Raw genomic sequence first — 144,179 nt, forward strand, 5'->3', positions numbered from 1 at the left:
CGAGAAGTTTTCTTGCATTTTCTCTACTACAAAGTAACCGAAATGCACTCTAGAAACTCGGAAACGAGCACACTTTTAACATTATTAGCTGGCATTGTTCAGGCTCTTACTCTAATGAGCGCGTGAAACTTAATTTGGGGAAAGTCGATACAAGATAATAGATGCAAACCCAGTGCCCTGTATGTAATGAAATTATAATTCTATTAGTAGGTTCTGGATTTCAGTTATAACTGACTGTTACATGTTAGTCACATACATGTCACGTGTTGATCACAGGTACATCACATGTATATCACTAACATATCACTGATCGATCACAAAAGTCATTGATAGAATTTGCTTTCTCGTGTGAATGCGTGTAAAACTAGCTTTTTGGCTCCCCGGTTCGCATAATGCTTTATATGAAAGCAAAAATGTGTGTTTAATTAACCTTATCTCTCACGTCAGTTACTGATTTCAAACCGCAAGTCTTGGTGTTACACAGCCATTGTCCAAGCTCAACTCTCGTGTATCTACTTTAATGTTTCCCTCTTGCGATCTAACTTTATAACATTTCAGGGCATAGACGTCCTCTAAAACACAACAAATGCGTTCTGGGCATATTATCGTTCGGTTCCATAGCCTGTACTGTCTTAAAGTTGACTTGATTAGTCTTCGAAGGTTACGCCTAGTACCCACAAACATGACCGTTCAGCCGACATGTACATAAGATAGCAGTCAGTGGATCTTTCAGTTTGCTGACTTACTGTTGGTAATATCCGTTTTCTTTGAGCTAATAAGAGGATAGTTAGTAACAAAAATATACGATATACAACAAATATTTTCACAATTATATCACAAACTCATTCAACACTAACCCCGCATCAAACCCCGTTGTAGACTGGGCACAGTTATTTGTGCACCGGTTACATAACTCCTACCCTCAGGGTGGGGTGGTGGTTCACAGAGAAAAGTGTGCTGTTTAATAAATGCTGGGCGGCGCCTTTGATCTTGCCTCCAACCATGCATGCAGTAGAAGTAAACGATGGCCTGGAAATAAACAAGATTATTAATTGTTGCGAATCAGGGAACCAATTCTTTTGCCTTGGGGTTTTGTTATGTGCGTGTAGTCCAGTGTATCCACAATTAACGAGAATGTTACAAAAATAAATACACGCTAGATATACACACCAAATGTTTACTTGCTTAATAGGGTCAGTGTGGTTTATCAACACTTGTATAACGCTTATTCACGCTTGGTTTGGGAGACTGAAACTGAACATTATGATAGCGCGAGCAGGGATAACAGAGGTCAAAAGACATAACTATACTTGCTTTTCTGTCCACAGACCGTGGCATAGGAAGATCATACATACATATGTTTAAGATACATGGGCAGCAGGCTAGATTATTTACAACAATACAGTGCAAATAGTGTGTTCAATGAAAGAAAACATTGATAGATTCTAAACACACCTATTTTTGGACTATTATTTATTGTTGCAAACTTGACTGATTTGTTTACACAATAAAAAAAATCAAACCGATCAAGAACTACTGGGGCAGTCAAGCACCTGTATCAGAAATGTAAAAGCACCCATGTTACATGTAGTCCAAAAAGCTGGCAATTATTTCATCGCAAAATAACCCCCAAAATGCTTAAACTTACAGACAATATAGTTTTCGAGAGAGTGCAGGACAATTTTATCAAAGTTTTATTTACAATTTGATAAACTATACTAATATGAATATTAAAATCATCCATCACTTGTCAAGTTTACTTAAATGTCATCAGTTGGAATATGTCACAGATAAACAAGAATTCTAACAAAGTTTGCTCGTCTTTGACACAGAGGTTCTTCCCCACTTTGCCAGCACACTGCAGAGGATTAACAGTTACTGTGAGTGAGTGAGTATCGTTGCTGTGTTTATACAAGCACAGAAATCATGCCAAAAACGCTCACAGTAGTTAGTGAGTAAATTCAACTGAGGATTTTACAAGTATCCATCACAACCTATGAAAGCTAACATGTGAATAACCTGAGTTCACTCTAATTTAAATATTAAGGCACTTGCAGTGACCAGTTAATCAGTGAGATGGTATATAAATACTGGGAATGCCAAACAACTTCATTGTAAATAGACAAATGCACCTGTGAATGGCGTGGTGCCCGTAGCCTGGTATATCAATCTTTTAAATACCGAGTGAAACAAAGACGAGGTGCCCACATATACCATCAACACCTCGAGTGATCTTTTCGCGATCCTGAGCCTTGCGCAAAACCATTGCCATGACCTGGTTGAGTGACTTCCTCCCATCAACGTGAAAAGATTACCCATAGGAGAAAGAAAGCATTAAAATCCTAAAGACACCCTATCTACATGGCATAAGTACTTACAACCAATTTCCTCTAATAATAAAGTGTTACCTTTGGTATCCCCTGCAACACCACATGTATATTACATACGTATTACTGGTAGATCACAGGTACAGCACATGTATATTACATACGTATTACTGGTAGATCACAGGTACACCACATGTATATTACATACGTATTACTGGTAGATCACAGGTACAGCACATGTATATTACATACGTATTACTGGTAGATCACAGGTACACCACATGTATATCACAAACATATCACTGGTCGATCACATGTAAATCACATGTATATCACCAGACGATTCACGGGTATATGACATACATATCACCAGAAGATCACAGGTATATGACATACATATCACCAGAAGATCACAGGTATATGACATACATATCACCAGAAGACCACAGGTATATGACACGAATATCACATAGTGAGTGAGTTAAAATTTGAGTCACATCGGCAATATTTCAGCCATATCGTGACTATCAGTAGTTAAAAATATTACATATATTGAAACGTATAGAAAAACCTGTCAACGAAGGACAGTAAAACAACTGGACTTATCACAGAAGTAGACTAAAACTAGTATGGAATCATAAAATTGATAGCACTAAACATAACATCACAGTATAAAAACAGGCTGTAGATCGCCAGCAGCTGAAGGTAGATCACCATACTATGGACCATGGGGACTTACAGTACTTCAGCTTCCTGCATGGAACCCAGCAGGAAGCACATCATCCCTCCAGCAACTAGCGATTGTATGCAAAATTAGCCACAATTAAAATTACAAATATACTACGTTTAAAGTAGTAGTAGACAGAACTATTCTTTGAATGATATGGACTTACTATATCCTCTCAGGGGGACAATAATTTTACTCTACGTCAACCCCCTTGGAGGATACAGCCACTAATAAACTCAGATATAAATTTAGTCTACCAATTTTAAAAGGTCATTCATTTTATACAAGAAATATTATCAAAATTTACTATACAATTCTATTTCTTTTAAAAAACCAATAATTAAATGAGAATTAATATTGTTAAAAAGATCCTTTAGAGATGATTTGAATTATTTATCCCTTGTGATTGCAAAATCAATACAGCCAAGCAGGACATGCTTGACTGAGATTTTCTCATCACAAGGGATACAAAATGGAGGATCTTCACCATTTAATAAATATTCGTGACTATATCTACTATGGCCAATACGACATCGTCGTAAAATGACCCCTTCAAATATGGACTGACAACCCAAGTAGGTGTAAATGATATTTGGTTTAATTTCATGTAATTTATTGATACCTACTTGGGAGTCCCACTTCTGTTGCATTTGATCTCTGATGTAACATCTAATAACAGGTTTGATATCGCTCTATTGGATTCGAAGTGGTGTCACAGATTTGTTGAGTGCTGCTTTTGCAGCAGCATCGGCCAGTGTGTTCCCAGTGATTCCGACATGTCTGGGTAACCAACAGAAAACGATGTCGTATTGGCCAGTAGCAAGATCATTAAACAATTCAATAATTTCTATTAAAAGTGGATGCGTGGAAGACATGTTTTTAGTAGCCTGAAGGCAAGAAAGAGAGTCTGAAAAAATGATGAACTCTTTATGTTTAGTTTGGTTATCGATATATTTTAGTGCAGTTAAAATTGCTTTGCTTCACAGCTGTGAAAAAAGAACACTTATCTTGTAACCTTGATGAGACTGTCCTGGACAATTGACAGTGGCGCTGGCAACAGCGTCACCATCTTTTGATCCATCTGTAAATATTGATTTGTAAGTGTCATAAGTGCTACGTAATTAATTAAATTGCTGTTTAGAAATTAGTTGATTTGTGTCGGATTTTTTTAGTTTAGTTAATGTTAGGTCTACAATATGTACGTCCGGTTTCACCAACTGCCATGGTGGAGAAGTGAAAAGTCGAGTTCGGGCTATGTTTTCAAGATTGATTTGAGCAGCAGCAGCATCTGATTGTATTCTTTTTCCAAGTGGTGGAATAAGAGATGTCTTTTTATTGTAGAGATGTTTGTAAAGAGGATTAAAAACACAGTCATATGCTGGGTTGGATTTAGTGGAACGTAATTTAGAGATATACTGCAAAGATAATTTGATGCGACGTTGTTGAAGGGATGGCTCATCAGCCTCCACATATAAACTGGGAATAGATGAAGTTCGAAAGGCTCCAAGACAAAGTCTCAGACCTTGGCGATGAACGGTATCTAATAATTTTAAATTGCTTTTACAAGCTCCACCATAGATGATGGAGCCGTAATCAAGTTTTGAGCGGATTAGTGTTCGATATAGTTGGAGGAGCATTTTCTGATCCTCTACCCACTTGGAATTAGATACAACTTTTAATACATCTAGGGCCTTCAGACATTTATTCTTCAAGTATTAAATGTGGGGCAGAAAGGTCAAATGATGATCAAATATTAGGCCTAAAAATTTGGCTTCTTGTACAACTTTAATAGAAGTTTTATCTAATATTAGTTCTGGGTCTTTGTGAGGTTTATATTTTCTACAAAAATGAATACAGTTTGTTTTCGATTTTGAGAACTTAAATCCATTTTCTAAAGACCATTTCTGAATTTTATTTAAACAAATCTGTAGTTGCCTTTCAATAGTATTCATGCTTTTGCCACGACAAGAAATGTTAAAATCATCCACAAACAGCGATGCATCAATTGAATCACTTAAAACCTTTGCAAGACTTTTAGTTTTAATACTAAATAAAGTGACAGACAAAATACTGCCTTGTGGGACACCCTGATCCTGATCATAATGATCAGACAGGGTAGAACCCATGCAGACTTGAAATTGCCTGTCGGTTAAAAACTCAGATATGAATTGAGGCAAACGTCCTCGCAGTCCAAAATCATGTAAATCTTTTAAAATACCATGTTTCAATGCAGTGGCATATGCCTTTTCGAGATCAAAAGAGATAGACACTGCATGTTGTTTATTTATTATTGCATTTTTAACAAATGATTCTAATCGAACCAAATGATCGATGGCACTTCTGTTTTTTCCGGAAACCACATTGTATGTTAGTAATGAGATTGTTGGTCTCTAGATACCAAACTAATTGATTATTAATCATGCGTTCCATGGTTTTGCAAACACAGCTTATTAGTGATATCGGTCGATAATTTGAAGGGTCTGCATGATCCTGCCCAGGCTTGGGTATTTGGATAACAACAGCATCACGCCATGAAGGAGGAAATTTCCCAGACGTCCAAATTTGATCAAAAATAGTCAATAATGTTACTAAAAATGATTCTGGTAAGTGTTTCAGGAGTTGATAATGAATATTATCAGCTCCGGCAGCTGTATCGTGAGCTTGTTCAAGGGCTGTATGGAGTTCATGAATAGAGAAAAGTTCATTATAATCTTCCCCGTTATCTGATTTAAAATTAATTGTTTTCTTTTGCTGTTTTTGATAGTTTGGGAATTTAGGATCATAGTTAATTGAGGAAGAATGTTTAGGCAAAGTTTCGACCAGTTTGTTTGCAATAGCAGATGTATCAGTTAGTAGTACTTCCTTATTTTGGAGATGTTGGATGCTGGATGCAGGATTTGGAACCCTTTACCTTTAATGTTCTGAATCATGTTCCAAACTTTAGACATGGGCGTACGTGAATTGATTTTTGAGACATAAGTTTGCCACGACTGGCACTTACTCTGCTTAAAAGTACGTCGTGCTTTAGCATTTAACTTTTAAAATTTATTCAAGTTATGTACCATAGGATGGCGACGGAAATAGTTTTCAGCCTTTTCCCGTGCCTTCCTTGCTTGCTTGCAGTCAGTGTTAAACCATGGTTTACGGATGTGTGGATTTGCAGAGGACTTCGGAATACATTGATCAGCAATGGTGTGAAGTTCATCAGAGAAAATTTGGATAGGATCAGGAGCGTTGATAAACAAATCAGGATTTAATTTTTTGGAGGACAAAAATTCAAACAAAGGCCAGTTTGCATTCGTAAAGTTCCATCGTGATGATGGCTGAACATCAGAAGGGGTAACTGTTTTCAGAATGGTTGGAAAGTGGTCACTTCCACAGAGGTCTCCGTGGACTGATCACTCAAATTCATTCAACAGATCATAGTGGATTATGTCCATTCAAATCACCCATTATGATACAGGGCTTAGGAAGCTGGTCATATAGTGCTTGGAGATCAGTTTGCTGAATAGACGAAGATGGAGGAATATAAAGAGAACACAAAGTAAAAACAATGTGTTAAGTTATTCGGACAGCAACAGCTTGGAGAGGAGTATCAAGAGGAACAGTACTGTGGATGATATCCTGCCTCACCAAAACTGAAGAACCTCCAGGGGCCTTAGCCCCTGGAGGCGAAAAGAAATGATAGGAACTATACTGCCTGATGTCGGTTTGATCGGTATTTTTCAAGTAGGTTTCCTGAAGACATAGAGCTGATGGTTTAAAATCTTGTAGTTAAATTTGGAGATCATTATAATTATGTTGGAGTCCTCTGCAATTCCATTGAACGATGTTGCTTGAGCAGCTCATGGCGGCTCAACTGGGGATCTTGAGCGGGAGGTACGTCCACTCCTATAAACTGGTGGTGTGGGAGTGACGTCCATCTCCAGAGGTTCAAACGAATTATGAACCTCTACAGTTGTTGTCACAGGAGAAGGCACCTCCAAATGTTGGAGTGTTTTGGCCTTTCTCCTCATTTGCTTTTTTTGAAAAATGGGCATTGCCCTGACGTGTTTCTGCGATAGTTACATTTGGCTCGGTAGGTGGGGTTTGAATGGTCTTAGTTTGGGTGGCAGATGATGATATCAGTGGGAGGTCCTGAGAAATCTGAATGGAGTCCTCAAGTGTAATGAGATCATCTTTTAACCGGGAGATAGAAGTCTGGCAGTGTGTGGATACCGTAGGTACCTTGGTAATTTCCACAGGGGAAGAGACAGCAGCTGAATAACTTTTAGTAGAAGGTGTTTGCGATGGAAGTAGTAACTTTTTAGCTTCAGTGCAGGATATGTTATAGTATGTTTGATTCTTAAAATTTTGGTTTCCCGATCAAGAGCAGGACAGGATTTTGATGAGGATAAGTGCTCTCCATTGCAGTTTGAACACCTGATCTCATTTGTGCATTCTGAACTCTCGTGAGTTTCACTGCAGCGGAAGCACCTTTCCTTGCTAGTGCAAGTTTTGGCCCCGTGACCGACTTTTTGACAACATCGGAGTGGATTTGGAACATAAACCTTCACTCCGATGTTAAAGTAACCAGCTTTTATGAACTTTGGAAGAGTTGTCACAGAAAAAGTAAAAAGGTAGTTTTGTGTATTGATAATGGCTCCATCTTGAGTTTTTCTCGTAAACCCCTTAACTGCGCTGACACCTTGATTTTTAAGTTCGGCTGCTATCTCTTCTTCTGTCATGTCTGACAGACAGCGAGCTCGATCACGAATGATGCCCCTACTTGAGTTCAGTGTCTTGTGCGCTGACACAACAACCTGTATGTTTACAAACTGCTGAAGACCAAGCAGATTGACAGATTGTTGTCTCCGTGCACATTCCACAAGGATGGATCCACCAGGAGACGTGTTACATTTTTAACCTCACCACAGGCACTTTGTATGCCCTTTGAGATCGCAAACGGGTTGAGTTTTAAAGGACTTTCATCAACAGTTGAAATCACTAAGAATCTTGGCCAAGATTCAGGTAATGTGTGAGATAATTCTTCATCAGATGATGAAAGGTGCCTTCTTTTGTTTGCTCTTTAAGATCAAACCCGTCAAATCCAGCCTATGATTGTATTTTTAATCCTCTCTACAAGGCATTATTCCAAACTAAATCGAAGCTGGTTCCACTTCTTGGGATCAAATCGCAACCGCAAATAAAAGCAGCTCATATTGCCCTTGAAATCATTGCACCCTATCGATTACTGTCTATGCCTCCTTGGCAATTCGTCAAATCAGAAGTAGACCTTACACTTACTAATTTTAAAAACATCTAATACTAATTTTTCAACAAGAATATGTCCAATTACGCTCCAAATACAATTCAAGCAAAAGCTCTGTGAGTCCCTATGATTCCCGGTTAGATGGTCTAGCTTTGGTTGCTAGTGGTCTATAGCCTGGTTGGTCACGTGATCTAATGTTGACAAGTCGAGCGTGCAGTGAGCGTGTAAATTTCCTCTAACTACAACAACTGGGGATGAGATAGACCTGAAGTTTCTGCACTCACTACGGTGATATAAACTGTAGATTACACACGTTAAGCATGTGTATTCCTACCGAACTTTGGAGAGTCAGAATTGTTGTGTTTAGTCCAAAGCCGCGAAAGCATGGCGTGAGATACCCTGCTATAACGCTACCCACAGGCTGTCTACGGGTGGGTCTGCGTCTGACGATACTTTTACTTTGTTGCTACTAGCGGGAGACGTAGAACAGAACTCAGGGCCGTGGACACGGTACAGACGCACTAATAAACCCGACGCCATGCATACCCGTTTGTCAGCAAAAAATGTCACAGGTGAATTTCTAACTTCTGAACGCGATGATGACGATGACACCTCGATATGAGGCGAAGTATCAGCCACCCTCAAATCAATCCAATCGCAGATTACCTCCCTTGATAATAAACTTGAAAGATTTGCTGGAGAATACGATAAGAAAATTCAAGTTTTGAAAGATAAAAACAGTGAATTGAGAGACAAAATTTGTTTTCTAGAAATGAAAACTGACAAAATCGAAGCACAGTCAAGACGTAATAATTTGCTTTTCCATGGACTGCCAGGCAATCATTGTGAATAATGGAAAGAAACTGAGACAACTGTATGACTATTCTTGGGCAACAAACTGCATATTGAGTCCTGTGAGTTGATAGAAATCGAACGAGCACATCGATTGCGAACAAAATGGTCTTCAAATACAAAACCAATCATTGTAAAATTTGCCGCATATCAGGATAAAGCAAACATATTGGAGCAAGCCCGAGAACAGCTGAGGGGAGACAAGGAGGTTCGGGTGTCTGAAGACTTCACCCAGAGAGTTCGATGGATCAGGTCACAACTCGATCCCTTCCTGAAGGACGCACGGGACAAGGGTCTGACGTCATGCCTCAGCTACGACAAACTAGTGATAGACGGAAAGGTATATTCATATGACGAGACAGAAGACGATATTCGGCAGGTGGGTCGACGCTGGACATCTGGGCAGCGGAGGAGCAACCCTTCTCTGGCAGGAGACGCTCCCCAGCGCCCCCAGGACAAACGCGAAAGTGAGGGGTTGGGGACAGACATTGAGGCAGAGACAGATACAGCCAAATAGGATTGTGGTCATGTCCTCAATGAAAATCAGCAAAATCAACAAACTCAACAAAATCAACATACTATAAATGTGCAAAATATCAACACAACTCAAATATGTGCATGGAACATAAATGGCTTAAAAAGCAAACTATCTGATACTGAATTTGTGAATTTTTGTAAACGTTTTGATGTTTTTTCTTTCATTGAAGCTATGTGTAGAGATAATGAAGTTGATTTAGATAAGATGTTTAGTGGTTATAGCTCATTTGCAAGTAGTGCAAAACGAAATAGTAGTTTCGGAAGAAATTCTGGGGGAATATCTGTATCAATTCGTGACACGTCGCCTCAACATTTTCGAAGAATTTACGATCACTGGACAAACTGTATATTTTTCATTGCCAACACAAATCACAAAGAACAGAAGTTAATTGTTGGGTTCCTATACATACACCCAGAAGGCTCGCCTAAATATAACAGTTCTGAAGAGACGGCTATTGAAATGTTAGAAAATAAATTACTGCAAATAATATTTGATCTTGGAGAAAATGTATCATTTATTCTGTGTGGGGATTTTTACTCCAGAAGTAGTGACCTACCAAGTTTCATTATGGACGACAACAGTCAATATCTACCAGTCTATAACTACAGTGAGGACCATTTGATCTCCCGAGAGTGAATTGTGACCCAGAAACAAACAGATATGGAAGACAACTTTTAGATGTTTGTAAACAGATGGAAATTCATATTGTAAATGGAAGAATGAAGGGGGACAATCCAAATAATTTTACCTACGTTTCTCATAAAGGAGGCAGCGTAATCGATTATTTTATTGTTTCTAGTAACATTTTCCATTGTATTGCAGACCTTTCGGTCGATACTATTACATGTTCATGTACTATGTTCCTTCGAAAATTTATTTTGTGACACCACTACATTCATAACTGAAGAAATAAGATTTCAACCTGTCCCTAGAATCGGACGAGAACAAGGAACGACTTGAACAACTGATGGCTCAAGATAGCTTCAACAAAATTGTGGATGACTTTACAACTGCTTTGGAAACCGATATTAATCTAGCTGTTACCAAGTTAAAGGACATGGTCCTGTTTTGTGCATCAAATATGGGAAAGATATCAACAGGTAAATCTAGACCTCGAGTGCAACCTCCATGGTTCGACACACAGTGTGAAGATCTTAAGGTACAGAAAAGCCGGAAATTAACAAAGTTTAGAAAGTTTTCCTGCAGTGAAAATAGACTGGTATATATTGAAGCAAAGGACAAGTTCAAGAAATGTTGTAAAGATAAGAAAATCGCTCATGAGAAGAAAATAGCTTCTGATATTTCTGAGGCCGCTGTAGGTAGCGACTGCAAAACATTTTGGACAGCACTGAAACATGCTCTCGGCAAACATTCTTCGAACTCAAACATTTCTCCAGACAAATGGTTGTCTTATTTCAAAAAATTATTGAATCAGGAATTAAGTGTAACATGTGAATTTGGGACTATAGTTACAGACTTCATTGAAAATCACACTTGTGAAAACTGCGAACACTTCCCATTTACTGACCAGTTGCTGTCAAGTGTTATCACAGATACAGAGATCACTGATGCTATCTCAGGCTTAAAACAAGGTAAAAGTCCAGGCGAAGATGGTATTCCTAACTCCTTCTATAAACTGGCACAGCCATATTTTACACCGTACTTGAACATTTTATTCAATAAGATATTTGATACAGGAATATTTCCTGATAATTGGAATATAGGCATGCTTACCCCGTTATATAAATCTGGAAATACGAAGGACACATCAAATTACAGAGGAATATCCCTTTTGAATACAACTGGCAAACCATTTACTACAATACTAGAGAATAAGTTAAGATTATGGATGGAAATAAACAGCTTGATATCTGAAGCGCAAGCCGGGTTCAGAAAAGAATATTCAACTACGGAAAACATTTTTACTTTGCAATCTCTTGTTACTAAATATCTCTCTTAACCAAATTAAGATTTTATGCTCCCTTCATAGACTTTAAAAAGGCCTTTGACTATGTCGACAGAAAAAACTACTATATGCCCTACTCCAGAAAGGCTGTCATGGTAAAATGTATGTTATTCTTAAAAGTATGTTTAGCTCTGTGAAAGCATGTGTTAAAGTAGATTCTGGTAAAACAGATTTGTTCGAAACAACGGTGGGTGTTAGACAGGGCTGTATGTTGAGCCCGATATTATTTATTTTGTTTATAAATGATCTTGTCACTGAAATGTACAACAATTGTCAAAATGGTATATCTATTTCTCAAGATATTGAGGATTTGATGCTGTTGCTTTTTACGTATGATGTTGTACTCTTTGCTTATAATGTTGTAAGTCTTCAGAGGCAATTAGATATTTTAAAAAAAATTTGTTTCCAGATAAACTCTAAAAAGTCTGAAATTGTAGTTTTAGAAATAGGGGTATTTTAAATCGCTTTGAAAAATGGTACTGTAACGGCCCTTTTTTAAAAAACAGTTTCATATTATAAATATCTGGGGTAATATTTTCTTCTAGACTGATTTGGACGAAATCATGTGAGAACCTGGCAGCTCAGGCTGTTAAGGCATGCATCCCTGTTTATTATTCCAAAAAAATTCATTCTTATCATTCTCCACAGCTTGTAAAATATTTGGTTGTAAAATAAGTCCTATACTTTTATATGGTGCAGAAATGTGGGGGCTAAGTGATTTTGCATGTATAAAGAAAGTTCAAACTTCATATTTTAAATATTGTCTTGGTGTAGGTAAATATGCCTCAAACACAGCTATCTTAGGGGAAACTGGCCGCGACTATATGTTTGTCCAGAGTCAGATCAGAGCTATAAAATATTGGCTAAAATTATTGCACATGGGATCAAATAGATATCCTGTCGATATTATTACTTCCTTAAAAAGCTAGATGAGAAAGGTAAGCACAGTTGGGTGACAGATCTTAAAAATTGTTTATATGTTAATGGTTTTTCATATGTCTGGGACTACCAAAATATTGGTGATGTAAATATTTCATGAAATATCAATTTTAGGAAAGACTAAAAGATGTTGCCTCTCAAAATTGGTTTGCAAAATTGTCTGCTTCCAAATATTTATCTCATTATTCAAATGTTAAATCTTTGCTGAATGTAGAAAAATATATTGATTCTTTGCAGGATAAATCTCTCAGAAGAACCTTAAAGTGTAAATTTAGGATTAGCTTACATAATTTTAATGTTCAGTTTCTACGTAAAACCCCCTCAGATAAAAAAATAGTGTATGTAGATATTGTAACAAGGGTTGTATTGAAAATGAAGATCATGTCTTTTTCACTTGTGATTATTACCAGACTTTACGGAAACATTATATTACTCAACTACAGGATATGTATAACGGTTACCTGTCACTTCCAAATATTCTTAACTGCAAAAATGTCAATGTAATAAAACTGACTTCTGTATACCTGTATAAGATATTTAAATTTAGAAAAACGTGACTAAATTTATATTGTACTGACATTGTAATATAGGCCATATGGCCCACATTTCCGAATAAATATGTCTGTGTATAGCCTGGTTTTAATTTATATGAACTCGTCAACTGAAATTGTTTTGTTTAAATATTGCATAGGTTTGTTTTATATCTAAACTGTGATATTTACCCTAATGTTTGCCTTCCTTCGTCGACAGGTTTAAAGGGGCACTGATCTAAAGCAATTCCCCGAAACTGGTTGTTGCCTTTGTTATTGTTTTTCCCCCGTGAGTATCCGAGTGATACGTAACGCAACTGAGCATGACAAGAGACTGGGCTACCGTCTGCAAGGACTTGGAGGCAATATTTGTTTTACTCATTTTGAACACTGATTGGTTAACCAGGATCTATAAAAAATTCGACAAAGGGCGCGTGTTAATTAATTTCTTCAGCCTAAACAAACAGACAAAAAGAACGGCGGAGCTCATCGGATGTCGTCATTTGGAAATACCCCTGATTGTTATAGTTTAATAATAAATACAAGTATCCATTAGTAGCACCACAAAGGTTCCCATTTGGCATTTATTGTGTCTGGGGTAATTTTTCAATCTAAATCCAGGTTTGTAGTCAGGTGAAATGTATGTTATGCAATATGCTTGTGGCAGCCCAGCAAGAGATGAATGATCAGTTGATTTACTTTTTTTGTAAATCAACGGATCGTTCCTAGTCATCAAAGGATTAACAGAAAATACATTGATTGATTAATCACTGTTATTTTGCACAGTGGATATGTCGAAAGTGAGTGTTTACATGTCTAGGTTTACTAAACAAAGGGAATACACTCATATCATGGCGTGAAGTGCCGATGTAAAAACAAGATACATGTACTTTGTTCAAAGGGTTAAACGATAATACGTTGATTGATTGCTCATTGTTATCTGACTCAATGGATTTTTTAGGAACCGTGGACGTTATGACAATAGTTGTCACGTGGGCTTTCTCAGCCGACCTTTGAGACTTGACACCTATGTGAAACACCTGAAACAATCTAAGTGATCAGTTGAGAAAAGAACACGGGTTATAATATCCAGAAACGATATATATATTTTAAAATATTTGATTGTTACAGAGACACATTTACATCGAATAAGTTTCTTTGTACAGCTGCAGACGTGTGGGGTATTGTGTGGATATTCACGGATACATTTCTCGAACAAGGAAACTGCCTAAAATTATACACATAAATTTGGTAGGTTGTAATTATATTTGCGTTTGGTTTCCTTCATTTGCTGTAGCACTGGACAGATTCATTCTTGTTCCTCTACGTCTTGGTTGGGAAATTCTTCGATGCGCTAAAGACGTTGTTTTCACAAGTCTTTTCCTTTGTAAGCGTGTATAAATTACAGTCAATTTGTAAATTGTGATTCTCTCAGACAATTTATAAAATGTGTAAATATTTCAGTCATTTTGACTGAAAAATCTGTCCATTTCTTTAACAGATTAACTAAAATTGATCAAGACGATCAAAAGGGCCTAAAACATAACACTAGGTTATTATATAGGAGGGAGTGAGTATGGTTTTACGCCGCTTTTAGCAAAATTCCAGCAATATCACTGCCATGGACACCAGAACTGGGCTTCACACATTGTACCCATGTCGGGAATGGAACCCGGGTCTTCGGCGTGACGAGCGAACGCTTTAACCACTAGGCTACCCGACCGCCCCTCATTATGTAGGATAAGAAGCCAAACAATATAGAAATGTACTTTTCACAGTAACATTTTCAGTCTCTTGGTGATGATGTTAAACATAAGAAATGTGGAATTCGTTGTCATGATAACACAGATGGACATATTTTTCAGTCAATTTGAACAATAACAGCACAATTACCAAGCAAGTGACTTACCAAAACTTCGTCATCATTACCGATGCTACCCACAAAGATACCTACATTTCCTTATCATTTCCAAAACTGTATTTCATTTTGTTGATCAATGTGACCTCATAAAAATGACAAATGCGCTTACGAATTGCGCTGCACAAGTCGCGAACTAGTCTAGGTTTCTGCTATATCATCCGGGTACTCACGGGAAAAAACAATAACAAAGGCAACAACCAGTCCCAAAGATTTGCTTTAGATCAGTACCCCTATAATAATAGTAACTACCATGTTCTCCTCGCGATATGGCCGCAATATTGCTGATGCGATGTGAACTTTTAACTCACTCACATGTACATCACCTGAATATCACTGAACGATCACAGGTACATCACATGAATATCACATACATTGTACAGGTAGATCACAGATACACCATATCAATATCACAGACATATCACTGATAGATCACAGGTACATCACATGTGTATCACACACATATCACTGATAGATCACAGGTACATCACATGTGTATCACATACATATCACTGATAGATCACAGGTACATCACATGTATACCACATACATATCACTGATAGATCACAGGTACATCATATCAATATAACATACATATCACTGATAGATCACAGGTACATCACATGTATATCACATACATAACACTGATAGATCCCAGGTACATCACATGTATACCACATACATATCACTGATAGATCACAGGTACATCATATCAATATAACATACATATCATTTTGACTGAAAAATCTGTCCATTTCTTTAACAGATTAACTAAAATTGATCAAGACGATCAAAAGGGCCTAAAACATAACACTAGATTATTATATAGGAGGGAGTGAGTATGGTTTTACGCCGCTTTTAGCAAAATTCCAGCAATATCACTGCCATGGACACCAGAACTGGGCTTCACACATTGTACCCATGTCGGGAATGGAACCCGGGTCTTCGGCGTGACGAGCGAACGCTTTAACCACTAGGCTACCCGACCGCCCCTTATTATGTAGGATAAGAAGCCAAACAATATAGAAATGTACTTTTCACAGTAACATTTTCAGTCTCTTGGTGATGATGTTAAACATAAGAAATGTGGAATTCGTTGTCATGATAACACAGATGGACATATTTTTCAGTCAATTTGAACAATAACAGCACAATTACCAAGCAAGTGACTTACCAAAACTTCGTCATCATTACCGATGCTACCCACAAAGATACCTACATTTCCTTATCATTTCCAAAACTGTATTTCATTTTGTTGATCAATGTGACCTCATAAAAATGACAAATGCGCTTACGAATTGCGCTGCACAAGTCGCGAACTAGTCTAGGTTTCTGCTATATCATCCGGGTACTCACGGGAAAAAACAATAACAAAGGCAACAACCAGTCCCAAAGATTTGCTTTAGATCAGTACCCCTATAATAATAGTAACTACCATGTTCTCCTCGCGATATGGCCGCAATATTGCTGATGCGATGTGAACTTTTAACTCACTCACATGTACATCACCTGAATATCACTGAACGATCACAGGTACATCACATGTATATCACATACATTGTACAGGTAGATCACAGATACACCATATCAATATCACAGACATATCACTGATAGATCACAGGTACATCACATGTGTATCACACACATATCACTGATAGATCACAGGTACATCACATGTGTATCACATACATATCACTGATAGATCACAGGTACATCACATGTATACCACATACATATCACTGATAGATCACAGGTACATCATATCAATATAACATACATATCACTGATAGATCACAGGTACATCACATGTATATCACATACATAACACTGATAGATCCCAGGTACATCACATGTATACCACATACATATCACTGATAGATCACAGGTACATCATATCAATATAACATACATATCATTTTGACTGAAAAATCTGTCCATTTCTTTAACAGATTAACTAAAATTGATCAAGACGATCAAAAGGGCCTAAAACATAACACTAGATTATTATATAGGAGGGAGTGAGTATGGTTTTACGCCGCTTTTAGCAAAATTCCAGCAATATCACTGCCATGGACACCAGAACTGGGCTTCACACATTGTACCCATGTCGGGAATGGAACCCGGGTCTTCGGCGTGACGAGCGAACGCTTTAACCACTAGGCTACCCGACCGCCCCTTATTATGTAGGATAAGAAGCCAAACAATATAGAAATGTACTTTTCACAGTAACATTTTCAGTCTCTTGGTGATGATGTTAAACATAAGAAATGTGGAATTCGTTGTTATGATAACACAGATGGACATATTTTTCAGTCAATTTGAACAATAACAGCACAATTACCAAGCAAGTGACTTACCAAAACTTCGTCATCATTACCGATGCTACCCACAAAGATACCTACATTTCCTTATCATTTCCAAAACTGTATTTCATTTTGTTGATCAATGTGACCTCATAAAAATGACAAATGCGCTTACGAATTGCGCTGCACAAGTCGCGAACTAGTCTAGGTTTCTGCTATATCATCCGGGTACTCACGGGAAAAAACAATAACAAAGGCAACAACCAGTCCCAAAGATTTGCTTTAGATCAGTACCCCTATAATAATAGTAACTACCATGTTCTCCTCGCGATATGGCCGCAATATTGCTGATGCGATGTGAACTTTTAACTCACTCACATGTACATCACCTGAATATCACTGAACGATCACAGGTACATCACATGTATATCACATACATTGTACAGGTAGATCACAGATACACCATATCAATATCACAGACATATCACTGATAGATCACAGGTACATCACATGTGTATCACACACATATCACTGATAGATCACAGGTACATCACATGTGTATCACATACATATCACTGATAGATCACAGGTACATCACATGTATACCACATACATATCACTGATAGATCACAGGTACATCATATCAATATAACAAACATATCACTGATAGATCACAGGTACATCACATGTATATCACATACATAACACTGATAGATCCCAGGTACATCACATGTATACCACATACATATCACTGATTGATCACAGGTACATCATATCAATATAACATACATATCACTGATAGATCACAGGTACATCACATGTATATCACATACATAACACTGATAGATCACAGGTACATCATATCAATATAACATACATATCACTGATAGATCACAGGTACATCACATGTATATCACATACATATCACTGATAGATCACAGGTACATCACATGTATATCACATACATAACACTGATAGATCACAGGTACATCATATCAATATAACATACATAACACTGATAGATCACAGGTACATCACATGTGTATCACACATATATCATTGATAGATCACAGGCACATCACATGTGTATCACATACATATCATTGATAGATCACAGGTACATCACATGTATATCACATACATATCACTGATAGATCACAGGTACATCATATCACTGATAGATCACAGGTACATCACATGTGTATCACACATATATCATTGATAGATCACAGGTACATCACATGTGTATCACATACATATCACTGATAGATCACAGGTACATCACATGTATACCACATACATATCACTGATAGATCACAGGTACATCATATCAATATAACATACATATCACTGATAGATCACAGGTACATCACATGTATATCACATACATATCACTGATAGATCACAGGTACATCACATGTATATCACATACATATCACTGATAGATCACAGGTACATCATATCAATATAACATACATATCACTGATAGATCACAGGTACATCACATGTATATCACATACATATCACTGATAGATCACAGGTACATAACATACATAAAACTGATAGATCACAGGTACATCAGATGTATATCACATACATAACAATGATAGATCACAGGTACATCACATGTATATCACATACATAACACTGATAGATCACAGGTACATCACATGTTTATCACATACATATCACTGATAGATCACATGTATATCACATACATAACACTGATAGATCACAGGTACATCACATGTATATCACATACATAACACTGATAGATCACAGGTACATCACATGTATATCACATACATGTCACATGTACCCATTTCACATGCATATCACTGGCAGATTACAAGTACATCGTGTTTAGATGACTGGTAGATCGCATGTATATCACGTGCACATGGGAGTGAGAGTGGGTGATTGAATTGTGTTTAACGCAGCTTTGAAGCCTGGACCGGATCACTATAACTATCGACCTATATCTTTAACAAGTTGCCTGTTTAAAACCACGGAACGAATGTTGAGTAATCGATTAGTTATCTGGAAACCAATAATCTAATTACAAATATTCAACGTGGTTTCCGAACAAATCGAAGTACTATCGACCATTTACTACGATTAGAATCCTTTGTTAAAAGTGATATTGTAAACAAACAACATGTATTTTCTTTTCGATCTTGAGAAAGCCTATGACACTACTTGGAAGTATGGTATTCTAAAGGATTTACATGATTTTGGTTTGAGAGGCCGTTTTTAAAAGACAGGCAATTTCAAGTCCGAGTGGGTTCAACCCTGTCTCATCATTATAATCAGGATCAGGGTGTAACACAAGGCAGTATTAAGTCCGTTACATTATTTAGTATCAAGATAAACATTCTCTCAAAGGTTTTGAATGATTCAGTTGATTGATCGTTATTTGTGGACGATTTTAACATTTCTTGTCGCGGTAAAAAACATGCACACTACTGTGAGGCAACTGCAATTGTGTCTCAATAAAATCCACAAATGGTCGCTTGCTAACGGCTTCAAATGTTCTAAAACTAAAACTAGTTGTATACACATCTGCGGAAAATATAGACAGCACAAAGACCCAGAACTATTTCTATCTGATACACCAATCAAAGTTGTTGTTGAGGAAACCAAGTTCTTGGGGCTCATTGACACTCTTGCCACATATAAAATATCTCAAGGCAAAGTGACTGATAGCATTAGACTTGCTTAAAGTCGTATCACACTATCACACTTTACAAGTGTGTGTCTTGCAGCTTTCAGGACCTATCCTTTTGATAGCATGTATGTAGATCCGTATTTTTAGTCCTCTCTACGAGGAATTATTCCAAACTACACCGAAGCTGGTGCCACTTCTGGGGATCAGATCACAACCGCAAATAAAAGCAGCTCATATTGACCTTGAAATCATTGCACCCTACCGATTACTGTCTTCGCCTTCTTGGCAATTCGTCAAACCAGAAGTAGACCTTACACTTACTAATTTTAAAAACATCTTATACAAACTAATTTTTCAACAAGAATATGTCAAGTTACACTCTGAATACAATTCTCGTCGCTCCATCTTCACAGATGGATCCAAGGATGGCGGCAAAGTTGCCAGTGCCTCTATCATTGGTTCAAAAACTTTTACTTCCAGATTACCAGATAACAGCTCAATATTTACTGTTTACTTTTGCTTGACTGTATAGACCTTTCTCTGACAAGGGATATCTATTTTCATTTAACACACATATCACTGATAGATCACAGGTACATCACATGTATTTCACATACATATCACTGATAGATCACAGGTACATCACACGTACATCACATACATGTCACATGTACCCATTTCACATGCATATCACTGGCAGTTTGCAAGTACATCGTGTTTAGATGACTGGTAGATCGCGACCCGTGAAAATCCCGGGATAGAATAGGCCTTCAGCAACTCATGCTTGCCGTAAAAGGCGACTATGCTTGTCGTAAAAGGCGACTAACGGGATCGGGTGGTCAGGCACGCTGACTTGGTTGATGCATGGCATTGATCCCAATTGCGTGGATCGATGCTTATGATATCAATCACTGGATTGTGTGGTCCAGACTCGATTATTTGCAGACCGTCGCCATATAGCTGGAATATTGCTGAGTGTGGCTTTAAACAACAAACAAACAAACAAAACAATTGAAATCCATGCTTGTGGATTTCACAAGAATGATAAACGTCTGTGACCTGCACTTCTTTCCCCATTAAGTTGACGTCATGAAATAACTGTAAGACGATTCAAAGCTGCGTTAAACACAATTCAATCACCCACTCTCACTCCCATGCATGCCAAGTGATATACATGAGATCTACCAGTTGGTTGGTTGGTTGGTTTGTTGTTTAACGCTGCACTCAGCAATATTCCAGCTATATGACGGTGGTCTGTAAATAATCGACAATCCAGTGATTGATATCATGAGCATCGATCCACGCAATTAAGATACGATGACATGCATCAACCTGACCACCTGATCCCTTAAGTCGCCTCTAAAGACTAGCATAGTCGCCTTTTTCGGCAGGCATGGGTTGCTGAAGGCCTATTCTACCCCGGATCTTCACAGGTGTATGGTAGTAATGGGGAAAACAACAGTTCTAGGTCATTTCCGGTCAATGCTAACCTTAAGGGGGTTATGTCACCCTCCGACGGATGACGTCACCACCATGCAGTGATCAGTTGAAATCTAACAATAAAAGACAACAAGAGTATACAATTTCAATATACATTTTATTATCTCACACGGGATCAATCACAAGCCTACCTCAACAATATATTTATTGACAATCATTTACAAGCTTTGATCAACGAATTAAATATCTCTGGTCAATGCATCTTCTTCTTGCCACAGCTGCCATCGTTTCATTATTGATTAGGAGATATCAAATTTGCCTTTACCTCAGAACTGAACTGGACTTCTCTAGCTCTAAATTCGATTCTAAAACTCGATCGGTTCGTATTCTGGTGGGTTGTCTCCTTTCTCCGACAATATTACCCAATGCCTTAGCCACAGACTGGCTTTTCTTGTCTTCTAGAGGTCTTAGCCAGGCTTATTTTGAAAACACGACAAACTTTAAAGGATATAGGTAAACCCCTCATTACACTTAGAACGTGAAACCATGTTCATCAAGTCGGCAAGACCACACGTCGTCTATATCGGTGACAACAATTCTGTTACTGGCAAAATTTCTTCTCATATGAAGACAGTGAGCCTCCTGCCTTTGGAGCCACTTCCCGACGGTGTATGTACTCTGGACATATTTTTCAGATTTTCTCATCGCCTGAAACACTAGCAGGGTTGGTAGGATTATAATAGATTTAAAAAAGGTAGTCTTCTCATGTGCGCAGGTTCAGTTCCAACTCGGATGTCACTACGAGTTATTCAAAGCGTTCTTGCATACGAGTCAGTCGTCATCTTCCTCGTCCTCTTCTGTCTCCGCATCACCTTCATCAGACTCCATAATAGGGTAAAAATAAATTACAATATTAACATATAATATAATATATTCGGTTTATGATTCTTTAATAATACTCTGTAATTCTTTCATTTTCAAAATGTATGAGTTATTGTATTCACTTTACATTAGTTTATTAATTATACGTATTATTAATCACATTCATTTTTACAAAGAACTAAGAATAGAAAATATAGCGGTAAAAATAATAAAAACTATTTTGCTGATTTGAACTCGTTCCTACTTCTCTGTATTTATATTTGAAACATTTGGCTCTGAGTTACCTCCCTTTCGTCAGCCCTGCATTATTTGTTGAATGTTAAAGACATGCGCCTGTGGTCCATGTGTATCTTTCGCTGTATGTCTTATGTGTATTTTACCCTATTGAAACAATCTATTTTGTAAACGTTGATTTGAAATGATTGTTATATTTATTAACATTAATATAAGGTCATGATAAGTTGTTATATCCTTTCGAATCCTCGACACGAGCGGAGATTGTATGGCAGTTGTGAGTTGTCTGTTCGCTGTTCGAGAAAATAAAGCATAATTCATACGATAGTGACTGGAGTTGCGTCCCTTACCTAATGTTACGCTGCACACTTCCAGTGAAATCAACATGTACCAATTTATTATAAAACACGACTGTTTGTATTGAAGTTATCCACTCTGAATGTGTTGAGAAAAATCCGTTCACGCTGAATATAGTAGTTTCAAAGAAATTGGAATGAAATCTGACGTGTGTATAGTGCACGTGGAACAACGATGCTATCAATATTTTGGGGTTTCAGCGTTTTACGTTTAACAATCGTAACACCGTTACCAATAGATTACTAAAGTTATCAATACGTGACTAGATTTATAACAGTCGCCGAAACACCGTAAATAATCCCAAACACAACTGTGATACCCGTATGATGTTCTTTTTGTTTGTTGTTTAGCGCCGCACTCAGAAACATTACAGCTATATGACGACGGTCTGTAAATAATCGAGTCTGGACCAGACAATCTAGTGATTGACATCATATGAGCATCGAACCACGTAATTGGGATACGATGACATGCATCAACCAAGTCAGCGAGCCAGACCAACCGATCTCGTTAGTCGCCTCTTACGACAAGCTTAGTCGCCTTTTACGACAAGCATGGGTTGCTTATGATCTATTCTACCCCGGATCTTCACGGGTAGATACCCGTATGAAATACATCACTATCGAATAACCAATTGTTGTTTGTGTCATCAAACATGGTGTGATGAGTGAACACGTGCTGGTGTGATTAGTGTACACGTCCTGGTGTATGAGTGAACACGTGCTGGTGTGATGAGTGTACACGTGCTGGTGTGATGAGTGAACACGTCCTGGTGTATGAGTGAACACGTGCTGGTGTGATGAGTGTACACGTGCTGGTGTGATTAGTGTACACGTGCTGGTGTATGAGTGAACACGTGCTGGTGTATGAGTGAACACGTGCTGGTGTATGAGTGAACACGTGCTGGTGTGATTAGTGTACACGTGCTGTTGTGATGAGTGTACACGTGCTGGTGTATGAGTGAACACGTGCTGGTGTGATAAGAGAACACGGGTTGGTGTGATTAGTGTACACGTGCTGGTGTATGAGTGTACACATGCTGGTGTATGAGTGAACACGTGCTGGTGTGATAAGAGAACACGTGCTGTTGTGATGAGTGTACACGTGCTGGTGTATGAGTGAACACGTGCTGGTGTGATAAGAGAACACGGGTTGGTGTGATTAGTGTACACGTGCTGGTGTGATAAGTGTACACGTGCTGGTGTATAGTTGAAGACGTGCTGGTGTATGAGTGAACACGGGCTGGTGTGATTAGTGAACACAGGCTGGTGTGATTAGTGTACACGTGCTGGTGTGATAAGAGAACACATGCTGGTGTGATTAGTGTACACGTGCTGGTGTGATGAATGAACACGTGCTGGTGTGATAAGTGTACACGTGCTGGTATGATAAGTGTACACGTGCTGGTGTATGCGTGAACACGTGCTGGTGTATGAGTGAACACGGGCTGGTGTGATTAGTGTACACGTGCTGGTGTATGAGTGAACACGGGCTGGTGTGATAAGAGAACGCGTGCTGGTGTGATTAGTGTACACGTGCTGGTGTATGAGTGAACACGTGCTGGTGTGATAAGAGAACGCGTGCTGGTGTGATTAGTGTACACGTGCTGGTGTATGAGTGAACACGAGCTGGTGTGATAAGAGAACACGTGCTGGTGTGATGAGTGTACACATGCTGGTGTATGAGTGAACACCTGCTGGTGTGATAAGAGAACGCGTGCTGTTGTGATTAGTGTACACGTGCTGGTGTATGAGTGAACACGTGCTGGTGTGATAAGAGAACACGTGCTGTTGTATGAGTGAACACGAGCTGGTGTGATAAGAGAACACGTGCTGGTGTGATTAGTGTACACGTGCTGGTGTATGAGTGAACACGTGCTGTTGTATGAGTGAACACGAGCTGGTGTGATAAGAGAACACGTGCTGGTGTATGAGTGAACACGAGCTGGTGTGATAAGAGAACACGTGCTGTTGTATGAGTGAACACGAGCTGGTGTGATAAGAGAACACGTGCTGGTGTGATTAGTGTACACGTGCTGGTGTATGAGTGAACACGTGCTGGTGTGATAAGAGAACGCGTGCTGGTGTGATTAGTGTACACGTGCTGGTGTATGAGTGAACACGTGCTGGTGTGATAAGAGAACGCGTGCTGGTGTGATTAGTGTACACGTGCTGGTGTATGAGTGAACACGAGCTGGTGTGATAAGAGAACACGTGCTGGTGTGATGAGTGTACACATGCTGGTGTATGAGTGAACACGTGCTGGTGTGATAAGAGAACGCGTGCTGTTGTGATTAGTGTACACGTGCTGGTGTATGAGTGAACACGTGCTGGTGTGATAAGAGAACACGTGCTGTTGTATGAGTGAACACGAGCTGGTGTGATAAGAGAACACGTGCTGTTGTATGAGTGAACACGTGCTGGTGTATGAGTGAACACGTGCTGGTGTGATGAGTGAACACTGGCTGGTGTGATGAGAGAACACGTGCTGGTGTGATGAGAGAACACGTGCTGGTGTATGAGTGAACACGTGCTGGTGTGATAAGAGAACGCGTGCTGGTGTATGAGTGAACACGTGCTGGTGTATGAGAGAACGCGTGCTGGTGTATGAGTGAACACGGGCTGGTGTGATTAGTGTACACGTGCTGGTGTGATGAGTGAACACGTGCTGGTGTGATAAGAGAACGTGTGCTGGTGTGATTACTTTACACGTGCTGGTGTACGAGTAAACACGTGCTGGTGTGATGAGTGAACACGTGCTGGTGTGATAAGAGAACGTGTGCTGGTGTGATTACTTTACACGTGCTGGTGTACGAGTAAACACGTGCTGGTGTGATGAGTGAACACGTGCTGGTGTGATAAGAGAACGTGTGCTGGTGTGATTACTTTACACGTGCTGGTGTACGAGTAAACACGTGCTGGTGTGATAAGAGAACACGTGCTGGTGTATGAGTGAACACGTGCTGGTGTGATGAGTGAACACTGGCTGGTGTGATGAGAGAACACGTGCTGGTGTGATAAGAGAACACGTGCTGGTGTATGAGTGAACACGTGCTGGTGTGATGAGTGAACACTGGCTGGTGTGATGAGAGAACACGTGCTAGTGTGATGAGAGAACACGTGCTGGTGTATGAGTGAACACGTGCTGGTGTATGAGAGAACGCGTGCTGGTGTATGAGTGAACACGGGCTGGTGTGATTAGTGTACACGTGCTGGTGTGATGAGTGAACACGTGCTGGTGTGATAAGAGAACGCGTGCTGGCGTGATTAGTGTACACGTGCTGATGTATGAGCGAACACGTGCTGGTGTGATAAGAGAACGCGTGCTGGTGTGATTAGTGTACACGAGCTGATGTATGAGCGAACACGTGCTGGTGTGATAAGAGAACGCGTGCTGGTGTGATTAGTGTACACGTGCTGATGTATGAGCGAACACGTGCTGGTGTGATAAGAGAACGCGTGCTGGTGTGATTAGTGTACACGTGCTGATGTATGAGCGAACACGTGCTGGTGTGATAAGAGAAGGCGTGCTGGTGTGATTAGTGTACACGTGCTGATGTATGAGTGAACACGTGCTGGTGTGATAAGAGAACGCGTGCTTGCGTGATTAGTGTACACGTGCTGGTGTATGCGTGAACACGTGCTGGTGTGATAAGAGAACGCGTGCTGGTGTGATTAGTGTACACGTGCTGATGTATGAGCGAACACGTGCTGGTGTGATAAGAGAACGCGTGCTGGTGTGATTAGTGTACACGTGCTGGTGTATGAGCGAACACGAGCTGGTGTGATAAGAGAACGCGTGCTGGTGTGATGAATGAACACGTGCTGGTGTGATAAGTGTACACGTGCTGGTATGATAAGTGTACACGTGCTGGTGTATGCGTGAACACGTGCTGGTGTATGAGTGAACACGTGCTGGTGTGATTAGTGTACACGTGCTGGTGTATGAGCGAACACGTGCTGGTGTGATAAGAGAACGCGCGCTGGTGTGATTAGTGTACACGTGCTGGTGTATGAGTGAACACGAGCTGGTGTGATAAGAGAACGCGTGCTGGTGAGATGAGTGAACACTGGCTGATGTGATGAGTGAACACGTTTTGATGTGATGAGTGAACACGTGTTGATGGGATGAGTGAACACTTGTTTATGTGATGAGTGAACACTTGTTTATGGGATGAGTGAACACGTGTTGATGGGATGAGTGAACACTTGTTTATGGGATGAGTGAACACTTGTTAATGGGATGAGTGAACACGTCCTGATGTGATCTGTGAACACGTGCTTGTGTGATCTGTGAAGACTTGCTGATGTGATCTGTGAAGACGTGCTGATGTGATGAGTTACCACGTGTTGATGGGATGATTTAACACTTGTTGATGGGATGAGTGAACACTGGCTGTTGCGATGAGTGATTACGTGCTGATGTGATAACTGAACACGTTCTGATGTGATGAGTGAACACGTTCTGATGTGATGAGTGAACACGTTCTGATGTGATGAGTGAACACGTTCTGATGTGATGAGTGAACACGTTCTGATGTGATGAGTGAACACGTGCTTGTGTGATGAGTGAACACGTGCTTGTGTGATCTGTGAACACGTGTTGATGGGATGAGTGAACACGTTCTGATGTGATGAGTGAACACGTTCTGATGTGATGAGTGAACACGTTCTGATGTGATGAGTGAACACGTTCTGATGTGATGAGTGAACACGTGTTGATGGGATGAGTGAACACGTTCTGATGTGATGAGTGAACACGTTCTGATGTGATGAGTGAACACGTTCTGATGTGATGAGTGAACACGTTCTGATGTGATGAGTGAACACGTGCTGATGTGATAACTGAACACGTTCTGATGTGATGAGTGAACACGTTCTGATGTGATGAGTGAACACGTTCTGATGTGATGAGTGAACACGTTCTGATGTGATGAGTGAACACGTTCTGATGTGATGAGTGAACACGTTCTGATGTGATGAGTGAACACGTGCTTGTGTGATGAGTGAACACGTGCTTGTGTGATCTGTGAACACGTGTTGATGGGATGAGTGAACACGTTCTGATGTGATGAGTGAACACGTTCTGATGTGATGAGTGAACACGTTCTGATGTGATGAGTGAACACGTTCTGATGTGATGAGTGAACACGTGTTGATGGGATGAGTGAACACGTTCTGATGTGATGAGTGAACACGTTCTGATGTGATGAGTGAACACGTTCTGATGTGATGAGTGAACACGTGCTTGTGTGATGAGTGAACACGTGTTGATGGGATGAGTGAACACGTTCTGATGTGATGAGTGAACACGTTCTGATGTGATGAGTGAACACGTTCTGATGTGATGAGTGAACACGTGCTTGTGTGATCTGTGAACACGTGTTGATGGGATGAGTGAACACGTTCTGATGTGATGAGTGAACACGTTCTGATGTGATGAGTGAACACGTTCTGATGTGATGAGTGAACACGTTCTGATGTGATGAGTGAACACGTGCTTGTGTGATGAGTGAACACGTGCTTGTGTGATCTGTGAACACGTGTTGATGGGATGAGTGAACACGTTCTGATGTGATGAGTGAACACGTTCTGATGTGATGAGTGAACACGTTCTGATGTGATGAGTGAACACGTTCTGATGTGATGAGTGAACACGTTCTGATGTGATGAGTGAACACGTGTTGATGGGATGAGTGAACACGTTCTGATGTGATGAGTGAACACGTTCTGATGTGATGAGTGAACACGTTCTGATGTGATGAGTGAACACGTTCTGATGTGATGAGTGAACACGTGCTTGTGTGATGAGTGAACACGTGCTTGTGTGATCTGTGAACACGTGTTGATGGGATGAGTGAACACGGGCTGGTGTGATCTGTGAACACGTGTTGATGGGATGAGTGAACACGTGCTTGTGTGATCTGTGAACACGTGTAGATGGGATGAGTGAACACGTGCTGGTGTGATGAGTGAACACGTGCTTGTGTGATGAGTGAACACGGTCTGATGTGATGAGTGAACACGTGCTGGTGTGATGAGTGAACACGTGCTGGTGTGATGAGTGAACACGTGCTGATGTGATGAGTGAACACGGTCTGATGTGATGAGTGAACACGTGCTGATGTCATGAGTGAACACGGGCTGGTGTGATGAGTGAACACGGGCTGATGTGATGAGTGAACACGGGCTGGTGTGATGAGTGAACACGTGCTGATGTGATGAGTGAACACGTGCTGATGTCATGAGTGAACACGGGCTGGTGTGATGAGTGAACACGGGCTGGTGTGATGAGTGAACACGGGCTGGTGTGATGAGTGAACACGTGCTGGTGTGATGAGTGAACACGTGCTAATGTGATGAGTGAACACGTGCTGATGTGATGAGTGAACACGGGCTGGTGTGATGAGTGAACACGTGCTGATGTGATGAGTGAACACGGGCTGATGTGATGAGTGAACACGTTCTGATGTGATGAGTGAACACGTACTGATGTCATGAGTGAACACGTACTGATGTCATGAGTGAACACGGGCTGGTGTGATGAGTGAACACGTGCTGATGTGATGAGTGAACACGTGCTGATGTCATGAGTGAACACGTGCTGGTGTGATGAGTGAACACGGGCTGGTGTGATGAGTGAACACGTGCTGGTGTGATGAGTGAACACGTGCTGATGTGATGAGTGAACACGTGCTGATGTCATGAGTGAACACGGTCTGATGTGATGAGTGAACACGTGCTGATGTCATGAGTGAACACGTACTGATGTCATGAGTGAACACGTGCTGATGTCATGAGTGAACACGGGCTGATGTGATGAGTGAACACGTACTGATGTCATGAGTGAACACGTACTGATGTCATGAGTGAACACGTGCTGATGTCATGAGTGAACACGGGCTGATGTCATGAGTGAACACGGGCTGGTGTGATGAGTGAACACGGGCTGATGTGATGAGTGAACACGTACTGATGTGATGAGTGAACACGTGCTGATGTGATGAGTGAACACGTGATGATGTCATGAGTGAACACGGTCTGATGTGATGAGTGAACACGTGCTGATGTCATGAGTGAACACGTACTGATGTCATGAGTGAACACGTGCTGATGTCATGAGTGAACACGGGCTGATGTGATGAGTGAACACGTACTGATGTCATGAGTGAACACGTACTGATGTCATGAGTGAACACGTGCTGATGTCATGAGTGAACACGGGCTGATGTCATGAGTGAACACGGGCTGGTGTGATGAGTGAACACGTACTGATGTGATGAGTGAACACGGGCTGATGGGATGAGTGAACACGTGCTGATGTGATGAGTGAACACGTGCTGATGTGATGAGTGAACACGTGCTGATGTGAGGAGTGAACACGTGCTGATGTGAGGAGTGAACACGTGCTGATGTGATGAGTGAACACGTGCTGATGTGAGGAGTGAACACGTGCTGATGTGATGAGTGAACACGGGCTGGTGTGATGAGTGAACACGGGCTGATGTGATGAGTGAACACGTGCTGATGTGATGAGTGAACACGGGCTGGTGTGATGAGTGAACACGGGCTGGTGTGATGAGTGAACACGTGCTGATGTGATGAGTGAACACGTTCTGACACGGCTTTGATTGTTCCGCCGGTGGAGCATCACCATTTGATAGTGATTCATACACACATGCTCACGGTATGGTCAGAATCATTCAATCGTCTTGGCTTTTGGCAGAGATTTCTCTTGAATATTGAAAGGGTTTTGTCGCTTCTATTCACGATATAAATCACTAGATTGTCTGGTCCAGACTCATTTGTGTTCGACGACAAAACATCTGTCAGTTCTATTTAAAAAACCTCAATATCACTTAAATACTAATTTCACTTACTCTTCAGAACAGGGACTTATTATAACCAGCCGCACCACGCGGCATGCTGCATACTGAAGTCCTCTACTGTTATAATATGAAACCTTTGTCACTACTATCCGTGAACAGTATATCACAGGGTACTTAATGCCATAACACCGGCAAGGAGAGCATGTCTGCTTTTGTATTACCCGAGGTCCCCGATCAGGTATAAAGCGTCGGTCATAAGGTCAAAATGGATGAGACAGGTGAGATTATGTTTTAGTAACTTTACAGACCTCCACTGGGCACATTGAAGTAGTTTAAGATTCTGCAATGTATATAGTCAACTTAAAGTATGTCATAACTGGGGTAGCATGTTATGCACATATATCTATCCTGGCTTGTAGAGGTCATGGAGGAGTGAAGGTCTAAGACACTGCCGGCGAGTCAAGTCGCCGCCTAACAGTACATTTGGCCATATTAAGATAACATTGAACTATATAGCCGTCAGATGATAATAATACACGCCCATTGAGAACTGTTAGATTTATTGTTACTAATACCTGTTCTGTGCTTCTTAAGATCCGTCTATTGCTTTTTTTTGTATATATGTGGACCATTCATGAGACGCTGTTCACAACAGGCCACACTTTCTGTGCGTGTTCTAAATATATATTTTGTACAGTCTGTCCGCCTCAGACAGGCCCAAACTACAGGCGGTTAACTTGTATGTCCCATCCCGTCTTTGACCCTCAGGGCGATGCTGGGCGCTTGTGTTGAAACATGATCGGGTGATTGTCAGCTGTGCAAGGGTACAAACTACTGCATGCTTTTTGAATTATCGGGAATGTACCCGTGGTTCCACGTGACTGGTTTATGACTGTAAAGTAAAATAATATGTTCCGACCCGTGTTTGAATTAATTACTAAAAACACCTCTGAGTTGTATCAAATGAGTAAGTCTTGTTTTATGCCGCTTTTAGCAATACTCAAGCAATAACCTAGGGATGTATAATTAGGTGTACAGTATAACCCTGTAACTGTTCTTAGAGCATGTGAGCGATATTGACGGGCAATACAATAATGTATTATGATTATGAGTGAGTGAGTGAATTTTGGTTTTACGCCGCTTTTAGCAATATTCCAGCAATATCACGGCGGGGGACACAAGAAATGGGTTTCACACATTGTACCCATGTCGGGGATCAAACCCGGGTCTTCGGCGTGACGAACGAACGCTTTAACCACTAGGCTACCCGACGCCCCTATGCTTATGCTAATTCAAGCAGTTGTTATATATGTTACAGTCAGTTACTGATATTTCCACTTACAGCACGACAAAATAATTCAGTCATTTTACAATTAGTTTTCCTTCGTTTGTGTTATGATAACGAATCCAAACAAGTTTATGTTCTAATCCATTACCACGTGACTGCAAATTATAGAATTAAAAGAAAATGAAAGTCAATGTATTTTAAAAAAAACCGAAATTTTGCTTCTAATACCAGCATAATATGTCTAATATGACGTTTTATGCCCTTTTGAACTTCTGAATAACCTTTAGTCAATCTGACTGAAAAATAAATTATAAATGACTGAAATATATTGAAGTTTTGTAAAATGCCCAAGAAAATATTTCAGTCATTTTACACTTTGACTGATTTTACATATTGACTGTAACATATATACAATCATGTATATGTAAAGGGATATGACTTGAATTCAGTATCATGTGGAAACGCTAAACATCTACTGATACTAACCTTCCTCTTGTACAATGTGTCCATTTGTTCATTGCAAAATCTAAAAGTTTTAAAATTTAAATATGTCTTCTTTACGATTACATCAATCATATAGTTGTTTGTATGTGTGATATGCTGGTATGCTGTTTGTTTATGAACCGACATATGTATATGTGTATTTGTGTATTTGCGCGTGTCTTGTACATTCGCATCATATTATTTGCAACCGTAGGTACACTTAATCTAAATATATATTATTTTTATGTACAGTTTACCCTTATTAATTGTTAAATGTCCTTTGTAGGGAGAGGTGATTAAATAGGCTTAACCTTTTCACAAATCCCATTCCTTTTTTGGAAATAAATATTGTTTAAATCATATATACATGTACATTCTTAGTGTGATAAATTTGGGGTGACCTTGCAAGTAGGTGTCGTGGGGAGTCACCATTCCTTATGTTAGTCTGGCTCTTTGAGAATTGAAGCAACTCGATCTGCTAGAGTGATTTGTAAGTTATTTTACCATAACATAATTGCCGAGCAGTTCATTGTTTGGAAATAATATCGCTAAGCTATTTTCAATTGAAAATCAAACATATGATAAAATCAGCTGAGTGCTATAATTTCTTTTATATTAAGTATGGCCTAAAATAAGTATGAACGAGGGGATGAAGGGTTTACGTCTGGCAAGATAAGATCCTCTCACATATGAATCTTGTTACCTCATGCTGCCCGGTTAGGGGTTTTTACATCGTATTTGCATTTATATAGAATATATTTGCATATAAGGTCTACAATCAAGTTCCATGTCTTAAGAAACGATTTCCCTGATCATATCGCTGCTAAAGAGATTGCAGGCTCTATCCGTTTACTTTCACACACCAACAACAATTGCACCATCGTCTATACTTCACGGGGGCGGTCGGGTAGCCTAGTGGTTAAAGCGTTCGCTCGTCACGCCGAAGACCCGGGTTCGATCCCCGACATGGGTACAATGTGTGAAGCCCATTTCTGGCGTCCCCAGCCGTGATATTGCTGGAATATTGCTAAAAGCGGCCTAAAACCATACTCACTCACTCACTCACGAGTTTGTGTACCCTACGATCCCCCATCACATGTGAACACAAACGACCGATCTGCAGTGTATGCGCTGTTATGACCAACGAATCAAGCCACGCCTCAGTTCTGGTCAGAGAGTATCCAACAATTGTACCGACCAATGAGAGCCAAGATAACATCGCACAATCGGCAATAGCTTTGGCGCTGCATGTGACATAGCCTTGCGACACTCTGATCTTACACATCGCTTCAATATAAGGCAAATGCGGGGCTGGCACAAAGTAGGGTTCATTTGATTTCCGCGAGTTATTAATGGCAATATTTCATCAGCTGACAAAAATACACGCGCGACACTACCGTACCCCAAATCGGATGTGTGTAATATCAAAGTTTGTAGTGCATACATGATCTCTGAAGTATTGACGACGAAAATTCACAAATTTTATCTTTATATCCAGACAAAGACATATCCCCTCATTACAAAATCCAACCTGTCGTACCACAAGATGGCGTTTCAAAGGGAGAGAACTCTGCGTACAAGCCGGGCTGCCTTCAGAAGTACACGTCCGCCCGGTGGGTACTTGCCTACCAAGTGTGCCTGGCCTACCTGTTCTACATGACGCTGCCGCACGCTATGGGCTTCGCTATCGTGTGCATGACAACACGTGATATTAGCTACAATTTCAACAGCTCTGACAGCTTCAATATGTCAAACATAACTAATAGTTCTTTAGATGTAAGTTACAACGTTTCTTTTGCGCTTGCCACTGGAAGTAGAATTGATTGAGTGAATGTTGGTTGTGCCGTTTCAGTAATGTTCCAGAAATTCAGAATCTTTACATAGATGTGACACCTCACTGCGTGAAGATCTGACACCTCCTTTTGAGATTGTGTCTGGCTCTAATCCCGGTACGATTAAACGTAGTAATCTGACCAGCATGTCTTACCCGTGAAGATCCGGGTTAGAATAGGTCATCGACAACCCATGCTTGTCGTAAGAGACAGGGGCGGTCGGGTAGCCTAGTGGTTAAAGCGTTCGCTCGTCACGCCGAAGACCCGGGTTCGATTCCCGACATGGGTACAATGTGTGAAGCCCATTTCTGGTGTCCCCCGCCGTGATATTGCTGGAATGTTTCTAAAAGCGGCGTAAAACCATACTCGCTCACTCACTCACTCACTCACCCACTCACTCACTCACTCACTCACTCACGTAAGAGACAACTAGCGGGATCGGGTGGTGAGAATGACTTGGATGATGCATGTAATCGTTTCCCAGCTGTGTAGATCGATGCTCTTGATGTCAATCACTGAATTGTCTGGTCCATATTCGATTATTTACAGACCGCCGTCATAGAGCTGGAATATTGCTGAGCGCGGCGTTAAACAACAACCAACTAAACATGGAATCGAACACGGGTCTTCGGTGTAAATAGAGAATGCTTTAACCCTATACAATTATACACGTGACTTTTGTAACAAAGGGACAACATCCAAGGCCTCAGATCAGTTAAGCTTCAAGTTTAAGGGTAGATATGCGGAGGGCATTTCCAAATTTGTCACAGTCGTGACCAGAATGATGTCCGATGCAATTGCCTATTTCAACTTGTACCATATGTTCCTATGTATTTTTCCTTTGATTTTCGCATTTGAATTTGTTTGTGGCAGGTTTGTGGCTCGTCTTTTCGCGAACACCTGGTATCATCACTATTTGATAGTGATTCATATACATGGAATCGGGCAATCAACTCTGCTTAGACAGCGATTTCATATGAATATGGAAAGGATTCTGCCTTGAGCTGGACAACAGATCCTTTAATTTAACACTAAATATTTGGCAATGTATCAAAAGGAGACGTCCATTTAATATAGTATATTCCGTTTTCTTGGATTGTTTTCAAACAAATCATAATTGTCTTAAATAAATATAATTTCTATTTGTCCGAAAATGAGTTAATCCCAATTTCGCAGTTTAAACGTGTCAAGTAGTGGTCAAATACAAAAGTGCAGTTTAATACATACTAACAATATATCCAATATGGGATCGCTGGACCTCGAGGATGTTTTAGTACTATACGATGCTGAATCACGATTAAATATGTACCTTTACTTGGGCTTTGTCGCTTTTATTGTCAGACATGTTCGCCCTCGATAACAACACATTCATTCTCTTTGTTATATTCACTATCTCCATCAGGTCTTGAATAGCAAATTAGCAACGTGTCTAGTTACTGAGTTGATATTTAATGTCGCATCAGCAATCTTTCAGATATATAGCGACTAGAGCAGCATGAGTACTTAATATCAAGTGTATAAACTATTCCGGTACCCACATAACACAAGTCAGATATAGTTGATGCATGTCATCGTATCCCAATTGCACGGATCGATGTGCATGACGTCAATCATTGGAACGTCTGGTCCAAACTCGATTATTTACAGACCGCCGTCATATAGCTGGAACATTGCTGAGAGCGGCGTTAAACAACAAACAAACAAACGAACAAACATTACACAGATGTGCGCTTACATTTCAGATGCCAGAGTTCCAGTGGGACAGTTCCATGCAAGGCTTAATTCTCGCCTCCAATTTCTTTTTGGCTACGTTGTCTCCCCCGATAGGTGGCGCTCTCTGTCACAGGTTCGGCGGCAAGATGGTTGTGCTGATAACGTACTTCATCTGCGCAGTCTGCAGCCTGTTGACACCCCTGGCGGCGAGAACACACCTCGTCTTCCTCATCACTGCAAAAATAGTGCAGGGATTCTGCGGGGTAAGATTTCGAAGGTTAATAATTTGACGTAAGAACGTTGGGATTTTCCTTAAATTGTCACAAAGTTGTGAATTTTATGATTATATCCATACAATCAAGGCCATCTATAAGCTTTATATCAGTTTTAAAATGTTTAATCAAGAATACGTCAAAATATGTTTCGAAGCGTAGTCGGCAGTTTGAAACTTGTGTCGTAAAGCTCGAGAAAGCTGCCTTGTGATTGGCTCATGTCGATTTCTTGTCAGTCATTTCATTGGTCGGTCAAAGTTCGCGAAAGGTCGTTCTGACGTGACCCGTTACGGGATGTCTTCAGATCTTTGTTTAGCGGTAGCGAAAATTAAGATCTGATTTTAATGAGATTGTGGAAATGTTAAAATTTAACGCAAAGTCCTCATATGTACTACCACCGGAATCAAAGAAAAGGACACAAATTTAACTGATTACAAATTGCAAATAAGAGGCATCCATCTGAAATAAGTCACCTGTTACTCATGCGTGGTCAGGCTCAATGATTTGGTTTATGATTGTCAGCAAACCTCGACGTTGTGTCATGCTGCTAATGATGTTGTTTATCTGGTATGGGCCGAGATTCTATTGACGACCTTAGCCATAAGATTGTCGCAAAGTTGTCGTAAAGAAATTATGGACTATCCTGGCATATTTCCGAAACTACGGTAGCCCCAAGATGTAACAATGTCGTAAATCTAAGATAGCTCCACACATATCGTGAGCTTATTTTATCTTCATTCAAGATGGCGGCAACCTTTGACAAAAATTATTTTTCAAACAATAATCTGTTTTACCATTTCATTTTGTTGAACGGTGGGATTCACGTTGACCCTTCAGTAGAGGCAAGTAATGTTCATCAGTGAGGAAGATAAGCCAATTTGGAACTCTTCTTAAAACAATAGGCTTTCACCAACCTCGAGTCGGAGCAGAAACCAAGTCAACAACAACGTCATCATATCTGGCCCTCGGGATGACGACGTCACAATGGCGTCGTTAAAAAACCCTTAGAGGCAGTTTATTCCATTCTGAGGGAGCTCGCCCAAGGTCAGAGGTCAAGAGGTGGTTTGGGACATCTGACGATGGCGTTATGTCTATACTACTCAAAAGAAGTCAAAGAACACCCGATTATTTCCTATTACTAGAGTTAATATGTCTTACCAAGAAAGGATCGTGTGTTCCTCAACTTCTTTCGAGTAGTATGTCACAAACACCTTTTCTTTCCATACAGAACATGATCTTCCCAGCAACAAATGACCTCTGGTCAAGATGGACCCCTGGTAGAGAAAAAGTACAACTGGTCTCCATCGGATTTTCAGGTACTGTATCCAAAGTCTATTCATTCTTTGTTTCATCGTCCGCCCGGAGAGCGGAAGGACCGGGGTTCGATACCAAAAGACGTTGAAAGATGGTACTTGTTGTTACCCTGGCTGGCGCTTGGCATTAAGGGGCTAAAACAAGGACTGGTCGGCTCGGAGTCAGTATACTGTGTCTGAGTGGGGTATTTATATTAAACTGCGGCATGGTATCTCAGTGAGCTACCACTATAAATCGGCATCAGTCCGGACTAGTACAAGCAGCCACACAAACACACACATACATGCACGTCGCTATATAAGTGCAATAATCTTGGACGCGACGTTAAAGCCCATTTCACCTCACCTCTTTGTTTCATCGCAAATGTGTGCCAGGCGTCATCTGAATATATGTCCCAAGTTTGCTGGTTATATATTGTACTCATCACTGATAATTAGGAAACAAACTGTTTTCGAGCTGGCTTACCTGGTCCTCTAACCGCGCTCAATTGAATTTGGAACCGAACGCGCAGCTGCTTATCTCTATTCTACCATTCCAAAATGAAGCAATTTGATGTTAGCGAAGCTATTAAGTAAATCACCATGGGATAAGTCCATTGTGAAAAATGGGATGTCGATCTGAAATCGGAAACAGATTATAATCAACGTATGAAACTCCATATGCTGAAACACTGTTTGGTTTACAATATTATATATATATATTGAGTGAGTGAGTGATTGAGTTTGTTGTTAAACGCCGCACTCAGCAATATTCCAGCTATAGGACGGCGGTCTGTAAATAATCGAGTTTGGACCAGACAATCCAGTGATTGACATCATACGCATCGATCCACGCCATTCGGATCGATGACATGCATCAACCAAGTCAGCGAGCCTGATAACCCGACCCCGTTAGTCGCCTCTTACGACAAGCATAGTCGCCTTTTACGGCAAGCATAGGTTGCTGAAGACCTATTATACCCCGGATCTTCACGGGTCTCGAGATCGTGGAAATAGACACATTGTTTACGACAATGTAGTTATAAAGGCTTGTGTTGTAAGTAGTAAGTGTACCTATTCTACCCCCGATCTTCACGGGTCAATTCTCCAAAGCATGTTGAGAACCAAACAATTAACATTGGTACGTTTTAGACTGTGAATCCCTTGATCTGACGGCAAATGTGTACAATGTTGTGGTCGTTGTTGTGCAGGTGGGACGTTATCCCAGATCGTGTTGTTCACGATGTCCGGCTACCTCTGTACCCTGTCCCTTGATAACGGCTGGCCATTCATCTTTTATGTAACAGGTAAGGTGTTCCGTCCTCATCAGGGAGCCTATGTCCTACGTAAAGTGAGTGCGTGAATGAGTATGGTTTTACGCCGCTTTTAGCAATATTCCAGCAATATCACGGCGGGGGACACCAGAAATGGGCTTCACACATTGTACCCATGTCGGGAATCGAACCCGGGTCTTTGGCGTGACGAGCGAACGCTTTAACCACTAGGCTACCCGACCGCCCCTCCTACGTAAAGAATATATATCCTGCTCGATCTGGGAACAAGGAGACACACGCGACACAGTCGTCTAAGGCTGTGTGTAGTGTTGTGTCCCTTATTCGTGCCAGGATTCGCATTTCGTGGAGGAAATGGAGATTTGGCAAATGCATCTGATCTCGTTGCTTTTGTCCAATTGAGTTTAAGTTCTTTGAGCCTGCACGAATATTCCTAAAATCAAACATCACACTAAGATAGACGAATAGGGAAATACAAGTATTAAATGTTCTTTCTGCTAATTTTCTTATTATGTTAGATCTGTACGTGGCATGTTGTGACTCATTCGTCACCGGGGCGGTCGGGTAGCCGAGTGGTTAAAGCGTTTGCTCGTCACGCGAAGACCCGGGTTCGATTCCTGACATAGGCGCAAAGTGTGAAGCCTATTTCTGGTGTCCCCCGCTGTGATTTTGCTGGAATATTGCTAAAAGCGGCGTAACTTCAAACTCGCTCACTCACTCATTCATTCGTGACCACTCGCCACTTTCCGTAACCTGCAAGACGGCTCGTCTCCCTATTAATCAATGTTACGCAAGAACACTCGACAACACAATCGGAAATCGCGTGTAATTATAAAAGATTTGATGTAAAGAATCCCTCATTACTGTCAATAGTCATGAATGGATGAGGTACCCGGTCTGAGGCACCGCAATTCACTGTGCAGAGTTGTGTCCCTTGGGCACGTCAGGAACCTTTGCTTGTGGGTTCCAATCCCGATTATAGTTCTAGGTTCTTCAGCACAATGCCAAAGTGATAAGCGTTTGAGATCTGCATCAAATGATACAACTGGAATTTTGTTAAAAGCGGCATTAAACCCAACTCACTCACTCACTATGAATGGTAGTGACTTCTGGTGAACGGTATACTCATTTCATTCAATTTGCTATGACAAGGTCATTGTTTCTTCTACCTGTAGGTGGCGCATGTGTGGTGTGGTGTGGCATGTGGTGTCTGACGGTATTTGATTCCCCGGATGTTCACCCGAGAATTTCATTTAAAGAGAGGCAGTACATCAACAACACCCGAGTGGGCGTGGTCAGACGTCACGTATGTAACACATATTATTAAAACTATTGGTGTGTATGTGTGCGTGCGTGCGTGCGTGCGTGCGTGCGTGCGTGCGTGCCTGTGAGTGTCTATCTCTCTGTGTGTGTGTGCGTGCGTGTGTGTGCGCGTGTGTTTGTTTTTAACCTAATACATTTTTATTCACTGTGCCTATCATGTCACGCGAATAAAATAATTTCTTTCTTTTCTTTCAATTGTTTATTGTTAAAAAATGATGTTTTTCGAACACCCAAAACGGACAATAACAAACTCGACCCCTTGGCAGGAGCTTATTGGAGAGTGGTGTGATGGACTAAGCTATCAATGGTAACAAATAATATATTGCATAGTTATAACGGATACTTATTGTTTCTTAAAAAAATTGACACACACGTAGTTCCCTCCCGTGTCTTTACCTCCCGAAAGTTGTTAGTTTACACATATAGATTTACACCTAAGATAGCGAACTACACGATATAGGGTGAACGTCAAGGTTACCATGGAGTTACTGGATGCTTTTTGCAGTTTGTTGTTCCAGGAATCCATCAATAGCAATCAGAAAACAGCTTTTACGATATTTGTTGCAAAAAAATACATTATTGCAGTGTTATTCATTCAAAATAGTTTCACAGTTTTAAATAATAACATATGTTTTTGAAGGTGTAACTGAAAGAATATCACGTCTCCATACAAAATCCTCTGTGTCAAAATCACGTTCATGGCGAGCTACACCCTCATGTCGTATAAGATACTGTGTTTGTGCCAAAGCTGGGCATCCACTGACAATGTGTTGGGCAGTCTCATTAAATTCATTACATAATCTACATTTCATATTTTCATTTTTATGCAAAATCATCACCATCACCATAATCATCGTTATTATTATTATTATTATTATTATCATCATTACCATCATAACATATGTTTTTGAAGGTGCATCTGAAAGTATATCACGTTGTATACGTGTGCGCGGACGTCGGAGAGGGAAACCTTTCCTTGTCAGCCGAGGGAATGCCAAGCAAAGCGCGTTTCTTAACATAGAGAAATTTACAACCAGATATGTACAATAATTGAGGTTGCAAAAATGACCATAAATACATGAGCAATATCTACAAGAACAGGATTCTCCGGCTTATGCGTGAAAATCCTTGTCACAAAAAAACATTTTCAACACATGAATAAGGTAGCAAACATGTATGAGATAACTTATTCCGGGTCGTACCATGGATGGACCTCTAGATCTGTGTCAAGACCACATTCATGGCGAAGACGGTAATAAAATGATCGAGCTACAGCATCATGTCGTTTAAGATACTGTGTTTGTGCCAAAGCTGGGCACCCATTGACAATGTGTTGTTGTTATTATTGTTATTATTATTATTATTGTAGGATGAGAAGATCCCATGGCGAGCGATAGCTACATCACCGCTTTGTTACACGATCATGGTGGTCATGTTCGCCCACCAATTTACAATGGTCACTTTCGTGGCCTTCACTCCAGCCTACATGAACCTGGCCCTCAAGTACAGCATCCCTGAGGTAGGTTTAAAATAAGGTACTCTGGCCCCTATTCCACCCAGACTCTCCATGGGGAGACATTAGTTAAGACAACAGAGACCTCTTCTGTGCAGGACTTCCCAAAGGGAGACAGATCGTACTGCAAAAGTGATCTAGTCTATGCCTGACTTCCCTATTGGGAGACGGATCATGAGATAACTAGGACCTAATCTGTGCCGGACTTCCAACAGGGAGACGGATCGTAAGATAATAGGAATCTAATCTTTGCTGGACTTCCCAAAGGGTGAATAATCATAAGATACAGGAAACCTAATCACCGGATCACAAGAAACCTGGGGCAGTGTTAAAGGAGAGCACTATAAGTACTCTTAATCTTAACAAAATATGATATATGTCTTAATTCCGTTTCTCAATTTCTAATGCAAACCCTTCTAGTTCATCCATTAATGTGAGCCTGTTTCTTCAGAGTGGTGTCATGTCGGCAGTGCCTTACATTGGTCGCTTCACAGCATCGTACTTCTGGGGTTTTTTGTCAGACAAGCTTCGAACCCGTCTGTCTACCACCAGTGTAAGGAAACTCGTTCAAGTTGTAGGTAGGTGTACAAGACCGCTTTTGGACAACAAAATTAACCATGTTACCACATATTCCGAAACAACAAATCTCTCAATACGTGTGGTAAAAAATAACTTTCTGGGTCATCTCCTACATGATCATGCGTTCAAATGTTATTGATGGTATATGTCCGCACGCAGAACGTGTCACGGGTTTATCCAAGCTGCCTGGTCACATTTTGTTCAAATTGTGCTCATTAAGTGGACAAAGTGCTGTTTAAAAGATACACTTACAACACAAGCCTTTATAACTACATTGTCGTAAACAATGTGTCCATGTCCACGATGTCGTATACATTACTGGTTCTGATGTATGCGAGCGTACACCATAAGCTAATTAAACTCATACTATCTTTCTTTATTCAAATAAAAAAATGTTTTTGTAACACACGCTCCTCCACGATAAGAAAGTGTATTATTTCTCCGTTCTGTTGTGATAAATATCTTTGGCCGGTTCCCCACCAGTTTCGTTATTAGACCAGTTCGAATAGGACGACTCTAAATATCCAACAACAAAGACTCTCAATCACTATCACCGAACGGATGTTACTTATTTGTAGGATTCGGTGTTGCTGGTGCTCTAACTGGTGGACTGGGTTACGTGACTGAAGACACGCGGGTGGTGGCAGTATGTCTGCTCACTGTCATCATGTTCTGCCACTCATCAACGCTATCATCCAATGCCCAGCTTCCACTAGACATAGCTCCACAGTAGGTTCCCGTTGACGCTTAGCCACTATTGAACGACACAATCGGGGGATACAGGTCTTAGCAGGACCGTTTCGTGCCTTTGATAAAAGTCACAGCCTTAATGACTACTTCTTGTCCCTTCACGAAGGTTACAGGGTAAAGTCGTGTCGCTTCTTGAAGGCTTAATGGCTACGTAATGTCATTCATGGAGGTAACAGGACCATGTCGTGTCTCCGCATGAAGGTTACAGGACGTCTTGTCCCCACATGAAGGTAACAGGAACATGTCGTGTCTCCGCATGAAGGTTACAGGACGTCTTGTCCCCACATGAAGGTTACAGGAACATGTCGTGTCTCCGCATGAAGGTTGCAGGACGTCTTGTCCCCACATGAAAGTTACAGGACGTCTTGTCCCCACATGAAGGTTACAGGAACATGTCGTGTCTCCGCATGAAGGTTGCAGGACGTCTTGTCCCCACATGAAAGTTACAGGACGTATTGTCCCCACATGAAGGTTACAGGACGTCTTGTTCCCGCATGAAGGCTACGGGACGTCTTGTTCCGCATGAAGGCTGCAGGACGTATTGTTCCCGCATAAAGGTCAAAAATACATATTTTACGGTCAAAGTCAAAATAAAAATAGATTATGTTCACTATCTGAAATGAAATTATTTTGAGTAGGCGTTAAAAATACGGTCAATTTTAATATAAGGTGATGTGAAATGATCGTATGAAATAGAAAGGGGACGTTTCAAATCTCAATCCTTATGGCAATATTAAATATGCTAGGCTGCTCTGTTGAAAAATCAAAGGCGCCGAATGTACACTTTTTGTGTTACATCATAATAGACAGACCTCATGGCGCTGTTCCAAATTACCTATCCCTTGGTAACATCGTTCTTTTATTACCTTCAAGCAGGATAAAATAGTTTCTTTGAACTTTAGTAATGTTCGAATATTATTCAAACCATTGTCGTCCGTGCTACAGCGGTCGCAAAATTGTCTGAGGCGTGCGCTGGTGCTTTTGAGTGCCTCCGAATTATGTCTGTTTCTGGTCAAAGGAATGGGTCAATTACAGTTCACCCAATAGGAATGAGCAATCCTTGAAAAATTCCACATTCTGCAGTCAAACAAAACGGCCGCTATATTGCTCTTTTTCCGCCATGTTTGGCCCACGGTGACGCCATATCACACCCAGGGCACATTATTCATGGCTTGCAGTTGCGGCAGTTTTCTAACTTAAGTGGTCGAAACAAAGATGCAACATTTACGAGAAGAAAACACCTCAACTCACAATAACCAGCGACACCGAACTTCGGCAGGCTTTGTTTACATTTCGTAACTCACAATTCACTTGTTGAATGTTGTGAGTCACGTGATTAATTAGAAGCAAATTAATATAAAAAATAATTTTTAAATTCTACTTATTGCTGCTTGGGCTATCATGGATTGCCGCACTCTGAATGGATAATGAAATATAAAATAATAACAAACTACACATTTTAGAAGTGTTGTGTTATGTTCAAAATGTAACAGTCCCTTAACAGAAGGGTGCTGACAATTACATGGAAGAGCCCGTTATTTCCCTCTGTTCGAGGATTTTCAATTTACGTCTCAGGTCATAATGGAATTGATTTTTAACGCAGCTCCAATAAAACATAAGGTCTTTAATTCGGCATCTTAGAAAAGAAATCAAGTTTGCTCTATCCCATGTGTTGTCATCTTCCCGAGTTAACTGACTAAAAAAAAGTCCAGTTTCCACCCTTGCCGAACTAGGCTGGTATTATGGAGTTACATTTTGGCTGGACTAACGAGTCTATGCATAGTCACATCAAAATCGCGCAAAGAAATCAAAATCAACAGATATTTTCTAAATCTTTTAATGTTTCTAGTCAAGGTGCTCACGTGATTTGATGCACTTTGCGATGTAAGACCCGTTTTATCACAATATAGATCTTGATTATAGATCAGCTAGCCTTGACTGGGCGCCGCCACTATGTTTGAAGCAAATGCAAGTGATACGAAAGGTTGTATCTGATTGGTCCATAGGAGAGGCATAGAAGGGACATAACTCGTAATAGCAACTGGTTCCAGTCTTGTTCGGCCAGTGTGGAAACTGGACTTTTATAGTCAGTTAACTCACTTGCCTCGGGAAGATGATGTGTAGTGTAATAAAGTATGGTTTTGCATTGAACTAATTTAACGTCAAAGCACTCGGACGCAAGCGTCCTGTACTTTAACTATAATAGTTCAGTGCAAAACTATACTTTATTACACTGCCCATGGAGTGAGAGCAAACTATATTTCTTAATTAGATATTCCGGAGACACATCAGCTCTACGTGCTTCAATCTTCTCCTATTTTTCAGGTTTGCATCGATTCTCACTGGGCTGATGTTTGGCGTGGGAAACCTTGGTGCCACCGTGTCTCCACTGATCACCGCTTACATCATCCGTGACGTAAGTATGGACACCTATGGGACAGGGGTGTCACACTATCACTAACGTGACCATTCATCTGAACCATTCGTATAGAAAAGTTGTCCTTTTGCCACGGCAAGGATCACTGGACAACGATGGTGGTGATCAGAACATATCTAAACCATACATCTGAGCCATTCATCGAAACCATTCGTATAGACAAGTTGTCCTTTTAGCCACGACAAAGATCGAATACAGAGGATCAGGCGTGACTTTCGACAACGGACATGCTTCAAATGATAGGTATAAGACAGAGAACATGTTCCCGCTAATGACGGAAGACAATAAACATGTTCCCTGTGACTGATAGAAGACAAAAAGGACGTGACCTACGTTAGTATAACATGTGGTAAATATTCTTTTCGGTGCAATATTACCCCTACACTTTGGCTACCTGTTGTCACGTCCATGTTGTTCTGGTGGGGAGCAAACGTGGTAGTGTTACAAAGGTGATTTCCAAATGGAACACACATTTTTAGTTTTACAATCACAAAAGGTAATACAGAGGGTCAAATAGTGTTTTAAGCTTGCAGGAATTTGGTGTTTTCAAATAGGTATCCAAGCGGAACATGTCGTTCTTAAACAGGATCATGTAGCCTTCTAGAAACAGTAACGTCCTGAAACTTCTCGAAAGATCAAGCCTGTGATGTTTGTAAACAATCAGGTTGGTAAGTCTGATCAATTCCTATTAATGATGGTAACCGATGACGTCACAATCATCTGCAAACCATTGTGATGTTATTCATTGTAGCGATATCTAGAAGGGGTATTGTTTTGATATCACCCAAGCGATATCCCCTGAGGAAGCCAGTTTGGGGTGATAATTGTTTTTCAAACTTGCCAGTTCATTCGAGGTAATTTCTTTTCAGAGGACCATGGAACAATGGCGGACGCTTTTCTACCTCAATATGGGCGTATTTCTAGCTTCCGGTGTTGCATTTCTTCTGTTTGCAAGTGGAGATATACAGCCATGGGCAGATAACACTGTTCACGAAGAAAGGGAGTTGAAAGAAAAGCAGCCATTGAAAACAGGGGACGATAATGTCATTGAGGCGAACAAGGGAGATATGTGACAAATACTGTGGAAATATTCCGCCTGTCGATCATCTTACGACGTCTTCCAACATACGTGAAGGTCTCCCAAGGCAAATTTAGTATTTGTTGCCTATGTTTTGTGAAATACAAGGTATGCGAACCTGTTGCCATCGATCTTCCATAGCAACCTATGTAAACGTGTGACACCTGTTTACCGTAGATCAAAAATACCACAAACTGAGTCAATGCTCTTTGATAATGAAAATTTAAGTGTAGTGTTATGAGAGAGTGCGTGAGTGAGTGAGTGAGTGAGTTTGTTTTTGCGCCGCTTTGAAAATCATTATGTCAGTTATTTCACGGCGCTTCAGCTCGACGAGGAAAGAAATTTCGAAGTGATGTATATCTTTTACCACTTTGAAACAAATGAACACGGGTATTTTGTTCAGATATGTAAATACACAAGCAGGGAAAACTTGTTTTCTGGCAAGCGGACAGGAAGCAATTGTATTGAGTTTGTACATTTAATTTTCAAATGTTTGTATAGACACCTATTTGTACCAGATGCCATGGTGATACTCCACGTTGTCCAGCTCCACATATTAAAGTTTGAAGCTTCTTCTCAGCATTGCCGTTTGCATTTAAAGCACATAATATTCATATATCCAAGTAAGGATAAGATACATGGATAAACTTCTGTATTACAATAAGGAGCGATGTTTCGGTGTTGTTCATCCATATCCTTACTTAGTATTTAGTACTCAAACTTCTAAATGCCTCTTAAAAAGGTTACATTTATCCAGTGGTGCTAGCTCGTAAACCTTAACTTACCTGCATGTTATCATTCGTGACCATTCACGTAATTCTTGGACGCACCGACTGTTTACGAAATGGGCGGGCGGTGACAAATAGTATATCTTACTTCTGAAGCATGTAATCTGTCAAGGACCGTATCCAACAACCGACCAGTTTAAACAAAGCATGTTGTTATTTCAAACATTCATGTGATCAATTAAAATGTTATAATATTCCTGGAGGAAATATCAGTTTTCACACAAGAGTGAGTGGATAGGATAGGATAAGTTTTATTCCATACTGAAAGGCCTCAGGCCCATAGTACAATTCTGTTTTCCGAAGAGTGAGTGAGTGAGTTGGGTTTAGCGCCGCTTTTAACAGTATTCCAGTTATATCGCGGCGTGTCAGCTTAATGTGGGAGGAAAGCTCGAAGTGATGCAGGTCTAAGGCGTTTACCACTTCGGTAAAACCCACGAGCACGGGTATAGTGCTGACAAACCTAGAAACATAATCTTAATGTCTAGCGCCAGACAGGGTAACAACAAGTATAATCTTTCAACGTCTTTTGGTATGGCGCGGCCAGGGGATAGAACCATCGATCTTCCGCTCTTCGGGCAGACGCTCTATCCACAAGACCACGTAGGCGGTCCAAAAATATGTGATCCAACTTATAAGGACAATACACGTGAGGTTAATTTTTAATATTGATGTAAATGGACTGAATCACTATTGTTTGACTTATTTTACAAAAACAAATTTAACGCTGCTTGTTTACAGTATTCCAGTTATATCGGGGCGTGTCAGCTTAATGTGGGAGAAAAGCCCGAAGTCATGCAGGTCTCAGACGTTTACCAGTTCGGTGAAACCCGCGAGCCCGGGTATGGTGCTGACAAACCAGAAGTGAGTGAGTGAGTGAGTATGTTTTTACGCCGCAATATCACGGCGGGGGACACCAGAAATGGGCTTCACATATTGTACCCATATCAGGAATCGAACCCGGGTCTTCGGCGTGACGAGCGAACGCTTTAACCACTAGGCTACCCGACCGCCCCCGCACAAACCTAGAAATATAATCGGGGCGAACCGGGATTCGAACCCACAATCATAGGTTTCTAGCTTGTGTGCCAAAGGGACGCAACCCAGCACAGCGAATCGCGGCGCCTTAGACGACTGGGGCACCCGTGCCCCCTTTCATCTTTCACTCTAAGCAGGCAATAAATATACATGCAGTATACATTGTAGCTGCCGTCGTTCCGTGGCACATCGACCTCTCTCTGTACGCAAATCTAAACTTCTTCTTTTTTTCCAACGTTTTTATTGTTCCCAGAGTTGTAGATTAATACAGTATTCCGTCAAAGACATATTTCGGATTGCATAGAATGGCACATTATACACGCTTTAGAAAATTAAAGGGTTGGAAACAAACATTGTCCTATTTCAAACCAAAACGGCTGCAACACACAGTCAGACTCAAACATATCATGTATCAACAGAGAGCTATGAATCAAATGCTGAGAATAAAGGTGACCATTGTTTTGTTAAAGTTACTTTTGTCATCCTTTTTTATAGCAATAAATTTCTCGATTGAATATATGTTTTTAAGAATTTTATAAGTATATCTAATTTCGGTTTGGTTCCTTTAATTCCACTTACATGAATATGCCTTTTTCCCAATAAAACTATATGATTGATTAAAGTATTAGCGTAGTTAGAACCAAACCAAATAAGATATTTTGTCAATTTAAGTTTTTGTGAAAGATAATTGTTAAGCCAAAGTTCGAAATCATTCCAAAATTGTTTAGTTTCATGACATTCCCAAAAGACATGGCTGACGTCCTCATTGACAGCATTACAAAAGCTACAAACACTGTTGTCCACAAGATTCATTGTTAATAGTTCCTTCTTTGTGTAGATAATTCCATGTAGAAATCTGTACTGAAAATCTAAAAGTTTTACATCCTTCAGTTTATATCTATAAACAGTAAATATCGTTTTCCAATTAAAATCACAGTGAAAAATTGATTGCCATTTATCACAAACTTTAAGATTATTTTCATTTGATATTAATTTATCATAAAAGATTCTGGTATATTGAAGATTACATATCTATAGTCTAATATTGTACCTTTTATCGGATATTTCAGTTTCAGTTCTCCAAATGACATCAGTCCGTTTTCATTGCATATATCTTTAATTGAGTAAATTCCACTATTAGCCCATTGCTTTATGTAGTATGTTGCTTGTTTGAAGTTTTGGTTGAGCCATAATGGTTGGGACAAAATATCCTCTATATTATCAATGTTAATAATATTCTTTTTACAAACGTTGTTCCAAGCTTTCAATACATCTTTCCAGTATGGGTTTTTAACAAAAGATTGCTTGTCAACATTAGCACCCAAAGATAGTATATCTTTAATTGGGATATTACAAGGGTTACTATATGTTGTTTTTTTACAATATAATCTGAGTGAAGAGAGTTTTAGTGCGTCAATAAAGGCTCTAATGTTAATCATGCGTAATCCACCTTCCTCATATTTTCTTGTCAAAGTGCTCCTTTTGATTTTGTCTTTTTTATTATTCCAGATAAAATTTTAAAATATTTTGTCAAGTGACAAAACAAAGTCCTCAGGAGGGTTAGGTAGTGTCGAAAATATATGAATTAATTTTGACAATGCTAAAGTTTTTATGACTGTAATTTTTCCTATTATCGTCAGATTTCTTTTTCTCCAATTTGCAAGCAATCTATTTATTTCTTCTAGCTTTCTTTTTGTATTGATTACCCAGAGTTCACTTAAGTTTGGATTAAACGTAATTCCTAACACTTCAAATTCCTTATTGTGCCATTCTATTTGTAAGTCTTGACATAAACGATCATTGCTACCCGCTTATGAGCCTATCCATATTGCTTTTGTCTTGTCTACATTAATTTTTAAGCCAGACATTTTGTAGAATTTATTTAGTGTTTCTATCGCTGCATATAAGCTTTCATCTTTGCCATTTAGAAATAATTCAGTATCATCAGCATTTGCCCAAGTTTGTATCCTTTGTCATTGACTGTAATCCCTTCAATTTTATTATTATTTCTAATCATACATCCTAGGATTTCAGCTACTAGGAGAAAAATATATGGCGACAAAGGGTCCCCTTGTCGACAGCCTCTTTCATTTGTAAAAAATTCAGAAATATGCCCATTTTGTATTATGCTTGATGTCTTAGCGTAAGTTAGTATATTTATCCACCTTATCATTTCAGGTCCAAATCCATATTTTTGTAAAACTTTATTTATAAATTGTTTTGATACCGTATCAAATGCCTTTTCAAAATCGATCAGCAGAAGTACTCCTGGTTTATTTTGTCTTTTTGATTCAAAGATAATATCATATAACAACCTTGTGTTTTCTGAAATAGATCTTCCTGGAATAAATCCTGTTTGATTATTATGAATGAGCAATTCCAATGTTGATTTTATGCGGATTGCAATACAAGTACTTATTATATTATAGAGTACATTCAATAAAGTTATTGGTCTCCAGTTTTTTATCAATGTTCTGTCTTTGTTTGATTTTGGTATACAAGTTATAACTCCTCTTTTCATTGTCATACTCATTTTGTTATTAGCAGAAGTACTTTTTACAAATCTGTATATCCAGAATTTAAGTTCTTTCCAGAAAAACTTAAAAAATTCAATAGGAAAGCCATCAATACCGGGACTTTTATTGTTTTTCATGTTTTTAACTGCCAATGAAATTTCTTTAAGCTCAATTTCTCTTTCCAATAAGATTTTCATTTGGTTGTCTAATGTTGGAGTATCTAAATTTGTTAAATTTTCGTAGCTTCTGTCCTTGCTATCAGAAGTATATAATTTTTTATAAAAGTTTCTTAATTCATCCAATATACAATTGCCGTCTGTTATTACCGTATCATCTTCAGTCATAACTTTATTCATTAATTTACTGACATAATTTCTATTTTCTAAGTGGCAGAAATAACTTGTTGGTTTTTCTCCTCCCTCATACCATTGCATTCTATTTCTAATTTGTATTCCTCTTATTTCCTCTTCTTCTATATGTTCCATTTCTAATTTGCATTTTGATAATTCGGATAGGTGTCTTTCATCTATTTGTTGAAAATTTCGCCTTATGTCATCTTCTAAATCGCTTATCTTACTTTCTAATTCTTTTGTTTGATTGATTTTGGTTCTTTTAATGAATAAAGAAAATGAAATTGTTTTCCCTCTAACTTTCATTAAGAGGGTTTCAAGAATTAAACTGTCATCTATTTTAAGTTTGATGTCTAACTCACTTTGTTCACTTTGTTCACTATCACTATTCTCAGAATATTCTTTTTTAGTTTCTTCTATAATTGTTTTAACTAAATCTGTATAATCTTTATTTAATAGAAGTGAAGTATTTAATTACCAATATCCGCGTCCTCTTTCTTGATTAATTGTATTGGAGAAAGATAACGTTATGACTGAGTGGTCGCTTTTATATCCGGGTAAAATATTTGTTTCCAATGTCATATTTCTTATATCTTCAGACACTTAAAAGAAGTCTAGCCTAGCTTGTTGTCTTGGGTTTTTCTTCCACCATGTAAACTTCTTTAAGTCTTTATTTAGTTCTCTTCATATATCTATCATATTTAACGATTCTTTTTTTTCCAATACTATCCGTCTTGCTTTAGGGTTATTTATATTTTTATAATTTTCTAAATCAACTGCCGGACTAATCTAAACTTACCGTAGTGGCCTCTGCAGAGCTGATTGATCTATATTTAGAGATTTCGTTCAATTTTGCTATTTAGGTACAATGTATTTTTGGACTCAACTAAATAGGTTTTCTTACTATAGCAACTTAACCGTGGCATCTGATTGGTCAACACGCTATTTAGATATATTTTTGGACACAATACACCAACACATGGGTATTTTAATTACCATGGCATTGAAATGAATGCGTCGTTCAAATGTTTATTGCATATAGTTTCTGGCTCGAACAGTCCGATTGGTCAAAATGTAGATGTTATCCGAGTTCTTTCCACGTAAAATATATGAGTCATTTGATCGGTTGAAATTAAGATAATTGACCCTATTTAAGTTTATTCTCAGATGCTTATAAGCGTTCTTTATGAAACTAGGTGTGGATGATCAACACATGGTCCAAGTACGTACTATTCGAAGATACGGGGTAGAATAGGTCTTCAGCAACCATGCTTGCCGTAAAAGGCGGCTATGTTTGTCGTCAGAGGCGACTAACGGGTTGGGTGGTCAGGCTTGCTAACTTGGTTGATGCATGTCATCGTGTCCCCATTGAGTGGATCGATGCTGTTGATGTCAATCACTGGATTGTCTGGTCCAGACTCGATTATTTACAGACCACCGTCATATTGCTGGAATATTGCTGAGTACGGCGTTAAACAACAACCAACCAACCAACCAAGTACTACAAAGGTCGTATGCTTAACCCAGGACCAAAAGTAATTAAACACCAGTAAATACGTACATACTGTAAAACTTACATCCAATGGCCGATTTTGCGTATACTTTCCGAACTTTGGGCGTATATTTCATATAGAAATGCACCTTTGAAACATACGTTCATCGTGTATTGTCCTGTGCACAGTCGTATCCATATTGCGATGAATGATATGACAGACGTTTCAGTAATTTCGAAGCATAAACTTAAAAGTTGATACTCCAGTATACATCTTCAAATTGTAATAGATGCTGAAATGTTCGACTTTTTCTGGGTTTACAAGGTTTTGACATATGCGAAATTCGTTAGGCCAATAGACATACTCGCTTAATTTTAAATCTTTAAAAAATGAGCATACATTAGATAGTTATGTATCCGTGTATCAAGGGTGTATATTTGAACAGCTTTTGTATGCTCAATCAGCAAATGAAGCTTATGGCCATGGGGCGGTTAGTAGGTAAGACATGTACAGGTCAGATACTATAAGGGTAACGCTATTTTTCAGGGCATTATCATTTGCAGAAGCCCGAGGTCTTTCATTAACAATGTCTGTTTTCAAACATTTACTGCAATCAACGCGAATCTGGAAACGTCATAGAACAAACCAGATGACGTCACTATAATACGTGACGTCACTTTCTTTACCCTATGACGTCACCTAACAACGGGCTTGATAATGGCCCGTCATCAAGCAATATGAGGGCATTATCAAGTTACAGTGGCCCGCTCATTTATGATAACGTGCGGGCGGTTTAATGATAATTCTATCCATTTTAGCTATAAACGTTGTTATAGCTAAATGAAACTGACACCTAGTTATATATAAAAGATATATTGTAAAAACAAATATATACAAAAACTACATCGGCCACATTACCGGTACTGAAACAAGATGAGCGGCCTACCTTTAGAATACAGTACCACAAACTTTTAAAACACGTGATCATACCCTATGACGTAATTTGTAGTATTTTGTTGCCAGTCACACCGGCGAAACAATGCCCTGTGACGTCAGGTGTGCATAAGCTCCTCCCAGTGATCTATCATCTCTACGCGAAATGTGATTGAATACGCCAAGCGCTGTGGAGAGTTTTGAATATTTGTTTACTGAATATAGCCTGCGGCGGCGCATTTTATAGCAAGCGCTAGTTTACGAAAGCACTTTTATTTTTTTATATATTTTTTATTTCGTTTTTCTCGTAATTCAAGTGGCTAAAAGGGTTATAAATGGGAACTAATATACATATATTATTTTTTCGGTGCATTAATTTTCATTATTATGCACAAGAATGTAGTTTTTTAGGGATATTTAGTGGTGCTGAACACATCCAAATGTCGCCAGTGTTAGGGTAGGTTACCCCGCACTCTATCCTTAGCCCTTGGATCCCCTTTACGATAAATCACCCCTTTACGATCATTAGGGTTAGGAACCCGTTTAGTGGCTATTAGACTACCCTAAGTCTATCCTTAACCCTTGGATCCCCTTTACGATCAATCACCCCTTTACGATCATTAGGGTTAGGGGCTAGGTACTCGTTTAGTGGCTATTACAAATTATATAGCGGCCCCTTATATTCTTCCCACAAAAACGTCGAGTAAAAAGGATGAAATGGTTTTGTGTCGAATATTTTGGCTACTGGAAACTGTCCTGGAACTTTCACAAAAGCCACTTTCACCGGCTACATTTTTCAGTACTGATTCAAAAGCGAACTCACCGTTGTGTCGTCACTAGTCATGCTTATTCCTCCATCGTTCCTTACTATTATCAACATCATCCTTACAGTGTTCCCGACCACACTTTTCTGTCACAAAAATCACCCGACGAATTATTAAATACCATTTCATTCATGCGCACTCGCGAGTTCGACGTCTGACGCCTGGAGCCGTTTTCAGTTCGCGGCATATCGGCTCATTCCTCACCACCCGGTATCTTGTAGATTACGGAATGGGACGAGTGTGCCAAATGGCATCGGGATCATTCGTAAGTGTCCGTAGACTAAAGTCACGAGACACCATGCCTACCCGTAACCTTCGTAAGTGTCCGTCACCTATTCGACCCTTTTCGTTCAGTTCCGTAACGTCATAGGCATGACTAGGTAAGTGTGGACGTAGCTCAGTCGGTTAGCTGTCAGGCTAACAATCCGAAGGTCGCGGGTTCGCGTCCGACGGATTCTCACTAAAACTGGTTCCTTGTCTTGTGACATGTGACCTACGGCAGAGATCGTCCTCACGAGAAGTTGTGGTACTGTATTCTAAAGGTGCTCCGTTCAGGCTCGTGTGATCTCATTAACCTTAGACCTAACCTGCATAAGCAAGACGCTATCATGCAAGCTCACACGTCACCGGCTAAATCACTTCCCCTCGTCAGGCTGCCAGTTCTTGAGATAATTGTGAGTGGACGAGCAAGAGACCTGGGCCCACTTGCTCAAAGAGATCTTAGCGCTAAGATGATCGTAACTCCCACACTTCAGCATAGGCTTACAACTTAGCGCTAAGATTGCTTTGTGCAAGTGGGCCCAGGGCTCTAGATAATGTTTTGAGTGAGTGTGTGAGTATGGTTTTACACCGCTTTTAGCAATATTCCAGCAATATCACGACGGGGGACACCAGAAATTGGCTTCACACATCGTACCCATGTCGTGAATCGAACCCGGGTCTTCGGCGTGACGAGCGAACGCTTTAACCACTAGGCTACCCGTCCGCCTTTGATACTGTTTTGAGCACCATTTACTCACATCTTATCATTCACTTTGGGTATTGTAAGTCTATTGGATTTTGTAAACCGATGAGTGGACCTTTTTAAAAATAATTACACTTCTATGCTGGTTCATGTACGTAACAACCGCCTCCGTGGTCTAGTGGTAGAGCGTCCGCCCGGAGAGAGGAAGGTCCGGGGTTCGATCCCCGAACGCGTCATACCAATAGACGTTTAAAGATGGTACTTGTTGTTACCCTGTCTGGCGCTCGGCATTAAGGGGCTAAAACAAGGATTGGTCGCCTCGGAGTCAGTATACTGTGTCTGAGTGGGGTATTCATGTTAAACTGCGGCATGGTATCTCAGTGAGCTTGCACTATAAATCGGCGTCAGTCCGGACTAGTACAAGCAGCCACACAAACACATACACGTACATGCACGTCGCTATATAAGTGCAATAATCTTGGACGCGACGATAAACCCAATTTCACCTCACCTCATGTACGTAACTTCTATTTAACAAGTAACATGTTGTATAAACTCACAACAGTGATATATGTCTCATAAGTTACAGTAAAAATCTGTGCATGATTCACGGCAGTTGAGTTAACGTGCTTTAAAGTCATAAAGTACTGGTTAAGGTTAGTAAGGATGCCAAATGATAGAAAGCCCAAGAAAGTGTTATGAAATGATTGTATTGTGGGACAATAATGGAAAGCAAAACTGGGTTTCATCAGTTAAAAAGCTCATAAATGATTTGGTGGCGCGATAGTGCCGTGAAAGTGTCGGGAGTGCCGCGATCTTGTAAAATGTTATCGCGAAAATGGCGCGAAAGTGTCTCGAAAGTGGCGCAATAGTTTCGCGTTAATGGCTCAGTGAGTGAGTGTGGTTTTACGCCGCTTTTAGCAATATTCCAGCAATATCACGGCGAGGGACACGAGAAATGGGCTTCACACATTCCCATGTCGGGAATCGAACCCGGGTCTTCGGCACGACGAGCGAACGCTTTAACCACTAGGCTACCCGACCGCCCCGTTAATGGCTCAGGGGTGGCGCGATAATTCCGCGTTAGTGCCGCTATAGTGGCGAGAAAATTTCGCGAAATGATGGCGGTCTGTAAATAATCGAGTCTGGACCAGATATTCCAATGACTGACATAATGAGCATCGATCTACACAACCAGATTACGATGACATGCATCAATCAAGTCAACGAGCCTGACCACCCGATCCCGTTAGTCGCCTCTTACGACAAGCATGGGTTGCTGAAGACATAGTCTACCCCGGATCTTCACTTTAGTTTGTTTAAAGCATTTATAACTGCAGAATATCTTTTGAAATCACTCCTGTACAAATATAGAATTGCATTTTCTAGATACAGATGCTCATCACATGAATTAAATATTGAAATGGGAAGATATTTCAAAACCCAAAAGGAAATTAGATTATGTAAAATGTGTATAGTCATAGCGGATGGGTACCATTTTGTTCTCATTTGTCCATTTTATCAAAATTTCCCAATTGTATACCTACACCCATCAATGTACCAATTTCCAAATATATATAAGTTTAATGAATTAATGTCTTCTACAAATGTTCATTTACTGAAGCCTTTGACTGCTTATATATTCCATGCAAAGAATTTTAGAAATGATAATGACTTAAATAAGAAGAAGTCAATATATCCACCGACTATCCACAAAGATATGTACTATAGGCCTGTGGCCTTTCAGTAGTTTTTAAATAAAGATTGATTGCCTGAGTTAACTAGCTGGACATGATGGGTGCATTCAGTCAGTGTGTACATGTACATTGGGGGTGTCACGATAAATCGAAATATCGATATAATGCTATTGGTAAGCACTTAAAGTCAATAAATCGATTGTTAACTCAGCTTCCGATCAATAGCATCGACTTCAATCAGGAATGTCGATAGTTTCGATTGTATATACCATATCAATTAAATACATGCAATGCTGGCTTTTTCTTTTGATCATGAGTGGTGGATATTAACACATAGTAATGTTGACGATTCTTTTTCTTAAATTATTTGGGTAAAGAAAAAACAAATCAGTCATATCTCAAACTTTATTTTTTATTTGTTGTTATGGTTATCACATTCAAAGGAAACTTCAGTTCCAAGGTTTAATTCAACGCTAAAATCCATCTAAAATGATGCATTGAAAATTATCGATATTTATCGCAATAGTTTCTTTCAATATCAATAGTTATCACAATAGTGATTTCCAGTCTAATAGTCACCCTAATGCACATGCACCGACACACGTGAACGCAAGGTGATATAGCTACATTGGGCAATAGTGTATAGTGTTGTTATGCTACTTGGTTATGGGATTTCTGCAGGAGTATTTGTACGTGAGCAACTAAATATTAATGGGGATTGGAGGATTTTGTTAGCGCAATCTTCGCAAATACGCAGCTTAAATATCAATACATTAAATTCTTGACCCATGAAGATCCGGGGTAGAAAAGCATCCCTTGCTTGACGTAAAAAGGGAGTGTGCTTGGCGAAAGAGGCGACTAACGGGATCGGGTGGTAAGACTAGCTGACTTGGTTGATGCTTGTCATTGTATCCAAATTGCGTAGATCGATGCTCATGATGTAATCACCGTATTGTCTGGTCCAGACTCGATTATTTACAGACCGCCGTCATATAGCTCGGATATTGCTGAGTACAGCATTAAACAACAAACAAACATAAAAAAATAACTTGTTGAACCTCAGGTGAACGTACAGCAGTCTATTTCTAAATGGACGTCTCCTTGCAACCTGGATACTCACACAAGTTTAAAATTAGACGAGCCTCTCTGTGTCGAACTCGTAGGGACCTCGAAAAGGTTTCGAGTTCGAAACAACCAAAGTGAATTTTCGAAAACCAAACATATGATAAGAGATATTATTACCAGGTACGGGTGCAACACTAGATTTCAAGGCACGTTAATTCCAGTGCCATTGTTGCTGGTAGTGCAGGGGGCGGCAATTCAGGCTTTCCATCGACGTCACTGTCCCTATCTGTCACTTTACGTGTGCAAGATATATGCACGGGAAAGTATGTGTCTGATTGGAATGAGCTGTTATGCAAGCCTGGCGGAAGAACGTGTGGTAATAGATTACGTTCGAATAGGATGTTTAGAGATGGGTATGGGTGTGAAAGTTATGTAAGTATGTTAATGCCTCCTTTTTACCGCTGTGCCTTCTCCTCTGAAGTTGGAAACAGGCAGATATACGAATATGAATGTGAATGAAAGAGTGTGTTTTCAGTGTAAGGAAAGTATTGAAGATGAATGTCATGTATACGATGATTTGCGTGAAAGTTTATATGAAAAGGTCAGTTTTAACTATCCCAAATTTCAAGAGTTATGCGATACTGATAAACGTATTGTACTTTTTAAATATTATGTATATTTTACAGCCAAATCCTGCTTTTTAATTCTCCAAAGAAGTTTATATTGCTAGTTACGGGTAGTATATTTTACATACCCCTTTTACACCAATATATTTATGCTGTATATACTGTGATATATTTTAAGTCTCTCGTAACCCTTAACGGGTAGCTCACTTTGATGTCCTTTTATATGTATTTATGTAATTATTTTTGTGAGGTGAGACTAAAATAAACAATCTGTCTGTCTGTCTATCTGGATTGACGTCATTGCTTAATTATGTGAGTCATCTCTCACTTACATAATCTTAATCTGTTTTGCTCATTATTGTACACAGTAATCAGTTAGCCCACTGATGTAAGGTGTGCTGGTTAATTAGGTTTGTCTGAACATTAGCATGTTGTCGAAGGTATCGTGCCTTTGGTGTGACTGAGCTATAAGGCGGCCCACGCCAAACTTCATGGTACAAGGCGAACTCGGGCGCGAACCGCGCAGTATTATAATTGCTAAAAGAATGGTAAGTTATGTGCATCCCCTATTGGCCTACGTCCCATATGGCCTACAGAAACAGAAATTACCTTTCCCATTTGGCCTACCACAAACAACCTACTGCCCCTATTGACAAAACGGTTTTATTTCACACAGGTTTCTTCTGTGAAGTTGATTATATATTAATGTCAATAGGATAACTATTGTTGGTTTTATTACATATGATCATAAGGATTGTATATAACTGACTTCTTTGACTATTGTGTATTTAGTCAATAGGATAACTATTGTTGGTTTTATTACATATGATCATTAGGATTGTATATAACTGACTTCTTTGACTATTGTGTATTTAGTCAATAGGAAAACTATTGTTGGTTTTATTTCATATGATCATAAGGATTGTATATAACTGACTTCTTTGACTATTGTGTATTTAGTCAACAGGATAACTATTGTTGGTTTTATTACATATGATCATAAGGATTGTATATAACTGACTTCTTTGACTATTGTGTATTTAGTCAATAGGATAACTATTGTTGGTTTTATTTCATATGATCATAAGGATTTTATATAACTGACTTCTTTGACTATTGTGTATTTAGTCAATAGGATAACTATTGTTGGTTTTATTACATATGATCATTAGGATTGTATATGACTGACTTCTTTGACTATTGTGTATTTAGTCAATAGGATAACTATTGTTGGTTTTATTTCATATGATCATTAGGATTGTATATAACTGACTTCTTTGACTATTGTGTATTTAGTCAACAGGATAACTATTGTTGGTTTTATTACATATGATCATAAGGATTGTATATAACTGACTTCTTTGACTATTGTGTATTTAGTCAACAGGATAACTATTGTTGGTTTTATTACATATGATCATAAGGATTGTATATAACTGACTTCTTTGACTATTGTGTATTTAGTCAATAGGATTAACTATTATTGGTTTCATTACTTATGATCATAAGGATTGTATATAACTGACTTCTTTGACTATTGTGTATTTAGTCAATAGGATTAACTATTATTGGTTTCATTACTTATGATCATAAGGATTGTATATAACTGACTTCTTTGACTATTGTGTATTTAGTCAATAGGATTAACTATTATTATAAAATCACTGGAAATCTGAAATATACTTCCTTGGCATTTGCAGATGCAGTAGGAATCCTGATTAAATTAAATTAAAAAGATTCTGTGTTAGCTTGTATTTCTCTGTTGTTGGACTGGTTCATTTTCATCACTCTGGGGGAGACGGGTAATTAGTGAGTGATCAACCAACCGATTAATTACCGTAATTTAATCCTCTAAAAACGTAGGCCAAATGGGACGTAGGCCAATGGGGGAGGACACCGTAAGTTATTGGTGAGGTTGAGTCAACCTTCACAATATAACATCGCGTCTGTTATGTTAAAGCTTATAATAAATCACAATGAAATAAAGGACACTCCTTTTTCTATGACTAAATCATATCAAAAGCATATTTGATAATTGTGGTTTTACGTATATGTTTGATTCCACTGGAGATTATGATAAAAGTGTACCGTATTCGACGTAATAAGCGTCCAGGGCGCTCTCAAAATTAGAAATAGGGGGCTCTTATTAGAATATAATTATGGTGAGAAAAAAAGAGAGTTGAAAGATCGTTAATTTCGTGGTTTATGCTGACAGCCTGAAATGATACAGAAGAAAAGTCGTATTATACACGACAGATATTTTTTCCAGAATTTAATTGCCCATAATTAAGGGTGCATATAATACAGGGGAGTGTATTATACACGAATAAATACATTTATCATATAATGGGTAGGTTTCTCGGCAGGATAAAGCCAACGGATAAAAAAAAACGATATCCGTCGGGGTCCTATGCGGATAGAGATGCAAATATCAAAGGTCAAGTAGGACTATTTTCACTGTTTATAAACAAGCATGGCGTCGCCCTCGTCATTCGGCGATCGAGTCAGAATTAACCATCGGGAATCTGGATAAACTACAGGGATAATTGCTATTATTATCAAAAGAACAGTCTAATATACTGAAAATCAGTGTCTAACTGTGACGTGGCTAAGGCATTTAATAAGTTTTGGCAACTTTGGAGATATAAATTTCGAAACAATTTTGCGAGGGCACGAGACCTAGCCATGTCTGTGCTTGTAGACCTCTGCGGCTTGAAACCTTCCCCACAAATTAAAATAGTTAGATTTTGTCGAAATATGTTTGAATTGTTACCTTGTTTCGTTTTGTCGCTGACTACACTTCTTAACGTTATAACAGGACAGACCGAGTGTCAACAACGTCTGACCGTGGCCGTGACGTCTCATAGACTAGGGTTAGAGTAGCTTCCCTTTGACAAAGGGCAGTTACTCTAGCGGACAGACCGATGGATTGCCGCGAAAGGCAACTAAAAACATCTGTTGTTTTGCGTATATAATGCTTCGCCACTGTATAAGAAACAGATTTCAGTTGGAACTATATTGGCTACTGTCACTGTCCGACTGACACATCACTTACCCTGTGACGTAATAAATATTTATGCGCGCATTCCAGGAAAACTAGCAATGTTTCGGTAATGTTTGTGAGAGAGGGAAAGCTATTTTCAAGCACAGAATTAAAGAATGCCATTATATGATAAAGAGGTTATCACGCTTGTTTGTTTGGTGATGGTAAATATCCTGTATTAGGAATAAACACTATGTATTTAGCTCACCACGGGTTCCCTAAATACAATGTTTATTCCTAATGCAGGATATTTACCATACCATCCCCAAACACACTCGCGTGATAACCTTTATGTACATTGATCAATTAGAAGGGGTGCTAATTGGGATTGTTCTCTAGCCAATATATTAACAAATATCGCCGTGGGCGCTTATTAGGACGGGGCGCTTATTACATCGAATACGGTATATTTTATATCAACTTGCGACCTGAGACCCTCCGCCTTTAGTATATCCAGTTTTGGAGAAGTGGTGTTGTCAACTCTTGGTTGGTTTATTTGTTGTTTTACGCCGCACTCAGCAAGCAATATTCCAGCTATATGACGGCGGTCTGTAAATAATCGAATCTGGACCAGACAATTCAGTGATTGATATCATGAGCATCGATCCACGCCATTGGGATCTATGACATGCATCAGCCAAGTCATCGAGCCTGACCACCCGATCCTGTTTGTTGTCTTTTACGACAAGAATGGGTTGCTGAAGACCTATTCTACCCCGGATCTTCACGGGTCTGTCAGCTCTTCAAAAGAGAATCACTACAAGTACCTTAAAGACCACACATAATTTGAAAATGACTTACGACTGCCTCGAAATATTTCTTAACCTTTACTTTCGTTCCGTACATGTACTAATTAATTGCCAATAGAGACGGGTAGATGGACAGGTATACCTCATTAAGCTCGCTCACTTGGTGCTGTCCAATCAACGAGTTATCTTGATTGATAAATATTATTACGATTGGCCAAATATCTTTACGTTTGCAAAACTATTGAACACCAAACCCAAATCTGTTCATAAAAGAATCTCGAAGTTCATCGTATTCCTCAATAGTCATTTAAGTAGAAGAGAGATTCATTGTCTATCCAATTATAACATCTGAGACCTGCATCACTTCGGGCTTTTCTCCCACATCAAGCTGACACGCCGTGATATAACTGGAATACTGTTAAACGCAGCGTTAAACCCAACTCACTCACTCACTCACTCGAAGATGAAAAGCATTGCCCCCTGTGTGATGATATGTCCAAATATGTACCAACTGTTGTATCAGAAACTGTTATAGTATGTTTAACTCTGAGTGCGTGCGTGCGTGCGTGTACAATTGTACTTCATCGATAGTTGTAGCACGTTGAACTATCTCTCATTAGTAGCCGAGCGATTTGTCGTGGATACCTTTATTGCAGTAACTTATATCATGCTATTTTACTTTTCTGGGAACTGTAATATATGCACAACCTACATTCGCATTGTAATAGTGTTAATCACTAACAATTTCCAACCCATGCTTGCCGTAAAAGGCGACTATGCTTGTCGTAAGAAACGACTAACGGGATCGGGTGGTCAGGCTCGCTGACTTGGTTGGTGCATGTAATCGTATCCCAATTGAGTGGATTGATGCTCATGATGCCAATCGCTGGACTGTCTGGTCCATACTCGATTGTTTACGGACCACCATCATATAGCTGGAATATTGCTGAGTGTGGCGTTAAACAACAAACAAACCAAACCAAACAAACCATGCTGAAAATATACTTCAATGCTTAAGCACCATGGTAACGTCAACACCTATTGCATACAAAGGATTCACTCAAGAAATGTCAAAACAACATTGAGAGAAAAAATACTTTTACTCCGATAAATCTTGAATGCTTGAATGTCGGATATAAACATAAACAACCACACATGTACATTTCCGGAGATATCCGATATTTCAGCATTGTCATTCCACTTTTAACAAGCACGGTTTTCCAAAAACACTAACATGGAAAATAATATCAATTTAAATGCAACTTGAATTTGAAAAATTAATAAACACTATTTCAATACATTCAATTTACTTACATTTTTTCGGCGCCTAAGAACCGACATGTAATTAAACTTAAAGCATCTGGACAATCGAAAGTCTTATCATAAATAGTCATTCGAAATTTGACCAATATACGAGTTGTAATTGACATCATACTCCGTGCAGATCCGGGATAGAATTGACCTTCAACTTGTCGTAAGAGGCGATTAACGGGATCGGATGGTCGCTGACTCAGTTGATGCTTGCCAATGTATCCTAATTGCGTAGATCGAAGCTCCTGGTGTCAATCACTGGGTTTTGTCTTGTCCAGACTTAGCGCGTTCATGTAGCAGGAATATTGCTTAGTGCGGTATTAAACAACAAACAAACAAACGAACAAACAAACTGACATAAAGTTTATGCATATCATAAAGCATGTCAATAGTCCAGAGGTCCTCCCTATCGATGTACTCATTTATTTTTTTTTGATCAACTTTTCAGTCACTTCGGGAATTGCCTGTATTCGTTCAAATGTCGGATTGGAGGACACCGTTTTTGTTTACGCTGGGAATTCAACCTCGCAAGGCCTGTCAAACAGGAATAATATATTCAATTTTGTAGTTTCCTTGTAATGCACAGCCAAACTGGACCAGATTAACACTATAGGACCCGTGAAGATTCCGGGGTAGAATAGGTCTTCAGCAACCCATGCTTGCCGTAAAAGGCGACTATGCTTGTCGTGAAAGGCGACTAAAGGGATCGTGTGGTCAGGCTTGCTGACTTGGTTGATGCATGTCATCGATCCCAATTGCGTGGATCGATGCTCATGATATCAATCACTGGATTGTCTGGTCCAGACTCGATTTTTTTACAGACTGCCGTCATATAGCTGGAATATTGCTGAGTGCGGCGTTAAACAACTAACAAACCAACCAACACTATAGTATATAAACACGACATGTTTTGTTCACATGCACGATCTACATGTTTTGGGCAGTTAAAACTCATTGAACGAACGTTTGCTAATACAAAAGAATTGTTGGTAGCGCCCGTCAACAAACACGATACAAAGGACAGATAACAAAACTGTAAGCCGTGCGAACCTAAACTGTTCTTAAGAGATTCTACAGGCAACGTGTCCCTTGGGCACGCCAGAAACCTATGATTGTGGGTTCGAATCCCGGTTCGCCCCGATTATGTTTCCAGGTTTGTCAGCACCATACCCGTGCTCGTGGGTTTCACCGAAGTGGTAAACGTCTAAGACCTGCGTCACTTCGGGCTCTCCTCCCACATTAAGCTGACACGCCGCGATATAACTGGAATACTGTTAAAAGCGGTGTTAAACCCAACTCATTCACTCACTCACTCACTCACTCACAGGCAACGCGCTACATTTGAAATGAATGTTTTGCAAGACTGGCGGTCGCCGCTTGTTCCAAGTTCACTAAAAGTTCGCGCTCATGCGCATAGTCCTCATTCGAATTAACATTAAACAGTATGTATGATATCGAGTCACCTGTCAACTCAACCACATTGACTAGGTCTTGATACATCCTGATATTTATGAGGGGCGGTCGGGTAGCCTAGTGGTCAAGCGTTCGCTCGTCAAGCCGAAGACCCGGGTTCTATTCCCGAAATAGGCACAATGTGTGAAGCCCATTTCTGGTGTCCCCCGCCTTGATATTGCTGGAATATTGCTAAAAGCGGCGTAAAACCATACTCACTCGCTCACTGATATTTATGAAGTACCAGCTGATCATCAGCATCATTGTTGCGGGAAGGGACACAGTTGGCCGAGTCCGAGACGAATTCTGCGATCAAATTAGCAAAGATTTTCTGCTAAAATTACAACATTCTGAGGCATATTTCTAGGTAATTGTGCATTTCTGCGGTAAAATACATTTTCCGCAAATCTTTCTGCGATTGCAGAATCGCAGAATTTGTCAGGGCTTCTTAGGCTCACTCGTCTCAGGCGCCGCAACTCGTTCGTCCCGATTATGTTTCTGGGTTTGTCAGCATCATACACGTATTCGTTGGTTTCACGAATGTGGTAAACGTCTGAGACCTGCATCAGCCCTTCTACCCACAAGCTGTCAAGGTGTGTTATAAAAAGAATTCTGTTCAACCAAACTCACTCACTCATTCTCTCATTCACCCTGAAAGATGATATTTCATTGTCTAATTTCAATTTAGCCAATCCATTCGGCATATAGCAATTGTCATGTTGTTGAGATAATCTGACGTTTTGTGTACGCATATAACTTGACCTCGGCAGCAGTTCATGGAATATGCCGATTGGATCTGATCATGATGTTTTTGTGACTATTGTAGATTGTAAAGGCGCTGAAAACAGATATTTCCTGATGTTTTTCTTGTACAATGTTACAGCTGTTATCTCTCCTTATCTCACATAATAGACGTCTCCATCTTCTCGGATATAAAGGCTCTCCTCCCGATGTACACTCCATCCTTACTGATACCAGTTTCAGGCTGAGATGGACTGAAACATTATACAAACAAACATGAAAACTCTCCTCATGCATGTGAATATGCGGAAATGTTTTAAGCACTTAACTCACAAAACCGTAAGGTCGATGGGATAAATATGAGGTACAAATAAAATAAAAACTGTCCCCTTTTCTATATATGTGAGGAATCTGTTTAACTCACGAAACCGTAAGGTCGATGGGATAAATATTAGGTAAAAATAAAATAAAAACTGTCCCCTTGCTTATATGTGTGAGGAAGCTGTTTAACTCACGAAACCGTAAGGTCGATGGGATACGTATTAGGTAACAATAAAATAGAAGTAAATATAAATAGGATTCTAAAATATACTTCAAGTAAAAATATGACAAATCTTGCCGCGAATACCTGTTAGGAATCTGTATGGATGTTCTTAGCTCATAAAACGTTATTGTCGACAAGAGAAGTAGTCGGTGCAAATATAATTTATTGACTGATGCCTATTCAAAACGATTCTATTAAAACTAATGTTTTCTCTATCCAAGTGAAGAAGTGTTTTCCTGCCCAGTTATTGCTGGAATAGTAATCAAAATCCTCACACAAACGTGTAATTTAAGTAGCCAGAGTTCGACAATGTAATATTCTGGATGGGGTGGGTGGGTGGGTGAAGGGGTTGATGCGGGGATTATCGTTTGCGACAGAATATGTTTATTACCGATGTTATAATATGTTCTGGGCGGTCGGGTAGCCTAGTGGTTAAAGCGTTCGCTCGTCACGCCGAAGACCCGGGTTCGATTCCCGACATGGGTACATTGTGTGAAGCCGATTTCTGGTGTCCCCCGCCGTGATATTGCTGGAATATTGCTAAAAGTGGCGTAAAACAATACTCACTCACTCACTCACTATAATATGTTCTTACCGAGGAGGGTACGGGTAAACGCGTTGTACGTTTCTGGTGAATAGTCGCTTGGCCTTCAGTCGTAGTGTTGAGTTTGTCAGGAAATATAAGAATGGGTTCGTCATACAAGAAGCCTTCGCAAAGAATGTGGGAAAGGTTGTGACCCAGGATGGCAGATCTTTGTCATACACAGACCAAAGACAGACAACGGTGTATGGGGCCCAGATGACAACAAAGGTCACATTCAGAAGAAGCGCTATCTGAAAACAGCAAAATCAACATTATAAGCTTAAACATCGGTGATGAGTTTTGGACCCAAAGCAAAACATGGGTAACACATTGACATGTATTAGGTCTATCGATACCATTGATAGCATAGCTCGACATCGACGTGAACTATTTAAACCTGTCATCGATGTTTTGGCATTTGACCATGGGATATTGCAATATGAATGCATCAATAATTCAATGTTGAATTACACGAAACACAGCTTTTCGTCCAGGGGCATGTCAAATGACCACGAAAAGGACGTAAATAAGAGTATGAACGACACTTTTTGACGTTCATACGGGTTTTTTACGAGACTGATTACTTGAAATGACGTACTTTAACATTCCTGCTAAAAGGTTTAGGAAATCTCCATGACGCAAAAGTACAGGTGCGTTGTTTCAGATCATACAGATCCTTTAATCTTAACCTCGGCGTTTTAACATACATTGGGAATAGTCAGAGAGTTTGACTACATGCCCGAACACGTCCTTTGAACGACCCAGACCCAGTTTAACCCCAGACAGACACATTATTCTGACTCCCAGCCGAAAGTCCTTGATGTTACTCTTAATGCCCACCGCCAGGATGGGTAACAGTAAATGCCATCTTTTTGGAAAGACCCGACAGGGGCATCGACCCACCGATCTATCTAGACCTCAGTGTGGAACATTTTCTATTGGATTATGGTGAGGTGAAATAGGGTTTAACGTCGCGTCCAAGATTGTTGCACTAATAAACGACGTGTATGCACGTGTGTATGGCTGCTTGTACTAGTCCGGACTGATGCCGATCTATAGTGCTAGCACAATGAGATACCATGCCGCAGTTTAACATGAATACCCCACGCAGACACAGTATTCTGACTCGACCAGTCCTTGTTTTAACCCCTTATGCCGAGCGCCAGACAGGGTAACAACAAGTACCATCTTTTAACGTCTTTTGGTATGACGCGGCCGGGGATCGAACCCCGGACCTTCCGCTCTCCGGGCCGACACTCTACCACTAGACCACGGAGGCGGTTTATTGGATTAAGATAACGATACTGACTACGTCATACTTACAAGGGTAACCCTCTTCTCCTTTCTCATATTGTAGGTCCTCATAATTTCGCCAGTCCGGGGATTACTTATAGTTGAGGGGGGAACCCTGCCGTCAACCTCGCGGATCTTCTTGCATACGTTGCAGTAGCAGTATATCATGACGACAACGTGAATGAGGAAACAGAAGATGATGAGGCACCAAGTGTACGACAGTTCTTTAGTACCAGAGTTGCTCCAGTCGATGGAGCAAGACGTTCCGAAGGGTTCAAAGGTATATGAGCTCCAGCCGACGAGAGGCGGTGTTGTCCACAGAAGAGAGTAGGCCCACGTGAAGATGATGGTGAACTTTGCGACTTCGTAGTTCAAACAATATGCTGATAAGTATAAGAAACATAATTATGAAACATGATCTAATTAACTAATTGAGCAGTTTTTTCTCTGGTTTTTCGCCGCGAACAACTGCAACACGGCTGATGCATATATTTTTGTGGCGTAAAGCGGTAATCTGGTATTCCAGTAAATACCGTTTGAATATTAAGTGCGTGGGTTGCGGTGTACGCTGCTGTAAGCCTCTAAGCCTTATCAGCTCATGCGTTACACGTCGTACCCCTTTGGAAGCTCGGGTTATTGTGTAAACGGCTTGCATAATTTGGCCAACAAATATTGTATTCCATATACGTTAGTGATGATGTGATGTGTATCTCAAATTCGACGTACCGAATTGAGGGTAGCAGATGGTTATGTAGCGGAACACACTCAGACATGCCAGAGTGTTCATGTCGGTCTGTGCCAGGGTGAACGTCATGAAACCTTGTATAGAGCAGAACGCCGTCCCAAAGAGGTAGCGTTTGGCGTAGTTGGACGCCACGGTCCATGGGTAGCCGAACACACTGATGCCAATGTCGGAGATGGCGAGGTTGACCAGTAGCAGGTTCTGGGGCTTCTTGAGCAGGTGCTTGTCCCGGAGGAAGATGGCCAGAACAAGGCTGTTGCCCACGGTCGATATGACACCTGCAGATACACATACAACATGCTTTGTGATATCAGTAAGTTTTGAACCTGTCATTTCTAGGCTGTTTACGAGTGAAATTCAGTCAAGTCCCGTTAATCCAACATGGTTGGTTGCATATGATTATGTCGGATAAACGAAATTAAGTAGTATCAACGTTCGTGACCGAAAATCGGACAACTACACGATAGATTACTATTCAACAACAAATATTTATATTGTTGTATTAGCATTGACTCGTGATATTTTAGTCTTTATTCACAATTTGGCGTACTTCAGTTCAGTGACTTGCTGACAATTGCCTTTGATTCTAAGATACTCTATCCCAAAGGGGCCGACCATTTGATACTCGAAAATAATAATATCGAAAAAATAAATAATCAAAAATATATTTGATTTCCCATCTATGGACAAAATCACAGCCCCATTCAGCCCCCGAATATCAAATGGTTATTCCCTAAGCATTACAGCTCATGGCGTACAGGAGAACATAAGATTGCAGTTTGGATCAAGTATATAGGAGCAGTTATTTACGAATATCTACTTTGTTAAAGGTGTGTAGCTCATGGATTCCTGGAACGATGTCGGGTTGAAATGAAAGCTACACGGGTCACTGCCTCTGTGTATGCCATGATAACCAAATATAATCGCAACTCAGAATATTTTCATATCAGGCTATTGACTTGAATTCATGACTATTATTCTGAGAGGAAACACGAATAAAGGAGTCAAAACACTTTGTGTCTCTCCGTGACACTGGGAAAAAGCAACATTTACTTAATGAGAGTTGTTTATATCATGGAGGAAACATTTGAGGCAGAGGGCTCTACTAATAACCGTACGGCAAAAAGACACCATTGGACGTGAGCGCGGAGTTGTGTATAAGATGGCCTTTGCATAATGATCGCCAGGAGAGGCAAAATTGCGCTTTGACTGCGTCAGTTAAAAGTTGGTCTGTTGAATAAACTGTCAATATATCTTCTACTCGATCCTTGATACATCATTTTGGCATTTTCAAATCATACACTTTTTCATGAATACATGACTCGTTTACAATCATGTTTATTGGAGTATTTGTCAATTGTGTTCAGCTTACCAGCAATAATTGTAATTTATGGTGACATGCAAACATAAAACGTCTCATGTAAAGCATGTACGTAAGTAAGATGGTAAAAATAATATTCAGATCGCATTAAATACAATGATACATCTCTTATCCTAAAGCTCGTGTTTTGATGAAATAAGAAAAGTACATGCAGCGACATCCTCTGAATATGACTATGTACGTAAATATTACGGCAACTGTCTGCACGAACTGTTCAAAATTTGGTCTAATGGCATGGAGACAAAGGCTGAAGACAGAATATTACAAGGAACAATTACTGTGGTCATTAATGCTTCATTTTATCGAGAAGTACACCATGAAAATCACTAAACAACAAACATAGAGTAGGAGATGTACAAACAAAAGTATATCTAGCGATATGCTGGAAGTCATTGAAAAAACACTCTAGCGGATGTAATTCTCACAATTTGTGATATCAAAAACTACTTTTAATTTTTTAAATATCACAAATTCTATTATTTATATGATAAAATACATAATTTGATATAATGAATTTTTTTGTAGATATCTAAAAATATATCAATAAATCAATAAATATTTCAGGAGAACAAAAAATCAATTTTGTCACAAAAATTCATTCTTAGGAATCAATAAATGAATTACTGATATCATTAAATAAGGAATATAATTAATAGTTTAAAACGGCGCCCTATATGTTGTTCCTTTTGGGTTGAATTGAGTAACGCGATTGCCTCACGGTTATAGCGTTGATTGCTAGTCTGTTTCAGCACCAATATATCTTTCAACTTATGAAGAACAATTTAAAAAATGTCAACTCGTAACTAACTATTAACTGTAACCAAGGAAATGTTATACCCCGACCTGCGATTATTTATCTCTCTATCGTGATCATAGTTAACACCTGTCTATTTTTAGTGAATGTACTTATACGTGCACACGAACATCGTACTGATGACGGAATGACACATCATCTGAACAAATGTAGATTTCCGTGGTGTATATACAACGATACATTGATTTTATTGCATAGAAGTTCATTACTAAAAATATGTTAGTTTTATGTTCAACGTTATATGCCAATTTTTATGATATGTCTGATGTTGATCAGTTAGCTTTTATTATGTCATGCCCATATATTTTTAAAGTTACTGCCAAAACCTGCATGGATGTCTTAGATGTTAGAAAATTACGTTTATATACATCTTAAATTTTTATAAATATTTTATGCTTTTTACCCTTTTTACTAACGTATATATATTTATTCCATATTTTATGTCTGTGTATCATTTTACGTTCTATAGTCTCTCATAATCCAATACGGGATGGCTCATCACATGTATTTTGTTATGTGACCTGTATATATATTTATTTGTATGAGGTGAGACATGAAATAAATTTACCTTACCTTACCTGAACTACCTGATGTTGTGGTAGTACTATTGTATTGACAAACGCTTTCGATAACAGACAGAAATGGTCAGTGAATATGTGTCAGCTTACCAGATGCTCGAGCAGGCGTATCATTAGATTGGCCTCTTCGCCAATCGGGGCCTTTTGTGACAAAAAAGCCTCTTTTTGTTTGACATAGAAGACACAATCTACTTTGTCATCCGTCAACTTCTCAGTAATGCCTATTAAATAATTTTCTTTTTGTGTAACAACAAGTCACATGTGCTAACACAAATTCACATAGAGGTGCAAGGGTTGTCTGTAATGTTTGTATTACAAACTGACCGGAATTGAATATAAACAGTTGGTTGGTTTATTGTTTAACGCCACACTCAGCAATATTCCAATTTTATGACGGCGGTCTGTAAATAATCGAGTATGGACCAGACAATCCAGTGATCGATATCATGAGCATCGATCCACGCAATTGGGATCGATGACATGCATCAACCAAGTCAGCGAGCCTGACCACACGATCCCGTTAATCGACTTTTACGACAAGCATAGTCACCTTTTACGGCAAGCATGGGTTGCTGAAGACCTATTCTACCCCGGAATCTTCACGGGTCAAGTAAATGTAAGAACAACATAAGTAATAAGATAGCAAAGGTGGAAACTTAACAAGGGAAGTCAACAGTTAATTGGCGCTGATCAGTGATTAACAATGGACAAATTGAAGCCAACACGTAACTGTTAATTAGCTCTGATACGTGATTAACAATGGACAAATTGAAGCCAACACGTAACTGTTAATTAGCTCTGATACGTGATTAACAATGGACAAACGGAAGCCAAGACGTAACTGTTAATTAGCGCTGACCCGTGATTAACAATGGACAAATTGAAGCCAAGACGTAACTGTTAATTAGCGCTGATACGTGATTAACAATGGACAAACGGAGGCCAAGACGTAACTGTTAATTAGCGCTGACACATGATTAACAATGGACAAACGGAGGCCAAGACGTAACTGTTAATTAGCGCTGACACATGATTAACAATGGACAAACGGAGGCCAAGACGTAACTGTTAATTAGCGCTGATAGATAATAACGGTGGACAGCTGTAAGCCAGGACTTAAATTATCACTGATCGGTGATAGCTCTGACACGTAACAGGATGGAAATTTCAATGGACAAATGCAAGACAGCTGGATAATAGCACAGACAATATTAACCATGGAGTTTATAACGTGTCGTTATGATTGAATCAGACAATTCTATAAACGTTGTCCAAGTAACTGTCCAGAGAAATCTAAGTTTACAAGAACTTCACAGCTTGATTTTAGAGTTGACAAATTTGAAAAAAACTGCGTATGATGAAAACCCTGAACTGGATTGTTTGTCTGGAGGATATAATGTTTGTGGTTTCTCAGTACTCCGTAGCTTGAATAAAATACAAACACCAGAGAATACTCAATCTCTTTTAACCGTCGAAACAGAACACCTTGGTGAAAACTATTTTATATTATACAAATATACAGTGAGTGAGTGAGTTGGGTTTAACACCGCTTTTAACAGTATTCCAGTTATATCGCGGCGTGTCAGCTTAATGTGGGAGGAAAGCCCGAAGTGATGCAGGTCTCAGACGTTTACCACTTCGGTGAAACCAACGAGCACAGGTATGATGCTGACAAACCTAGAAACATAATCGGGGTGAACCGGGATTCGAACCCACAATCATAGGTTTCTGGCGTGCCCAAGGGACGCAACTCTGCACAGCAAATCGCTGACATACCTTACAAATATACAGTAAACTACCGTAACGGTTATAACGAACACAAAGGGACTACTAATTTTAGTTCGTTATAACCGTAGTTCGTTATAAGTACATATACAGCATGACTACAGCAAGTAGTCGGGACCAAAATGTAAGTTCGTCATATCCGTCAGTTCGTTATAAGCGTGTTCGTTTTAACCGTAGTTTACTGCATGTTGCATGTGACGTTTGCAGTCTTCCTTTATGATACAGCTGTACACATTCATGACTTTTACACCCACGAGGCCGGGACATTGATATCTTTACTTTGGGATTCGTGTAAGTTCTGTTAAACCAAAAGCAAGAAGTTTCAACGTAAATGTTAATGTACAGTGCCTGACAAAGCAAATACGTCTTCATGTGCTCAAAACCGAAAGTACGCTTCTTTTTCAGGGAATCTAATTGCGTATTATGCACAGAGGACTTATGTACAGACCCCTGAAGATCCGGGGTAAAATAGGTCTTCAGCAACCCATGCTTGCCGTAAAAGGCGACTATGATTGTCATAAAAAGCGACTAGCGGGATCGGGTGGTCAGGCGTGCTGACTTGGTTGATGCATGTCATCGATCCCAATTGCGTGGATCGATGGTGATGATGTCAATCGCTGTATTATCTAGTCCAGACTCGATCAATTACAGACCGCCGTCATATGGCTGGAATATTGCTGAGTGCGGCGTTAAGCAACAAACCAAAACTTATGCAACAGCTTTATGTCGTTATTATCCCACAACATAACCCGATTACCTGTGGTTGTCGTCATTACCCTGACCATCAGCGTATTGCTTTAAGGTGTAATTAATGGTATCAGCCCTCTGTCCCTGCCTACAATGTGTGTTCGGACGATGGCGCCTGGTACATATAGCAATCAGTGGTTCTCATTTGGCGAACAATGATGAACATAAACGTCGGTACGATCCAACGCAAAGACTTCATTATTTGAATATGTTAGTGCGTATTTGATAGTCCATAAAATGAACAAAATCGATATTTAATAAAAAAGTCTTTGTCTTTCAGAATGTACCAAGGTTCCGAAGCCTCCACACACAGACATTTCCCCACAATTCCCGACCAAAAGAGGGTCCTTCCCTATGGAATACTGTAAGGGACATTCTCGCGATCTCGCATTCTCGCGATCTCGACCTTTGGAAACGAGGTAAATATACCCAAAACACGAGAATGCGAGATCGCGAGAACGCGAGATTTGGCCAAAATCTCGCGTTCTCGCGATCTCGCATTCTCGTGTTTTTGGTACATAGCACTTTTTGTCAAAAGTCGACAACGCGAGAATGCGACATTTGGACATGATGCAAAATCTCGCAATCTCGCAATCTCGACTTGTCAAATTAGGCCACAAAAACACGAAATCGCGAGAACACGAGAATGCGACATTTCATTTTCTCGCGATCTCGCGTTCTCGTGTTCTCGCGTTTTTTACGCTGTCCGTGCGCATGCGTAATATCATAAGGTCAAGCGCATGCGCACGTTAGTAGTCCTTTGGTCCTGCTTCTTTCATGCTCTTCATTCTCCAAGTAGCATTTAGCAAACTTATGATTTGAGCTTGAAAATGGTATGTAATTTACATACACAAAGTCTGAGTCATCTCCCGTTGTTACAGTTTCCTATGTACTTTATAATAAAACCCTAAACATGCTCAATATAATATAACAAAAGAAATTGTGTCTATGAATGTCAAATGATAGTGAAAACATAAATGTGTCCGAAAGCTGGAAACAAAACTATTACCGTCAGTGAGTAAGTAATATTGCTCAAAGCCGCATCAGCAGCATTGCAGTTATTCGTGGCTACACTGTCAGTTACAGAAATAATCACAAGCCTGTGAGTTTCTCAATGAGGCAATTTTATACACGGCTAGAATATTCATTAAAATAAAATTCTCACAGACCAATTTGTAGCATTCGGATAAAATGATATTGTCCGATGTTGTTTTTTTGTTTTTTTATACGATACCATATTCGCTACTTTAATTAATAGATTTTCATCCGCTGCCGCCTGACAACAAAACATCCTGCCTTACATTATTCTAATGCCCTCAAATTCCTAGAAATAGAAGTATCGTTAATATGAGTGTTCCTACTTTCTTTACCTGATAAAATACTCTGTACACGTAGCCCTACTGAGCACACATGATGCATGCGAATCGCATCCGCCGACAGCAATTGTACACATATGCCTAAAGTAGGTCGATAAGAACAAAATAAAAACGTTAAAACTAAAATGCCTCCTGTCTCCCATGTTTTTAAAAAATCAATCAAACTGTAACTCTTAATTTTATTGCGGCCTTAACATTCAAATGACAGGCATGCTTATACTGGAAAAGTACCCCCAATATCCAGCCTGGGGGACCGGCATGACTCTGAATAAGTGAGTGAGTTTGGCTTAACACGTGCACTGCTTTGAACAGTGTGTATATTTTAGTTATATCCCGGCTTGTCGGTTTAAAGGGGCACTAATCTTCTTCTCGGCTGTCTAACACTGCCAGCTTGGGCTCACCATCTGCCGATTTGCTCACTGACGCAACTGAGCGTGACAAGAGACTGGACTACCGTGTTCAAGAACATTGATTGGTTACCTGTAATCTCTGAATCTCAGACAAAGGGCGCATGTTAATTAATTTCTTCAGCCTAAACAAACGGACAAAAAGAACGATGGAAGCTCACCGGATGTCGTTATTTGGAAATACCCCAGATGGTTATAAACTGAGGGCCAAAAGAAACGTTACCAACATTAACTGATTTGCCACTTTGAAACAAAGATGCCAACCTGTTCAAAAACAGTAAAGAACACATTTCACGAATACAGCCTTCATGTTCTCTGTCGTTCTTTGCACGTGCTTTGCGGGTTTTGGGAAATATTGGTGTTTTTCAGCAATTTTTTAAAACAATCTTCCCCAAATTATCGTGCAATTTCCGGGTATAAATTACGCAGGGATCTGTTCCCTATCAATGGTTGCGATGATTAACACCAACGAACATGCCAAGAGAGAGCCATAGGTATGCTGCAGATGTGAGCGACACAGAGAGCGGTTGCCATTAACATGAACTGCTCCAAGATGACCATTACCAGACTGGTCGCACGTCTCCGACAGACTGGCAGAACCGCAGACAGACCACGGAGTGGCAGACCAAAGGTCACGACCCCGCAGGATGACCCCGCTTTTTACGGGTACGTCATCTGAGGAACAGATTTCTTACTGTGACGTTATCAGATGCCAACAGCTTAGGACATCCGGTCAGCAGATAAACAGTGACCAGACGACTACGACATTATGGTCTCCGGGGTTATCGCCCTTTCAAGGGCATGACCTTCAAACCTGATGGGCGGACGCGAGTGTATCGACGACGTGGTGAACGTACGGCTCCTTGTTGTGTCCAGGAGGTGGAACCTTTAGGGGGCGGAAGTGTGATGATGGTCTGGGGCGACATTTGAAGGGACGAGAAGACGGAACTTGTCATCATCGAAGGCAATCTGACAGCACAACGCTACACTGACAATATCTTACGGCCAGTGGTTCTTCCTTTCATCAAGCGTCAACAACGGACGGTGTTCCAACAAGATAACGCCACACACCATAAAGCCCGTATTACTAGAGACTTCCTCAACGCCAACAACGTGACTGTCCTGCCGTGGCCAGCTCGATCACCAGATCTGTCACCCACAGAACATCTCTGAGACCAGCTGGGGCGTCGTCTTCGGAAACGTCAACATCCTCCCATCACGAGACAAGCGTTGATCGTTGCCCTCCGTGAGGAATGGAATCGGAAACCTGCAGTCGATGTGAGGACCCTTGTCTACTCAGTGCGACGCCGCATTCGAAGATGCATTGCCGCTCATTGAGGTCATATCCCGTATTGAACGGTCTAGGCCGTCGTCACCTTAAAGTTGTAACCAGTGTTGTTGATCGAATACTGGACGAATGACCCCTTGTCAAGAAATGTCCCTGTTGGAGGTCAAGGACTTTGTTGTTGAATTAGTAAATTCGCATTTTACTGTTCTGAATGATGTATTTCTACAATACAATTGTTATTGCTGCTTCAATTTGTTTTGGTCATATTTTATCCTAGAAATATCGTTGGTAACGTTTCTTTTGGCCGTCAGTTTATTTTTATAGTATCCCAGCTGTGAAAGCATTTTCGGGTTTTGGATTGCGTGGATAATACGATTGCTATCTCTTGTTGTCATCCACGTTTTTGGGCATAACCCTACACCTGTGTCTTTGTTGCCATTCACTAGAAGCTCAGTTAATGAACCTATTACAGGTATAGTTAGTAGTAGCACTACTCAGATTACCTGACAACGGTTCCCATTTGGCATGTCTTGTGTCTGGGGTAATTATTTCATCTGAATCCAGGTTTGAATTGAGGTGAAATGTATCTTATGTAATATTCACGTGGCAGCCCAGCAAGAGGAGTGATCAGTTCATTTACTTTTTTGTACACGGATCATTCCTCGCCATCAAAAGTTCCAAAGAAAATACGTTCATTGATTAATCACTGTTATCTTGCACAGTGGATTTGTAAGTGTTTACATGTGTAGGTTTACTAAAGCAGACGGAATACACTCATATCATGGCGTGAAGTGAGGGTGGGGGTGGGGGTGGGGGTGGGGGTGGTGTGTGTGTGTGTGTGTGGGGGGGGGGGGGGGGGGGGATAACTAAGACAACAACCAGTCTCGGGGCATTTCTGTAGATCAGTGCCCCTTTAAAATGAGAGGAAACCTTCCATTGTAGGTTTCTGGCACACCCAAGGGACGCAACTCTACACAACGAATTGCGACAACTCAGACGACTGAGCCACAAGATGACTGTATAGGCAATCAGCACCAAAAAACACGAGAACGCGAGATCGCGACACTTGACCAATCTCGCAATCTCGCGTTCTCGCGTTCTCGTGTTTTTGAAAATAGTTACATTTAACTGTAAAGGCAATTACTACAAAACACGAGAACGCGAGATCGCGACAATTGACCAATGTCGCAATCTCGCGTTCTCGCGTTCTCGTGTTTTTGAAAATAGTTACAAATAAGTGTATATGCTATTAGCACAAAAGCACGAGAACGCGAGATCGCGACACTTGACCAATGTCGCAATCTCGCGTTCTCGCGTTCTCGTGTTTTTAAAAATAGTTACATATAACTGTATAGGCAATTACCACAAAAACACGAGATCGCGAGATCGCGACAATTGACCAATCTCGCAATCTCGCGTTCTCGCGTTCTCGTGTTTTTGAAAATAGTTACATATAACTGTAAAGGCAATTACCACAAAACACGAGAACGCGAGATCGCGACAATTGACCAATGTCGCAATCTCGCGTTCTCGCGTTCTCGTGCTTTTGAAAATAGTTACATATAAGTGTATATGCTATTAGCACAAAAGCACGAGAACGCGAGATCGCGAGATCGCGACACTTGACTAATGTCGCAATCTCGCGTTCTCGTGTTTTTGAAAATAGTTACATATACCTGTATAGGCAATTAGCACAAAAACACGAGAACGCGAGATCGCGACACTTGACCAATGTCGCAATCTCGCGTTCTCGCGTTCTCGTGTTTTTGAAAATAGTTACATACAACTGTATAGGCTATAAGCACAAAAACACGAGAACGCGAGAACGCGAGATAGCGACATTTGTCAAGTGTCGCGATCTCGCGTTCTCGTGTTTTTGTGCTAATTGCCTATACAGTTATATGTAACTATTTTCAAAAACTCGAGAACGCGAGAACGCGAGATTGCGACATTGGTAAAGTGTCGCAATCTCGCGATCTCGCGTTCTCGTGTTTTTGTGCTAATTGCCTATACAGTTATATGTAACTATTTTCAAAAACACGAGAACGCGAGAACGCGAGATCGCGACATTTGTCAAGTGTCGCAATCTCGCGTTCTCGTGTTTTTGTGCTTATTGCCTATACAGTTATATGTAACTATTTTCAAAAACACGAGAACGCGAGAACGCGAGATTGCGACACTTGACAAATGTCGCAATCTCGCGTTCTCGCGTTCTCGTGTTTTTGTGCTAATTGCCTATACAGTTATATGTATATGTCGAAGGGTGCGATTCATATGCATAATGCGTGTTCAGTAGGGCTACGTGATTGGAGTATTTCATCAAGTAAAGAAAATAGGCACATACATATTAGCGATATGGAGAAGTATATATAGTTCCAGAAACTTGGAGAAAATAGTATGAGGGTAACCTCTATATTTCTTCAGAATCCCGAGGCCTTCTATTAACTGCCCGACGAAGGTGAGGCGAGGTGAAATTGGGTTTAACGTCGCGTCCAAGATTATTGCACTTATATAGCGAAATGCATGTACGTGTGTGTGTTTGTGTGGCTGCTTGTACTAGTCCGGACTGATGCTGATTTAAAGTGCTAGCTCACTGAGATACCATGCCGCAGTTTAACATGAATACCCTACTCAGACACAGTATACTGACTCCGAGCCGACCAGTCCTTGCTTTAGCCCCTTAATGCCGAGCGCCAGACATGGTAACAACAAGTACCATCTTTTAACGTCTTTTGGTATGACGCGGCCGGGGATCGAACCCCGGACCTTCTGCTCTCCGGGCGGACGCTCTACCACTAGACCACGGAGGCGGTACGCCGACGAAGGAGAGCAGTTGAAAAGACCGAGGCCTTCTGCAAAGGATACTGCCCTAAAAAATAGCGTTAGCGTGATTATAGCTCAAACGGATAGCATTTGTTATCAAATCAAATTATACAATATCGGTTTTGAAACATTTACTGCAATTAACGAAAACGAATGTCACTGACCACCGTTTAAAATATGGAAACGACATAGAAACATACCAGATGACGACACTATTGAACGTCATATGACGTCAACTAACAACGGGTGTGCTAATGGCCCGTCTTTTAGCAATATGAGGGCATTATCAAGTTTTATCATCCCAAACTGGCTCCCACGGAAGATATCGCTTGGGTGAGATCAACCGATGTCCACATTGCAGATAAAATTGCATCACAATGCTTTGCGGAACATTGTGAAGGCATTGGTTACCATGACGTCACAATCACATGACATCACTAATGGCTCTGCCACTGAATCTGTTAGCAGTACTTTTTACACTTAAGACACTGCTCATTACTGTCTACAAACTGAAAAAGTTGGAAGAATGATGTTTGATGATGAATAAAATCTCACTCTCGTGTCTTTTGACATCAAAACGTCGAGATGAACCACAACGTTCATAGAAATTTATGCTTTGCAAATTAATGCAGTTTATTTCAAAATGGCTGCTCCAAAATCACGTGACTTTTGACAATGTCACAATGCAAATTGTCCAAGTGTTTTGATTATACAGAAACATATATGTAGATTTGTAAACATATAACTAGTAACATAATAAAGTCAAGAAAACGCTCCTTTTCTTGCCGGTGAACTGACTGAATTTGACAAATATTGTCTGACAACTAACAGTCAAATAACCAACATGGATGCCTCATGGTATTTTTCAGAAAGATTTGTTTGGTTGTTTGTTGTTAACGCCCCACTCAGCAATATTCCAGCTATATGACGGCGGTCTGACATCAAATATATCAACACTCGTTAGGGTGGCCCAGTCGTCTAAGGCGCCGCGATTCTCTGTGCAGAGTTGCGTCACTAGGGCACGCCAGAAACCTATGTTTGTGGGTTCGAATCCCGGTTCGCCCTGATTATGTTTCTTGTTTAACCATATCCGTGCTCGTGGGCTTCATCGAAGAGGTAAACGTCTGAGGCCTGCATCACTTCGGGCTTTACTCCCATATTAAGCTGACACGCTGTGATATAACTGGAATACTGTTAAAAGCGGTGTTAAACCAAACTCTCTCACTACTCTAAAGGTGACTACGCGTTTAATCGCTGAGATCATTGACGAACGAAGCGGGGTGAATTATACGATTTATCATGGATCTATCATGACCCAATTTCTGATGAATCTGACGTGAGCTTGACGACGTTAATTGTGCGAGAGAAGTGACCTTTAAGTTGCTCTCCATAGACGTACAGAAGGCGACTGCCTGAAGACGAAAAACATCCCAGTGTCATCAACAGGGTACGGGTAATTTACATGTTCGTCTTGTCTCGAAATATGAATTCTAAATAGTGTATCGTGCGAAATATATGGTGAGTTACTGAATAAATACAGTAGTTTCAAGAAAGTGGAAATTGTATTTATAATGTTAAGTGTATTTTACAACATGGACCAGGTATATATTGTATCTTATAAGTGATGTCGGGATCGAGTTATCGCCCTTGATGAATTGTTTGTTTATTATAGGGTTAAGATAACGATTTTGTATATCATTGATTTTTAAGTTCATGTTTATGTACAGAATATAGACGTATGTTTATATGAGATGAACACCCTTAAAGAGGCTGTACATAATGTTGATATCTCATATAATCATTAAACGACTCGTGGTTGTTGTTTATTGTACAATAAAACACTCGCCCCTCATGGTTTATTCTCCCTGCAGTGTTTTATTGTACTACCACTCGTCGTTTATTTCTTTACTAGTGGCCCGCTCATTTATGATAACATGCGGGCGGTTTAATGATAATTTTATCCATTTTAACTATAAAATAATGTAAAGCGGGATGTTTTGTAGTCAGGTTGGAGCGGATGAAAATATGATAATTAATTTTGTATTTCAAATTGGTCTATGAGAATTTTGCCTGTCATGAATATGCTAGCCGTGTATAACATTGCCTCATGGAGAAACTCACTGGCTTGTGATTATTTTTGTAACTGTAGTACTGCTGGTGCGGCTTTAAGCAATATTACTCACTCACTGATGGTAATAGTTTTGTTTCCAGCTTTCGGCCACATTAATGTTTTCACTATCATTGGACATTCATAGACACAATTTCTTTTGTTATATTATATTGAACATGTTGAGGGTTTTATTATAAAGTACATAGGAAACTGTAACAACGGGAGATGACTCAGACTTTGTGTATGTAAATTACATAGCATTTTCAAGCTCAAGTCATAAGTTTGCTAAATGCTACTTGGAGAATGAAGAGCATGAAAGGAGCATGACCAAAGGACTACTAACGTGCGCATGGGCCTTGACCTTGTGATATTACGCATGCGCACGGACAGCGTAAAAAACGCGAGAACGCGAGAACGCGAGATCGCGAGAAAATGAAATGTCGCATTCTCGCGTTCTCGCGATTTCGTGTTTTTGTGGCCTAATTTGACAGGTCGAGATTGCGAGATTGCGAGATTTTGCATCATGTCCAAATGTCGCATTCTCGCGTTGTCGACTTTTGACAAAAAGTGCTATGTACCAAAAACACGAGAATGCGAGATCGCGAGAACGCGAGATTTTGGCCAAATCTCGCGTTCTCGCGATCTCGCATTCTCGTGTTTTGGGCATATTTACCTCGTTTCCAAAGGTCGAGATCGCGAGAATGCGAGATCGCGAGAATGTCCCTTACAGTATTCCATACTTCCCCGCACCCATCAATATATTTATGAATGAACATTAATTCATTATGTTGAGGATATTGGAAGTGGCTGAACTCGGAGAAAGCATCAAATTAGTGATAGATGAGACAGATCTCACAAGGTAACATTCAACAGGCTCATTACCTTAACTTGTGATCATGATAATGTTATTCTTAGCGGTTTCGGGGCGGTCGGGTAGCCTAGTGGTTAAAGCGTTCGCTCGTCACGCCGAAGACCCGGGTTCGATTCCCGACATGGGTACAATGTGTGAAGCCCATTTCTGGTGTCCCCCGTCGTGATATTGCTGGAATAATGCTAAAAGCGGCGTATAATCAAACTCACTCACTCACTCACTCTTAGCGGTTTCGAAGAACTGAAAAAATGGATCTGAATTAAATTGGAATGTGAGAGAAGAAATTTGTAGTCATAATGTTTTTCATAAAACAATCTCTGTTTAATAAACAACAGTTGTTATTTAGTACTTGTCAAGAGGAATGCCATTTGCATAAACTTCTCTTACTCTGTTAAAGTATATAATGTAAAAAATGGAAACAGAACGATGAACGTGCAACAAAGCATTATCTATGGACTTATTAATTAGCTTATTGTTCATATAAATGTGTTGAAAGTAATTAAAACATTGCATATAAATTATATATCATGTGGGCACTTGTTCTTTTGTTACTTACACTACAATGCGAAAAGCCCCCTCAGAAACTACACGGGAACTTCGTAGAAAGTTAGAGACGTCCAAGTTTCATCCATTACTATATCTACTAAAATTTTCTTCCGGGTGTGAATGCGAGTAATATTTGTCTCCTGAGTTCTCAGCTTCATAATGTTTTACACAGGTAGCATATTTAAATTTGTTGAAGGTATATAGTCTATAGGGAAGCACAAGTATGGGATGAAGAACACATGTTATTCGTCAGTCAACTACTCAAAGAAGTCAAACAAATTTGTAGTGTCTATGCGATATCGTATTCTTGGACACCGCATGTACACAGGAAAGCTGTTGAGTGAGTGAGTGAGTGAGTGAGTGAGTGAGTTGGGTTTAACGCCGCTTTTAACAGTATTCCAGTTATATCGCGGCGTGTCAGCTTAATGTGGGAGGAAAGCCCGAAGTGATGCAGGTCACAGACGTTTACCACTTCGGTGAAACCCACGGGCAGGGGTATGGTGCTGACAAACCTAGAAACATAATCGGGGCGAACCGGGATTCCAACCCACAATCATAGGTTTCTGGCGTGCCAAAGGGACGCAACTCTGCACAGGGAATCGCGGCGCCTTAGACGACTGGGCCACCCGTGCCCCCGGAAAGCTGTTGAGTACAACCAAAAGCTAATTCACTTTGTTTCACTATAACCTTCTACACAATTATTTATTGTTTAATTGCTAGTAACCTAATTGCTCATGTCACTGACTGATTTCGTGGCCCAGTCGTCTAAGGCGCCGCGATTCGCTGTGCAGAGTTGCGTCCCTTGGGCACGCCAGAAACCTATGATTGTGGGTTGGAATCCCGGTTCGCCCCGATTATGTTTCTAGGTTTGTCAGCACCATACCCCTGCTCGTGGGTTTCACCGAAGTGGTAAACGTCTGAGACCTTCATCACTTCGGGCTTTGCTCCCACATTAAGCTGACACGCCGCGATATAACTGTAATACTGTTAAAAGCGGCGTTAAACCAAACTCACTCACTCACTGACTGATTTCAAACCGCATGTTTTGGTGAAACCAAGCCAGTGCCCCCATCCAGTGTGTAACACGTTAAGGTTTCGCCCTCGCGATCTAACGTTATAACATTTGACGACACAACCATCATATAATACACAACAAATGCTGGCTGGACATAATATATACTCATCGCCCAAATAAACGCGACCCATTTAAACATATAGAGAAGTATGTACCTTGAGAAGAGATATTTCCAATGTGTACCAATTGATGACAAATCTGTCAAGTGTTACCACAGAGTGTCTTTATTCTTATCACAATATGCAGCACTTGATTCCAAAACTGTACACTCTAATTCTGCGTGAGACAAATGGTACATACCGAGTTCTTGATCTATGACGAGTTCATGGGCATTGCTTTACACAACATACCAGCATGTTCGTTTGTGCATTGAACTTCAAATATTAACCAACATGTATGGTATTTGCAATTCTTTTGGCGGTGAGCCATTTTCGGTTCCATTGCCTAATACTGTCTTATACATAATTCTAGTTCATAGGGCGGTCGGGCAGCCTAGTGGTTAAAGCGTCCGCTCGTCACGCCGAAGACCCGGGTTCGATTCCCGACATGGGTACAATGTGTGAAGCCCATTTCTGGTGTCCTCCGTCGTGATATTGCTGGAATATTGCTAAAAGCGGCGTAAAACCATACTCACTCCAGTTCATAATTCCACGAACAGGGCGGTTGAGCCTATACATGTAATTTAACAGTCAGTGGATCGTCCAGTTACCTGACTTTCTGTCGGCAATATCAGCAAAAAAGATGGCTGTTATTAATAAATAGATACGACATACAACGCAATTTTCCCCATCTATCACAAAATCATTCGACATTGACACTGCAGTAGACCGATTAGATAACTCTTACCGACAGACAGACAGACAGACAGACAGACAATAGTTTATTTGTGTCTCACTTCTGTACATACATAAAACAGCTTTGTACAATTTGACATAGAATGTATAGAACCATTCAATAGAATTATTAGAGACACATTATCATAAAATTTATACATGAATACTGTAGGAATCATATAGTAAAACGTTATCCGTATAAAAGATGCTTTCTACGATTTATCATCAAGGTAAATGATAGGGAAAAAAGAAGTTCCGTCATTGCCAAGTGGTGTTGAACTAACAATTTAATTTATTCGGAGCAAGACAAAGGAGCCCTGGTTTAAATCTCATTAGTAGTCAGTGAGCAATCCAAGTATGTAAAAATTGAAACAAACAACAAATTTTCAAATGAAAGACAACAAGATTAACTGGGGTGAGTGAAGAGGTTTTTGATGAAATAATGACCTTAACCTAATGCTTGTCAAATTTGGGATGACCCTCCCCATGTCCTTGAACATTTTGGATGACCCCCTCTGAAATGGCCTGTTATGGCCTATATGTTAACGGCCACAGATCTGCAGTGTGATATGGACTTAGCTAAATTGTCTATTGTTAACCGCTTAATAACATGGCTAACTTTAAGGTGCAGTGGAACGAGTTTGAGATGGATGAGAATGAACCTCATGTTCTTCAGGTTGCATTTGCAATGAATTAATTTCCCCAAAATATTTAACAAGCTGTGGACTCCCGCCGTGAACATCGAAAGGCTGACAATGGCTGAATGCGGATTTATCTTCTAATAAATTAAGAAAGAATCTGGCAAAATAATATCTAAAAGAAAATTACATTATTATTTAAAATTTAAATTTAAACAAATTACAATGAGAAGAAAGTCATTAGGAATGGAGAAAACAGAGCGTGACAGGCTCACCTCCAAAGCACCAAACACCCATCCCGAAAGAAGATCTTCCGTGAACTGGAGAAATTTCCAATCAATATTTTATCATGGTAGAAATTATACACAAAAGACTACAAGCATAAAATCCTTGTTTGTTAACAATGGCATAACACGATCGGTCTGGACATTTGCAATGTTACAGTCAACAAATTGTAATGGTGAAACACTAGCACTTACCTATGATTGTTAAGTATATAGCTGATGCGAGATACCCTGTATCGTCGAGGGGCTTGATGTGGTACAAAGACACTATCCTTATCCATTCTGCTGGTCCTTGGACAGGCGGGACAGTTGAAACAACACCCATCCTCAAGTCTTCCGAAGGTCCAAAGAAATGGCAAGCAGGTGCAGGTAACGTTTGAACAATGGAACCGTCTGATAAAAGGTGCAGATGGAGTATTGACATGGCAACGATCAGTGCGATACACTCCACCCTTGACGAGTCTATTAATTGTCACGTGATCAACACGATGCATTTCAAATACCGTGTTCGACGTAATAAGCGCCCAGGGCGCTCTCAAAATTAGAAATAGGCGGCTCTTATTAGAATATTATTTTAGTGAAAAAAAAACAGAGTTGGAAGATAAATATCGTTATTTATAGTGAAATATTTATGTACGACAGATATATTTTTCCATAATTTAATTGCCCATAATTATGGGTGCATATAACACATGAGTGCGTATTATACGCGAATAAATAAGTCTTGTGTACATTGATCAATCGGATGGGGTGCTAATTGAGATTGGTCACTAGCCTATATACGCTTATTACGTCGAATACGGTAACAGTTAACCTTTGCTTGGCAGCTCGAATATCGACTCGAATATCGTGGAACAAAGATAGGCGTGAACTACACAGCTAGTGGTTATGTAAAGTTTCATCGTGGGCACCTGCTTGTGTAGAAAACGTGTATATCAATGGCAACAGTCGTCAGTCAACTACCGTATTGTATTTCTCGTTGTCATGACGTGTTGTTTTATGAGCTGAGGTGAGGTTAAAAGGGATTTTAAGTCGGTTTTAATATTATTAAACTCATACACACGGGCCTCCTGCCAGTTTCATGTCACTGGTATTGTTATGCATGCCACAGTATAATATGGGCACAGCACTCAGACAAATTATACTGACTAACTGACTATTATACTGACTGACTGACTATTGCTATACGCCGCTTTTAGCAATATTCCAGCAATATCACGGCGGAGGACACCAGAAATGGGCTTCACACATGGGTACAATGTGTGAATCCTATTTCTGGTGTCCTCCGCGGTGATATTGTAATATAAACACAACACCAAGACACATTATACTGACTGACTGAGAGAGTAAATATGGTTATACGCCGCTTTTAGCAATATTCCAGTAATATCACGGGGTGGACAGCAGAGATTGGTTTCAAACACATTCGGCTGACAAGCGAACGCCTCTACACCTTAGCAACTCGACCGACTATGAGCCGTCGTTTTATACCAACTAAGCGCAGTCGCTTTATTTTGATGCTTTTGTTTGATTAATTCATCACCCGTCTTCAGCAACCCATGCTTGCCGTAAAAGGCGACTATGCTTGTCGTAGAAGGCGGCTAACGGCATCGGGTGGTCAGGATCGCTGACTTGGTTGATGCATGTCATCGATCCCAATTGCGTGGATTGATGCTCATGATATAAATCACTGGATTGTCTGGGCCAGACTCGATTATTTACAGACCGCCGTCATATAGCTGGAATATTGCTGAGTGCGGCGTTAAACAACCAACCAACCAACCAACCAACCGAATATTATATAGTCGGTGCCTAAATAAAACAGAAAATAAAACAAACGATGTCCATGCTCTTGACATCTTTATTAAGTACACTGACTACATTCACACTCAAACAAAGCATGCAAACACACCTCACCCTACGCCAATTACGTGAATACCACATGAAGTAAATAGTGCCGTTATGTCATTCTAAGTGAGCGAGTGAGTGATGATGTCTCCTCATAACAAGCATCCTCGAAGATTGTGTAATAGTTTAAGTCACATGAGATGTACTACAAAACTCTGCTATGTCCCACTGAATATGATAACATTAGCCCGTAAAAGAAACCCGTGCAGATCCGGGTTAGAATAGGTCTTCAGCAACCCATGCATGTCGTAAAAGGCGACTAACGGGATCGGGTGGTCAGGCTCGCTGACTTGGTTGATGCATGCCATCGTATCCCACTGGATTGTCTGGTCCAGACTCGATTATTTACAGACCGCCGTCATATAGCTAAAATATTGCTGAGTGCGGCGTTAAACAACAAACCAAACCAAAAACCCAATTGCGTAGATCGGTGCTCATGAAGTCAATCACTGTATTGTCCGGCCCCGACTCGATTATTTCCATACCGCCGTCATATAGCTAAAATATTGCTGAGTGCGGCGTTAAACAACAAACAAACAAACACACAAAGATATGGATGAGACGATTGAAGCAGCTACGCAGGCTTCAGGTAAGGACATTATTCGTTACGTCACGATGAATGATACTGGAACATATGGACGAGCACAATGAGACTATAGTTTTGTACTTGATGACGTTAGTTGTGTTGACAGTTTGTCTTCGTCTGATTCGTGAATTATCGCAAGCTGAGATTCTTGCCCGGTTTTATCAAACTCGAAGGCAGCATTAACGTGTCCATTTTTAGTATAATTCAATTGGCACTCATTTTCACCGACTTTGTTTTCTTGATGGCGTCCGCTCGTGGGCGATTCGTCACAAGTTATATCCGATTTGTTGTCCCCAAGCTCCGCATCTGTCGTCGCCTCGCTTGAGGTCTGTTCTTCAGGCACGGCCCACGGCTGAAGCTCGCCGCTCCCAAGGAACACAAATGCAGTGACACCGACCACGTACACCCCTGCGATGATGAAGAACACTATCCTCCACTCCTCCAGAGTCCCCTGTTTACAAACATATCAATAGGAACCGATCACGTAATATTTTTTTCAAAATTTAACTGGTGTGTGTGTGTGAAAGGGTTGGGATGGTGTGCGTGCGTGCGTACGTGCGTGGATTGATGCTCATGATATTAATCACTGGATTGTCTGGTCCACATTATTTACAGACCGCCGTCATATGGCTGGAATATTGCTGAGTACGGCGTTAAACAACAAACCAACCAACAAACAAACCGAATATTATATAGTCGGTGCCTAAATAGATGGTGTGTGTGTGTGTGTGTGTGTGTGTGTGTGTGTGTGTGTGTGTGTGTGTGTGTACGTGCGTGCGTGTGTGTGACCACCCGTTTTATATTCGGCATTCGATTTTTTTCAGTAGTGCTTATGCACGAAGTGAGGGCAATTTATTTATTTTTAAACCTATTTGCCGTGCCATACTTCACACAACACACACTACGTCACTCGGAAGGCATGAAAAACAAAACTATTTTTCAGACAAAGGTGTGTCTTTTGAATATTTTTGACACAAACAAAGTCATGCTGGAGAGAGTAAGGGTTTACCGTTCGCATAAACAAATTTAAAATGATCGTATTGCTGCAATGCAGTCAAATTCCTGCTTTGATTTCTTATTGAAGGCATACACTCAAGTACAGTGTCAACCTTTCAAAATGTAAATAAAAAATGAAACTTACGTTTGGCGTCAGGTAAGCGGCAGCCATAGGCCCGAACATGGACATGAAGGATCCGATCACCATATAGGCTCCAGTGATGATGCCGGCATACCTGCATGAGTGAGTGAGTGAGTGAGTGAGTGAGTGAGTGAGTGAGAAGTGACGCAGGTCTTAGACGAAGGGCGAATCAGGATATTGGAACCATGATCATAGGTTTCTGGTACGTTTAAGGGACGCAACTCTGCACAGCGAACAGTGGCGGCTTATTCGACTGGACCACTTGTGCTCCTATTTGGACATATGGTATAATTTGCAAATGCATTTTATCAGAATGTCGGAGTATACGCTTTCTGCTTCATCGGGATTTATTCGCCTGATGGTGGAGTAAGCATATACTCCGAAACGTTGTGTTCCTCAAAATTTTAACGCCGCACAATATTCCAGCTATACAACGGCAACATAATAAAGAGCGTTGACATACATAAATTCTCTCTCTTATGTATGTCATTTTCTAAATGCCATTCAAAGACTTGACATGTTGCATAAATTCACATTTCGTTAGTTCGTTTGTTGTTTAACGCCACACCCAGCAATATTCCAGCGGTCTGTAAATAATCGAGTCTGGACCAGACAATCCAGTGATTGACATCATAAGCATCAATCCACGCAATTGGGATACGATGACATACATCAACCAAGTCAGCGAGCCTGACCACTCTATCCCGCATGGTCACCTTTTACGGCAAGCATGGGTTGCTGAAGACCTATTCTACCCCGGATCTTCACGGGTCCATAATTTCAAAATAATCGCGGAGATGAATGATTGAATGGTCCCAAGTTATTTTTTTAAAGTGTTTTTTGTTGTTGCTGTAGCTACATAATACATCAGTTAACATCACTACGAGGCTTATAGGATGAATTGAAGGGGAGCAAACGTCCACCGACCTTGGAGCGATATCAAGGGGAGTAACCGATGAGGACGACATCGAAGATGACTGGCAGAACATTGCGAGGAGGAAGAGGGCGACAGCAATTTCTCTCTGTTGGTCGTTGACCATGCCGATACCCACTGTGAAGACGCCACAAACGAAGAAGCCTGAAGCGGTAGACATAGAGGTAAACACAGGTAAACACAGGTAAACACAGGTAAACATGAACACACAGGCATTGAGTCGGAGGTTGGTTGGTTGGTTGGTTGGTTTGTTGTTTAACGCCGCACAATATTCCAGCTGTATGACGGCGGTCTGTAAATAATCGAGTCTGGACTAGACAATCAAGTGAATTACATCATGAACATCGATCCACGCAATTGGGATCGATGACATGCATCAACCAAGTCAGCGATCCTGACCACCCGATGCCGTTAGTCGCCTTTTACGACAAGCATAGTCGCCTTTTACGGCAAGCATGGGTTGCTGAAGACCTATTCTACCCCGGATCTTCACAGATCTGAGCCGGAGGTAAACAATGCGATAGTCACGGGGGAACATGTCGGCCACGCTGATAAATATGTGTGAACGCTGTGCATCTGAAGAGCGCTAAAGCAGAACCGATACAGAACTAATACAGAGTAAAGACGTCTCATCCACCGTAAAGATCCGGGCTAGAATGGGCCTTCAGCAACCCATGCTTGTCAGAGGCGACTGACGGGATCAGGTGGTCAGTCTCCTTGGCTCGGTTAATGCATGTCATCGTATCTCACTTACGTAGATCGATGCTCATGATATCAATCACTGGATTCTCTGGTCCAGTCTCGATTATTTACAGACCGCCGTCATATAGTTGGAATATTGTCTGGTAGTTAACAACAAACAAATCATCAAATTTAATGAATTTTTCAAGGCCTAATGTTTCAAATTCGTGTAGCTTTAATGATAGGACATGTAGTTGATGACGGATCCTGGGTACCTGAAGACTGGACTATTTTTCGGATCCACGTGACACTGATGGACGATTTCCTCAAAAGTAGATCTGAGAGATATCCCCACGCCATCACACCGACAAATCTGGTAGCGAATGGGGCGGACGAAATGATGGCGTTCTGCAGGGGAACAAAAGATCAACCACATTTACATCTGAACACAAGTTGTAACAAAAGAAGTAATGGGATGTGCGAAAAGTCCTCCCGGGTCTTTAGAATGCACACGTGAATGTCAGTTTCAAACTTTTACTGGAACTGATATCAAAGAATGTGGAAATGTTAAGAAGAACATACGGTAACTCTCAGTTCATAAAAAGTGAATAAACATATTAAAACGTCAACGCCAGTAACTAACCAGTCTCGATTATCCGCCGAAACAGATTCCACTGGGCGCAAAAGGCAAAATAGGGATGATTTTATATGAATGGATAATTAAAAAGCAGTGATGGTACCATCGGTGTTGGCTAAAGAACATCCCCACTTTCCCGAAACTGACTTATGTTTTTTAGAATAATTAATAAAGAAAATCACTTTGTAGTCTGTATTTTTTACTGTTTGAGTTACACGTGGAAAAGTCTTTTTGCTTGTTCGGATCATAAGATATCGTTTATTCGTCGAGTCTTCATTAAGGAGGAAATGGCATTTCAAACATACCACCGACCGACACTAAGGTAGTTCTGACTTTGTAATTGAAAGAGTTAACAATGTTCATAACACGGTGATTAGAACAGTGCCCTTAAACATTTGAACTTTAAGCACTCCTCCCAAAACGCTATCAATATTAAAACGAAAAATAAGGAGCTATGGACGGATAAAGAGATCATGGGGGAAATTGCATCTGGAAAGTTAAAAAAAAGATTCTCAGCCGAAATTCCTAAGGCAGAAGGCGACCTTTTAAACACCTAAAGTAGCAGCAACAACCTTACTGGTCCAGATTAGATAGTTTCTGAAACTGGAGACAGTCTCTTGGCTTCTTTCATTACATTTTGGGGGATAACTAAACAACTGTTTTTTTTCTGTAAAATATGTTCATTTCAGAGACTAGATGTTTGTCCCCCTTCGTCAGTATGTGGAGTCGCACCTGTTCGATGGAGAAGTGGAGGACGTCACTCATATACTTAGGGAGGTAGGCGAAGAAGATGCTGGAGCACCACATGTGGCAGGTCTGGACGATGATGAAGGCCCACACCGGCCCCGACAGGAACATCTGCAGGAACGGGGGACGCGAGGACTGGAAGGAGAACATTGATTGGGTGTGTCGTGAGGGAGTTGGATTTAACGCAGCTTTTAACAGTATTCCAGTTATATCACGGCGTGTCAGTTTAATGTGGGAGGAAAGCCCGAAGTGATGCAAGTCTCAGACGTTTACCACTTCGGTGAAACCTACGAGCACGGGTATGGTGCTGACAAACCTAGAAACATAATCGGGGCGAACCGGGATTCGAACCCACAATCATAGGTTTCTGGTGTGCCCAAGGGACGCAACTCTGCACAGCGAATCGCGGCGCCTTAGACGACTGGGCAACCCGTGCCCCCGATTGGGTGTGTAAACGGCTTGTTTTATACACGGTTATGCATTCAAATAAGTCCTACCCGTTGTATATTTCATGACAACTATTTCTCAGAATTTATCTTTTCGACTGCGAAAGTAATTCGGTAACTATTTACGAAATGTCAAGAAGCCGATAAGAACGCGCGTACTGATGCGTCATCCAAAATGGCGGACAAGCTTTCGCGAGTAACAAACTACGGATGTAAAGATACATTTTAGAGTTTTATATATATATATCTATCTATCTATATATCTATTTATATATATATATATATATCTATATCTATATATATATCTATATATCTATCTTTATATATATATATATATATATATCGCTGGGATTGGACTTGAGAGAGTGGGTGGAGGAGGGGGCAGTCGAGAAGAGAGAGAGAGAGAGAGAAATGCATTCTCTCTCTCTATATATATAAATATATATGTGGCTGGGATTGGACTTGAGAGAGCGGGTGGAGGAGTGGGCAGTCGAGAAGAGAGAGAGAGAGAAAGAGAAATGCATTCTCTCTCTCTCTCTCTATATAAATATATATGTGGCTGGGATTGGACTTGAGAGAGTGGGTGGAGGAGTGGGCAGTCGAGAAGAGAGAGAGAGAGAGAAAGAGAGAAATGCATTCTATATCTATCTATCTATCTATCTATCTATCTATGTGGCTGGGGTTGGACTTGAGAGAGTGGGTGGAGGAGGGGGCAGGTGACATTTGATGAAATCAGGGCGAAGTCGCGGAAATTGTTTTGAGAAGATGTGTGAGTAGGTTTTGTCTGAAAATGTGGGGAGAGGGGAGGGAGTCAGAATGGATGGAGGGGGGTGGGTGTTCGTTTGGTGAGCGTAGTGGGGAGTGGTTGGAAGGCCTACAGGAGGCGAGATGGATGGTGAGGGTAGGGGGCTGGTGGGAAGTAAAGAAGGAAGAAGGGGCGAGCCGGTTTTTCTCTTATAGCCACAGCAATGCCGTGAACTGAGAAGAGAAATGAAAAAGAGATGGGAGGTCAGCGAATGCACAAAATCTGATGTCCTGCGTGCACGCTCCTCATCAATGATACTGATTCCGGTATCGCTTGCCCCCATACCTCCTGTGGGTCCTCTTTCTTCATGGTGTGCTTGGCGATGTACTGGGCCTCCTCCTGACTGATCCATGGGTGCGTCTCGGGGGTGTCGTGGATACACAGGAACCACACCACACACCAGATGGCGCTCAGTCCACCTGCAGAAGGGATTCACTTGGTGAACAAGGTCTTACGGCCAATCGTATACAGGAGAGCACAACTACAGGAGCTATGGCGTTATTGCACGTTCCCGTTGAATCTCAAGCAACGGAATGGTCAAGAACAAACAAACAAACAAACAAACACGAGTAACGTTATCAAAGAAAACATAACTGCATTGAATCTTCAGTTTCATACAGGACGTATATTTAAAACCTTCAACAAGAACGCTACCAATTGATACTCTTTAGTGCTTTATAAGCAATAGGTTTCGTATGAGAAAGGTAAAACTGAAACCGTCATTTTGCCGGAGTATTGTTGTACACAGCATTAAACAACAGACAAAGACGGAACATAGACTAAGGCTTGTCCCTTACCAAACACATAGAAGACGTAGGGCCAGCCGTTATCGTGGGGGATGGTGCAGATGAAGCCGGAGAGGAGGGACGCGGCGAGGCTGCCCACGTTGATGCCTGAGGATGAAGATGTAGGAGTGGGATCACCAGGAACCACCGTAAGAGGAGTGTCAGGGCTTTACCATTTTGGAATTTTGGAATTATATACATATATATATATATTGCTGCTTGTGCTGTCCATCTACTGTCAAAATACATCTACTCGTATTACTATTTATAATATTGTGGCTTCAAATGTCAAATTTGTATGGTTACTATACCTGCTATTACTCGTTTTACAGCTATTACCACTTCTTCACCACTGCTATTATCAGTACTGTTGCTGCTACTACTATACTTCTATTAATACTTCCATCATATAGCTGGTGTATTTCCGAATGCTGCGTTAAACACTCAAACAAACCACAACTACCACTTCTATATAATTTCGGTTGCTATGGCTATAGTAGTATCTGCGTTCACCTACCCGTGTATGTGCTGGAGACGAGCTGCACCCGTTCTGGGCCCGGCGCCCAGTGTGACCATAGCTCCAGGGATGCGGGGAAGATGGTGCCCTACAGTAGTCAGAATACATTAAGTCATTGTGTCACTTCTAGTGTTTTCTTCTTCTTTTTTTGTTGTTGTTGTTGTTTAACGCCGCACTCAGCAATATTCCACCTGTCTGACGGCGGTCTGTAAATAATCGAGTCTGGACCAGACAACCCAGTGATTGACAACATGAGCATCGATCCACGCAATTTGGTTCGATGACATGCATCAAACAAGTCAGCGAGCTTGACCAGCCGATCCCGTTAGTCGCCTTTTACGACAAACATAGTCGCCTTTAAGGGCAAGTATGGGTTGCTGAAGACCTATTCTACCAAGATCTTCACGGGCCCACGTGTGTTATATATTGCAATTCTATGTTACTTGTTCCTGCGTTTTACCGAAGTGGACCCGTGAAGATCCGGGTTGGAATAGGTCTTCTGCAACCCTTTCTTGTCGTATAACGGGATCGGGTGGTCAGGCTCTGTGACTTGGTTGATGCATGTCATTGTATCCCAGCCGATGCTCATGATATCAATCAGTGGATCGTCTGGTCCAGACTCGATTATTTACAGACCGCCGTCATATAGCTGGAATATTGCTGAGTGCGGCGTTAAACAACAAACAAACAAACAAACAAACAAACAAACAAACTATTTACCTAAGCGGTAAACGTCTGAGATGTGGGGTAGAATAGGTCTTCAGCAAACCGATGCTTGTCTCCCCCGTGAAGATCCGGGTTAGAAAACGTCTTCAGCAACCCATGCTTGCTGTAAAAGGCGACTAACGGGATCAGGTGGTCAGGCTCTCTGACTTGGTTGATGCATGTCATCATATCCCACTTACGTAGATCGATGCTCAAGATGTCAATCACTGGATTGTCTGGTCTAGACTCGATTATTTACAGACCGTCGTCATATAGTTGGAATATTGCTGAGTGCGGCGTTAAACAACAAACAAACAAACAGACAAACAACCATAAACAAACAAACAAACAACCATACAAACAAACAAACAAACAAAACTCACTGAGAAGAATCCCAGGAACACCCTGAGACCGATAAGGAAGTTCACATGTGCGCGTGCACCAAGCGGCGTCAGTAATGTGGCAACCGCAGACGCAAACACGCTGACGCCGACGACGATCTTGGCTCCAAATCGCCTGGCAACGAAGCCGCTGATGGCCGGGGCGATGAAGCTGCTGTAGAAGGCTGCTGAGAGGATGATGCCCTGTGTCTCGCTGTCCCAGTCAAACTCCCCGCGGGGCATCTGCAGGGGTGAGATGACAGATACCATGAATACCCATCTCGTTATGATGACATCCTCTGATCCATGTACAGTTAGAAATCTTGCAATGTATATATATCATGCAATATTTTTTAGACAATGTAAATGGAATTAACATTGTATGTACCCCCCCCCCCCCCCCCCCCCCCCTTGCATAAAGAAACATGAACCAAGATACCACCTTGCTGCCCCAGATATACTACTACTACTACTACTACTACTACTACTACTACTACAGCTACATCTACTTATGCTACTGCTACTAGTAGAACTGCTACTGTTCCTACTGTGTCTGTTCATATTGTCATAACTACTACTACTACTGCTACTACTACTACTCCTGCTACTACTCCTGCTACTACTACTACATCTACTAATGCTACTGCTACTAGTAGAACTGCTACTATTCCTACTGCGTCTGTTCCTATTATTATTACTGCTACTTCTGGTACTACTACAACTACTACTCCTACTACTACTACTACGACATTACTGCAACAGTTTCTACTGCTACTGCTGATGACACTACTAATGCTACTGTTACTGCTGCTTCTTCTTCCAACTTGGGTGGGGGGAAGACGTCTAAGGCGCCGCGATTCGCTGTGCAGAGTTGCGTCCCTTGTGCACGCCAGAAACCTATGATTGTGGATTCGAATCCCGGTTCGCCCCGATTATGTTTCTAGGTTTGTCAGCACCATACCCGTGCTCGTAGGTTTCACCGAAGTGGTAAACGTCTGAGACCTGCATCACTTCGGGCTTTCCTCCCACATGAAGCTGACACGCCGCGATAAAACTGTTAAAAGCGGCGTTAAAACCAACTCACTCACTCTTGCAACTATGCTGTTTGCAATGCTACCACTACTACTACCCCTTCTACTACCCCTTTTACTACTACTACTACTACTACTACTACTACTACTACTACTACTACTTCCCCGTTAACCCATGTTTGCCGTAACAGAGGACTAACGGGATCGGGTGGTTCAATAACTTAGTTTATGCATGTCATCGTATCAAACATGGGAGTATCTGGTCCAAACTCGATTGTTGACAGACCGCTTTAAAACACAAAAAAACAAACAAACTAGTTCTGCTTAATAATACTTCTGCGTCATATACTATTCCGCCTTCAAATACTTCCGCTGAAACTAATAGCATTGAACATTGCCATTCTAACCCATTATTATTATTATCATTATAACTGTAACGTACGGGTTTTTAGACACCCCACACCCATCTCCTGAGTTAGGACGCGACCTTAGGAATAAATCTTGAAAACGTCTCAATGTAAATGGGGGCGGTCGGGTAGCCCAGTGGTTAAAACGTTCGCTTGTCACGCCGAAGACCCGGGTTCGATTCCCGACATGGGTACAATGTGTGAAGCCCATTTCTGGTGTACCCTGCCGTGATATTGCTGAAATATTGCCAAAAGCGGCGTAAAACTCACTCACTCACTCACTCACTCAATGTAAATGTGACCGCCCTGGATGTTGTGTCGCGCGTTAAGTCATATGCCCACATTGCTCCCTGTTGCACACGGCACACAGGATGCTCACCTCTTCCTCTGACGCGTCACAAACATACATTTATACATCTGTTTATAACGAGGACAGTATGTGCTAAAATTGATTACAAAAAATAGTTTTCCATGCATTTTCCTGAAACATGGTATCATAACATACGCCTTCCTTTCTTGATCTGCCCATGTCATGTATACTTACGAAGAACGTTTCGTTAAAGGTGACAGGGAAAGAGAGATTTCCGTCTTGGGTCCAATTCCCTGACCCCCCGCGCCTGCCCCCAGTCATGCAGACCAGGGCCATGGACATACAGTTCCTCAATAGGATGATGAAGACAACGCCCATGCTCGTCAATATGGCCGTGAACCACCGCCATGACGTCACCTTCTGCAGGAACGACGGAACGTCATCGGCACCATTGGCGCTACCGACCTCCTCACCATCCTGCTTCAGCTTCAGGGGTTCATCTTTTGTGCCTGTTTGTGTAAATAAAAAAGTCAATGCAAGAGAATAACATGTCTTGATTCTCCTCCGAAACAGATTCCATCTGGGGCAAAAGGCAAAATTACTGTGATTGCTTGTTTGTTGTTTAACGCCGCACTCAGCAATATTCCAGCTTTGTGACGGCGGTCTGTAAATATTCGAGTCTGGATCAGACAATCCAGTGATTGACATCATGAGCATCGATCTATGTAATTGGGTTACGATGTCATGCATCAACCAAGTCAAACTGCTGCGATGAATATATGAATGGACCATTGAAACTCAGTGATGGCACCAGGTCTTCGCAAAAAGGATAAAATATTGTTTGAGTTGGGTTTAACCCTTGTATAAGTTACAGATAGCCATGATCTTAACGCTTTGCTCCGGTTTTGAGTTTTCCGAGAAAAGTAAAACGTTATAATGCAATAAATAAATAGGTAGCGATCATGGTATGCGAGGGGTGTGGGACAAACAAATCACATGTCCATCGTGAGATACGCCCGTCATCTCGGGAACTAAACGGTGTCAGGTGTTCGGTCATAGAGAAGTGTAGCCGATGGCAAGTTGAGTGAAGCTCGATTCTCGATGCAACATAACACAGTGCCTCAGCAGCTGGACACAGCAGTTGTTGTGAGACCACTGTGAGATGCTGAGACACCACTGTGAGTTGCTGAGACATAACAGTGAGTTGCTGAGAGACCACTGTGAGTTGCTAAGAGACCACTGTGAGTTGCTGAGACACTATTGTGAGTTGCTGAGACACCATTGTGAGTTGCTAAGAGACCACAGTGAGTTGCTGAGAGACCACTGTGAGTTGCTGAGACACCACTGTGAGTTGTTGAGACACTACTGTGAGTTGCCGAAACCTACTTAGAGCTATTGATGAGTGATGACGAGAAAGACGGAGAACTTCTGGGAGATTGTGTTTTATATCTTATATATGAGGAATTGAATTACACGGAGCTCTAAACCCGAGGATCGACGACTTTTATCCCGAAGTAAATATCAGCGAAGAAGCATACAGTAGCTGACCGGTACAAGTCAGCGAGCATGGTTTTACGCAGCTTTTAGCAATATCCCAGCAAATATCACGGCGGGGACACCAGCAATAGCCTTCACACACTGTACCCGTACTCATATGGCGAATCGAACATCGAATCTTAAGCGTGACGAGAGAACGCTTTAACCACTAAGCTATCCCACCGCCCCGAGGCCAGGATAAATACGTACGTTCAGACACAACAGGAACCACTTGGGCATGTGCGATTGTGTGAGGCCATTGTCGGGTATTACTCATCTCTATCGCTCTCACAGACCTTGCTCCACACTTGTGTTAAAGGTTCGTTTACCTTAAACCGTCATTTGTTTTTCTCAAGTAAACAGGTTGCCAGCCGCGCTGTCTACAGTGAAGCTTGTACGGGCTTTAACGACACAATACCAACAAGACAGTTTCTACTACATTGAGGTCTTGTACAACACTGTTGCTCGCTGATAATTCACAGCAGGTCCCGGAAATCCAGAGACATAGCATGGCAATATTTAGCTTACTGTCGGGTTTGAGATATTGATTATTTGCATTACTTATAAATATACGGGGCGGTGGGGCCCAGTGGTTAAAGCGTTCGTTCGTCACGGGTTCGATTCCACAAATGGTACAATATGTGAATCCCATTTCTCGTTAGCCCCTCCGTGTTATTGCTGGAATATTACTTAAAACGGCTTAAAACCACATTCACTCAAAACATACAAATTAGTGAGTGTTTTATCAATGTACTGATGACAGTGGCATGGCATACATACAATGCATATGCATACAGGTTTTTTTCAATATTTTCTTCCAAAACAGTACACTCTGGAGTAGTTTGGGATATAATAAGTAAATTATTTATAGTTATTCGAACCTTAAATATATCTTAATCTTACAACGGCGAGAAATTTAATTTAGATTTTGATCTGGTCATTTAAAGTTACAAATAAATGATGACATGTTGGACAATGTCCAATTTTTTTACCTTGAAATAGGAGAGAACTGTTTCGTATCAACATGTGGTTGATATAATGGACGGAGACTTCTCCCCAACGCATATCACCAGGCAAAACGCACAAAAAGATGTATGTTCCTTCAAATACCACGAAAAGATACTTTACATAAATACGATTTGATATCCTGGAGAATTTATAAATGTGTATATACACCACACTGTCAAGTCTGTATTTTGCATTGCATAGTTTTGTACACAGGTATATCTACTTGTGGAATAATAGATACACAATGTACTCACCTAGATTTCTTGCATTCACCAGCTCTACGGGGTCACTCTTACTGGGGTTGATGAAGGCACTGGGGCTTATCAGAGATATAGTATTCCTCACCATATCTAAACAATGGTCTGTAAACAAACGTTAAATACTCTAATTATTTTTTTGTTTGCGTGTTGTTTAACGCCGCACTCGGCAATATACCAGCTATATGACGGCCGTCTGTAAATAATCCAGCCTGGACCAGACAATCCAGTGATTGACATCATGAGCAAAAATGATGACATGCATCAACCAAGTCAGCAAGCCTGACCACCATTAGTCGCCTCTTACGACAAGCAAAGTCGCCCTTTAATGGCAAGCAACGGTTGCTGAAGACCTTTTCTGCCCCGCATCTTCACGGGTGCTCTAATTAATACATGGAGAGAAAAATCATTAATTTAGAGAAGAATCATATTCTTTTCTCGTTGGTGTTAATAAATAGTTAGAAAAACAGTCACTACTGATTTCAATTCGTTTAAAACAGAAACATGTATGCAATCGTACCTTTGCAACGTAAATTCCAGTCGTGTGGTTTGGTTTCTAATTCACCGCAAACCTATGCATTCTTGTGGTCGAAAGATTGTTTATATATCAATATTTACTTTTTATCTTGACAACAAAGGCTGTTAGTTTGTGGGGGGTCTTCGCTATCAGTCGGCCATCAGGAAGCGATGTACATATTAACGTGTACTTTAAGCGGCAATTGTCATCGGAGAAAAGACATGTTTCTCACTAAAAGCTAACAGATTATGTCCCATATGTGCTCTTTGACAATCAGTTATGAATCATATTAATTATGATTAATGATAACATTTCCTGGTTTCAACACGAAAACCGCTATTTCTGAAGTGCATGTAGGATTTCAACGATTGAACTTTTAATCAAAGGGTATTGTTACGGTATAAATCTCATATATTTAGATTTGCTATTGCCTTTCAAATGCATCTTGAAAATAAGCACGCTCAAACTGTTTCCTTATTTGTCCGGGTGAACGCGTGTGTTATGACCGTTGACGTTGTTTACTGTGGACTACGGTTATATGTACTTTTACTGACAACTTTTTGTGTTTTGCAGTTCGGACTGAGAGGGAAAAATGGGAAAGGGCTATTTATCTATGACCATATATTCCCTCTGCAAGGTATGTCTATGAATAATTAAGTATCAGCTCTCACTTTCAGTTTTATTTCTCTGAAAAACCACCAACGGTGGTACGAGAATAGCTATATATACAACATATAACATACAATGCAGATCAAGATGGTAACAAGCCTCAATGAAACAAATACAAAAAAATATTAATATATATATATATATATATATATATTTTTAAAATTAGACACCTTAACGTAATAATGTGTTCAAATGTACGATGAATCTGGACAGATGTTTCAAAGTGAATATATTTCTAGGTGATAACGTTTTACGCAATTTACACATATTCAAGGTTGACTTTTTCTGCCTGAAGATGACCAGTCGGGGGCTTAACTGTCACTGCAGTGGTGGTAATTCATCAGGGCTTCAGTGAGCAAGTGTGTGTAATGTACTGCTCCCCCATCAGTGTGTTCCTGTAGGATCCGCCGTTAATCAGGGTATATGGGTGGCAATCACTGGCATGCAGGGTGTGGCCGGCCCAGGCTTGTGTACACCATGACTTGGTATCTACCATAGCTACAGGTGTTGTATCACAAATCGTCGTCATTGTGTGCAGGGGTGTATGTTGTGATGTTTTAATAACATCCCGGGGTGTGCGATGTTGTAGTGATAGATGGGTTTATGTAGTGTTGTAATGTTTTAATAACATCCCGGGGTATATGATGTTGCAGTGATAGATGGGTTTATGTAGTGTTGTAATGTTTTAATAACACTCCGGGGTATATGATGCTGTAGCGATAGATGGGTTTATGAAGTGTTGTAATATTTTGATAACATCCCGGAGTATATGATGCTGTAGTGATAGATGGGTTTATGTAGTGTTGTAATGTTTTAATAACATTCCGGAGTATATGATGTTGTAGTGATCGATGGGTTTATGTAGTGTTGTAATGTTTTAATAACATCCCGGAATATATGATGCTGTAGTGATAGATGGGTTTATGTAGTGTTGTAATGTTTTAATAACATTCCGGAGTATTTGATATTGTAGTGAAAGATGGGTATATGTAGTGTTGTAATGTTTTAATAACATCCCGGGGTATATGATGCTGTAGTGATAGATGGGTATATGTGGTGTTGTAATGTTTTAATAACACCCCGGGGTATTTGATATTGTAGTGATAGATGGGTATATGTAGTGTTGTAATGTTTTGATAACATCCCAAAGTATTTGATATTGTAGTGATAGATGGGTATATGTAGTGTTGTAATGTTTTGATAACATCCCGGGGTATATGGTGTTGCAGTGATAGATGGGTATATGTAGTGTTGTAATGTTTTAATAACACCCTGGGGTATATGATGCTGTAGTGATAGATGGGTTTATGTAGTGTTGTAATGTTTTAATAACATCCCGAAGTATATGATGTTGCAGTGATAGATGGGTTTATGTAGTGTTGTAATGTTTTAATAACATCCCGGGGTATATGATGTTGTAGTGATCGATGGGTTTATGTAGTGTTGTAATGTTTTAATAACATCCCGGAACATATGATGCTGTAGTGATAGATGGGTTTATGTAGTGTTGTAATGTTTTAATAACATTCCGGAGTATATGATGTTGTAGTGATCGATGGGTTTATGTAGTGTTGTAATGTTTTAATAATATCCCGGAGTATATGATGTAGCAGTGAAAGATGGGTATATGTAGTGTTGTAATGTTTCGATTACATCCCAGAGTATATGATACCTCAGTGATAGATGGGTATATGTAGTGTTGTAATGTTTTAATAACATCCCGGGGTTTATGATGTTGCAGTGATAGATAGGTATATGTAGTGTTGTAATGTTTTAATAACATCCCGAAGTATATGATACCCCACTGATAGATAGGTATATGTAGTGTTGTAATGTTTTGATAACATCACGGAGTATATGATGTTTTAGTGATAGATGGGTATATGATATTGTAGTGACAGATGGGTATATGTAGTGTTGTAATGTTTTTATAACAACCCTGAGTATATGATACCCCAGTGACAGATGGGTATATGTAGTGTTGTAATGTTTTTATAACAACCCTGAGTATATGATACCCCAGTGACAGATGGGTATATGTATGGTTGTAATGTTTTAATAACAACCCTGAGTATATGATGTTTTAGTGATAGATGGGTATATGTAGTGTTGTAATGTTTTTATAACAACCCTGAGTATATGATACCCCAGTGACAGATGGGTACATGTAGTGTTGTAATGTTTTAATAACAACCCTGAGTATATGATACCCCAGTGATAGATGGGTATATGTAGTGTTTTAATGTTTAATAACAACCCTGAGTATATGATACCCCAGTGACAGATGGGTATATGTAGTGTTGTAATGTTTTTATAACAACCCTGAGTATATGATACCCCAGTGACAGATGGGTACATGTAGTGTTGTAATGTTTTAATAACAACCCTGAGTATATGATACCCCAGTGATAGATGGGTATATGAAGCGTTGTAATGTTTTAATAACAGCCCTGGATGTTGTGTCACGCGTTAAGTCATATGCCCACATTGCTCCCTGTTGCACACGGCACACAGGATGCTCACCTCTTCCTCTGACGCGTCACAAACATATATTTATACATCTGTTTATAACGAAGACAGTATGTGCTAAAATTGATTTCAAAAATATGGTTTCCATGCATTCTCCTGAACGTGTTATCATAACATACGTCTTTCTTTTTTATCTGCCCACACCATGTATATTTACGAAGAACGTTTCGTTAAAGGTGACAGGGAGGTAGAGATTTCCGTCTTGGGTCCTATTCCCTGACCCCCCATCACGGAGTATATGATGTTTTAGTGCTAGATGGGTATATGTATGGTTGTAATGTTTTAATAACATCCCGGAGTATATGATGTTTTAGTGATAGATGGCTATATGTAGTGTTGTAATGTTTTAGTAACATCCCGGAGTATATGATGTTCCAGTGATAGATAGGTATATATGTATTGATATTTCTAGTGATGACTGTGAGGTGAAGTGAAATGGGGTTTAACTTCGTGTTCAAGATGGTTGCACTTATAAAGCGACGTGCATGCACGTGTGTGTGGCTGCTTTTACTAGTGCTAGCCCACTGAGATATTATGCCGCATTTTAACATGAATACCCCACTCAGACACTGTATACCGACTCCGTGCGGATCAGTCCGTATTTTAGCCCCTTACTGGCGAGCGCCAGGCAGGATAACAAGTACAACAGTTTAACGTCTTTTGGAACGACGCGGCCAGGGATCGAGCAAAGAACCTTCCTTTCTGCGGGCGGACGCTTTACCACTAGGCCACGGAGGCGGTCAGATTGGTTTGGGAACTATTCAGAAAGCAGAGTTAGTAAATAACACATATTGTTTGGATTTAAAGAGAAGAATTAAAATTCACCCAATGCAGTAATTATCATAACAAAATCAGTGCTTTACACATTTAATAGAAACAATGTGAACCCAATTGTTTTACTTAAAAACAATATACTTAGATATACGAAATTATATAATTTATTGCATATTCAAATTATTATTATGCAAGTTTCCATGCCTTCTTTTCTTCTTCACATTTATTATTTAAAAACTATAATATGTGATAATGATATATGTTATTTCTAACAGTGATATCCAGGTTAATCTAATTGTGATATGCAGATTATTTCAAACAACTATATACATGTTATTTCTAAAAGCTGTTTTTTTTCTGACAGCAAGATGCAGTTTTTTTTTATTAACGGAGGAATTCAGGTTACTTGTAACAACGATATAAGGTTATTTTTATTTGTGATGTACAATGTATTAATAACACTGATATACAGGTTATTTCTAACAGTGATGTACCCGATATAACTAACAATGATGTACAAGTGATTACTAACAGTAATGTGCAAGTTATTACTGACTCGGAAGTACGAGTTATAACTAACAGTGATGTACATGTTATTATTAACAGTGATGTACATGTTATTACTAACAGTGATGTACATGTTATTACTAACAGTGATGTACAAGTTATTACTAACAGCGATGTACATGTTATTACTAACAGTGATGTACATGTTATTACTAACAGTGATGTACAAGTTATTACTAACAGCGATGTACATGTTATTACTAACAGTGATGTACATGTTATTACTAACAGCGATGTACATGTTATTACTAACAGTGATGTACATGTTATTACTAACAGTGATGTACATGTTATTACTAACAGTGATGTACATGTTATTACTAACAGTGATGTACATGTTATTACTAACAGCGATGTACATGTTATTACTAACAGTGATGTACAAGTTATTACTAACAGTGATGTACATGTTATTAGTAGCAGTTATGCACAAGTCATTACTAACACTGATGTACACCGTATTACTAATACTGATATACAAGTTATTACTAACATTGGTGTACATATTATTACTAACAGTGATGTATAAGTTATTACTGACAGAGATGTAGACGTTATTATTAACACTGATGTACAAGGTATGACTAACACTGATATACACGTTATTACTAACATAGGTATACAAGTTATCACTAACAGAGATGTACAAGTTATTACTGACGGTGATGTTCACGTTATTACTAACAGAGATATACCCGTTATTACTAACAGAGATGTACAAGTTATTATTAACACTGATGGACAAGTTATCCCTAACACTGATATGCACGTTATTACTAACAGAGATATACAAGTTATTACTAACACTGAGTACAAGTTATTACTAACAGAGATATACAAGTTATTACTAACACTGAGTACAAGTTATCACTAACACTGATATGCACGTTATTACTGACAGAGATGTACAAGTTATCACTAACACTGATATGCACGTTATTACTAGCAGAGATATACACGTTATTACGAACAGAGATATACACGTTATTACTAACAGAGTTTTACAAGTTATTACTAACAGAGATGTACAAGTTGTTACTACCAGTGATGTTCACGTTATTACTAACACTGAGTACAAGTTATTACTACCTGTGATGTACATGTTATTACTAACACTGATGTTCACGTTATTACTTACACTGAAGTACAAGTTATTACTTACACCGAGTACAAGTTATTACTAACAGTGATCTACATGTTATTTCTAACACTGAAGGACAAGTTATTACTGACGGTGATGTTCACGTTATTACTGACACTGAAGTACAAGTTACTACTAACAGAGATGTACACGTTATTACTCACCCTGAAGTACAAGTTAATACTAACTGAGATATACACGTAGTTACTAACACTGATGTACAAGTTATTAGTAGCAGTTATGTACAAGTCATTACTAACACTGATGTCCACGTTATTACTAACACTGAAGTACAAGTTACTACTAACACTGATTGTCACTCACTCACTCACTCACTCACTTACTCACTCACTTACTCACTCACTCACTGGATGATTGAAGCAAATGCACTTGTAGATGAGCTTCCCCAGCAGGCAGTGGACTTACTGACCACATGCTAGCATCACTCACTCACTCACACGCTTATCCACTCACACACTGGATGGTAATAGCAAATCCACTTGAAGCTGTCCACCCACCTACTCACTCACTCACTCACTCACTCACTCGTTGTAACAAATAAACTTGAAACTGATCATTCCCAGCAGGCAGTGGACTTACTGACCACATACTAGCAGCTCACTGACCCTAGTGTAGTATTGTATTTATATCCTGTTATTGTGTTTACTGATACAGATGTCAAGAATGGAAATTATTAGGAATGATATAGTGTGTCATCTTCAGACCTGCTGTTGATGGCAAGCCAAGCCAGGTTCGTTCTACTTGTACTTCAGAATACTATAATCAATATTCGGCTGTTAGGGTCTTCATGCTAATTCAGTAACCAAGGTGATAGGCCTTAATACGGAAAAAAAAGGATTGATAAGTGTTGTATACCACACGTTTTACTGCGCTTATATATTAACACTTTCTTCCACCGTGGCTGGTTTTAAGAGAATAACTAAATTGTTACCTATTAAACAACTTCGGAGCTTATCTAGCAACCAAGATGGCGACACTTTAATCTGGAAAACGGAAACAGATTGAGAAGTGTGATATTTTACGTCCGCTTTGGCTGATAATGTCCATCGTATGTGAGGTGAAATTGGGTTTAACGTCGCGTCCAAGATTATTGCACTTATATAGCGACGTGCATGCACGTGTGTGTGTGTGTGTGTGTGTGGCTGCTTGTACTAGTCCGGACTGATGCCGATTTATAGTGCTAGCTCACTGAGATACCATGCCGCAGTTTAACATGAATACCCCACTCAGACACAGTATACTGACTCCGAGCCGACCAGTCCTTGTTTTAGCCCCTTACTGTCGAGCGCCAGACAGGGTAACAACAAGTACCATCTTTTAACGTCTTTTGGTATGACGCGGCCGGGGATCGAACCCCGGACCTTCCGCTCTCCGGGCGGACGCTCTACCACAAGACCACGGAGGCGGCTCCATCGTATGTGGTGGCCCTGACACTCGATCGTTGATTTTGGTGTGTGTCTTCTACCAACAAATGTATCCTGGAACGACATGCGGCAGAGAGCATAGAATGCATACATCCTATGCTCTCTGCCTCATAGCATCATTGCACCTGATGAAGGAGTAAGCATATATTCCGAAAAGTTATGTTCCTCATAATAAAAGTTGACATCCATAAATTTTCTTCCTCATGTGTATGTATCACTTCTAAATGCCTTTCAAAGACTTGATCTATAGTTTTATCATGACAATTTTTCAAAGTGTGTTTTGATGCTAGTGGTGGTGGTGTGTGTGTGTGTGTGTGTGTGTGTGTGTGTGTGTGTGTGTGTGTGTGTGTGTGTGTGTGTGTGTGTGTGTTTAGGTGTGTATGTGTGTGCGTGCGTGCGTGTGTGTCTGCGTCTGTGCTTCCTCGATTATCCATTCGATTCGATTTTAAATAACCTGATGAAATAGAGTTATATTTAGATGCCGGATTATCGAAACTGGGGACGGAAGAGGGTATGTGCAAAGAACAACCCAGCGACATAATGACATTGGATCAATATTGGCCCAGTGTCACACTTAACGTTGGTTCAATGTTGGAAGATATTATTTGAAAAACAGCGTTTTCATGTTGGTCCAATAATGATTTAATTCTTAGCGATGTGAATAATCATAAACTATTGTTGAAAACTCTAACATCAAATAACATGTCAAATACTTTAAACCCAGGATTATTTGAAGTATATCTTTTGGGTGAACAGCTCATTGCATAAATAAAATAAATACTTTCTAAACATGCGTTATTAATTGCATACAGACTATTAATTACAAAGAATCATATAATCGTACAAAATTACTCGCACACTTGATTACAATACGCAATAAATTTGAGTTATTGTCTTATATTTAAATAATTCAGCTGCATGTATAGTCCATGTGAACAGGAGTACGTACGACAAGGGAGACAACTTTATCTGTTAAATGCTTGCAGCTGCACAGACACACAGAGACAGACAATCAGTGAGACAGACAGACAGAGACAGACAATCAGTGAGACAGACAGACAGAGACAGACAATCAGTGAGACAGACAGACACACAGAGACAGACAGTCAGTGAGACAGACAGACACACAGAGACAGACAGTCAGTGAGACAGACAGACACACAGAGACAGGCAATCAGTGAGACAGACAGACACACAGAGACAGACAGTCAGTGAGACAGACAGACACACAGAGACAGGCAATCAGTGAGACAGACAGACACACAGAGACAGACAGTCAGTGAGACAGACAGACACACAGAGACAGGCAATCAGTGAGACAGACAGACACACAGAGACAGACAGTCAGTGAGACAGACAGACACACAGAGACAGGCAATCAGTGAGACAGACAGACACACAGAGACAGACAGTCAGTGAGACAGACAGACACACAGAGACAGACAATCAGTGAGACAGACAGACACACAGAGACAGACAATCAGTGAGACAGACAGACAGAGACAATAGTGTGTAAGGTGGAAAGCTGAAGATCATGGTGCCGCTCTAGGATCAGGCACGGTTCATTGTCAGGCAATGAAACGAGAACAAAGGAGTATCCGTAACCAGTTTAATAAATGCAGTTTACCAGGTATAAAGTGTAGGTGGTCCATACATCAACGTAAACTGCACATCTTCATATTAGGGGGACGTCGGGTAGCCTAGTGGTTAAAGCGTTCGCTCGTCACGCCGAAGACCCGGGTTCGATTCCCGACATGGGTACAATGTGTGAAGCCCATTTCTGGTGTCCCCCGCCGTGATATTGCTGGAATATTCCAAAAGCGGCGTAAAACCATACTCACTCACTCACTCTTCATATTAATGGCCAGTGGGTTTAGTCCTGGTAAAGTGGTCAGACGGTATTAGATGAGGTCGTCAGTGCGCCAAGCCAGACGTTGATTTGCCGGTAAAGTAAGTTAGGGGGTGGGGGTGGGGGGTGGTGATGGAGAGCGGAGGTACTGATGCCGAATTCTGGCAGGGCAGCGGCGCGTCTCACAATCTTCGTCACCCGGGGGTCTTCAGTGTGGTTGTTAGCTAGCCTCTGTACACTCAAACACGTGGACGACGCAGGTGAAGTGCCAGCCTGTTACAAATTGTGTAGACGTGTGGGCTAAGGATCAACGGCAACACACTTGACACAACAAACCGTGTTGCCAGAGGGACAAGTCTACACTGTATAGATCTTACGGCGGCCATGTTTGTCTGTATGCCTGGAATATTTTCAAAACGTCATCGATCAATATAATTCAAGTATAATTTGTATAGACTAGATTTTTGGAAATAACACATATGAACACACACACACGCACACACGCACGCACGCACGCACGCACGCACGCACGCACGCACAATGAATGTATGCATGTATGTGTGGGGCGGACGGGTAGCCTAGTGGTTAAAGCGTTCGCTCGTCCCACCGAAGACCCGGGTTCGATTTCCGACATGGGTACAATGTGTGAAGCCCATTTCTGGCGTCCCCCGCCGTGACATTGCTGGAATATTGCTAAAAGCGGCGTAACACCATACTCACTCACTCACTCACTCACTGTGTATATATATATATATATATATATATATATATATATATATATATATATATATATATGTGATTGTGTGTGTGTGTGTGCGTGCGTGCGTGCGTGCGTGCGTGCGTGCGTGCAATTGTTCTGATGCGTGTCGCGAATGTGCTCATGTCACAGATTAGTGACCGGCTATATTTCCGGCACCTCTCGGCAAAGTCCGGCGGTCGCTATCCAACAGTCAGTACCGTCTGTGTTAGAGACTTAATGGCCCGACTTATTTCATTCTCTTGTGATCTAATTGCAGTCTCAAACAATATATTGACTTGATGTATGTTATCTCTTATATTTTCGCTGCCTTATTAAATGTGTTTTTTCACAACTATGATTTTCAAAAAATTAGGGAAACTTATATGTACACTCAGATATATTTTTATGTATTTATGGCAAATTTTGCCTCATCAATAATTGCAAACAGCTTTTGGTAAATCTAAATCGGCAGTGTAGCAGAGATTGTCCCCTCCGATGTATATTCATGTCTTCATCCTCCAGGTGCGAAATCAGCACCCCCGGAAGCGCTCGTTAAATCTCCAATATCACCACCCTCAAACTCCAGGTATCGTTTGAAATTTAAGAAAAATAGTAACTGGTTCGAGGAATCCAACACCCAATTTTATGATTTATGGAGAACTTGACAGGGAACTCTTCAAAATTAAAGTATTGAAACGGATGATTTCCGTCTGGCATAAATTGACGAATTATAACGGACCAACAAAGTTATTTAATATTTCATATAATTATTTGATAAATGACTATGATGTAAATGCAAAATCGTTTAAGTGGATAGCAACGGTAAAAAAAATACAAAATGATGTTGGACTGTCAGGAGTATTCATAAACCCGTCTATGTGCTCAACTTCATGGCTGGTTTCAAAGGTCGAGAGAACTCTTAAAGACCAATTTATTCAACAGTGGCGAGAATGTATCTTATCAAGTTCAAATGGTTAATTACCAAAATTCGAAAATTTTCTATTACTTTCCCAAACTATCTACTTGCACCTTTCGCACATCCAATCATCATTTGCCCATTGAAACCGGCCGATGGAGAGGGTAACTGAGAGAAGACCGTGTCTGTACACGATGCAATTCATCTGCAGTTGGAGACGAGTTTCACTATCTTTTTAGGTGTGAAGCACTTCTCCAACAACGACTTCTTTACATCCCAAAGAATTGTTATATCTGCAATACTCAGTTCGCCAAGTAATTAATTCGTGAATAACCAACCTTCCCGTGATTGTCTAGGCACTCAGTAACTAGTGTTTGCAATACTCAGTTTTTCTAGTAATCCGTGGATAACCAACCTTCCCGTGATTGTCTACTGATTTGGGAATTTTAGTATTTCTTTGTTCAGTCAAAGTGACTGAATCTTTAATCGATTAATACTGGTCGATATTCAGACGTACCCTGTCTATGTTGTAGTCTAAGTGACTTATTTTAGGAATTTCCCTCTGTGTTTATTTCCCGTTATTTAACCCAGCCGAGGTTATTCACTCATGTAAGTGTTGAGTTTAGTGACTCAGATGTTAATTGGTCGAAGCCGACTTAATTGGCTGTCTACGCATCTGGTCGGTATGTTGTCAAAGTGTTGTCTTAGCTACTCATTTTATTACTGTAATACAGTTGCTGAGTTAAGCCGTTTGTATATTTGCGATGATGTACTGAATCAGTAATCTTTGTCAGCGCCGATTGGATTTATCTGATATTTTATTGTCATCTACTAGTCAATTAGCCGTTATTTATAAACCTGTGAACCTATTACCACGTTGTTTAAATTATTTAAGTTTTATTTTAGGACAGGCCTGATCATTGGATCAGCTCCATGTATGTATGTATGTATGTATGTATGTATGTATGTATGTATGTATGTGTACAGGCCTGATCATTGGATCAGCTCCATGTATATATGTACATACGTATGTATGTTGTTTAACGCCACACTCAGTAATATTCAAGCTATATGATGGCGGTCTGTAAGTAATCGAGTCTGGACCAGACAATCCAGTGATTGGCACCATGAGCATCGATCTACGCAGTTGGGATACCATGACATGCATCAACCAAGACAGCGAGCCTGACCACCCGATCCCGTTGGTCGCTTCTTACGACAAGCATAGTCGCCTTTTACGGCAAGCATGGGATCTTCACATAGAAGATGTGTGTGTGTGTGTGTGTGTGTGTGTGTGTGTGTGTGTGTGTGTGTGTGTGTGTGTGTGTGTGCGTGCGTGTGTGTGTGTGCGTAATTAAGAGTTTACGTCCTTTGTGCGTCGCCTGCTCAGCTCGCCTTCGGCCCTCAGAATGGTGTGGGGGTCTCAGGGTGATATAGTGTATTATATATGAGAACTCCCATATAATAACCTCCAAATACTACACAACTTTTGATAAGGAAAATGAGACATCATGGGAAGATAAAGATATCCCTATCAACAGTGGAGTAGTATATGGCTGACCTTCCCTCCGTGGCCGAAGGTGGGCATTAGCAACAGTTGCCTGCTCGAACAATGCAACAATGCAAGGCCTGGCCTTTGATATCAGCAAATGTTTGACATCAAAGAAAAGGTTTTAGCAACAGTAATAATCAGGTCTAAAGACTGCGCTTAATGCTGCCCTTGAGCGCTGCAGGGAGCCTGACAACATATGGAATGTTATCTTTAGGCCAGCTCCTCACATCTTTTGTAGCACAGTTAGCCTCCTAACAACTAAATTTAATTAATTTATATCTATCATATTTGGATGACCTTCTACGTTTTGCTGCCGTCAATTTTAACACGCTCATTATAAATTTGCAATCTACGTCCATTAACTTCAAAGGGTGACTGCAATATGGCCCCATTGCGCCTTATGCAAAGGTATAAGTCCCTGATATGGTGACCGTTGTCAGCCAATCAGCACGGGCTTAGATGGTATCATATCAAAGAGAGTGTCCATCCGGTGACGTCATTTAAATTTACATACAGTTTCATCTTGAGGCTTTTCATGTATCTTCGGCTTTGGCGCACTGTCTAAACAGCAGTAAATATATTATCAAAGAATCCTTTGTTATAGGCGTCTGCACGCCATCTGAGTCGATGGGAAAAGGCGAAGGAAATGCTAGCTAATTATTTCCGAGGAAGTTGGAAAGAGTGCGGAAATACAATTAATTATTCGGAGGATCTTCTCTATACATTCGTAGCAAAGCATATTTCTTTTTGAAGACTTCACTGTCTTCGTCTACCGATTTTAAATAGAACATGACTGACCGCTCTTAGTGGTGTAGCCATATTTAAAGGCTAGGCATGAGACCTGAGATAAAAAGGTTCCAAAGCCATCAAAACATGAAATCAAATTCTGAAACTATGCCGCTCGTCTGTGATGAGGAGCGTAAAAACTGAGAAATTGAAAACATCCTTTGCTTTCAATGACATTTCATTTATAAAAATACAAATAGCTCAAACTTATTTGGCTTTGCTCCGTAAATATATTACCAACGCAATATGTTAGCTGTGGTAGTCACTATTCTGCGCTAAAGGTTAATGAAATCTGTTACAGTCTAGGAAATGTCTTTGAAGTTTCCGCTGGCGTCTTCTCCCAAGACGGAGCTATAGATCCATCTTCTGGTTACTCTCATTAATGTTTTATAATTAAAACGTGTCCCTGTTCGCGTTGATATTGTTTATAAATTCATTCTGTGTGTAAAGAGACCGTACTTCAATAGATTGCAAATGACAGTGTCTAATAAAGAGTAATGTAGACATATCTATTTGTGTACACAATCCATTTTAGATATTCATAAACTTTCAAATAATTTCATTTGCAACCCGAGCACTGGACGACCGTTCATGACGTATGCGAAGAATAACAACGTGTTAGAAGACTTAATGAATTGCATTGAAATGAAACGATCTCCACAACCTGGAATGGCCTTCCTGCAAGGACCTTGGGGAAATTAAGTAGCGTCCATCCAATTATTATATGAGTTGCACTTAGCAGAATACCAGTTTTGAATTTTCAAACATTACTACTGTTTAGCAATGGATACCGATGTCAGTACGAATAATTTTTCTCTTGGTGGAGATGAGTCATGGACTATTGTATAATTACAATATACAGATTGTATTGTCATTGTTCCCTGTCATATATGGGCATAACTCTTGGAGAAGGCTCAGCAATGGGAATGGGAATAGTTTTACGCCGCTTTCAGAAGTAGTCCAGCAATAACACAAAAGGAGATCAGAACTGGGGTTAACATGTACTCCAGAGGGACATCGAACCCGGGCCTTGGCGTACGAGCTGAACCCAGAACCAGATGATCTGGAGGAAGCACCTCTGTGGCTGGTCATGTGGGCGAGCGAGGTTAATTTTACGCCGCTTTCCGCAACATGCCAACAATATCATTACAGGGGACTCTAGAATCTAGTCACGCGAATGTCCACCGCGTGTATCATTCTTCCTACAACAGCTGGACCCGTGGAGGTCCGGGGTAGAATAGGTCTTCAGCAACACATGGTTGCCGTAAAGAGCGACTATGCTTGTCGTAAGAGGCGACTAACGGGATCGGGTGGTCAGGCTTGCTGACTTGGTTGATACATGTCATCGTATCCCAATTGCGTAGATAGATGCTCATGATGTCACCCACTGGATTGTCTGGTCCAGACTCGATTATTTATAGACCGCCGTCACATAGCTGGAATATTGCTGAGTGCGGCGTTAAACAAGAAATAAAACGAACAAACAAAGAAAGACAAAATGCAAAAGCTGACCTGTGATATGACCTCCTCATCCGCTCATATATAATTGTGTGTATTTACAGTGTGTCATTAGCACGACAGGCCTTTCTTCAAGAGGGTCGTCTTGTCTGACATGAGTCGTGTCGCTTTAATTTCCTGACCACAGTCAGGGGCGGGATTTCCTGGCGCTGTTCACCCAACAAGCAACAATATGATTGATTGTAACTGAAGATGGACACAATATGTACCCAAAGTGGATGTCTATTAAGTTGACCTCGAATACGAAGCACAACAGACAGGACAGGAGTTACAAAACATTGTCGTTATATATTCCCTTCTTAAAAAACCGTTTTGTCCCAGCATTGGATATATATAATCGAAATACCTTGTAATTAAAAATCTGTATTATGAAAGCATTTAGGAAAATAGTTTCACAATAATGTTGCTGAGATGGGGTGATCATTAACCCATATATGCAACATGTATAATTTGTATTTAATTCACATTTGTTTGTTTGTTTGTTGTTTAACGCCGCACTCAGCAATATTCCAGCTATATGACGACAGTCTGTAACATAATCGAGTCTGGACCAGACAATCCAGTGATTAATATCATGAGCATCGATCCACGCAATTGGGATCGATGACATGGATCAACCAAGTCAGCGAGCCTGACCACCCGATCCCGTTAGTCGCCTTTTACGACAAGCATAGTCGCCTTTTACGGCAAGTATGGGTTGCTGAAGACCTATTCTACCCCGGAATCTTCACGGGTCTAATTCACATTTGGGCATGGTAGTCTTATATATATACCAATACAAAGAGAGTCCACAATGTGTGAGTGAGTGGGTGAGAGAGTGAGTGGGGGAATTGGGTTGAACCTCGTTTTGAACAGTGTTCCAATTATATCACGGCCTGTCAGCTTGATGTGGGAGGACAGCCCGAAGTGACGCAGGTCCCAGGTGAAACCCAAGAGCACTGATATATTGCCGACAGACCCTGAAACATAGCCATGGGGAAACCCGGGTTCGAACCAGGGTTTCTGTCACGTCTAAGGGACGCAACCCTGCATAACGATTCTACAATGCATGTTGGATCCCTGATTTCGTATTTCAACAAACACGTTCACTTGTATTATTTCAGGACTTCACAGATAGCCTAGTCGCTGTGCGGAGCTGCGTCCCCTTGTCTTAAGAAGATCCAGGGTAGAATAGGTCTTCAGCAGCCCATACTTGCGACTATGCTTGTTGTAAGAGGCGACTAACAGGATCGGGTGGTCAGGCTCGCTGACTTGGCTGATGCATGTCATCGTATCCCAATTGCGTGGGTGGAGGCTTATGATGTTAATCACTGGATTTTTTGGTCCAGACTCGATTATGTACAAACCGCCGTCATATACCTGGAATATTGCGACGTTAAACAAAAAAACAAAAAAACAAATCTTAAGCTTACCAGGATCCACTGATTATTGATAGATTGATGTTTGGACGCTTGGTTTTTGAACACACACACTCATTGGTTTCACCAAAGTGGTGAACGTCTTCTGTCTTCTAGTTTTTGTCTTTCAACCTGCAAGAAGCAAGCAAAAGGTGCTCAAAATGCAGTTTAAAGCGTCGTGAAAAGCCCAACGTACTCAACCATAGAGTTGTAACCTTCTCTCGTGTGTATCAATCCTATTCCAGTATCAGTGCCTCTTATTTTGATTGTGAACTCCAATAAAAGCGTCACTTACAGAGACATAATCTCACATCTACGTCACTATGGATACAGCAGTGATGATTTGCGATCCTGTCTACAGCCCACAGGCCACAAAGTGACATTTTTCGAAAAATTGGTTGTATAATCCCCAGGGAGTTGAAAATGAATGTCATTGACCAGGCTAATATTAAATGTAGCGATGTGAGAATGCATTAGTGCGTGGATGAAGTGCATTACAAATGTCCATTATCATTATTGCTTTATTACTGCCAATACTCCAGTGCAGCTGTTCCTTCCAAGAACTTTACGCTTGTCCAAACCTAAGACGTTTTTAGAGCGGACGGTCAGTCTTGGTGACTATGGTTGGTGCCTTATGCTATACCGAGTGGTCGTTGCTCGTAATATCATCGACTGGATTGTCTGGGCAAGATTCGATTATTTGATATTGTTGAGTCATGCGTTAATTATCATTCATTCACTCACTCACTCATAGAACGGCCTAGAGCCCACCCACCCATCCTCTCACTCAGAAGGCGGTGGCTCATGGGGAAATCTAGGGGGAAATAAATGTTTAGTTTTACTGCTTGAGTATATCATCCGAGTATCCTTAGTGCTGCAAACCTGAGTTCCACTTGTTTTTCAAAATTGTCTTTATGACACTCCAAAAGTGACGAAACAGTATAAATTCAACATGGATTACGAAAACCCATCAAAGAAAACTAAACACACTCTTGACAATGATGATGACAAACGACCGTCAAAATCAATCACATACAGGCCACGTTTCTTTGACACGACGCCCCTTACTCCGAACCCATTTGCAATATCAAAAGGTATGTATGGCACAGCAGGTGAGGTCAGAAACATCAAACGATTGCGCCAGGTTCTCTACTCATAGAATGTTCGAAAAAACAACAATCGACCAATGTGTTTGCTTGTCAGGGTCTCGATGTCAGTCTCTCCACACATAAGCCTTAACACCAGCGAAGGAATTGTGAGAGAACGGAATCGGTTGTTCGCTCAGACGCTACAAATAGATATTGTCTCTGAAATGAAAGATCAAGGTATCACTGATGTTTAACGAATCACAACCCGTAAACACAAAGTAACCCATCAAACAAACACTCACCTCTTTTCGCTTTCATCTCCCAAATCAATAAAGGCAGGTTTCTGTAATATCAATGTTGAAATCTACATTTCCAATCCTCTTAAATGCTTCAAATGCCAACAATACGGTCATGTTGTCAACACTGGCACATTGTCTGTTACATGGGCTCACTGGTGAGAAAAAACAAACAACATGAGACTGTGACAGTGATTTTAAAAAGGGCACCATCCACCCAGGAAGTCACTCGTCTTTCTCAAAAGACTATCCAGTGTGGAAACAGTAAATGGAAATAAAAAAAATATTCCGAAGAAACGTTTGTTTTGCTGACGCAAAATATTTGTCCAAACATCAGAACGAACAGAAATGCTTCGGTCACCAAAGCACCTGAAACACACACTAAAGTAACCAATTCGCCACATCTTCAATAAACCGTCAAACAAACATGAAATGATGAAAACTGATTCCCCTCAGATTCGTTCATCTTAACAGTCCACTCAAATTGCAGAAGCTACTTCCAATCGCTCATCACACGATCAGGATTCAACAAAGGAACAATCATCTATATCATCTCAGCCAGCTCTACAATATCAGACCCGTGAAGATCCGGGGTAGAATAGGTCTTCAGCAACCCATGCTTGCCGTAAAAGGTGACTATGCTTGTCGTAAAAGGCAACTAACGAGATCGGGTGGTAAGGTTCGCTGACTTGGTTGATCCATGTCATCGATCCCAATTGCGTGGATCGATGCTCGTGATGTCAATCACTGGATTGTCTGATCCAGATTCGACTATTTACAGACCGCGTCATATAGCTGGAATATTGCTGTGTGCGGCGTTAAACAACCAACCAACCAACCAACTACAATATCAATCCGAAACAGATGTTTACCAAGATGTTAAAAGCAAACTCAAACCTAGGTGAGAATTTTCCAAATTCTATTAAAGTAGTAGAGCCCCAAAGAGTAAGAAAATCCAAACTTATCTAAAGTAGACAGATAATCTTAACTTACGTCAGTTCATTGCATACCATTCTTTTTCTCCTCCAGGTGATGGGGCCATCAGAGGATCTTCAATCATTATAAGCCCGTGAAGACCCGGGGTAGAATAGGTCTTCAGCAACCCATGCTTGCCGTAAAAGGCGACTATGCTTGTCGTAAAAGGCGACTAACGGGATCGGGTGGTCAGGCTCGCTGACTTGGTTGATCCATGTCATCGATCCCAATTGCGTGGATCGATGTTCATGATATCAATCACTGGATTGTCTGGTCCAGACGCGATTATTTACAGACCGCCGTCATATAGCTGGAATATTGCTGTGTGCGGCGTTAAACAACCAACCAACTACAATATCAATCCCAAACAGATGTTAACCAAGATGTTAAAAGCAAACTCAAACCTAGGTCAGAATTTTCCAAATTCTATTAAAGTGGTAGAGCCCCAAAGAGTAAGAAAATCCAAACTTATCTAAAGTAGACAGATAATCTTAACTTACGTCAGTTCATTGCATACCATTCTTTTGCTCCTCCAGGTGATGGCGCCATCAGAGGATCTTCAATCATTATAAGCCCGTGAAGATCCGGGGTAGAATAGGTCTTCAGCAACCCATGCTTGCCGTAAAAGGCGACTATGCTTGTCGTAAAAGGCGACTAACGGGATCGGGTGGTCAGGCTCGCTGACTTGGTTGTTCCATGTCATCGATCCCAATTGCGTGGATCGATGTTCATGATATTAATCACTGGATTGTCTGGTCCAGACGCGATTATTTACAGACCGCCGTCATATAGCTGGAATATTGCTGAGTGCGGCGTTAAACAACAAACCAACCAACCAACCAACCAAATCAATCATTATAAGACATGCTGTTATCCACAGTCCTGTTACAACACTTAAACCGATTTCGAAGCCGTTGCAGTGCGACTTACGATGCACGTTGCTTTTATTCTGTATTCTCTGTATATTTCGCCCTCATCAGCTCTTCAGCTGTGAGATATTCAAGCTCTCAACGATCAACTCCCCAAACCCTGCGCCATCATGGGTGATTTAAGTGGCCACAACCCACACTGGCGTGGTACAAACACTTATACTTAAGGTAAAATACGGGAGGATTTCACCTCCAATAACAATCTATGCATATTTAATGATGACTCCAACACGTATCTGCTTCCTGCAACTGGCAACTACTCTTCCAAAGATTTGTCTCTTACAGACTCTAACCTACTAAACGATTTCGAACGGTCAGTACGCAATGACCTTTGTGGAAGTGACCAGTTCCCAGCTACCCTTTCACCACAAATGCATCTGATATTCCACCTTCAACGAGATGGAATTTTACAAAGGCGAACTGCTCTTTATTTCAGACATTATGCACCAAAAGACTACAACCCGATTCTTTAAGGATGTTGCTGATCTTATTCAGGTTTTCTCTGACGGTTTAGTGCCGCCTCCGTGGTCTTGTGGTAGAGCGTCCGCCCGGAGAGCGGAAGGTCCGGGGTTCGATCCCCGGCCGCGTCATACCAAAAGACGTTAAAAGATGGTACTTGTTGTTACCCTGTCTGGCGCTCGACATTAAGGGGCTAAAACAAGGACTGGTCGGCTCGGAGTCAGTATACTGTGTCTGAGTGGGGTATTCATGTTAAACTGCGGCATGGTATCTCAGTGGGCTAGCACTATAAATCGGCATCCGTTCGGACTAGTACAAGCAGCCACACACACACACGTGCATGCACGTCGCTATATAAGTGCAATAATCTTGGACGCGACGTTAAACCCAATTTCACCTCACCTCACCTGACGGTTTAATTGAAATTGCTGATGAATGCATCGTTCCTCCCTGCTGACAACGTTACCAACCAGTGATTCACTGATATTGTTCTGTACACGTCGCTGTATGGCTGACATTATGCCGACGCGACGTTAATTTTTAACTCAGTCACTGTAGCCTGGAGGACAAATAATATATTGACATTAATCTGTGTAAATATTCATAGCCATACCTGGGGTTCAATAGTGTCAGATTTCTTCGGCTGAGAATTTAGTGAAGCTATCGTAAAATATAAACTTCCGATTATGCATAAGAAAGCGTAAATTACAGGTTTGTGGAAGCGTTAGATCTTAGTGGCAGTTAGACACGTGGGCGTGGCAGCTGTGAACCATGTGTGCTGTCGGCGGCATTAGTTTTTAACATGTGGTGGACATTTCCACGCATCAGTGACAAAAATGATGTCGGATGCAATACCTTATTTTGACTTGCACCATTTTGTTTGTGTGTTTGTTGTGTAACGCCGAACTCAGCAATATTCCAGCTATATGACGGCAGTCTGTAAGTTATCGATTCTGGACTAGACAATCCAGTGAGTGACGTCATGAGCATCGATCCACGCAACTGGGATACGATGACACGCTTCAACCAAGTCAGCGAGTCTGACCACCCGATCCCGTTAGTCGCCTCTTACGACAAGCATAGTCGCCTTTTACGGCAAGCATGGATTACTGAAGACCTGTTCTCTTCCCGGAACCTCACCATTCTTAAACCTGACTATCCCATTTTTCCTGCTAGTGCCGACAACAAAGTAGTGATTTTGTCCGGTTGTAGTGAAGGGGTTTTGTGTAACGTTACTACGAACAATATTTCAGTTACCAACGTCTCATCTTGATGGGAAGCTAGAAGTGACGCAGTTCATAGACCATTATCGGCATCTTAGTGAAACCCACGTGCACTTGTTTGGAACTGACAAACCAGATACAGAATAAGGGAAAATCGGGATTTAAACCCATCAGCATAGTTATCTGGGACGACTAAGGGACGCAACTCTGCACAGCGAATTGCAATGTCGTAAATGAGAAGGGAGAGAGCGGTAATAAGTGTTTCACTTTTGCCCAATCGCTTTGTCTCTTTGGAAAGTAAAATATGTTTATATAATAATAAACGACTGGGCCACCCATGCCCCCTAATCAGTCCCAAATCAAGACCCGTTCATTCTTAATAAACTCGTAACGTGTGCCATACGTATTGTGCCCTGTTAATGAGTTGAGCGTGGTCCCACACGATGAATACATAATCAGATCTCATACATCCCGAACACGACCTATCGCCTCAACTATAAGAAAAAACGTCGCATCAATGACCTCATAATGTCTATATAAGACCTCCATGTGTCTAACATGGCAAACTAGATTCCAGGTACTAACAGCTTGGATTCAGGCGGTCATAATGTTTGACTTGACAGTTTCCCGACGTCGTGAATCGTGCTCATACTATTAACCACTTGTCTGCCAGACCCAGACTAGATTATGGACTAACCGCCGTGATAAAACTGTAATTTTGTGGCCCAAAAGAAACTTCTGCCTCCACACAAGACGTCATGACATTGATTACTTTTGAGATCATTAAGGTTTTATGAATAGTTATGGTAACAGTCTGTATATAAAGGCTAATGAGAGATTGTTGCATGCAACATACATGTTTATTTCCGAAAAATCATATTTTTCACAATAGTGTTGTCGGGACATTTAGCATGTTCGGCGGGCAACTAGTTTTTATTGTTTGTTCAAGTAAAATTCGCAACAAATTATTGTTTCACAACCCCCGCTCCTTTATCATACTCGAAATCAAAACCATCCAAGAACATAGTACGACATTGATCTGCTGTTGATCCCCCCTTTTGACAGTTCGTAAGCATGCTACAACACTACAGTAAACTACGTTTATAACGAACACGCTTATAACGAACTGACGGATATTACGAACTTATTTTTTGTCCCGGCCACTACAGTATATATGCTATACATATGTTTATAACGAACTACGGTTATAATGAACTAAAATTAGTGGCACCTTTGAGTTCGTTATAACCGTAGTTTACTGTACTTACATGGAATAAAAAGATCTGCCATAACGTATGTGACCACACCACGCATCAATACGTTTCCACGAAGAACCCGACTCCTATCGTCATGATTTGGTGTGTAAGGTTCCGATGACGCACGTACCGCCTCCGTGGTCTAGTGGTAGAGCGCCGCCCGGAGAGCGGAAGGTCCGGGGTTCGATCCGGCCGCGTCATACCAAAAAACGTTAAAAGATGGTACTTGTTGTTACCCTGTCTGGCGCTCGGCATTTAGGGTCTAAAACAAGGACTGGTCGGCCCGGAGTCAGTATACTGTGTCTGAGTGGGGTATTCATGTTAAACTGCGGCATGGTATCTCAGTGGGCTAGCACTATAAATCGGCATCAGTCCGGACTAGTACAAGCAGCCACACACACACGTGCATGAACGTCGCTATAGAAGTGCAATAACCTTGGACGCGACGTTAAACCCCATTTCATCTCACCTCAACGATGACATATGTACATTTACCAAAACGTCGACGGCCCTGATACGCTACTTATCATCCTCAATAATCAACGGGGCGGTCGGGTAGCCTAGTGGTTAAAGCGTTCGCTCGTCACGCCGAAGACCCGGGTTCGATTCCCGACATGGGTACAATGTGTGAAGCCCATTTCTAGTGTCCCCCGCTGTGATATTGCTGGAATATTGCTAAAAGCGGCGTAAAACCAAACTCACTCACTCAATAAACAACAACCTCGTCTGGTCACCGTGGGCGTAAACTAGAACAACACACAGCACTTCATAGATGTAGCATGCATCAACTGTAATTTATCACAAGCAACACTATCACATAAAAGTATAAAGGTTCACAGACGCGACAATGGCAGTCTGAGCTGTGTGAAATATACCTTTATCGCTTTCCTGAATTGGAGACAAAACTGTTCGGGAAACCAAAGGGAGAATGTATTTGTACAATAGTGGCTCCTCGACAGAGAAGCAGCCATTACAAACACAATCTGATAACCATACGTCAGGCTGACAGTCGAGGTGGTGAGGTGAGGTGAAATTGGGTTTAACGTCGCGTCCAAGTTTATTGCACTTATATAGCGACGTGCATGAACGTGTGTGTGTTTGTGTTGCTGCTTGTACTAGTCCGGACTGATGCCGATTTATAGTGCTAGCTCACTGAGATACCATGCCGCAGTTTAAACATGAATATCTCACCCAGACACAGTATTCTGACTCCGAGCTGACCAGTCCTTGTTTTAGCCCCTTAATGCCGAGCGCCAGACAGGGTAACAACAAATACCATCTTTTAACGTCTTTTGGTATGACGCGGCCGGGGATCTAACCCCGGACCTTCCGCTCTCCGGGCGGACGCTCTACCACTAGACCACGGAGGCGGTCCTCACATAGTCGAAATAGTAAGCGGCTCACCATCACAGTAAAAGCAACATATTTAGAATATACCCAGCCAGAGTAGCTGACGACACAACAATACAGTCATTCTCGTCAAACGTCAGTGGGGGCAAATATCACAACACAGTTAGAGATGATGACGTCACGGCGAGACCATCTGATTTCCATATTTTACACAGACATGGTCAGACTAGCTGACACAATCTGACGTCACACCGACACAAACGGAGATCAGACGTCACATCGATACATCCAGAGAGAGCAGACTTCCAACCGACGACTCCATCAGAGGAGTGAGTGAGTGAGTTGGGTTAAACACCGCTTTTAACAGTGTTCCAGTTATATCGCGGCGTGTCAGCTTAATGTGTGAGGAAAGCCCGAAGTGATGCAGGTATCAGACGTTTACCACTTCGGTGAAACCCACGAGCACGGGTATGGTGCTGACAAACCTAGAAACATAATCGGGGCGAACCGGGATTCGAACCCACAATCATAGGTTTCTGGCGTGCCCAAGGGACGCAACTCTGCACAGCGAATCGCGGCGCCTTAGACGACTGGGTCACCCGTGCCCCCCTCCATCAGAGGAGCAGATGTCACACAGCCATAGTCAGAGTAGATGACGCCACACAAACACATAGAACGGCAGACGTCACAACGACACAGTCAGAGAGCAGACGCACCCCTACACAATGTTAGTAACAAAATTCATAACGACACAGACGACACATCAACACATAACATCAGACGTCATATCGACACAGCCAGACAACAGAAATCACACAGTCAGAGTCTGAACATCAGTCGCCACATCAACACAGAACATCAGACCTCACACAGACACAGCCAGAAAGCAGACAGAGAGCTGTCGTCTCACCATACAGCCAGAGAGTAGACATAAACCGACTCACTCACAGAATGGACGCCACGCCGATATAATCAGAGTAGCTGGATTCACAACAACATATCTTTGAGAAAACATCTTTGAAGAAGAGCAATCTAACTGCAGCTGTGTGTGATGTGTTTCAAGACCTATATGTCTTCAAGGTCGTATGTGACTGTGGCAATAGACATGCACAACACTGGCATATTATACGCCCCTAGCCACTTAGACATCGCTTGCTTAATCGGACACGAAATCAACCCTCTCTCAACTCTGAATCAAGATGGTAATAACGCTACCGTACGGCAGGAAGCTACTTTACTGCTGACAATTACCATTACAAAGTACCTATGTACACTGTCGGTGATCATCAATCCCCATCCAAGTTATCGCCCATATTCGACCCAGCATGCAACCTGTGCACCAATTCTCCAAAGGAAGGACAGGTCGCAGACATACGGTACAGGAGCAGCCATCAATACCGTTCCATGTCTCCTGGTTCACTTGTCCTGCTCAGAGATAGTCCGGTGAAACAGCGGTATAATACATTTAGTCTGGTATCTGGACATATTTATATCCGTCGATGTGAGATGAAATGGGTTTGTGTGTGTATGTGTGTGTGTCTTTGTGAGTCTGTCTTTGTGTGTGTCTGTGTGTGAGTATGTGTGTGTCTTTGTGTCTTGTGTGTGTGTGTGTTTGTGAGTGTGTGTGTGTCTGTGTGTATGTGTTTTGTGTGTCTGTGTGTGTGAGTATGTGTGTGTCTTTGTGTGTGTGTCTGTGTCTGCGTGTTTTGTGTGTGTGTGTGTGTCTTTGAGTGTGTGTCTTTGTGTATGTATGTGTTTTGTGTGTGTGGGTGCTTGTACTAGTCCACAATCATACCGGTTTTATACTTATGTCCATTGACAAAATGGAAATACTGACGGCCAAAAGAAACTGTACAGAATTGCAAATGGAGTGGCCCACACATAAGCAGACAAAATTGAATTCAACCAATTGTTGAACCAAAACACAACCAGTTGTTGAACATAACACAAACACAATGTCCAAGCCTGATAGAAATGATTTGTATGTGAAGAGCGAAAATGTGTAAACCACATGACGAGAAGTGCTCTTCAATTGATCATGCGCTAGAGGTACAAACATACCAAGGTGGTATCATTAAACATACCTATTGGTAAAACATGTAACCGGAATGCCACAACTAACAACAGAACAGCACAGGCGAGGCACAGATATCTTTTGGTACCATCAGGACCCTCGTTCCCGAGGACAGGTCGACAGCCTGTCACAATACTAGAAGAAGACCTGTTTCTCCGAAGACAGTCACTCTCTAATCGGGGCACGCCAGAAACCTATGATTGTGGGTTCGAATCCCGGTTCGCCCCGATTATGTTTTTAGGTTTGTCAGCACCATACCCGTGCTCGTTGGTTTCACCGAAGTGGTAAACGTCCGAGACCTGCATCACTTCGGGCTTTCCTCCCATATTAAGCTGACACGCCGTGATGTAACTGGAATAATGTTGAAAGCGGCGTTGAACCCAACTCACACACACACACACACACACATATCGTGTGGATATGCATCAAGTTCGCCCACCGGCGCGTACCATTGTGAAGAAAGGGGTAGCAGGTGGTCCGCGACAAGTCGTACATTGGACATGTACTTGCCCTGTCTCGTCCAACAATTAGTTCAATAGCACTTACAAGAATGTGCTGATGTGAGGTACCAGGCGACTGTGAAAATGGTGACAGCAGATTTGTAAAGTTAACATAAATAAGAAGTGTCGTGACAATGAAGGGAATTCATTTGCTGTAAAAATGGAATACTTTTGTTCACCTCAGAGAGCAATAATTAATAGTGTCATGTCATTCATCAATTGATTGTGAAGGTTGAGATCGTATTGATAGTTGACTCAATGACAAACTCCTGAATTAATCCCACGTAATTCTGGAACCAATTGCCACACCGACCTTTTTATATTATGTTGAACAACACGTGTGTCCACGGATGCGTAGTCAGCATCATCGCCCTGCACGTGCACAACATGCCTAGACCCTCTATATCTCTAACAAATCAAGTATGTATCAACGAATGCACACAAAAAAATACACAGAATTCTGTGAACAGCCTAGTTGTCTCAAACGCGTTTTGTGAGTTGGTTTTCAACTTATCATGGATTTCCAGTAGGGACCATACAGAAAAGGAAAGAGCGCACCCTTTTCCAGCACGATAATGTCGTATTGTGATGACTTCCTGAAAACCGATAACGTCAAAGTGTTACCTTAATTAGCCAGCACACTTTCCTGTCATGCCTGTATTAAACATCTCTTGGATGATGGAGATCGACTTGTTCGACATCCTCCAATCAGCTGGTAAGAGTCAGACATGATTCAGACTTCTCCAATGACTACCGCGATGCGACGGGGAGTATATGCTCGCATCCAGAGACCGGGAGGTCGCACACGTTATTAGTACAGGTCGCAGCCCTGATGAGGGTTCTAAGAGTTTCACTAACATAGAAACACTGACGTGAATAGCAATGGTGATTTATTAGCCATGGTGCCAGTAACAAGCGCTGCATGCCTATCTTTTTTCAGTTTCGGTTTTGTACCATTCGATGTCATACCGACTATCATACCGGTTCGACAAGAAACGCGAACACCTGGTATCATCATTATTTAAAAGTGATTCATAAATACATGCTCACGATATAGTCGGAATCGCGCAATGAACTCTGCTTTAAGAAGGTATTTCTTATGATTACAGAATGTGTTTTGTCGCTCTTATAAAAAAATTTGGCCACCACAGACAGGACTTCCTCTTGACAACATCATGGGGAATTTGGGGTTAAGACTTTAAGACAAGAAATATGCATTAGCATGGGCACCAGTTGTGCTCCCCTTAGCGATCAGCTTCTTTATGCATTTGCTTCGGAATTTCTTTTCAGACTGGCAAAATCTAAACAACGGAATTTGTCCACGATATTTTTAATGATTATAGAAAGGGTTTATTTGAAGTATTAATAGGTCATTGTAGGAAATTTGATGTCTTAGGCAGTGACGGATGTAAAATTCTCGCTCCAACAAAATCCCTGTCAAACCACCTGATGAGAGTGGGCACGTAATCGGAAAATCATGATTCTGCTATCGGAATCAACATATAAGTATGCACAATAGCCTTTAGTTTACCGGGCCAGAATGAATGAAATAGTCAACTTCAACATGGAGGGCTTCGCGTGATAAGAATGTTTTAATGGTGGAGAACCAGCAACCAACGGTATTCAGGGCTTTACTTCATCAACAGCATGTATACATATGTTATTAGGCTGCTTGTCCATCTTAATCCTATGAAACACAAAAGCGACTAATCGCGGTAGTCGTGTTTACCGCTCAGATCACAGGAATGTTCTCATCTAAATAATGCAATTGAATGCCTTGGACTTCCATAAACTCCTCTCTACATAACACACGAGTCATGGACTCTTTGACAAGGCAGGAAACGTGTGATTATCGCTAAAGCCATCGTGCAATAAAGACATTGAGTGGAAAAGGATTGTCTTTATTGTAGTGCTTGCAAAGACAAATACATACTGAGACCGTATTACCGTATAACTGCCGAGGGCATTGCTTTTTTAATTCAGATATGGCATGATACCGTTGAGTAGAGTGTATAGTCTTATTGTACTCATATGCCAACCTTCAATGCTTTCAGTTAATCTTGTCTAAGGTTTTGGTAGCAATTCAGTTTACAATAACAACAGCGACCCAACGTTACAGGGCTAATATAAGGACGTTATTGAAGACTCTGGTCCCTCCATACAGACACAAGCTTGTGATCCAAAGGAATCCGACTTGACATGGACAGCCCTCATGTATTTCAGTATTGCCAATGACCTGTTTGATTGATTATGATTCATATTTAACAAAAAATATATTAAGCTTTACTGTAACGGCAATACTTTCAATTGTATTAGCATATCTTGTTGGCCTTTAGATAATTATATAGGTGTGTGTAGTATATACTGTCGATTCTAGGGCAAACTAGCTCCTCGAAAATATAACCCTTGGGACTTTTTCATATCAGATTGGGGTAGCCTAGTAGTTCAAGCATTCGCTCTCCACGAAGACCCAGGTTCGATTCCCCTAGTTGGTACAATGTGTAAAACCAATTTCTGGTGTCCCCTCATCCCCGCCGTGATATTGCTGGAATATTGCTAAAAACGGCGTAATATCATACTCACTCACTCGCATCAGATCACTTAGGTCACTCCGACTGCCGACTGAGATGAACTTAACCCATACTGTCAGGAATAGTTTTTTAAAGCCTTTTCTAACGTTATTTGCATTATCGCGAAGAACCATGTGCAATCTTGTTCATCTGTATTTTCTTTCACAGTTAGAAATAACCCGACAAAACACTGGCACATGCTAAAGCTTATGTGCTTTGCGAAGAATTGTTCATTACAATAGTCAAAGAAAAGCTAAAAGCTTTGGAGACGCGAGTTTCTGAGTTTTTTCTTTATTTCTGTTTTCTCTTTCTGAAAAAAATAGCTTCATATGGATATATTGCTTGAACCTCATAGCCTGGTCGACAAGGAAATCTTTAAAATCCGTCACTACCGAGCGAATAAACCAGGAAATCACTATTGACCGACGTGTTAGTTATATGTGCCTGTGCACAATGCATGGTGAGAAACTCGTGTCGGAACTCAGTAAAAACGGAAGAACTCTGAATTGCGTGTGGAGCCGAGTGTCATTAAACAGCAAAAAACTTCATTTCCACTTTGGTAGCAAACCTGGCGTCGTAGTTCCAATTCTCAAATGCGTGATTATGTGTTTGCACATCTATTGTTATGAACTGTATTACAATAAAATGACAAACGGTCTGGAAAACCTTTTCAAGACTATATTGGCATTTCTAGACATATTCTGATATAAGAATATCGATGAGTACAACAAATATTGTTTGTTCCATATTTCATGACAATAAGCCATATTTTTGCCTCCATCATAGTTGGGCTCAGAACATGTCACCCGTCCTCGTACATGAATGGTTAGAAAAGAAAGCAATACAAAAGTGTAAGTATTATAAACATGTATCCGAAATAAGTATCATTCCCTTCTTATTGTTGACACCTAATAATAAGAAAGATTAAGTATTTGTCTTTCTGTGAAATTTGAATAATATTTACATGGTATAAAGTTCCAGATGAGAAATGTAGACGGCCAAAAATGGAATTGACGTTATGATGCTCGACATGAAGGGTAAATTGACGATTGGAAAAACGAAATCATCTCAGCTTGGTACTGTCTCTGGCATCATTTTGAATGGTGGCATGGGTACTTCTAATTATGATACATATACATTTGGAAAATAGGAAAACAAAGCAGCGACGCTTAACGATTTCCGGATCACTGCATATCTCTATCACGAACATTAAGCACAATCGCTGTTGCTCTCCTAGCACTACACATGCCGACGTCCCTCTGTCCCTCTGCCCAAGGGACGCAACTCTGCACAGCGAATCGCGGCGCCTTAGACGACTGGGCCACCCGTGCCCCCAGTCTGGACCAGACAGTCCAGTGATTGACTTCATGGGCATAGATGCACAGACATGCATCAACCAAGTCAGCGAGCCTGACCACCGATCCCGTTAGTCGCCTCTTACGACAAGCATAATCGCCTTTTACGGCAAGCATGGGTTGCTGAAGACCTGGTCTATCACGGATCTGCGTGTAGACTTATTCTACCCCTGATCGGCACTTTGTACCCTATTGGGGAATCGAAACCTGGCATAAACGAGCGAACGATTTACCTACTAGGCTACGCATCGCCCGTTATACACATAACCAATGACATACCATGGACATCTGCCACATTACCCATGTGTTGCTGTATTAGAAAACCTGTTTTCTGTGTACCCAATGGGCTCAAAACAACACTTCCAGACACTGAAAGAGGCACATTTTAGTGGACATTTTAAACAGGCATTTAGTTATTGACTATCTTATATTTTACAGGTGATGTCCGTTGAAATGAGGTTTTAATGTTGTGTCCAATATTATTGCCCTAATAAAGCACGCTGCTTGTACCAGTCCGGACTAATCCCCATTTTACAGTGCTAGCCCACTGAGATACCAGTCCGCTGTTTAACATGAATACGTAACCTAGCCACAGTATGCTTACTACGAGCCGACCACGCACACTTGTGACAAATTATTATGGATAATGAACACACTAGGTCATGGTGAAGCATGCATTTCGTCACAACAAAAAGTGCGAATGCGACTCCTCGATACTCCACTCTGAATCAAAACAGTGTTAAAATTATATCAATTATAGTATTTGTTTGTTTGTTGTTGAACGCCGCACTCAGCAACATTACAGCTATATGGCGGCGGTCTGTAAATAATCGAGTCTGGACCAGACAATCCAGTGATTGACAACATGAGCATTGATCCACACAATTGGGATCGATGACATGCATCAACCAAGACAGCGATCCTGACCACCCGATCCCGTTAGCCACCTCTTAGCATAGTCGCCTTTTACGGCAAGACTGGTATGCTAAAAACCTATTCTACCCCGGATCTTTACGAGCCTGGATACGATGACATGCATCAACAAAGTCAGCGAGCCTTACCACCCGATCCCGTTAGTCGCCTCTTACGATACGCACCGTCACCTTTTACGGCAAGCATGGGATGCTGGAGATCTATTCTACCCCGGATCTTCACGGGTCATCAAGTATAGTGCAAGTAACTTACACATGCATGTATTATACAGAAATGTTTAAGTGTTGTTAATGTAATTCAACCTTAGGTGCAACTGTAGTGTAACACGAAATTAGCTTTGCTGTCAATTATATATAATAGTTTCATAAGTGTTAGCAAACTTTACTAGTTTAATGAGATTAAATAAAAAGTTTTTAACATCATTTCCCCCCCTTCAGGACAAATACTTTAGTTGCTTACACAAGGACATAATGACATTTTCGGTTTGGTCTTTAAACGCCTTTTTTTGCAATGGTTTTGACGGAGGTCGAACAGTATACAACTCAAAGCAGTTGATTGGCCTCTAACTGCACTTGGGTTTGTATTACTTCACTTCCTTTGGTTCTTTTTGTTGCATTGCTGCCTTCACAAAATGTGTTGATTACAAAGCATACATTGTAGATGTTGAATGAGATCGATGGAAATTAGAAATAAATTTTACATGGTTCATAGTTATTACTACTCTATTACAGAAACTGCTTTAATAACTCAAATATGAAAAGAAACCAAAACGCATTTTATGTTACAGTGATTGAACATGAACTGCATTTATTATTTACCTGGCAACTTTGGTTCTTGTATTCACGAGGTCAAATCTTAAACCGTTTCTATAACTAATGTTTATGAGGACATGAATTGGATAGCAAATATGAATCGGAAATCAATATAATGGGTTATCGTTCTATTTCATTATTCCATTAGTCTTTGGAGGAGGCCTGATTTTGACTTTTATTTGAAAGTTTTCCTCTCCTTAAGTATATTTCTGTAGACGTATTACACACTAGAGTGAGTGAGGTGGGTTTAAAGACGCTTTGAACATTACTTCAATAACACCACTTCGAGTCAGCTTCATGTTGGAGAAATAGTGGCGCATGGATATGGGGTTGAAAAACCAAGATAATCCTAGTTACGTCCTAGCAATCAGCAAATCGCCCTGCAATATATACACCTTGTCCAATCAATCAATTAAGTTTATTTCGTAGTACAGGCCATATGGCCCATAGTGCAGGTGTTAGACAAATTACACTTTAGGTCACATGTCCAGAGAGTTACATCTTTGACGATATTATTATAAACAATTTACACAAATATAAAGCTATCAAGCGTAGTACATTAATATCACAGAAGGTAAAAGAGCTTTTTCTCAAGTGAATATATTTCTTACATATAAAAAATGCATGATATTCGTCCCCTACTACATGAAGGTCACATTCTATACATATAGATTCTGTATGAGGTATATTTAACAATGACATGTTACGTATGACGTTGACTAGAAAGAGATATACGAAATCTCCACATTGCACTAACTAATCGTTTGTTGCTGAGTACTGTTATGCATGATTCGAAGAGATTTTATATCAACATAATGCACTAAAACGTAGACGACTCCAAACTGTGGTACCATGATTGGAAATAGATATATATTAAACGTCTTCTAACTGCAGACAAAACATGTTCTTATCACCAACATCTTGGAACAACCACACATACGCAAAACCTCTATAAAATAACATTAGTCTCACATACGAGGCCCAATTGAATTTTCCATTCTCATCTAACACGTAAAGCAGAACATAACTTTGTATGGGATATCGACCTGCATTCATCCAGTACTTAATTTATACCTAAAGAATATTTAGCTGCCAATATTCATAAACACATTGACATTTGCAACTTGATCTCTTTAAATACCAATGTTTGCTATTATAATATATATCCACCATTATCAAACACTATCCAATTACGTGTTTCAGTGTTTCCAGCATTAAACCTGAATTGTCGAGTAATTGTCGTCAATAATGATAATTACATATAATATTCAACACTTCCTCGGATACAAATGCCATCACCGAAATGTTCTAATGCTTTTGACTTTATCAGATCCGATCTGCCTCCTTGATAAGCACAATAACAGCTTTCCAAAACATTTTGTCCATTATTATATATCGCACAAATGATAATACGTATTGTTAGTACCATATTAAAAATGTACAAGAACATCATTAAGAATTAAGAATTTATGCAAATTAAGATATCAAGAACCGGTCAAATGCTCAAAGGAACAACGATACTCCACTCTGAATCAAAACAGTGTTAAAATTATATCAATTATAGTATTTGTTTGTTTGTTGTTGAACGCCGCACTCAGCAATATTGCAGCTGTACGGGGGCGGTCTGTATAAATAATCGAGTCTTGACCAGTCAATCCAGTGATTGATATCATGAGCATCGATCCGCTCAATTGGGATCGATGACATGCATCAACCAAGTCAGCGAGCCTGACCACCCGATACCGTTAGTCGCCTCTGACGACAAGCAGGGTCGCTTTTTACAGCAAGCGTTGCTTGCTGAAGGCCTATTCTATCCCGGATCTTTACGTGTCTATAACCATATGTACAAATGAGAGTATAATGAGAGGAATGCACATATGCTACCCTTCTGTAATGTTCTTCTGTTCAGCACTCCCAAAGGAGTTAGAACCTTGACCACAACATGCAAACCGATATTATCCCCAACCTATAATAATACATTGTATACATGTGTCTGTTATGAAGAGAGTAATACCTTTGATTTGATTTATCCTGGATCATAACATGGAAACGGTTCAGATTTTTATGCTACATTTGTATGTAGAAAAATACACGTTCATTCTGTCAGATTTGCTATCCACCCATTTTAAATGCTGACATAGTCAAAATTACGAACTATTTGCAGTATTATATACATGTACAATGCAAATGTATAGTTTGACATGATTGCGTAAATATCCAGGTGACCGATACAGGCCCTATTTCGTCCAGACTCGATAATTTACAGACCACCGTCATATTGCTGGATTATAGCTGAGTGCGGCGTTGAACAACAAACCAACCAACCAATCAAATTTTTAAAAAAACTCAAAGATCTTGCAACAATGCATTTTTGGTGTACAAACAATCTCTCCTGTATTCAACAGTCTGAAGCATAATTATTATTTTCAAGCCATTCCAGGGACATTTTTTGTTTCGATAAAACCCCACCCCCCTTCGTATCCCGAAAAAAGGGTCAGTCTCTTGTATGGCTATATACCGTAAAGAGCGACTGAACGGCAGACTTGTGTTTCTCCCTCCATTTGAAGGGATTACATCAAACATGTCAAATGATAAACAATTGGACCTATCATAACATACTGTGGGCCCCAAAATCTATTCCAAAGTCTCAAATTATAGACTGAGACACACTGAACATATAGGCTACGTTTCGATGAGTTCTACCAGTTGAAGCAGGCCAATAGTTGTAGAAGACGCATTCCCAATATGATGTAAATCACTTGATTGTCTGCTCCAGACTCGATTATTTACAGACCGCCGTCATATAGCTGGAATATTGCTGAGTGCGGCGTAAAACAACAAACCAGTGATTGACATCATGAGCATTGATCTATGTAATTGGGATCGATGACATGCATGAACAAAGTCATCGAGCCTGACCACCCGATCCCGTTAGTCTCCTCTTATGACAAGCATAGTCGCCTTCAACGGACTTGCTTCGGTTGCTGAAGACCTGTTTTACCCCGGATCTGCACGTAAGATGCTTCGAACTTGGGGAACATTGGAAACATGCTGTTTAATTGACAACATTCTTTAACTCCGGATCTATTAGACAAGTCTGGCAATATTGCTGAGTGCGGCGTTAAACAACAAACAAAGAAACAGTCGCCAGAGGAGTTGAACTGCCAACAAAAATACATAAAAAATAAAATTAATAATTTGTAATATACATTTGAACTGAACCAAATTAAAAACAATCCTCAAATTTTAACATTTTGACCAGTTATCATTGTGGGCCCTCATTGTGTATTTAAACAGAAATGGCCACGTAGTGTCTTCAGATAACACCCGTTTTTGTGCAGGTGAATCGATCAAAATCATGTGCACAGCACTATAGTGGCAAAAGTGTTTTTACACGTGCAACTGGTCACGTGGCCATAATACCGCACGTGTTTTCAGCCATACTTGTTAGCAGTCATTGACAAAAATTGAAAAAAACAAGAAAACAAAAGTCTTTACGGCCATCTATCATGCCACGCCTTTCAAATGTGCAACGTGAACGTGCCGTTGCAGACGGGAACGTCCGTAGCTGAAGTCACAAGGACGATGGGTTGTTGTCGACGGATTGTTTATGATTTACAGACGCGTCTACAGCAAACGGGTACCATCGCTGATCGCCCTCGGCCAGGTCGATCACGTGTGACGTCACATTCAGAGGATCGTCAGATTGTCTTACGTCACCTCCGTAACCGATTTTTGACGGCTACATCAACCAGAAATGAACAGTTAAGGGGTAGACTGAGTGCGCAAACTATTCGAAACCGCCTGAGAACTGCTCACCTTCAAGCACGACGGCCATACTTCGGGCCGATTCTGACTCAATTACACAGACGTCAACGTCAATTGTGGGCACACTTACGATGGACTCAGAGGAATTAGAATCAGGTCGTCTTCAGTGACGAATCCCGATTTAATCTTCGATTTGCTGATGGTAGGGCGAGGGTGTGGAGGCGCCGTCATGAACGTTATGCCCAGTGTTGTGTACAGGAAGTTGACATATTTCGAGGCGGAAGTGTCATGGTGTGGGGTGCTTTCTGTGGCAATGCACGTTCCAGGCTACTTGGCATCCGTGGCAACCTCAACGCTGCTGCTTACCGCGACCAGGTACTTACACCAGAACTTCTGCCTTTTATGGCAGCACATGGACCCGGTTTGATCTTCCAACACGACAATGCCAGACCCAACACAGCAATTTTGACAAGAAATTTCCTTCAGAATGCGGGAGTCAAGGTCATGGACTGGCCGTCAAGGTCTCCCGACCTCAATCCCATCGAACATGTCTGGGATGCTCTTGACAGAAGTCTGCGCACTCTCCAGAACCAACCACAGAATTTGCAAGATCTTGGCACCATTTTGCAGCAACAATGGCGTCGTCTTCCCAATCATGTGTTCACAAGCATCACAAGGTCCATGCGGAGGCGTTGTGTGGCAGCTGTCAACGCACATGGTGGCCATACACGCTACTGAACTTGTGTGCCATCAGATTCTCGTGCTTGGGACTTATGATTTAAGCTGTTGATGTTATTACCGAATACCGTAGGTGCTTGGAACAAATTATGGTTACCACCGTTAATTAAAATCCTTCTTTTGACATTAATGATTAAAAATACCCTTCTCTGATACATTTGTCCGTTGTATATCATATATGGGATTACTTTTAAAAATGTGAAGTTTTTAATTTGACTCAGTATAGTTTGTATACAAAGACATCAATACAGACACGATCGTTTTACTCTTAAATGACGAGAAACCATACTAGATCAATATAGTGACTCACGTGACGATGTAGCATTTACAAACAAACCGTAGTGTTCAGACCGGAGTGTGCATCTGTCCATGTGGAAGCAACGGGTGCCTCAGAAGATGTTTCTCCCATTCCTAGTGCCTCAGTTCCTTGTATGTGTTTCCTGCATACAAACATTGAACCGTCCTATTGGTATCAACTTGTGCAAAGTCAAGTGCATGGAAAGAGGCTCCTGTCAGGCTGTTGCATACGACATTAAAACTCTGACATGCCGACAGCTGACTAGTTCCTTTGAACGACAGGAGACGGAGGGTTACACTGTGTTTCGAAAAGGAAAACATCAGATGGTATGTTATACTTGTTTATTTTTATATGCTTGCAATGAGAAATGCTTATGGTGCTATATTTAATGTAAGGTTTCATATAATATTTAGTGACTCGTAATGATCCGGGGAAGAAGAGGTCTTCAGCAACCCACGCTTTCCATAAAAGGCGACTATGCTTTGTGTTGAGTGGCGACTTACGGGATTGTGTGGTCCAGACACGATTATTTACAGACCGCCGTCATATAGCTGGAATATTGCTGAGTGTGGCGTTAAACAACAACAAAAGACAAGTATAATATTTAGTAAAAGTTATTTCAGGATAATTATATTCATAAGGTTTGTAAATAATGCTGCAAAAACATTTGAATTGTGTGTTGACTGAAATAAAACATTGCACTTATACTATTTGACTTTTGCATAGCCTTCAGCAGTTGCTTGCTCAATGAAGACCTTCGTTTCCACCGACCGATGTCTCGAAAATCGTCGGGGTGGTGCGGTCTGTGTCCATGGTAATACATGTTGGAATATAACGAATTAATTAAGGGGTGTAAATGGAAATTGAAAGAGTGATCGTTTTGAATCAAAATGATTACATTGATAATGATAACTTTACATTGTCAACAAGTCATTTATTAATTCGATGAGAAATCATCATTAGTATTGAGATATTTGGGCTGGAAATTAAATTTTTCAACTTGCGATTTATGTGTAGCATTTCATAGTGTATTTTAATTTGTATTGAGATAAGATGACATAAACTAATCATTAACGCATACTGTACATTTTTCATTGGCGTGGCATTAGTGCTTTAACTTTCTGGAAGTGTTCCATGTAATATGAGTTTTATACATCTGTACATGTTAACAATGTCCTGGCTCAAGTTGAAAATATCGACTTCGTCTTCCAAGCATATTGTTCAATAATTGCTATCATACACAGATTACGATAACCCCGACGCGGCATCCAAGGCAGCTACTGTCTCTCCAGGTAAGACAAAACCTCCATATGTGTTACATTCTACACATTTCTACTAAGAAATTAGTTTATTTAATGGATAGTACTATCGGCGCTATAAACCAATCCTAGACTTGGATCCAGTAAATGTGCAAAAGAGGTTGCCTAGAAAGAACTACTTTCAAGCTTCATACAACGATGCAATGCCTTTTTTTCTCAATACACTAACATTCCTAAATGCTTAGATAGGGGTTGTTGTAGACTAACATGGCTACAAATCCTTCAGCGGTATTAGATAAATTCGAATATTGTGTTCATACTCGGTTACTTAATGTTTCTTCATTTAGTGAAATTACATCTTTAACGTCTTCATTTTTGCTCATGATGTCAATTACTGGATTGTCTGGTCCAGGCTCAATTCTTTACAGACCGCCGTCATATAGCTGGAATATTACTGTGTGCGGCGTAAAACAACAAATCAAAACATAAAACGGAGGGACCAGTCTGACATTTCGTCTCACATCCAAGTTATTCTGATCATGCTGAAAGGAATTATTTCTGTTTCGTTGGTTGGTTGGTTGGTTGGTTGGTTGGTTGGTTGGTTGGTTGTTTTATGCAACAACTTTTTAAGAATTACATTACATGATAATGAGATAATTCCCCTCATGTGTTTCCATTTTGTAAATACATTTTTAAAAATTTCTAGTATACAGTATGGTATTTACGTAACGGAAACACACTCGGCTAATAATATCTTGTCTCTTTGTTCTGAAGTTTTTATCATGTGAAGTCTTTGAAGGACATGTAGAAGGGATACACATAAGGAAGAGAATTCATGGATGTCATCTTCTTTATTAACACAATATTTCGGAGTATATACTTACTCCACCATTAGCCCGAACACCTATTGCATGTTACAGAACAGAACAGAACAGAACAGAACAACACTATTTCTCTCAGGCCGGGTGCATCGGCATATGCACTACAAACAGTATTTTTCATTGCGGTGGACAGAGAATAACCGGGAGTTTTACAATTTTCATTATGATTTTAATAAATTTACATAGTTTCTTTTGGACAGATATCTTATGGCAGTTTAATTACTGCTTGAGTTGTAACATATTTGGTCTTTTGGAATAGTGTCTTGTGATGTTCATGTCCCTTTGTTCATTGAAATATTTACAATTGAAGATATACTAGAATTCATCTCCAAAGTCAAAAAGAGACCTGTGAAGATCCGTGGTAGAATAGGTCTTCAGCAACCCATGCTTGCTGTAAAAGGCGACTATGCTTGTCGTAAGAGGCGACTAACGAGATCGGTTGGTCAGGCTCGCTGACTTGGTTCATACATGTCATCGATCTCAATTGCTTGTATCGATGCTCATGACATCAATCACTGGATTGTCTGGTCCAGATTCGATTTTACAGACAGCCGTCATATAGCTGGGATATTGCTGAGTGCGGCGTTAAACAACAAACAAATCTTTCTATAGAAATAAAGTCACACATCTGCTTGTCCAGGCATTATAATCTCGTAACATAACAACATCAAAATCAGAATCATACCTTCATATCTCAGCTCCAATATAATTAAAACACACATGGTCATGGTAGGGTGATTCCTCAGGAGGGATGTATGCAACACCAGGTACTAAATCACCCTAAGATGGCAGTATCTCAGATGATATCTTGACTAGAAGTAAACAGTCACTGTTAAATGGGCTGTGTGAGACACACTTGTTGATAGTATTCTCCACTAGGATTGCTAATCCTCCTGATCTTGTGTCAATTGATCTGTTCTTAGTGTTGGCTGTGTAGTTCATTATATCTAAGGCGTCATAGTCATCCAAATTAGTCTCAGCCAGGAGAATGGCGTTTTTGATGATTTGATGAACTGGATAAAGTCAGGATTAATTAGTTTACTCACACACATTACTAAATGAGAAAGTTAGTTGGGTGGATTTATTTGTCTGTTCCTCGGCAGTTGCACCTCTAGTTTCCTGGCTCTTCTGTCTGGTTCCTGCTGTATGGCTGCTGCTGTGTGGCTCCTGCTTTCTGGCTCCTGCTGTCTGGTTCTGTTTTCTGGCTCCTGCTGTCTGGCTCCTGCTGTCTGGCTCCTGTTTTCTTGCTCCTGCTGTCTGGTTCTGTTTTCTGGCTCCTGCTGTCTGGCTCCTGCTGTCTGGCTCCTGCTGTCTGGCTCCTGCTGTCTGGCTCCTGTTTTCTGGCTCCTGCTGTCTGGCTCCTGTTTTCTTGCTCCTGCTGTCTGGCTCTTGCTGGCTGGCTCTTGCTGTCTGGCTCCTGCTTTCTGGTGAAATATTGCTACTTATATCATTGCTTACATTTGCAAAATAAATCTTGAATAAACACAGGTAAACCGGTAAATATGCTAAAAAGAAGGTGCAAGGGCGTCGATTGTCCAGGCAATCTTAAGTGCGACATGGGAAGATGCAAATGTTCGGGGAGATTACGTTTCAACCCTGCTGACAACACCCGTATCAAGAGTAAGTCAAAACTGATACACAATGACATCTAGTTACTACAACTGAGGTTTTACAAGTTATTATGTTTTGTTTCCTTATCAATGATCCACAGTTTTACAAGCGGTCGTACCTTCCATAGCCATGAGATAACCACTGTTTAATTTGTGAGAACAATATACGGCGCCTGTATCTCCTCATATTTTCCTCCAGGAATGGGCTCACATTCCAGATCCGTACGAATCATATTTCTTAGTTTGACGGTGTGTAGGGGGTAGCCTAGTGGTTAAAGCGTTCGCACATCAAGCCGAGGACCCGGGTTCAATTCCCCACATGGGTACAGTGTGTGAAGCCATGTCTGGAGTCCCCCGCTGTGATATTGCTGGAGTATTGCTAAAAGCGTTGTAAAACTATATTCACTCACTCACTCTAGGTTTGACAGTGTCATATCCTGCTCGTGTGTTTTAATAAAGTGATACACGTCTAAGACCTGCGTCAAATCGGGCCTACCTAGCTGACACGTCATGATATAACTAAACAAATGTTGAAGCGGTGATAACCTCACTCACTCACCAAGATGATTTAATCCTCCTTTGTTTACACATGATAATTGTTTTCTATATCATCTTGTGCTATATGCAATATACATGTATACTGATGACTATTTCAACTCTGATTTCTATTTCAAGGCTGTAAAGTGCTTGGAGATCGATGGACGATATACCAAGGACTTTTCCGTCACGGATTCTTTATTCGCAATATCAAGATTTGTTCCCGTAAATGTTTAACTATGACCTCATTCACTTGCTTCGGTCGCCAATCCAATGCCAAAACATTTACCTGTCAGGTCTTGGAGTCCTGGCTGGTCTGATTTTCCTTTAGAAACTGTTAAAAGAAAGCAAAACCTTTGGTACCTTGCAGCTAGAAATTGCGCTTGAAGACAATAGTAAATAGTGAATTTCAACCCTTCCGGCGAAATAGTGTTGAATCAAATAGTGTTGAATCAGCTTCCCAACCAACGCTGGTCTGTATCACCCAGCATGTTAACTTAACGGTTCATATCAGTGACGACAATAGTTATGTCGTACTAGGTTACGAATTGAAGTCATTTCGGGTACTCAATGAAAAGATTTTTTTTTTTTTCTTGATTTATTTTATAAGCATCGGAGGATTGGGTATAGGGGTAGCTGTGTCACAAGAATATCTCACAGGGATGTCTTTGGTCAGAAGGAGTCACTTAAACGTGCATTGTGACGAATATAATAAACATGTGGACAATTTTAAAAATGATTTTTAACATTTCCATTGATGAGGCATTATCAAAATGATTCGATCTACAGAATGCAAACGTTATTACATATCAGTGATACTTGTGATAGTAAGATTAACAGGAACAGATGGATCATGCTGTTAACTATAATTCGGATTCGGGGGGGGGGGGGGAGTTATTCCGCTTTAATTTATTCAGGGAAACGTATGCAATTAGCAGTATTACCTGTCAAATAATAATATATTGAGCTTTGTTGGATTCTAAAAATAAATATAAAAGACTTATTCGAGTTCATGATTGTTTTTAATGCTGCAATGATGAGAGGTGAGTGGCAACATTAGCTAAAGAAAGACTGTGTTCTGATATTAATGAACAAGTGTCTGTTACATTAGTGAATCAGTATGTATATATAAGC

At 40.6% G+C, this 144,179-nt stretch overlaps 3 protein-coding genes across 3 annotated transcripts; 1 reads left to right on the forward strand and 2 right to left on the reverse strand.

Moving 5' to 3' along the window:
* Positions 1-30,948: 30,948 nt before the first annotated feature.
* Positions 30,949-47,726, forward strand: LOC124144443 (uncharacterized transporter slc-17.2-like). The gene is made up of 11 exons (XM_048402827.1): positions 30,949-31,038; positions 34,030-34,307; positions 36,106-36,339; positions 37,577-37,664; positions 38,852-38,947; positions 40,108-40,238; positions 41,625-41,774; positions 42,220-42,346; positions 42,926-43,076; positions 45,423-45,513; positions 46,404-47,726. Exons 1-11 carry the CDS (start codon positions 31,026-31,028, stop codon positions 46,605-46,607), a joined length of 1,563 nt encoding a protein of 520 aa, XP_048258784.1. The 5' UTR covers positions 30,949-31,025; the 3' UTR covers positions 46,608-47,726.
* An 18,633-nt stretch (positions 47,727-66,359) lies between these two features.
* Positions 66,360-87,242, reverse strand: LOC124127677 (visual pigment-like receptor peropsin). Its single transcript, XM_048402730.1, has 5 exons — positions 87,113-87,242; positions 69,346-69,639; positions 68,650-69,002; positions 67,339-67,577; positions 66,360-66,453 (listed from the first exon to the last, which is right to left on the reverse strand). Exons 1-5 carry the CDS (start codon positions 87,240-87,242, stop codon positions 66,360-66,362), a joined length of 1,110 nt encoding a protein of 369 aa, XP_048258687.1.
* Positions 87,243-89,253: 2,011 nt separating this feature from the next.
* On the reverse strand, positions 89,254-102,295 carry LOC124144450 (uncharacterized transporter slc-17.2-like). Its single transcript, XM_048402828.1, has 12 exons — positions 102,256-102,295; positions 101,733-101,840; positions 99,169-99,443; positions 97,190-97,429; positions 96,102-96,189; positions 95,597-95,692; positions 95,085-95,218; positions 93,534-93,683; positions 92,440-92,572; positions 91,477-91,627; positions 90,553-90,643; positions 89,254-89,862 (listed from the first exon to the last, which is right to left on the reverse strand). Exons 2-12 carry the CDS (start codon positions 101,824-101,826, stop codon positions 89,479-89,481), a joined length of 1,836 nt encoding a protein of 611 aa, XP_048258785.1. The 5' UTR covers positions 101,827-101,840; positions 102,256-102,295; the 3' UTR covers positions 89,254-89,478.
* Between the last annotated feature and the right edge of the window lie 41,884 nt (positions 102,296-144,179).

This window comes from Haliotis rufescens, unplaced genomic scaffold (genome assembly GCF_023055435.1).
Source record: "Haliotis rufescens isolate VD_foot unplaced genomic scaffold, xgHalRufe1.0.p SCAF_29, whole genome shotgun sequence".
Taxonomy (NCBI): domain Eukaryota; kingdom Metazoa; phylum Mollusca; class Gastropoda; order Lepetellida; family Haliotidae; genus Haliotis; species Haliotis rufescens.

What these genes read in the sequence shown, in the direction of transcription:
- LOC124144443 (XM_048402827.1), top strand. An exon ending in TAACTAATAGTTCTTTAGAT is followed by an intron (nt 34,308 to 36,105) that starts GTAAGTTACAAC and finishes CTTACATTTCAG; the next exon opens with ATGCCAGAGTTCCAGTGGGA. An exon ending in TAGTGCAGGGATTCTGCGGG is followed by an intron (nt 36,340 to 37,576) that starts GTAAGATTTCGA and finishes CTTTCCATACAG; the next exon opens with AACATGATCTTCCCAGCAAC.
- LOC124127677 (XM_048402730.1), bottom strand. Translation starts at nt 87,242, where the DNA reads ATGGGTGTTGTTTCAACTGTCCCGCCTGTCCAAGGACCAGCAGAATGG. An exon ending in AGGAGAAGAGGGTTACCCTT is followed by an intron (nt 67,578 to 68,649) that starts GTAAGTATGACG and finishes TGCTGTTTTCAG; the next exon opens with ATAGCGCTTCTTCTGAATGT. An exon ending in GTTTACCCGTACCCTCCTCG is followed by an intron (nt 66,454 to 67,338) that starts GTAAGAACATAT and finishes ATAATGTTTCAG; the next exon opens with TCCATCTCAGCCTGAAACTG.
- LOC124144450 (XM_048402828.1), bottom strand. Translation starts at nt 101,826, where the DNA reads ATGGTGAGGAATACTATATCTCTGATAAGCCCCAGTGCCTTCATCAAC. An exon ending in CCTTTAACGAAACGTTCTTC is followed by an intron (nt 97,430 to 99,168) that starts GTAAGTATACAT and finishes TCACCCCTGCAG; the next exon opens with ATGCCCCGCGGGGAGTTTGA. An exon ending in CCGCTTACCTGACGCCAAAC is followed by an intron (nt 89,863 to 90,552) that starts GTAAGTTTCATT and finishes GTTTGTAAACAG; the next exon opens with GGGACTCTGGAGGAGTGGAG.